At 37.4% G+C, this 144,179-nt stretch overlaps 2 protein-coding genes and 1 non-coding gene across 5 annotated transcripts; 1 reads left to right on the top strand and 2 right to left on the bottom strand.

The window, feature by feature from the left end:
- Nucleotides 1-24,245: 24,245 nt before the first annotated feature.
- Nucleotides 24,246-24,351, bottom strand: LOC147918180 (U6 spliceosomal RNA). The gene has a single exon (XR_015553524.1). It is a non-coding gene; the product is annotated as a U6 spliceosomal RNA (small nuclear RNA).
- A 21,476-nt stretch (nt 24,352-45,827) lies between these two features.
- Nucleotides 45,828-58,670, bottom strand: PEG10 (paternally expressed 10). Of its 2 annotated transcripts, none has more exon segments than NM_001291112.1 (2): nt 45,828-52,334; nt 58,449-58,670. In NM_001291112.1, coding segments are annotated over 2 exon segments (2,370 nt in total). In that variant the 5' UTR covers nt 58,454-58,670; the 3' UTR covers nt 45,828-49,970.
- A 227-nt stretch (nt 58,671-58,897) lies between these two features.
- Nucleotides 58,898-125,360, top strand: SGCE (sarcoglycan epsilon). 2 transcript variants are annotated; one of them, XM_004431361.3, is made up of 11 exons: nt 58,898-59,058; nt 85,365-85,487; nt 87,136-87,293; nt 93,365-93,437; nt 96,983-97,181; nt 106,686-106,848; nt 109,620-109,831; nt 110,767-110,793; nt 111,530-111,718; nt 122,217-122,260; nt 125,073-125,360. In XM_004431361.3, the coding sequence occupies exons 1-11, from the start codon at nt 58,950-58,952 to the stop codon at nt 125,087-125,089; spliced, it is 1,314 nt and encodes a 437-aa protein (XP_004431418.1). In that variant the 5' UTR covers nt 58,898-58,949; the 3' UTR covers nt 125,090-125,360. The 2 variants fall into 2 exon arrangements, with proteins under 2 accessions (XP_004431418.1, XP_014643668.1); XM_014788182.2 differs by lacking the exon at nt 122,217-122,260.
- Nucleotides 125,361-144,179: the final 18,819 nt, after the last annotated feature.

Raw genomic sequence — 144,179 nt, 5'->3', positions numbered from 1 at the left:
AATGGTGTTGGGAAAACTGGACAGCCACATGCAAAAAAGTGAAAGTAGACCCTTACCTTGCACCATACACAAAAATTAACTCCAAATGGATTAAAGACTTGAATGTAAGACCTGAAACTATGAAACTTCTAGAAGAAAACATAGGCAGTACGCTCTTCGACATCGGTCTTAGCAACATATTTTCAAGTACCATGTCTGACCGGGCAAGAGAAACAAAAGAAAAAATAAACAAATGGGACTACATCAAACTAAAAATCTCCTGCACAGCAAAGGAAACCATCAACAAAACAAAAAGACAACCTAACAATTGGTAGAAGATATTTGCAAACCATACATCTGATAAAGGCTTAATCTCCAAAATATACAGAGAACTGATGCATCTCAACAACAAAAAACCTAAGAACCCAATTGCAAAATGGGCAAAAGACCTGAACAGACGTTTCTCCAAAGAAGATATACAGATGGCCAACAGGCACATGAAAAGATGTTCAAAATCATTAACTATCAGGGAAATGCAAATCAAAACTACAATGAGATATCACCTCACGCCCGTCAGAATGGCTATATTTAACAAGACAGGAAACAACATGTGTTGGAGAGGATGTGGAGAGAAGGGAACTCTCATACACTGCTGGTGGGAGTGCAAACTGGTGCCGCCACTATGGAAAACAGTGTGGAGAGTCCTCAAAAAATCAAGGATAGAACTACCATATGATCCAGCTATTTCCCTGCTGGGTATTTATCCAAAGAACTTGAAAACACCAATGTGTAAAGATACATGCACCCCTGTGTTCATTGCAGCATTATTCACCATAGCCAAGACTTGAAAGCAACCTTAGTGCCCATCAAGGGACGAATGGATAAAGAAGATGTGGTATATATACACAATGGAATACTACTCAGTCATAAGAAATGATGAAATCCAGCCATTTGTGACAGCATGGATGGACAATGAGGGTATTATGCAACGTGAAATAAGTCAGAGGGAGAAGGTCAAATACCGTATGATTTCCTTCATTAAGTAGTAGATAATAACAACAATAAACAAACACATAGAGACAGAGATTGGATTGGTGATTACCAGAGGGGAAGTGGGGAGGGAGGAGGGTGAAAGGGATAATTTGGCACATGTGTGTGGTGATGGGTTGTAATTAGTATTTGGGTGGTGAACATGATGTAATTTATGCAGAAATAGAAGTATAATGATGTACACCTGAAATTTATACAATGTTATAAACCAATGTTACTGCAATAAACAAAAAATTTAAAAAAATTAATATGACAATCACTAATATTTATTTACCAAATAACTAAGAATATAGAGATTTTCAACAGAAGATTTACCAAAATATATGTGATATTTTGTATCTATCACTCTATTATTATATGTATTTCTTATTTTATTATATTCATAGAACAATTGTAAAAAAAAGATCTGAAATTGGGCAGACAAAAAACTTGGAAAAGTTTTAAATGAAGAGAGTTAGTAAGTAATGTTCTTTCACTAAAATGTGAAAAGAACTAAAATCAATAACAAAGGAACAATATAAATCTGATTGCTTCATAACTGAAAACACTTTTTAATATGATCTCAAGAAGAAATATGAATTTTAAAACAAAACGTAAAATCACTAAGAGAGTAATGGAAAAGATATATCAGATGAAAACCTAGAAGAACACAGCAAAACCTCTACTTGAAGAAATGCTTCAAGTAAAAGTCTTGCTATTCAATTTCGTAAACTCAGGAAAGAACAATAAAAGTAACTAAAGTAAACTAAAAGAAAAAAGGAAAAGAAAATTATTACAGGTAAAATTTGAAGTTAATTAAAGGGTGTAACAGTTACCTTTTGTTGTATGACAAACCATCCTCCAATTGCTTAAAGTAAAAACATTTATTTCCTTCAAAAACATGAACTGGTTGCAATTCAGCTGTTTGGCAATATGGGTTAAGCTAGGACACAGCTGCTGTGGACTGGGGTCTGCTGGTCTCCGCTGGCCTCAGGTACCTGCTGTCAGCTGGTGGGCCAACTGAGGCTAGCTAGTTTTTGCAAATCTCAGCTGAGATGGATGGAATGACTGGGGCCTCTCTCCGCTTGGTCTCTCACCCTCCATCAATTTACCTGGGCTTGTTCAAATGGAGGTCATGAATTCTACAGCAAGAGCCGAAGCACACACATCCTCTTGAGGAACAGGCTCTGAATTCACACAGTGTCACTTCTGCCACATTCTATTGGCCAAAGCAAATCACAAGCCCATCTCCAATTCAAAATATGAGGAAATAGATACTATTTTTTGGTAACGGGAAAAGTTGCAAAGAATTGGGGCCATTTTTGCAATCTATCATAAATGTATTATGTGGCAATTTTAACTTTGAAAACCTGGTATAAATAGGAGCTTTTCTAGTAAAACATACATTTAAATTATTGCCCCAAGAAAAATTGGAAAGTTCAGAACAAATCAAGAAATATTTGTTAAAATTCTACAATAAGAAAGATGACAGTTCAATATAGTTTTATATCCGAGTTGCAGCTAATGTCCCAGGAATAGAAAACCTGTGTTATTTAAGCTAATCAGACCATAGCAAAATAAGAAAAATTCCCCGGATATTTGTAATACCACAAATTGCTAACAGTAGCACCTGGAAATAAAAAATACTACCATCATTTGTGAAACTAGATGCTCAAATTCTTTAAAAAAAAAAAAAGTGGCTAGCTGAATTAGTTAACTAAAGGCAGCTAACTGGACTATAGTAAAGTAAAAGTTTATTTATTTGGAAAGTATTGACCACCACTATTGACCAAGCAATTTGCTAGGTATTAGGTATACAGCAGTGAACAAAATGTACAACATCTCTTCATCTCATAGGCTAGACAAGTAGGGGGTACAATATACGAGGAACTGGCAAACTCCAGCCCATGGACCAGTTCCAACTTGCTGTCTGTTTTGTAAATAGAGTTTTATGCAAACAAACCACATTTATTTCTTTATGTATTGTCTATGGTTGCTTTTACACAACAGAAGCAGAATTGAGTAGCTGTGACAGAGACCATAAAGACCACAAAGTCTACAATATTCGCTACCTAGCCCTTTATGGAAAAAATTTATTGTCCCTGAAACAGACCATAAAGAAATAGCAAGATAATTATAGTTTTTGAAAACTGATGTAAAGAAAATAAATTGATTAATGAGATGGAGAATACCTGAAGAGTCATCTTTAGGTAGATTGGTTAGGGAAAGCTGGTCTGAGGAGATAACGGAGGTCTGAAGGATGAGGCTGTCTGACATGTGAAGAATGAGGGAGAGAGCATTTCTGGCAGAGATAACAATATGTAAGAAAGGCTTAATGAGCTTGTGGAGTAGAAGGGAGGCTAGTGCTGTCGAAAAGTAGTAAGCAAGAGCCAAGGGGGAAATTGGTTTGAAAAGATGTTGCAGGTAGGTAAAAACCAGATCCTACAGAGCATGGAAAGAAGTCTGGATTTTACTCAAAGAGCTGTAAGATGCACACTAGCAAGGCAATTACAGCTGGGTGATCTATCAATGTATACTTACAGTTACAAAAAGCAAAAATATGTGATGATATCAATGAATAATTAAAAAAAGACATTTGGTAAAATTCATCAGCCTTTTCTAATTACAACTTCAAGCAAAAAGGAAAAGAAAGAAATTCCTTAAAGACAGAAAGAGTCTTTATCAAAACTGCCACCAGCAAAAAAATTCATACAAAATGGAAAAATACTGAAGGCATTGCCATTAAAACCAAGCCACCCCCCAAAACAGGCATATCTGCTATCATCTCTATTATTCATTTTTTATAAGATTTTAACTAATGCAAGAAGTAGAAGGAATAAGTACAATTATTGAAAGAAGAAAATTATTATTATTTGTAGTTACTATGAATCTATACCAAGAAAACCCAAGAGACTCAACTTTGAAAACTATTACAGCTAGTTTGAGAATTTAATAAATGGCTAACAATAAATATATAAAAATCAATAGTGTTTACATTAAAAATCACTGGATAGATATTAAAATGTAAAAATGTCCTGCATCCATAATAGTGAAAAAAGTATATGATATGTAGGAATAAATTTAACAAGAAAAATAAGATTTTGTGAAAAGAACTTTTGAAAAACAAGTACCATAAAACAAAATCTGTTTAAATAAAAAGACATCATTTTCCAGGAGGAGGAGAATTCATGTCTATCCTTCCCAGAATAATATATAAGTCTAATGTAATTCCAATCAAAATCCCAAAGATATCTAACCTTGGCACTCAATAAAATAATTCTCGAGTTCATATAAAAGAATAAACCCAGGAAACTTGCCAAGAGGTTTGTGAAAAAAATAGTGTTAGAGAAGTTGTGCTACTAGAAATGAAAATTTTCTTGAAGCTGTTTGATTAAAATGATAGGATACTGGTATAGAAACAGATAAATATATCAAGAGAGTCTACAAGTTATCTACATATACGTTAAATCCTAAAAAGAGAGAGAGAGTGAAATGTAGCATTAAAAGTTAGTGAGGGAAAGAACATACTATTCTATAATTGTGTTAGCGCAACTGGTTAAACATTTCACAGGAGAAAGTTTCAGGTCCCCTAATCTCTCACAGATAGAGTGTAAACTGAAGACAGAATAAAGTTGTAAATGCTAAAAATTAAACTATGGAAACATTCGAAGAAAATATAACAGAATACTTGTATAATCTTGAGGTGAAGGAAGTACTATTAAGCAATACAGGAATCCCAGAATACAAATAACCAAACAAAAAGAACAGAATTGCTAATGTAAAAATTAAATCATCTGTCAATAAGACAATATAAACAAAGCCATAAACATGGATGAGCTATATATATGCAAGAATATTAGAAAAATGAGAAAATGAACAGGCAGTTAGAAGATAAAACACAAGTGATTACTAAAAGTATGAAAAGTTGCGGGCCGGCCCCGTGGCTTAGCGGTTAAGTGTGTGCGCTCCGCTACTGGTGGCCTGGGTTCGGATCCGGGTGCGCACTGACGCACCGCTTCTCCGGCCACGCTGAGGCCGCGTCCCACATACAGCAACTAGAAGGATGTGCAGCTATGACATACAACTATCTACTGGGGCTTTGGGGGGAAAAAATAAATAAATAAAATCTTTAAAAAAAAAAAAAAGTATGAAAAGTTGCTCAATCTCCGAGTCTGCTGAGCTTCTTGGATGTATAGATTTGTGTCTTTTTTAACTTGGGAAATTTTCAGCCATTATTTCTTGAAATATTGGGTACTCTTCAAATATTCTTCCTGCCCCTTTCTCTCTCTCCTCTTCTTGTGAGATTTCCATTATGCGTGTATTGATATTCCTGGTGGTGTCCCACAGTTCTCTTAAGCTCTATTCATTTTTCTGCATCTTTTTTTCTTTCTGCTCCTCAGACTGCATAATTTCATTTGATTTATCTTTAAGTTCTCTGATTCTTTCTTTTGCCTGCTCAAATCTGCTACTGAATCCCGCCAATGCATTTTTCATTTCGGTTATTGTATTTTTCAGTTCCAAATATCCTATTTGGTCCCTTTTTTATGATTTCTCTCTCTTTGTTGATGTTCTCTATTTATTGAAATATTATTTTCCTGGTTTCCTTTATTTCTTTGTCCGTGGTCTCCTTTAGCTCTTTGAGCATACGTAAGACCTTCTATTAAGATCTTCGTCTACTTAAGTGCAAATGTTTGTGCTCCCTCAGGGACAGTTTTTATTCATTTCTTTTTTTTCCTGTGAAAGAGCCATAGTTTATTCTTTCTTTGTATGCCTCATAATCTTTTGTTGAAAACTGGACATTTTGCTGGAAACTGGAACATGTGGTAACTCTGGAAATGAAATTCTCCTTTCTCTCCAGGAGAGAGAGAGGTTTTTGTTGCTGTGGGTTGTAGTTTTTGTTTTAGTGACTTTTCTACACTATTTTTGTAAAGACTGTATTCTTTGTCATGTGGGTCTCTGAAGTTTCTGTTCCTTTAGTTTAGTTGTTAGCTAATTGCTTGACAGAGATGTTCTTAAACTCCTGGAGTCAATAAAAAAGAAAAAATAAATGAGAAGAAAAAAGGAAAGGAAAGAAAGAAAAACAATACTCTTCAGGTCTTTGAAGACTGGCACTGTTTGAGGCACTCCTTCATGGCTTAGCTAGTCTGTTTACAACTCTCACTTATCCTTCACTTCCTGCTTTCATTGAACCTAAAGATCAGCCAAAGGTGAAAGGTTATGGTCTTCTCAGGTCTTTTCTGAGCAGGCATCCTACCCTGCGCATGTGTGTGGCTTTCTAGGTTCCCCATTATTGGCAGGAGCTTTTCAAAGCCCTTATTCCCCAAAGATTTTTACTCTCCAAATTTTTATTCCCGCATTTCTGTGTGGCTTTCCTTTGTCCCAACTGTTATTTATGCTCCGGCTGGCAGAACCTCATTCTTTTGACTTTTGATGTTTTAGAGCAACATCCTCCGTGTAGTTGCTTCTCCACCATGAGAGAATTCTAGGTTAGGTGAAACAAAGGCAGGCCCCTAGCATCAGTCCTTCAGGAAACCCACAGACAAGTCAAAAGAGAAAAACACAATTCCCAGGAACAAGGTCTGCTTGGCTCACTCTAGAGTCATGTTTCCACATCAGGAACGCAGGTTATTATTTTCCAGAGCGCTGTTGTGGAAAATAATACTGGGGAGAGAGGCAGGGCAAGGCTACGTTAACTGTCACAAAATTCTCTTACCCTGTATCTGTGGCCTTTCTCCCAGTTGCTGCAAACATTTGACTATCTGCCACAGTTTCTGTAAGGTCGACTCTGAAAGTTTTTGCCAGGTTTTTTGATGTTTCTTGAGAGACAGGCCCTTGGAGGTTCATACTCCACCATTTCCACTGACATCCATGTGTCTAGAAATTCTTTCTTAATGGAAGGGTTGGGGAAATATTTTTTCCCTTTATAATACCAAATGCAATGAAGAGTGCATAACAAGTTTAAATTACAGACTGATTTTATCAATAACTATGTCAAAAAAAATTTTTGTGTTTCAACGGAATCTGTGCATCATCCATTCCATAGCCTTCCAGGTTATCAGATTCTAGCCCTGTTCATTGTCTTCGAGCTGTTTTGCATCTTTTTATGTTTAGGTGACTGATAAATATGTAAATGCTATCTTATCTGGTAATGACTTTAATTGATTTCCTCCCCTCTTTGGAAAAAACAGTTTTGCCCCCATTTGCAGTTCCTCTCAACATTCCTTTACTCCATATAATTTTTTCTATTTTAACTTTTCCTGTAAACCGGTTATAACATCTGTTTGGTTCCCTCATGTGATAGGAATAAAATAAATTCTTTAACGTGTGTTTATTTATATATTTGTACGAGTGTCATTATTTTCCTTTTTGCTGAAAACTATTTGTTAATAATTATAAATGCAAATATCCTAAATACAAATATTAGTAAATAGAATCTGGCACCACAGTATCAAATATACTATATCTCAGGAATGCAAGGTTGAGTCAATATTAGGATAGCTATTAGTATATATTATTATAATATTTAAGGAGGAAGAAAGTCATGTTATCTTACCTTTAAGAACTTAATTTTTTTTGTGTGTGAGGAAGATTAGCCCTGAGATAACGTCCATTGTCAATCCTCCTCTTTTTGCTGAGGAAGATTGGCCCTGGGCTAACATCCGTGCCCATCTTCCTCTGCTTTATATGTGGGACGCCTGCCACAGCATGACTTGATAAGCGGTGCATAGGTCTGCGCCTGGGATCCGAACCCGAGAACCCCAGGCCACCAAGGAGGAGCCTGCGCACTTAACTGCTACACCGCCAGGTCGTCCACTAAGGGCTTAAATTTTTAATGGTTAAGGTATAATTTTCAAAAAGGTAAAATCATATCTCTCATGAAAATATCAAATGAACATGTATCAAAGATTTTATTCAGCTCATCAAAGAGGGAATCAGTAAGATATTAAAACTAATGCAGAGAGCATTTGAAGAACCAGGATTCTATAGGTAATTTAATAAAAGAATATTAGTATTAGATTTCTGGGGTAGGTACTAAACTGGTTCATACTCTACAGGACAATAAATGATATAGGGTAGAAGTTATTTGCATCTCTACTGGACAAAAATGTGCATGTTAACTTCTATCTCTACAGACTTGTAAAATGATGCAGGCAATAGGAAGTTCATCAAAGCTGCAAGCCCAGCACTGTGCTCAAAGAATACCCAGTACTCACTCTCGCCTATTTCTGGTTTTGGGGTAATTTTTCTATCACAATGGAGGAGATAATATGTTAGCTTTCCTGTAGGATTGGCTGGTATTTTACTGAGTGTAATTTTGATATTTCTATAAACTATATGACTAGAGAATGTGTTCCCCACGCTTCTCTTCTTACTGTAGCCCTCCTCATAGATCAGCTAGCGGAGATGACCGTGATGTCACTGGGAATTTACTACTCAGGATCCATATCTATGGTTATAGAGTTAGTTTTCAGAGGTCAGTGTGGAGAGTCAGATGACCATAACCTGGTTTTGTTGAAGAGAGAGAGGCAAGCATGGATGTGTCAGCTTGACTCCAAAAACCTTTGAATTGAGACCTCCATCATTTTTGGATAAACTCATGGTTACCACACAGCTTTGGGCACAAATAAATGATATGTGTCTATGTATTTCTTTAGAGTAAGGCAAAATGGCATTTTTACTCAGATGTGTTGACTCTGCAGTTCGAGACCAAGTAGCATAATCTTTACACTGGCTCTGAGTGTGATTGATGGTTCTCAGGAACTTATCATAGCTAGAAACCAAAATTTTTCAAATGGGAAAATTCTGAGTGAAAAATTCTGAAATAAACAAAGACAACTCAAGTGAGAACTGACAGGGGTTATTCATTCAGAGTTTGCAAGGCAGTCAGCCTCCGTCACTTGCATTTGAGGGAGACTCAAAGGCAGACAGGTGAGTGCAAAAGCTTTATAGCGGAAAAAAGGGCTAACTAGAAATGAGGCGTCCTATGTGGCTGGTTTAGGGTAGATTATTTAGCTTTCTCTGGTTCATCCTGAGTTGGAAGCCAGAACAAAAATTAGGGAAGCTGGCAGTCGTTGACCAAGTTCTGATCCTTCAGGGCTGATTGCAGCAGAGGTTGTGGGTCAGAGTTGGATTGCACATATGATCTGACCATTGCCAGTTTGCATATTTAGTCTCTCAGTCCCCTACGCCCTCCCCCTCCCCCCAGCCTTTGGTCATTGTTTCACTTGTGAGAGGTTGACCAATTCAGGGAAGGCTAGAGATCCAGATCTTCACTGATTGGGGATTGTTCAGTCACCTCTGTAGCCAACTGTACTGCAAGATCTTCTTCAATTCATAAAGACATGTTATAAGCTCAGAAATGTTGGCACCAAATGTCTGCAAAATCCAATTAAACTTGGAAATCCTCTCAATTGCTTTTTTACAACGGGTGTAGGATAAGTTTGGACAGTCTTTAGTCTATTAGGAGAGAGTGTTTTTCTCTTATTAATTAGGTCTTGCCCTTATTAATGAGTTGTATTTTGGCAAAATTGTAACTACTTTTGAAACTTTAAGTCTCTTTTCTGCTATGGCTGAGAGCAAGTACAGTCATGGATCACTTAATGACAGGGATAGTTCTGAGAAATGCGCTCTTAGGCAATTTTGTCATTGTGAGAACATCATACAGTGTACTTACACAAATCTAAATGGTATAGCCTACTACACACCTAGCCTATATGATACTCATCTATGGGATCACCACTGTATATGCTGTTTGTTGTTGACCGAAACGTGTTATGCAGCGTGTGACTGTAAATGGAATCTTTTCTACAGGCTTCTTTATTCCCGGAACTGAGTATGACCTCATATACATACATATTGTATCAGAACTGAATCACAAAGGAAATTTAGATTTTTTAAATCTTGATTGAGGACCTGTTCCTGTAGTTTCTTCTTTTCTCTGTCTCCATAATTCAATCATGGTCCAATCAATTTTTATTGGAAATGTTTCATGTATGGCTTTTAGGAAACTTTGACCTCTTTTTTGAGCCTCTTTCTGACCCTCAGATTTATTGAAAGAGGGATCTTGTAGGTTCCTTTCTGAGTCGATCCAATCAACTTTTGCTATCCAAGATTTAGCATCTGAGATTCTGACCAACATGTGTGCAAGTTTATATAGCCAGGTAACCCTGGGTCATATGCACCCAAAAGAATTCTGAGTTTCTCTATGAATAGTTGTTCATCCTGTCTGGGTTTAAGGAAATCCTTAATTACAGCTTTTAATTCAACTCAGGTCAAAGATTTAAATTCTACAGTTGCCTGCATACCTGGCTCATGGGAGGGATAGATCTTTAGAGGCAAGTGGTATTTCCAGGTTTTTGGAGAGTCGTTGGCAAAGGAAGAGGATCTGGACCAGAGGAAGAAGAGAGAGGAGTCCATGAAGGTGCAGAAGGAGAGAGATCAGAAGATGAGGGGAAGAGGAAGAGCTGGATATAAGGAGGCAACTGGAGGACAAGGAAAGGGAGGACTTACTAGAGAAATGATCTTGTTTGTTTTTGCTTAAATTTGTTAAATTGCTCATTGTTTTCAGCCAAAGACTCTTTTAGTGAAGCAATTTTTTATTCAGAATTTCATTTAGAGATCTCTGCGTATCAATCAAAAAGTCCTGCTCATTAGGCTTGAGATATCTTATTCCCTCTTTTTTCAAAGGTGTCTCTCAAATGAGCAATTTTCTTCAAGTCAAATGTTCCCAAGAGTAGCCATTGAAGGCCCGAATCATCTGTGGTGAAGTTATGCCGTTTAGAAAGATAGGTGCAAGAACTGGGATTGGAAAGAGAATACATGTAAGAAGGAGTTTTTCCTGGGGAGGAGAGGATTTAGGCCTAGATGACTCCCCGAGGGCTGGCAGTGGTCAGTAGAAAAGTGATGCTTGTGTATCTCATATTTTGGGCCTCTAACCTGAAGGTTGGCCTCCAAATGCAGACCCAATAATCTGCACCCCCAACTCTGTATCCTGCAGGCAGAAAACCAAAGCGAACACTATCTCTGGATCCAGCCAAGCTCTTAAGACAAAAAGTCAAGACAGAAGGAGAAACTCATCTGGTTTTTGGTGACCCTCAGCAGAGTTTGTCCAAATGAACACCTGTCTGATAAGAACACCAAATTCATGAGTCTGTGAGGTCAGCTAGAACAACAGGCTTATAGGGCCTGTGTTTTCACCTGTGATTCGTCTTCTTATAGCAAACAACACTTTCAGACAGCACAACCAAACCAGAAGCACAGAGCACAGCAAAAAGGATTAAAAAAAATGACCTGATTCCACCAAGAAGGCCAAACAAATGGGAACCAATAACAAAGCCTGCCTATTAACTGAGGATAAATAGCCGGGGAACTCAATGCCAAGACAGCAGAGCTCAGACCTGGTCCTGACTTACCACGTCCACACGTATTCCACAGGCCGTGAGCAGCGAGGCACCAGGAACCCCCATGGGCACTGCAACTGGTCGAAGACTGGGGTCCTTTGCAATGGGCAGTGTGGACTACGTTTAGGTGGGGCCTCCAGTAAAACTGTGGAAAAAGAGGAATATCACCCAAATGAGAAGTTTAAAAGGCTATTTATTCAGAGCTTGCTGTAGCGGGCGGAGTCAGCCACCATCACTTGTTTTTGTCAGAAACTCCAAGACAGGCAAGGAAGCTTTACAGTGAAAAAAAGAAAAAAAGAATAGGCCTGTGGTATGCTCTGATTGGAGGTTGTTGGCATGGGGAAGCTGGAGGTGGGCTAGCTAGAAGCCAGGCATCCTACATGATTGATTTGGGAAGTATATTTGGCTTTCTCTGGTTCGTCCTGAATCGGAAGCTGGGGCAAAAATTAAAGGAAGTTGGCAGTCAACGACCAAGTCCTGATCGTTCCGGGCTGGTTGCTGCAGAGGTTGTGGGGCAGAGTTGCATCGTCTTATATGTTCTGGCATTGTCCATTTGTATTTTCAGTCTCTCAAGGATAACGGTGATTTTTTTTTTTTTTAAATCTGAAAAGCCTTCAGTGAACTGATAGTTGGTTAGTAAGACGTATAACTTTGGATGGGTTTCTCTAGGCCCTGTTTGACAGGTTCCATTGGATCATTGGTCTGAGGATTTATTTGGAGGCAATTTCATTTTTATAGCCTCCTTCTAGTTCTCATTTCCTTTCCTCATATCCTGCTGTGTGACCTGGTGCCCTGAAGCTGACATATGGCTACAGCATGTGGCCCTGTCCTTGCCTGCCCAGAGTGTTCCATATTCCAAAAAGGCTGTTAGAAACTCTTTGAAGTACAAGGTTTTTCCTTTTGTTATTCTTTTAATTGTCAATAATGCTAACCCAGTCATCTCCACACAGAAGCTGATCAATAAGTGATTCTGACTCATTTAAAAGTCTACCTCAGATTCACCAAAGCCCAGAGCTTCCTTAGAGAGAAAGTGGCTCATTAAACTGGTATCACACCAGGACATCCTTATTATCTTCCCCCCGAATTATTAAATGTACATGTTACTGAGCAGAGTGCTTTGCAGATTACTTAAAAAGAAAAGAAAATCTATTTTTGATTGTGAGAAAATCTTTGAGAACCGGAGACAGAGTCAGTCTCAAACTGCTTTTGTACCTGAGCAGAATTGTAAGTTCCTCTGGGCCGTGAGGAAGAGAGAATTAGGCTGCTCATTATCAAGGCTCCTGGGAGTCTTGGCCCCATGGGTTCAGGCTGACCCCAGAACTCACAAATGGCCTGCTGGTGAGGCGGTTAATGAATAAAGAACTGAGTAAAGGCTCTGAGGTTAAAAATTATCAAGAAAGGTTGTATAAAATTTAAATAGGAAGACAAACACTCCACGTCTACGTTTTTAGCCGTGGTTCTCTGCAGTCATTGAATTTAGTTCTATTTCTATATCCGACTTTCTCACACTATCTGAGTGTCGGTTAACAGCTACTCATTAGCTTGGGCAACCCCACTCTCATCCTCTTTAAATATTATTGCCAATGTGAAAGTGAGGTTTTTTGATGCCCTCAAGGACAGCTTTTATGTGTAGAAAAGGCCATTTAGAGGTTTACTTAGGTTTCTTTTTAAATGAATATTTTATTTACTTGATTCTTTCTTAAGCTTTTAATTTACCTTATAGTCTTTGAATTCTTTATAAAAGTCTAGCAAATTTTTACAATTGCTTTTAAGGGGGATTTTAGAACATTTTAAATTCCCTTAAACATCTCAGTTTATTAAATTTCCTTTCACGTTTAACATTTTATGTTAAAATGTTCCATTTTCTTCTCAGCAAAACAATTGTCTAACTTAAACACAGTGTTCCGGGCTACTTAACTATTATTACTCTCATAAACTAAACTTATAAATACCTCAAGTTATCTGAAATTTGTCAAGAATATACATAAATTTAGTAAGAATTGAATTTAATATCACAAACCTAAATCAAATACACAAGTACACTTTAGAAAATAGAATTACAAAGCTAATAAGACAAACATTATAAGAAAATATAGTAGGCAATATGCAAAATTTCTTAATGCAAAATATTAATACTATGAATTTTTTATTTTCTTAGGATTTTTATACATACTCCTAATTCTTCCTGGGTGAAAAGATGCTTAATCACTAAAGAGACACTTATGTCATACTAAAAAATTTTTGGAGATGCCTGCTAAGGTGAGGTTCTGGAAAGATTCTTTTTTTTCCATCTTTTTTCCTTTTTCAATTGTAGTAAAAAAATGCATAACATAAAATTTACCATCTATACCATTTCTAAGTGTATATTTCAGTAGTGTTAAATATATTCACACTGTTGTAAAACCAATCTCCAGAACTTTTTCATCTTGAAAAAGTTGCAACTCTATATCCATTAAACAATATCCCATTTCTCTCTCCCCCTAGGCCCTGGCAACTTTTCTACATTTCTTACTATGAATTTGACTACTCTAGATACCTCATATAAGTAGAATCATACAGTGTTTGTCGTTTTGTGACTGGCTTATTTTACTCAGCATAATGTCTTCAAGGTTCATCCATGTTGTAATGTGTCAGAATTTCCTTCCTTTTTAAGGCAGAATTCTAGAATGATTCTTGATGACAACAGTAAGAGGTTTAAACTAAGTCTTAGTTATAATCACTATACCTTTAAAAAGGGGATGGAGAAGAGTTTCATATAGTTCATGTCCACGAATTTAAACCACAAATAAGTCACAAATTTCCTAATATAGTCATAAGCTGCCTATTCTCTCCTCAGTTAAGATTTTTCCCACTAGGATGCCTCTTGGATTTTAATACCCCTAATTTCATAAAACATATTTATCTTTCAATGCAATATTTTAGGCTGGTGTTTATATGGAATAAATGTATATTTATATCCCCAAAGCTCAATGCAATATATTTTATCAAATTGATGAGAAGGAAAGGGCTTGAGTTGTGATCCAAATACAATTGAGAGAATGACAGAATCAGTGTGGAAGCCTTGAGAAGCATACCATACGCCAGTAAAGGTGATGTGACTCTTATGACGCCCGTAGTGTAGAGAGAGGCAGCTTTACCAACAACTTTTAGTTATGATAATTTCACATCCTAACATTAGAGTCTGTTATTCATATGCAACTGTTTTCTGTATTTTAAGAAATTGTTTGGATGCTTTGAGTTGACGGTTAACGTATTAAAACTTTTCCTACTTAAAATAATTGGACAGGGCCGGCCCTGTGGCTTAGTGGTTAAGTGCTCGCGCTCCGCTGCTGGCGGCCCGGGTTCGGATCCCGGGGGCGCACCGACGCATCGCTTCTCTGGCCACGCTGAGGCCGCGTCCCACATACAGCAACTAGAAGGATGTGCAGCTATGACGTACAACTATCTACTGGGGCTTTGGGGGAAAAAATAAATAAATAAAAATTATAAAATAATTGGACATAGTCTTCTGTTAACGATTTTGTGCATGAGTGCTGATTGTCAGGAACAGTTTACTGACATTAATCAGGAAATACTTGCACTTGTCTTTGAAAGGAGGTGTGCAGTCCCCACTAAGATTGCTGCCACTTGCTTCATCGTCTAAGTTGGATTTTCACTTCTTTGTCTCCAAAGATATTTAAATATCTTTCTGTCTACCTTCAAATACCTTTGGACTTGGCCATATCTTACATTCTCTTCATATTCTTTCCATCTTCTAGAACTATAGTTTTTATAAATATTAGAAGATATCTAATTAAATTCTAGGCACCCCCATGGCTTTGTTTGGTTTTTACACTCTTGACTTTCAAGATCTTTCTATTGACACTTGTGAGTGCAGTATGATCATTTTGCTTTATGTATCTGTATTGCCTATCTTTACCTCTTAATCCGGCTTGTCAAAAAAAAAAAAAGCTCTTCTGGATGGGTTATAGCAATGTTTCTAATATTTAGTGTGTCAAATTTAGGTTTTAATTTCTCTCTTTTAATAAATGCAAGCAATGAAATATGTATTTTAGGCTTCCATTCAGTCTGCTTCACTGCATTACGATTAACAAAGACATTTTTACTCTAGTCCAAAACAGTGAAATAGCTCACATTACAAAGCGACCAGAGTGATTCTGTCATCTGTAATCTTATTTTTTTATTTTACCACTCATATTAGAAGGTAAATGTCCAACTTGTTTGCTTTACAAAAGGGTCATAAGGGCAAGCTGTTAATTTTTCTCAACCTAGCTTTTTATGGAAATAACTGCAAAATATTCAAGTCAGAAGAAATTGTTACTAGCCTTAGAAGTTTGATGAATTTTTGCTAGATACGAATGGGAGCAGGTTAAGGAAGGATAGACCAGTGTGCCCAGGAAGCCCAAAAGAATCTGAGCTCCAAACCCTGGCGAAACCTCTTTTACTCTAATCTATTAACAACTAGTACCTCTTTTGTAAGAAATATTACCAGATTAATGAAAAGATAATACCATTCTAAAGAAAGGGTTTATTTTAAGGAAACAGAAGAAAATTATTCCTTTGACAAATATTAACTGATTTTTATGTGAGAAATCATCTTAAAACAATAATACTTTCCAGGTAAACCACTGGGCAAGCTATAGTAGAGGTCACCAAATAGAAAGGTTCTGAGAGCGCAGACCACCTGTGCCACCATGTCCCAACTGCTTGTTCCAAAGAACTCTGGCCCAGGGAGATAAAACTATAAATCAGGAAATTTTACTATTTTTTCAGGGGAATTTCTGCAAACCAATTTTGTCCAGGCAAATACTTTGCTCATTTGGATAAACAGCTCTTCTATTAGGACAGTAGATAGCTGGCTTGGGCAAACAGCTTCCTTCTCTTTCAACAGTTTACTTATCAAAACACCTTGCTGACCGAGGCACCACTCCTCCAGCCATGCTGAGGCCGCGTCCCACATACAGCAACTAGAAGGATGTGCAGCTATGACAGACAACTATCTACTGGGGCTTTGGGGGAAAAATAAATAAATAAAATCTTAAAAAAAAAAAACAAAACACCTTGCTGTATCCATCAATCCCAAATTGTTGTGTCAAAACTATCACAATCACTAACCTGCCGTGAAAGACTTGCTCTATACCTTGTAAACCCAGCCCTCTAAACCCAAATATTATTTCTTGAAATCTCCCTTCTGAGACACACTAAGACTTTCAAGGTGTGGTCTCCCTTATTACAGCAAGTCTAATAAACTTAGCTTTGTTTGATCAACAGGTTTTTCTGATGTTCTTTTGGGAAATTGACATTGATGATCCTGGAGGCTACAAGAAGGTCTGATGGGGACCCTCTGGCTGACACAGCTGAAGACCCTCAACTCTGAAACCACATGGACCCTTGAGGCTTCTTGAACCTCATTTTCAGGGGTCTCTCCCACTGCAGTGGTGACATAGGTCCTGCATTGGTGCTCAGGTCCAATAGATTTATGTGAAGCCCTCTAAAACTGAGTTTATTTTGTATCCTGAGAATGAGGATTCCTCTTAGGAGTCTTTTGTTTATCTGGTCAGATTTGAAAACTCATATTTGGAGGGAAACCTGGTTTGTTATTGACAACACAATATTTTGGTTCTTTTTCTGTTCTTGTTACTTTTTGTTGTGAGTTCATAAGAGAAAATTCAGAGGGGAAAGGATTAGCACAGGTTCAACAGTTTGTCTCTCAATCCATCCTCGAGGGCTGACAAGTTCAGAAGGTCTCATCAGACCAGCATCCTTATGGGACCAATTTTGCCTTAGGCCACCTATTCAAACCCAATAAGACCTTTCCTCAGTCTGGCCTTTGTTTCTTTGATAAGTACTTAATTTCATTTCTTTTGCTTGGAGCTGGAAGACTCAAGCCTGTGAAACTAGCTAATCGGCCAGATTCTTATCAAGTGTTGTGATTATCATGAGGTATCCTTTGATACTCTAGGCCACACATGTGCTGCCTTGACACTTTCATTCCTGTGCATATTTCTCTAACTGGCTTAATCTCACCAAGAAGAATTTAGAATTACCATGGCCATTTCCAGGAATTTCTGACATGAACAAGAAGCAATTGGGAGGAGATTCTCTGACATGTGTTCAAACAAGAGGTCACTTTTTTTTTTTTGGTGAGGAAGATGCCCCCTGAGCTGACACCTGTTGCCAATCTTCCTCTACTTTATATGTGAGTCGCCGCCACAGCATGGCTGATGAGTGGTGTAAGTCAGCGCCCAGGATCCAAACCCAGGAACCCAGGCCGCCTAAGCTGAGCACACCACTCTACTTTATTTGTGGGACACCTGCCACAACATGGCTTGATAAGCAGTATGTAGGTCCGTGCCCAGGATCTGAACCCGTGAACCACAGGCCACCGAAGCAGAGTGCAAGAACTTAACCACTAGGCCATAGGCCGGCCCCAAAAGGTCAATTTTTAACACAAGAGATCCACTCCTCCAAGTTTTCCTACTTTGGTGATTACTAAGTACCAACTTTTTTTTTTTTTTTCGGTGAGGAAGATCAGCCCTGAGCTAACATCCACGCCAATCCTCCTCTTTTTGCTGAGGAAGACTGGCCCTGAGCTAACATCCGTGCCGGTCTTCCTCCACTTTATGTGTGACACCGCCACAGCATGGCCTGACAAGCGGCGCGTCAGTGCGCGCCCGGGACCCAAACCTGGGCCGGCAACAGCAGAGCACTCACACTTAACCACTACACGGCAGGGCTGGCCCCATAAGTACCAACTTTTTAATCACAAGGTTTTATGGAATGGTTAAAGGCCCTAGTTATTGTTTAAATAAATTGTATTTCTTTTTTCTCCTGTGTGTATATCTGTAAAAATAGTTTCTTTCATGTAACCCATCTCCTCTGCTTGCAGAGTTTAGGTAATTCACCTTTAACAGTGATAATTTTGTTTCTGTCTTAAGCTGTCTTTCTCTTGCTTCTTCTTTCCCCCCTTCCTTTCCCTTTCATTTTTCTTTCTCTTTTGAAGTTTGGAAATTAATTTCTTCATTAACATTGCTCTGTCATTAGGTGTAAATTCTGGGAATATCTAGTGCAGATATAAAGTTAAGAATTTCCAAAGTAAAAAAGAGACAGAGGAAATATTAAATTGTTTGTTCTTCTGTTGTATGTTTTCCCTAGGCAAGAGTGAAAAGTTAACTGCGAGTTTAAGTAATAGATGTGATTCCTTGCTAGAAAGAAAAACTCAACATTAAGAACTTCTGGCAAAATTCCACAGCTTTTAAAATTTTTGATATTTTATTATAGAGATTTATTTATATTTGAAAAATCAGGAAAAGATATTACTCTTAAATAGACAATGCTTGGGACAAATTAGAGTAATTTAATTGTAGCTTAAAATCAACACTATGTCTTCTTACTAATTTTATCAACATGTAAATATTTTTAGCAAAATATTTTAGTTAGTACAAGGTGTGTATAATTTTTCATTATTTAAATGTTTAAGATTTCCTACATTAGTTCCACAGATCCAGTAAGTTATCTTTGTTTCCACAAATTTTTTAGGACTAAGAAAAATAAAGAAAAGTGAGTTTAAATGAAAATGTAATGAGAGATGTCTTTTGAAAGAGTTTAATTTTTTAAATTCCTATTATATAGCCCAAAGTGTCAATGGCACCAAACTGGAGAAACCTGGTTTAAATCAAAATTATGAACCCAGTCTGATTTGTCCAAGATTTCACCCTGACAATAAGAATTTGGATTCTTATATAAAAATGCCTCTGAACTAAGTTTCTCTAGAAAGGGTTTTTTAAAATATTAACATAAAATATTTAAATTTAGTTTCTTTAATTTCTAGAAATTCTGGGAATATTAGGTTTGTATAATAACTTATTAACTTGTATAAACCAATCAGAACAGAGCTCTTTTCTTTTGTAAGCCTTTACAATCTAACTTGTTAATATGCTCTGGAGGTAGGAAGATGTTTGAAATCACCCAAACGGAGCTAAAGACTTTCCTCAATCTCAAAAAACCATAGAGAGAGCTTGCAGCTTTAGTTCTACAACCTCGGCTACTTTAGTCTACAAAAGTAAACACAGAACACAAGAACTCACAGGTCAGATATCAAAGAGCTATTCTTCTTTCCAATGGACACAAAAATACTTTCTTAATTGACATGAGTTCACAAATAGACAAACAGAAAAACAAGCCAGATTCTCTATTGTCTCTTACCTGACAAAGAACAGATCTCCATCACCCTTACAGAGATTACTAAACGGCAAGACCATGCAGACAGATTACCAATCATTGTGGTAATCAATTAGGAAACACTTATTGGCCACACACAATTAAAATTCATGTACACACAAGATGCTCAACTCACTATGCAGTCAAGACCAGCCTATTAGATCATTCATTCTTTACTTTGTTGTAGAAAGCAACTTAGCCCAAACACCCAGTTAGACAAAACATGGACCAACTAACAGACTTGACCAAGAACCAAGGAAGAAACAAAAATCAGGAGAGAAACAGAAAGAAAGAAAAAAACTGGAGAAACAGTGAGGCAACAAAGGTGAGCTTCCGTGGTTGATTGGGAATCGCTGCAGGAGCCAAGAAAAGACATACCTAGGCTTAACAGCTCATTAAGTCCACGTCTTGGACAATGCCATTCTATTGAATTCACCAGATAAGTTCTCTCAGGTATCTCAGTGGATGACCTATCAACATGTTCAAGTATAATTTTCAAAGAATTGAAACACAGCTCTCATACAAATATAGAATGAACACAGTTAAATATTTTGTCCAATTTTTTAAATCATGAGGAGCCTGTCAAGAACAGTAAAGGGTCTGAGATTTTACCCTACTTGCAAGCTAAAAAGTTGCCTGCCATGGCATCATGGATGCTGGCAGAAGACACAAGATGCCAGGGTCAGAGGCAAAAAGAAATTTATTACTTGTGGCACAGCAAGCAGCATGAGCATAAGCATATTTGGTGCCAGTTCTGCAAACTATAGTTTCTACAGAGTGAAGTGAAGAAGCCAGGTGACACCGGCACATGCAGTGGGATTCATAGGAACTCTAAGTTTAGGTAATACACACTAAGCATGCCTGACACCCTCCCTCCCGCCCTCCCCACCTCACAACACCCCACTCAGGAGGGAGACCTGTCTCTGTCTTCCAAGGCTGTAAGCAAACCTACGCTTTCCTCTGGAAGCAAATACTGTATCTTCCAAGGCTGTTTTCTATACAAATATTCTTGAAAAGATAATTCAGAACAAAGGCAGTTAGTATCTCTGTTCATAAGACACACAGAAATGTGAGAGACCCACGGAGAATTGTCTCCTAACATTAACAAGTAAGATGGTAGAGCTAATTAAAAAAACATTTTGAGGAATTATCTATTTATAGGCACTTGAGTAAAGTAATGTTAGAATAAGATTGCTAGATCAGATACAAAAGTGATTGCTTTCTGGTAAAAAACAAACAAAAAAACCCAGTATAATTCTGGGAATTACCTTTTCTATCACACAGAAATCTACAAGATAACCCAAATTTCAGTGTCTGGGCTCTAATCAAATCATAAAGAGAATGGTAAAACACAAGTAAACGCGCCAGTTTAATTTTCTTAAAGAATTAAATAGTACTCAGATGTTTTTATTAAATAATGATTCAGTATGACATTGAAAATATATACTGTTCTCTGTTGGCTTTATTTCTGAGTTTTGGATAATTTTTCATGGACTGTGAACAAACATAACACGTTTGTTCGTAGTTTAATGTCTTTGCATAGGCACTGAGAATGTCCTTACCTTAACTTCACCGTTTATACAGTGAACTTCTTTGCATCCTTCAAATCTTACCTAAAGTTGTTAGCAAAGACTAATATCCTTAGTTGTCTTGGTAATATTCAGGGTAAAAAATAATATTATCTTGAACACACAATATCCAATTTTCTTTGTTAAGTTTGCTCATGTCCCAGAAGAAAACAAACACCATTTCTCCTATCCAGGGATTTAGCAATTGTATTAATATTTTCAAAGAACAAACTTTTTCTTTGTTATTTTTCTCTATTGTTAGTCATTTTCAATTTCATGGATTTCTGCTCTGATCTTGACTGATTCTTTCTTTTGAGTTACTTTGGATTTAATTTTTGTTTTTAGGTTCCTATGGTAGAAACTTAGATCCATATTGTTAAATGTTTCTTCTTAAATAAGCATAACATATTATATATATAATCTATAGACATATCCTATATAAACATAGGATCTATAGAACTACAGATTCCTCTCTAAACATTGCTCTATCCTGCATATTTTTATATGAAGTCTTTTCATTATTATTCAGCGAAAAATATTTTAGGTTTTCATTGTGATTTCTTCTTTGACCCGTGGTTTATTTAGAAAGGTATTAATTTCCAAATACTTGGAGAGTTTCTAGATATTTTTTATTATATTCTGTCTTTAATCAACCTTGTTGAGGTATAATTTTTGTACCAAAATTGCACTCAATTCAAGTAAACAATTTGATAAGTTTTAACAGATATATAAATCTCATGATATCACTGTCAATCAAGATACTGAATATTTCCATCAATCCTCAAATTTCCTCATGCTCTTTTGCAATTTGTTACTCTCTTGCAATAGATATGTTAAAATGATTTAAAAATATACTGTATAAACAATAATCAAAAGAAACTTGGAGTGGTATATTAATATCATATAATATAGACCTCAAAACAAGGAACTATTACCCGGGATGAAGAGAGATATATAATGATCATTCAAATGAACATGGAACGTTCTTCAAATAGACCATACTAGAGGTCATGTAACGAATCTCAGCAAGTTAAGAAAAAATTAAATTATACAAAATGAAAAAGAGAAATACAGCCCTTGACAATCAGGAGAGGTAGACGCATGTTTTTCAAGATAAAACAGAATAGATTTGTTCTAGAGTAAAATTCAGTTTGTTCCAGAATATTAAAGAACATAGAGAAGGATAAAACTTGAGTGTATATAGCAAGTTGTAGAAGCTTTAAGGAAAGTGAATTTTATTTGCCATACTTTATAATATCTGAGTCTGAAAAGAAACAGGCAAAATATGTTAAAATTTTGGCAAAGTTTGCTTAATTTTGATGGGTTTATTTATAAAGACATGATAATATCTTTTACTGCCAAAAACTAAATTAATGCAATACTGGAAAATGTAAATTGATCTTGAAATATTTAGTCTGCTTTTAACAAGATTTCAAAAGATTATTCTTTACCTTCTGTGTAATCTGCAAGTTTAGCAGAAATTCTGTATATCACCAGAATAATTTTCTGTAATTTGTACTGACTATATTATATTTCTGACTATTTTTTTAAAAAGTTCACCTCTTCAGAACAGCTAAAGTTCCTAACGATTTTGTTACCTTCTTCTATTTTTATCAAAAAATATTGCTATCACTTTGACTTATGTGTACTTAGGCTGTAACTTGTCCTTGCTTACAGGTAATTGTGCTCCCGTCTCAATCACATAACCAAATCTTTTCTGACAATTCTTTATTTTGCTTCCTCAAGATCAGATCCTAAATTCAGAAAAATAAAATTTTTAGGATATCTTTTTCATTTTTTTTATTGTAGTAAAATATACATAACATAAAATTTACTATCAACCATTTTTAAGTGTACAGTTCTGTGGCATTAAGTACAATAAGTACATTCACATTGTTGTGCAACCATCACCACCATCCATCTCCAGAACTTTTTCATCTTCCCCAACTGAAACTCCATACCCATTAAACAATATCTCCCCATTCCTCTCTCCCCCTAGCCCCTGGCAACCACCATTCTACTTTCTGTCTCTATGAATTTGACTACTCTAAGTTGCTCATATAAGTGGAATCATATAGTAGTTGTCCTATTGTGATTGGTTTATCTCGCTTAGAATGTCTTCAAGGTCCATCCGTATTGTAGCATGTGTCAGAATTTTTTTCCTTTTTAAAGCTGAATAATATTCCATTGTATGTATATGCTAAATCTTGTTTATTCACTCCTCCTTTGATGGACACTTGGATTGCTTTTACCTTTTGGCTATTGTGAATAATGCTGCTATGAACATGGCTGTACAAATATCTCTTGAGACTCTGCTTTCAAATCTTTGGGGTATATACCCAGGAGTGGAATTGCCGGATTATATGGTAATTCCATGTTTAATCTTTTTTTTAGGAACCACCATACCAGTTTCCATAGTGGTTGCACCATTTTATATTTGCACCAGCTATGCCAAGCATTCCAGTTTCTCCACATCTTTGCCAACGCTTATTTTCTGTGTTTTGATAATAACTCTTCTAATGGTTGTGAAATATCTCATTTCTCTAATGATAAGTGATTTGAACATTTTTTCATGTGCTTATTGCCCATTTGTGTATCTTCTTTAGAGAATTGTCTATTCAATTTCTTTGCCTATTTTAAAATCTGGTTTTATATTTTTTGGTCCAGGAGTAAGAGTTCTTTATATATTCTGAATATTATCTCCTAATCAGATATGTGATTTGCAAATATTTTCTCCCCTTTCATGGGTTTCCTTTTCACTCTGTTGGTAGTGTACTTTGATGCACAAAAGTTTTTAATTTTGAGGTAGACCAATTTATCTATTTTTTATTATTGCCTGTGCTTTTGGTGTCATATCCAAGAAAGCATTGCCAAATCCAGTGTCATGAAGCTTTTCCCATATATTTTCTTCTAAGAGTTTTATAGTTTTAGCTTTTACGTTTAGGTCTTTGATTTACTTGAAGTTAATCTTTTGTATATGGTGTAAGGTAAGAGTTCAATTTCATTCTTTTGCACATAAATATTCAGTTTTCCCAACACTATTTGCTGAAAAAACATGGAACGTTTTACAAATTTGCATGTCATACTTGTGCAAGGGCCGTGATAATCTTCTCTATATCATCCAATTTTAGTGTATGTACTGCCAAAATAAGCACTAGATGTATTTTAAAGCTAACGTTAAAATTACCTTTGAGATTTCTCAAAGAGCCCCTGGAAAATTACAATGATTTATACATTTATCTTATAAAAAGAGAGATGCCAGAAATACTTTAGGTTGCTTTGATATACTTTATATTTCTAAATTAGCTCATCACTATTATAAGAAATTCATGGGAAGAACTGTCAAATGAAAGGATAATTTTGTACAGGTAAAATGTTATTTACATAAAATTATCTGAGATTGTACATTGTGAAAAATAAATTGACAGGCTCAAGAGATTTGTTGATGCCTTCATTGTCCATTATATGGTCTTACCCAGGGAAAAATATTGATAAAATTCTTAAGAAAGAGTTACGTATCATACCCCAAAGGAGAGGTTTACTCTCCTCAGTTTTGACATTGTCAGTTACTGTAATCAATCAATCTTTTCAATTTAGTCGTACTATGAAGCAGGCAGTTCTGCTTCCTTGGTGGGTATAATACAAAATCTATTCTTCACCAGATCCAGAAGCTATACTCTTAAATAGTTCTTCAAGAGAAGGACTTCAAAAACTTAGATTAAAATGAGAAAACATAATGTGTAATCTATGTATTGTGAAATAATTACTGTACCCTAAAGCATTTATTTTATTTGTTGAAAGATAGTCAGAAATAGCCTGACAACATTGCTTTTGCCTTACCAATGAAAAAAAAATTTTTTAAACAAATCAGTTGAGTTTTTGAAGAATATGCTAAAATTGCAAGGTCATGAAAGGTATTTTTGCCCTTTTTGATACATAACATTTTGTTACACATTAATGTATATTTTAACATATATTCAGTACCAAAATAAAATATTTTATTTTAAATATTATTTTTGACACAGGAGGCTTTGTCTTACATAATTCATTCAAAGGAAATTAAGCACCTTGTTTTCTTAGGAAGGAGTGTAAATTTATCCTTATACATTTCAAAAATTATTAGATATTAAATATTAAAAATTATTTTAAAATAAATGCTATATTGTATATTCTTTGTTGATATACTATTAAAATATTTCACTTATATTCACTTTTTTATTGTATATCATACAAAAATGGATAAAATGATTTTTAAAAACATGGAGAGTTCCTAAGTAAAAAAAGATTAGAAAATGTTGGGTTGTGTAATTATGTACTAGTTTATAAATAACTCTCTTAATGTAAGGTAATAATAGGTCTATGTTAGTGAAAAAAAATTGCCCACAATTTTATAATAAAATAATTCTCAATAGAAAGGGAAATTTTTCTAATAGATATATACATAAATTTTAATTGTGTCTAGGCATTCATAAGATTCATATCTGTGGTCAAGTATCATTAAAAAATATTGAAGCTACTTAATTTAAAAATTTTACTGAATTTTAAAATTCTTTGTTTTAGAGGAATATTTTGACATCTTATCCATTTTATAAGGCATCTAGATAAAATGGACATTCTTAGCAATGTCTACATAGTAACAATTTGGCAGCTGAAAATGGAAACATATGCAGCCTTTGTAGTTTAAGCTTAAACAGGGGCAGGATAACCCCCTTTTCTTTTTCTTCAGCCTCTGGTCCTCATAAATTCAAATATTTTGCTAATGGAAAATTCAGTATGCCTGAGGCTTTCAGGAATGTTAAAGCCTTCCTATTCTTACTGACGCTTAGGCAAGTACTGGATAGCTTCCGAGCCTTTCAAAGAGTATTATTTTTAATCATTTTGTGTGTGCAGTCAAAGAAAAATCAGAAAACAGGGTTGTTTGAGGATACTTTCGTATCATTGTAGGTAATTGTTGGCATCCCTCCAGCTTCAGAACTTATTTGTGGAAATATCTTTATCTACCTGCCCCTGCGTATGCCTTCTAGATTCCAAACAGTGGTTTGAGGTATCATTTTGAGGTTCAAGGATTTACATAGGCATTTTTTCACTCTTGAATTAGTATATCCACATTATGTGTGGGAATTCTGGGCTACAGTTTATGCTGTTTATGTTGCCACAAGAATATGCAAGAATGGACATTGAAGTTGGCATCTACCAGAGGAAATACTTGGAAAACAACAACAACAACAAAACAACTTTGGACAAAGGGCATTCTTGAAGAGTATTCTTTAGAGGAAGAGGAGCTTAAATCATTTAATACTCTGAATAGCAAAGGAAATTTTGCATGATGATGATGCCCTGTTCTTCATCCTCTACTACCACCAGTCAAACCAATCCTATTTTCAAGCCTAAAAAATACGAAACAACTGAATGGATTACTGTGAATTTGAGTATTTAATAGTATAAGCTCTAGGTCATGAAGAAACTATCTGGTCTCACCCAGCCATGCCTAAAGAAATGGAAGAGAAGAAAGAAGAGATGTAACCAGGCATCAAGCCACTGTAAAGGCAGTTGAATTTTGGCTGTAAGAGAAATTATATTATTGTTGAATTAAGGAATGTGCATATTGCCCTAAAACGTTTTGTTAGAAGAAGAAGTATCAATGAAAGCATATTTCAGAAACATTTTTGAAAGAGCAGCTTTCTAGAGCCCCGTTATCTCCCGCTATTTCCAGTCTACCTGTTCCCATTATTGACAATAACTATTATAATCCCAATCCCAAACCTGGGTGTTCATACATTTATTCAGCAAACAGTTATACATCATTTAGACTGCTGCTATAGTGTACTGATGAGATGATGAGGGCCCAGATAAGGCAAAAGGAACAGAAAGGATAGGTTTAAAATATATTTGAAGTAGGATGTATAGGATATGGAGACTGATTGAAATAAAAGAAGAAAAGGACGTTTGAGATTTTATTTTTTTTATTTTTTATTTTTTTTAAGATTTTATTTATTTTATTTTTTGCCCCCAAAGCCCCAGTAGATAGTTGTATGCCATAGCTGCACACCCTTCTAGTTGCTGTATGTGGGACTCGGCCTCAGGATGGACAGAGAAGTGGTGCCTCGATGCGCACCCGGGATCCGAACCCGGGCCGCCAGCATCGCAGCGCGCGCACTTAACCACCAAGCCACAGGGCCGGCCCATGTTTGAGATTTTAAAAGAGGATATAATCATGACTCTCATACAAACACAAAATGGGGACCTGCCAAAGATTTTATTTAACTCATTAATTAATGAGGCAGTCATAGATGTTACAGTCGATTCAAATGAGAGTTAAGGAATCACACATATATAAAGATTAAGTATGTTGAAATTAATTTACAAATAGTTGCAAAACTGGCTTATTCCATGGGAGATAGAGAGAAATCAATTGTATTTACCCCAGACAAAATCCATATGCATGATTTTGGACTGCAATCATCTGTATTGCTATCAGTTACCCACAACTTATAAGAATTATAAAAAAGACATTGAAAAGTACAGAGAACCTATAGCATCAGATATCAGTAATGGTGTGCTTAGATAACCGCTTAATTTTCCATTGAAGACATCTAGTAAACTTTTTGGTCCATTTCAAGAGAGAGAAGGTAATGTTTAATTTAAAAATTTTTGAGTGTACGTTTCCTCAGAGATTTAAAAATAAATACTGCCAAATGCTCTCTATATCTGATGTTCGGTAATTGGTGTTTCTTTTTCAGAAAAGACTGATAACAAGGCTCATAGAGTCTTGAGAAAGTTTATTGATCTGGATCTACCAGATGGAACACGGTAGAACGTTGTTAAGAAAATGGACTCAAGACAGATTGCCAAAGTGCAAATTCTGACTTCGTTACTAACTAGCTATTGACTTTGGGCAAGTTACTTACTTTCTCTGTAACTCAGTTTCTTCATTGCTAAAATGAGAAAAATAATAGTATTTAATTTATAGGGTGGTTGAGGGGATTTCATGAGATAATAAATGTCATGTTCCTGACATACAGTAAGCACTCAGTAAATGCTATCTATTGGTATCCAGAGAAAAAGGCTAATAATATCGCTAGTTTTCCCATAAAGAGTACATTTTGATGGAAGCTTATATAAATCCAAAACTGTTTTCCTGATTACAACATTTCCCAGTTCCCTGCAATTTTCAGCCGCACACGTCCTCAGCCCTTCCACCTGAAAAGCCAACTCCCCGTAAGATGCAGCTAGGGACATTATCAACACAGCTGGAAGAAACAACCATTGCCCACCTTCAGCCATGGAAGTCTCATCTCATCATTGCTTATGCCCTCTTGGTATCTTAAGTCCCACAGCACTCACCTGTCAGCAGTGAGTATTTTCCAGATAAATCCTGACTCCAACACTATGGCACCAAAAGTATTGCTTGGTTTCTTCCCCATAGCAAATATTTATCAATCAAATAAATTTTTTTAATCAAATAAAAAATTCCAAAATTACATAAATCCTACATGTCCAATAGGGAAAATAAACATTCTAAAGCAAAAGTGAGAGCACATTATTAATAGGAAATGCTGAGTGATAGATGGCTTAGAGAAATCCTATTGTTGAAGAATAAAGATAAAGAGACACTGAACAATGCAGTTTAATATATGGACCCCAGCCACTTCAGCAAGGAGTCTGCAATTCCTTTTACAATTGCAATTAAAGCCTTCAACAAGCTCGGCTATGAACACAGCTGAGATTTGATAAGAACATAGATCAAATTATTAACTAAAACTGAATCAAGATAATGAGTTCATGGCTTTTTTCACCTTATCTACATTTTACTCTGCTCTCTGAATTTTGTATAATGAATCATTTCAATGTTTAATTAAAAAAAGGGAAACCAAAGCCCACAAAACTCTTAAGGATGCTGTTTGGAAGCCTCAGACAGAAGAGAAGAGAAAGATGTAGACACATAAGGTAATATAAATCAAGTCGATTTATTTATTTTGCACTAACCGCCATACTGCTATGTCAAAATAGTTTTCCTACGTCATTAATACAGAAAATATTGTTCCTATATTGGGAATACACTTGAAGAGTTATGGAGCACCTGGCAAAAAAAGTAGCTAACTTTATGATAGAAAGTTCTGTATTCCCCTGGTAAATGCACTATTGTTATTCCAACGTAGGCAATAGCGAGTAAGCACTTCTGTTAAAGTTACCAGGTTACTTACTCCCCAGTTTCCATGGTAACTACTTTTTTTTTGGTATATGTGTAAAAATCACAAGATTACTGGCGTTTCTTCCAGAAGTAAGCTCTACAGCACAAGGCTGAGAGGTGAGTGGTTTGTGTTTGAATGGACCTTAAAATGGATTGATATTTCTGGTCTCTTTGTAATGATCATAATGTGATGTTCCCCTACAGAACTAAAGGAAGATGTGGAAGTGAGAAGAAACAATCAATAAGGGATCTAACTTCAAAAACAGGGAAAATGTTGCTTATAACTGAGCAGGCTAATGGACTCAAGGTGAAGAGCTGTGAAAGTAATTCCCTCACAGTGTTTCTTTTGTTTGCCCCTGGAAAGGAATGCATAGGTTATACACATAGAATCCTTTTTCTATGGTAACAGCAACTTTCCCCAGGGCAACAGGAAATAGGAAGGGAAAATATTTGTGCAGGTCTGAGGTGGAGTTACATAGGTGAAATTTTCGTTAAACAATCACGCTTGACCTGATTCTGACTTTCCTTTCACCAAGGACTCCTTACCCTTCTGCTCTTTTCTTTTCCTTATTCTATCAAAGCTTACTCTTAACAATCTGACATAAATGTCCTTAAAATGTAAATACTTGATTATAGGTCATTATGTTAGGTATTTACTCACAATAGGGAATTTGCTCATAATCACAAAGAATGATGCTCTAAGGGTGGCATTTAAGACATAAAGACAGGTTAGAGAGAAAAGAATCCTTTGATAAGCCTTAAATTACACTTCTGTAGCCGCCTTCTTGTAAAGCTGTAAAGTTAGTCTTATCTAGAAAGATTTATATTTTTTTCTATTTTTAATTGTGGTAAAAAAAACACATAAAATTTGCCATCTTAATCTTTTTTAAGTGTACACTTCAGTAGGGTTAAGTATATTCACATTGTTATGCAACGCATCTTCAGAACTTTTTCATGTTGCAAAACTGAAACTCTGTAACCATTAAGCAACAACTCTCCATTTCTCCCTACCGCTAGCCCCTGACAACCACTATTCTACTGTTCTATGAATCTGCCTACTTTAGATACTGCATATAGTGTTTGTCTTTTTGTGACTGGCTTACTTCACTTAGCACAATGTCCTCAAGGTTCATTCATGTGGTGGCATGTGACATGATTGCCTTCCTTTATAAGGCTGAATCATATTCCATCGTATGTATATACCACATACATTTGGGTTGCTTCCACCTCTTGGCTATTGTGAATAACGCTACTACAAATATCTCTTTGAGATCCTGCTTTCAATCCTTTGTGATATATGCCTAGAAGTGGGACTGCTAAAACATATGTTAATTCTATTTTTAATATTTTGAGGAACCTCCATGCTGTTTTCCACAGTGGGTGCATTTTGCATTTCTACCAATGGTGCACAAGAGTTCCAATTTCTGCATATCCTTGCCAACACTTGTTATTTGCTGTTTTTTTGAAAGGAGCCATCCCAATACATGTGAAGTAATATCTCATGGTGGTTTTGAAGATTTATATTTTTTGTTACTACTTTTTATTTGCACTAGGTCATCCAATTTTATAAATGTTGCCTATAGCTTCACTAAATTACCATATCATATACCTGCAAATATTATAATACTTGGTAAACAATGATGCAAAAGAATTAAAAAGCATAATGATTTCTCAAGACTCAGAAGAAATTACTGATAAATGGGGAGTGTGTAGCTATGAATCCCTCAGCTATTTCCTTAATTCCTGGAAGCACACATAAATTCCTGGCTTCCATGTTCTGTTATTATTTCTCTATGCTAAAATATGTATTTTTTTACTACCTAATATGGATACCACCAAATTTTTATGAAAAATATACATAGAGCCATGTTGGATATTTCCACGTTAACATAAAAAGGACTCTTTACAAGCTACTTAAATGAAAATGAAGAGGAAATGATTTCTGATTAATAATAATTATCATAAAATACAACTTTTTGATAAAGCTTTAAGAAAATGTAAAAGCACACAAATCGGAGGCAAGAAAAGGGAGTCTGTTGAAATAACATGAAATTTCAAAATAATGTTTCACAAAATATATAATTTTCTATTTAAAAGATGTTATCTTGATGGTCTGTGTTCAATTCTTGATTAAAATTATGTAACAAAGTCCAGAAGAGCACCAAAATTCAGTCGAAATTGATTAATTCATATGTATTAAAGTATGTTTACAAAAGTTAAATCATGATTCTCATAAAAATATAATATGAACTTGTGTCAAAGGTGTTTTCAAACTCACTCATTCATAAGAAAACCAGTAAGATGCTAAAACTGATTCAAGGAGCATTTGAGAAGCTATTATATATACATGTGCGTGCAATACATGCACACATTCACAGAGAGATGTTTAGATAAGATAATTGCCTAAGATACAAAACTGATAATGTCTCACAGGACTATAATATTTAGTGTTCTCTGTTTCACTGGACAGAAATTATTTCCATCTCTATTGAACAAAAGTCTTGTTAAAAGATAAACTGAAACATATTAAAAATTTTAAGAGTTTGAGAAAAAATCAATTCACATTGGGCAGTGCCAAATTGGAAGCGATTAGGATTGTTCAGGTGACGGGAGTGGAGAGAGGAAATCATTTGACTGGCTCTAGCTTAAAGCCTATTTGGCTGCTGTGATTGGTTGTCCTTACATTTTAATTTGGTACCCCTGAGGCATTTACAGGCTTAGATTTTGGTTTGCTCACATAGGCCACCAAGGCGTTAGAATCACCTCAGTCTATTGGCCTCTTTGTTTAATTAATTGTCTATAAACTAATGCCTGAAAATTCTGAAATAGTAGTTCCTGGGTCAGGAGCATCTGAATCCCCTGGGAATTTGTTAGAAGTGAAAATTTTCAGGCGCCATGCTAGATCTAGAGAATCAGAAACTCTGGGTGAGGCACAACAACCTGTGATAAGTCCTTTGGATGATTTTGATGTACATTGAGGTTTGAGAACCATTTCCCTAGATAATCCTTGGGTGGCTGTCACCCCATGTGACACTGAAGGGATATGGTATGCAACTTTTCACCTCACTTTCACACTTTGCCTGTTTTTTTTAATAATAAATAAAAATGTTAAAATTTGACTCTATTTTTCACAGATTTGAAAATGCCTGTCAATGTCACTTTCACATTTAGGGCCGTCTTCTGTCTTTTACTCCTCAGGCACTTTTTATAGGATGAATCTCAAATATTAAATAAAGAGAAATGCTGATGTTATAATATTTAAATAAAATAATCTTTGTGCATATAATTTCATACGATTTATGGAGAAATTTGAGACATGTGAGTTGTTAGCCAAATTATAATGGAGCCTACAAAGCTCTGTATTTGCCATGTTAGACCTTAGAAGACATCTCATCTTATAATGCTGGTAAGGCACTATTTCTTCTGCATAATAAATGTTATTGTTAAATGAATGGGTAACATTGATTCTTTTGTTGCACATTCCTAACAAAATTATAGTTCTTTTAAGGTGTGCTGACAGGACTAATTTCTAATCTCAGTTTTTATAACTTTGTTCTTCCTTTATACAATGCTGCCAAACAGTACTAAGCAGTCTAAGGAGGAAAAATCTTCCAGCAGTAACACCTTCTATTTCACACTGATTTTTGTGAGTCATCTCAATAATATGTTGTTTTGAAGGTCAGCAGCTGGCAGGAAAAAGCAAAGAAGAAATAATGCATGCAGTTTTAAACTTCATAGTACATGAAAAAATCTCTATGTAACCAGTAACTATAAAGCCGTTTATGCTTTTAGATTTTCCATACCTTAAATTTACTGCTCAAAAATGTGATTACTTATCTATGTAGCCATGGGCATGGTATAATATTTGTCTAGCAAACTGAAAGAAAACAAAACAAATACATTTGTTTTTAAATGCCCTTCTTTTAATTGCATAAATGTTTACTGTAGAAAATTTAGCAGATAAAATGTAAAAGCAAAAATAACATGACTAAAAATTCCACCTTCCAGAATAACCATAACAACTATTTTTATCTTCATATGAAACATATATTTATGTTAATATATATTTTTTATGTTAATGGACATATATGTAGTTCAGAAAGAGGTAAGAAAAAATTTCTCAGAAGTACTGAAATTAAGTGTACAAACATCAAATAATACGCTGCATTTTTAAAGCAATACAGTAAAGATGCCCATGTCCGAGAATCTTCTCACAAGCACAAATTTCAAACATACCAATGAAAAAACCGAAATTTTAATCAGACCAATGCGTATTTAGTCTAAGCTAACTTGTCCATTCTGATTTTACCCAGTGATTTATTCATCTATTGTGAAATGGAAAAAAACAAATGTGGCCACCACACCAAGATGATAGGCATTATATTCTTTCATCTGTAAAATCACTTTGAAAAATAGGAGTGATACAAGAAAAGGAACAAATCTGTAACAGCACTGGAGACGAAGCAGGGTGTCATCATCATACTGAAAATTTGAGGAATTTCTTGAAAATATACAGTAGATAGCAGGATGAGTGCTGGAAACCTCAGAGGAATGCAAAGAATTGAGTCAGCAGGGTTGGTAATGGAAGCTGGCCACAGGCCAATCAGTGAGCCAGTTCATTGAAGAATTGTGCAATAGTTGGGACAGTCCCAACTTGAATATTCTTTAGCCTATAGGCTAAATCCCGTTAGAAGAGTTAAATAAGGTGGAAATTCTGACTCATGGAAAGTGAAGATCCACCATGAGCTCCTAGGCTGGAGTAAGGTAAAAAAGTAAAATCTGACCCTTGAATGGACATGAAGAAAATAACAAAGACATGTAGCTTCAGGTCCAAATGAGTTGGACCACAGTAATCCTTTCCTTATCTCACCATTTCAGGAAGGTCAGTTGGTTGTCTGCTTCTTATCTATGGGCCCTTTAGAAAAGTTGCCTTTTATCCCCTGGCAAGAAGCATTCCTTAAACTTTTTGTCACCACACTTTTGGAATCCTAAAGTTACTTCTTCTTTTTGGGGGGCAATTCTATCCAGGAAAGAAAGCTTGAAAATGGCCAAGGAACCTGATGACAGCTATACTGATGAATCAAGTCTTTCATTTGTAAATATGAATCCAAAAAATAAGTTACCGGGCATTTTGAGAAAAACAAGTAGCAAGAAAGAGAGGCACCAAAATGAATACAAAAAATATGGAGAAAAAAGATAACCTTCTAAAAATTTATAATTCATACTTTCAAATAGATTTAAAAGGTTATTACATCCAAAAAATGAAACTATCAAAATAAGAGGATTCTTGGAAATTAAAAGCATGACACTATGATATTTTTGAAAAGAACTCAATTGTAGGACTGAAGAGCAGTGAAATATTTGTAGAACAATCTAATGACTGGAAGATAAAGTAGAGAGGAATTCACTGCTTTAGGCGTAAGCAAAGAGGTGAAAAATATTTAAAAAATAGTTAAGAAAATATGTAGTAGACATTTGTCATTCTTTTTAGCTACTCAGGAATTTTGAACATCCTTCCAATATTTGAGGAATTTCTCACCTTATGAGCACCACTAAGGTAGAAATCAAACACTTTCTTTCCCAGCCTCCCTTGTTATTTGAAGGTAAACTTTGATTAATTAAAAATAAATATTGCAAACTCTAGGGCAAACTCTCCTAAATTATTTTTTAAAAAGAAGTATAATTAACATGCTAAAAGATGAGATAAGTGAATCACAAAATGCCCAATTGGATCAAAGAAAACAGAAGAATAGAGAGGAAAAAGGAATAAAAAAACAAGTACAATGAATAGAAAACAGTTATAAACAAGGTAGATATTAATAAAACTATATCAATAATCACTTTAAGTGTGAATAGTCTAAATATCCCAATTAAAAGACAGAGATTGTCAGAGTGGGTAAAAAAATCAAACAATTATATGTTGTTTACAAAAAAGCCACTTTAAATATAAAGACACAGATAGGTTAAAAGTAAAGGAATAGGCCGGCCCCGTGGCTTGGCGGTTGAGCGTGCGCGCTCCGCTGCTGGCGGCCCGGGTTTGGATCCCAGGCGTGCACTGGTACACCGCTTCTCTGGCCATGCTGAGGCTGCGTCCCACATACAGCAACTAGAAGGATGTGCAGCTATGACATACAACTATCCACTGGGGCTTTGGGGGAAAAATAAATAAATAAAATTATAAAAAAAAAAAGTAAAGGGATAGAGAAAGATCTACTATAATAGCATTAATAAAAAGAAAGCTAAAGTAGCTACATTAATTTCAAAAAGAAGCAGACTTCAGAAAAGAAAATTATTAGAGATAAAGGCATGCATTACATAATAGTAAAGGTGTCAATTCTCCAAGAAGACCTAACAATGTATGTGTAGATAAAAACAGACCTTCAAAATACATGAGGCAAAAACTGATAGAACTGTTAGGAGAAATAGATAAATCCACTATTACATGTGGAGACTTAACACCCCTCTGCAGGTAATGCATAGATCAAGCAGGCAGAAAATTAATAAGAATATAATTGACTGGAACAGCACTCTCAATCAACTTGATCTAATTGACATTTATAGAATACTCTATGCAATAACAGCTGAATACACATTCTTCTCAAGCCCACAGGGAACATTCATGAAGGTAGACTACAATCTAGGACATAAAAGACACCTTTAAAAATTTAAAAGAATAAAAATCATACAAACTATGCTCCAAGACCACAATGGAATTAAACTAGATCAATAAAATTCTAGATCTGGAAATGTCCCAAATATTTGGAAATTAAACAACATACATCTAAATAATACATGGGTCAACAAAGAAGCCTCAACAAAACTATAATAATTTTGAACTAAATGAAAATACAGCTTGTCAAAACTTGTGCAATGCAAGAAAAACAGTAATTAGTGGGAAATTTATTAAATGTTTATATTAGAAAAGAAGAAAATCTAAAATCAATAATTTAGTTTAGGAAACTAGAGAAAGAAGATCAATTTATACCTAAAGGAAGTAGAAGAAAAGAAATAATAAAAATGAATGCAGAAATTAATGATACTGAAAAGAGGAAAAGAGTAGGAAAATTAGCAAGACCAAAAACTGGCTTTTTAAAATAAAAAGATCAGTAAAATTGTTAAACCTCTGGCCAGGCTGAAAAAAGAGAGAAGACACAAATTATCAACATCAGAAATAAAAGAGAGGTCATCACTACAGATCCTATGGACATTAAAAAGATAATAAAGGAATACTAAGAACTCTACATCCACAAATTTGATAATCTAGATGAAGTGTACCAATTCTCTGAAAGACACAATTTGCCAAAACTCACACAAGAAGAAATAGATAATCTTTATATTTATTAAAGAAATTAAACCGATAATTAATAACTTTTCGAAACAGAAAGCACCAGGCCCAGATGTGTTCACGGGTGAATTCTACCAAATACTTAAGGAAAAAATTATACCAGTTCTCTACACTTTCTTTCAGAGGATAGAAGCAGAGGGAATAATTCCTAATTCATTTTATGAGGTCAGCATTACCCTAATACCAAAAACAGACAAAGACATTACAAGAAAAGAAAACTGCAAATGAATCTCTCCCATGAACATAGGTACAAAAAGTCTCAACAAAGTATAAAAAGAATTAGACACTATGACCAAGTGGGATTTATCGTAGGTATGTAAGGCTGGTTCAACATTTGAAAATCAATTAATGTAATCCATCACATCAAGAGGCTAAAAAAGAAAAATCACATGATCATATTAATAGACATAGGAAAAGCATTTGATAAAAGCCAACATGCATTCATGACAAAAACTTTCAGCATACTAGGATTAGAGGGGAACTTCCTCAACTTGATAAAGAATATCTACAAAAATCGTACAGTTAACATCATACTTAATGGTGAGAAACTCAAAGCTTTCCCACTAAGATCAGGAACAAGGTAAGGATGTCTCTTCTTACCACTCCTTTTCAACATTGTACTGGAAATCCTAGCTAATGCAATAAGACAAGAAAAGAAAAGAAAATCTACACAGATGTGGAAGGAAGAAATAAAACTGTCTTTGTTTGCAGATGACATGATTATCTATGTAGAAAATTAGAAAGAATCAACAAAAAGACTCCTGGTACTAATAAGCAATTATAGCAAGGTTTTAAGATATGAGGTTAATGTCCAAAAGGTAATACTTTCCTATATATCAGCAATGAGCAAGTGGAATTCTACTATTCATATTTTGAAAACTGAACAATTATATCAAGTGGGGGTATATGATTTCAATATACTTTGGACAAGACCAAGCATAAAAATATATTTCAAAGTGTCAAAGTTAATATTATGTGAGTTTTAAGGGGACACAATTATTGTAGGTGCAAGGTATGATTGACATGTAATAGAGTTAGGACTCTTAAGGGAGAACACAGGGAAGATAAGGAACACTATAAGCAAGCTGAGGTGACAATATAGATTGAGTTTAGTCTTCGGTTACGTGTTGGACTGGTGGGAATATATTTCTTTTGTGAAATTATTCAACTAGAGTTGATGAGGGTGGACAAAATTTGTTTGAGCAACAGATGCTTTTGGAAGACTCAGAATCTTTGACTTTATATCTCCCATTATGAGCACCACCCCCCCGACCAAGAAAAATCTACATGAATATGTTAGAAAAGAAATGTCAAGCTCCTTCCATCAGTGCTAGCTCTCCTCTTGATACAACAGAAAAGGGACCAACCTTAGAAGCAGGTAAAAAATGTAAAAACTCGACTGGGACAGTCCTGAGTAAACAACAGGAAAAAAACAAAAAAGGACCACCAAAGGTATATCCTCCCTCCTTCTGCAGAGGAATGTTAAAATGGATATCTCTGATACCATCAAAGTACCAACAGTGACTCTAGGCCTGGAAAGGCAAGAGTTACAAGAATGCATAGCAGAGGACAGATTGATTCTTACTGGACCCCTGAGGATAGGCTTTGGAGGTATCAACAGCAGCTGCAGGTCAGAACTCTGACGAGTCTGATTCTCCGGTTGACTAGATGTGAGGCAAGGAAGAAACTGCCCCAGATGACCAGATTCAGGCCTAAGAATTTCCAGGGCAATGGGAAAAGAACCGAAAATGCCTTGGGAACTTTGCAGGAAATGAAGAAATACAGACAGTAGGAGATTTGGAGAGTAGGCAAAGTAATGAAATGAACTTTACTTAAATAACTCCTTGATACAGATGTGGGGGAATATGCTCAAAAGAGGGCATGGAGCATTGTCATGATTTAATGCCCATGTTCAGTCTTGGGTGAAGCAATAGAAGGTACAAAAGAGAAAAAAATTAAGTATGTTAACTATGCATGATGGACCACATGATGAGAACACATAGCGAATTTTTGAAAGACAAGAATGTGTCAAATGAAATTTCTGAGCAATAAAACCATGTGCATAGTTGGATATTATCCCCCAAATATGGTGAAAACATGGCAGGAGAATTAATCTCTTAATGGAAGATGACTTATAAGTGAAGTGAATTTGATAGATTTGGGACTCAGAAGAGCTGGTTCTGAATTTAATTTTGGAGATGCTGTAGAAAGTACCATCACCTCTTCAGGGCCAGACAGCTCAAGCTTAAGGGAACTCTATTCCACCCAGATGGCAGTGACACCCTGCTGAGCCAGACTGAAGGAATAATAAACTAGAGAGGATAAAATTTTAAACTTTGACCTGATTCAGAAGGGCATTTCTTTTAACTTGAATTTCTCATAGAAAATTTAATAACAGGGCGTTCATACATTCTTACCTGGTTTCCGTATCATGGATTTCTAAATTTATCTATGCAACCTCATGTGTGCCTTATTGGGCATAATTTGGGATTGAAATAGTAAATAGGATAAGATTTTGGCCTAGGCTATGGAGTGTTTTTGGAATTAACATCCTATTGTGACCCATTTTGGAGGTTTCTGAAAATAAAAGCTAAACTGCCCACCACTGGGCATAAAATAAACAAAAGAGCAGTGCATGTTGTTCAGGAGATGCCTCACTAGGATATGTACAGGCCTGCCTTAACAAGCTACCAGTAGCCCCCTCTCCAAGTGTGACAGCCACCCCACTGGACCCCACAGGTTTGGTTGTTAAACGCAACCAGTTAATAGAATGAGAAGTTGGGGAGAGTAGAGGGAAACCATTCTCTGTCTTACCTCACTTTCATACCGTGGCTCATCTAATAAGAGCTTGTTCTGTCGGGGGAATCCTGGTGAGGAAATTCTCCTCTTCTCTCCCCTGTAGCATGAGGGAGATGGAGGTGAAGGTCACTGTTCTTTCATGGCCCAACACATTGCATCTGTACTTTCTTACTGAGGCCTGCCGGCAACAGAGTGCTTTCCATTTCTTTGCTCTAGCTCTTGAATTCCAGAAGTCTTTCTGCATCAGGAGCAAGAGCAAGTCTGTAAAGCTATGGGGAATTCCATGGCCTACGGTGAACTGCAACGTAGATACTCCACTGGTTTTGATATAAAAATGCAAACATCAACCAGAGAGAACTTGATCATATTACTTATATTTATTTTACTGTAATACTACCCAAAGCAATCTACAGATTCAATGCAATCTCGATTAAAATTCCAATGGCATTTTTCACAGAAATGGAACAAACAATCCTAAAGTTTGTATGGAACCACAAAAGACCCCAAATAGACAAAGCAACCTTGAGAAAGAACAACAAAGCTGGAGGCATCATGCTTCCTGATTTCAAACTGAATACAAAGCTATAGTAATCAAAACATTATGGTATTGGCATAAAAACAGATATATAGATCAATAGAACAGAATAGAGAGCCCAGAAATAAACCCATGCCTATATGGTCAATTAATTTATGACAAAGAAGCCAAGAATATACAATGGGGGAAGGACAGTCTCTTCAATAAATGGTGTTGGGAAAACTGGTCAGCCACAAGCAAAAAAATGATCCTGAGCCCTCTCTTATACCATACACAAAAATCAACTCAAAATGGATTAAACACTTGAATGTGAGACTTTAAGCCATAAAACTCCTAGAGGAAATCAGGTAAGCTCCTTGACCTTGGGCTTGGCAATAATTTTTTGGATTTGATACAAAAAGCAAAGGCAACAAAGGAAAAATTAACAAGTGGGATGACATTAAACTAAAAAGCTTCTGCACAGCAAAGGAAATAATCAACAAAATGAGAAGGCAATCTACTGAATGGGAGAAAATATTTGCAAACCATATATCTGGTAAGAGGTTAACATGCAAAATATATAAAGAACTCATACAACTCAATATCAAAAAAAAAAATCTGATCTTAAAAAGGGCAGAGGATCTGAATAGACATTTTTCCACAGAAGACATACCAACACAAAAAGATGCTCAGCATCACTAATGGCAAATGCAAATCAAAACCACAATGAGATATCACCTCACACCTGTTAGAATGGCTATCATCAAAAAGACAAGAGGTAAATGTTGGCAAGGATGCGGAGACGAGAACCCTTGTGCACTGTTGGGAATGTAAACTGGTGCAGCCACTGTGGAAAACAGTACAGAGGTTCCTCAAGAAATTAAAAATTAAAAATAGGACTACTATATGATTCAGCAATTCCACTTCTGGGTATTTATCCAAAGGAAACAAAAACACTATCTCAAAAAGGTATCTGCACCCTCATGTTCATTGCAGCATTATTCACAATAGCCAGGATATGGAAACAACCTAAGCGTCCATCAATGGATGAATGGATAAAGAAAATGTAGTATATACATATAATGAATATTATTCAGCCATAAAAAGAAGGAAATCCTTCCATTTGTGACAACAAGGATGGACCTTGAGGTCATTGTGAAATAAGTCAGACAGAAAAAGACAAATACCTATGATATCACTGATATGTGGAATCTAAAAACAAAATGAAAAACGAAAACTCGTAGATACAGAGAATAGATTGGTGGTTACTAGAGGCGGGGGTTGCGGGGGTAGGCAAAATGGGTGAAGGTGGTCAAAAGACACAAACTGCCAGTAATAAAATAAGTCCTGGGTATGTAATGTACAGCATGGTGTCTATAGTTAATAATTCTATATTGTGTATTTGAACATTGCTAAGAGAGTAAAACTTAAAAGTTCTCATCACAAGAAAAAAAAATTTGTAACTATGTGTGGTGATGGATGTTAACTAGACTTATTGTGGTGATCATTTCCAATATATACATACAGTAGTCCCCCCTTATCCACAGGGGACATGTTGGACCTCCATTGGATGCCTGAAACCATGGATGGTACTGAACCCTATATATACTATGTTTTTTCTTACATATGCATACCTTTGATAGAGTTTAGTTTATAAATTAGGCACAGTAAGAGATTAACAATAATAACTAAAAATAAAATAGAACAATCACAGCAGTATACTGTAATAAAAGTTACTGTAGATCTTAGCAACCTCAGCATACAATTATTTTTTCCTTATTAAGACCTTGAACCTTTTCACTTAAAGGAAACTTTTCACTTTATGGCTTCTCTGTGGGATGTCCGAATTGCCAGCATCGCTACTCTTGCACTTTGGGACATTATTAAGTAAAATAAGAGTTACTTGAACACAAAGCACTGTGATACCTCCACAACAGTTGATTTGATAACCAAGAGGGCTACTAAGTGACTAACAGGAGTGTAACTTATACACAGTGGATACGTTGGGCAAAGGAATGATTCACATCCTGGGCGGGATGGAGCAGGACAGCGTGAGATTTCACCACGTTACTCAGAATGGTGTCCGATTTAAAACTTATGAATTGTTTATTTCCATTCAATATTTTTGGACTGCAGTTGACGGCAGGTAACTGAAACAATGCAAAGCGAAACCAGGATAAGGGGGGACTACTGTATATCGAATCATTATGTTGTACACCTGAAACTAATACCTTATATGTCAATTATATCTCAATTAAAAAAAATGATAATAAAAGAAAAGAAGATGCATTTTAATCCACGTCTAACTTCTTGTGTTCTTTCTCAAGTAGGTCCAAAAGAGAGAGGAGATAGTGAACTCTCAATCCCAACACTGGATTTTGGTGAAGTTTAGCGCCGACTAATAAGGCTTAAATTTAGTTCTCAGAATTGCCCAGGATTTGTGTTGCACTGACAGGGTAATTTGATGGGCCAATTTCGTGGTCTTAAAGCTAGTAAAATGCCATCAGCCTACCACAATTAATCCTAAGAACTGCAGGCAGTAATGAAATTTGGGGTGATAGTCAAGTGACTCAAAGTTATAGAAAAGAGCAATACATAGTCTTGAAATCAATTTAGGCCTAGAAGGTAGGATGTTGTGCTGTTTTATTAGACTTGTTCTAATATCAGGTTGATGTAAATAAGATTTAAATAATGTTGAAACCTCTTAGAAGAGAAAAATATTTGTTTTTATTATTTATTTATTTATTTTTTTTGCTGAGGAAGATTGGCCCTGGGCTAACATCTGTGACCATCTTCCTCTACTTTATATGTGGGATGCCTGCCACAGCATGGCTTGATAAGCAGAGCACAGGTCCGTGACTGGGATCTGAACCTGCAAACCCTAGGCCGCTGAAGCAGAGCATGTGAACTTCACCACCACGCCACCAGGCCGGCCCCTATGTTTTTATTTTTTAGGAGAATTTTATCTATAAAAATTTTCGTGAGGGGCTGTCTCTGGCTGTAACACTCAACCTATTTCTTTCTTGGTTTATGACATGGATTGCTTGAGAAGAACTAGCCAAAGTTATGTAAGTGATAATTTTAATTTAGCAATCTTCTTATGTAAGAACTATAAGGCTAGACAGAAAACAGTAATTAATGATCTTCCAGCGGTTCATTCGCTCTCTCTTTAGAGCTATTGTCTTGGGTCAAAATGTTATTCTATAAATTATTCCTAGTGACCAGGAAGCAGGATTGTAGATGTACGTGTGTCAAATGTCTGTAGGGATTATCTGGGAACAGAATTAGGGAGCTTTATCGTGGGCTGAAAGGGTTTCTTTGAAGGTTAATTTGGGAGGAAAGAGCATCTAGCCTCCCTTTCTCTTATTGATTCTTTCTAACTCTCAAACACTAATTAAAATAAACACTTAAGAAATTTAGTGAATTATAGAAAAAAATTCAAATGCCAAAAATTAAGAAAGATCCTTTGTCTGCACTAAATGATGATTAAATAGTGCCTGCTCACAAATGACTTGGACAACTATGGTGCCTAAAAGCAGCTGGGGCACCCTGGCCGGAGGATGCTTGGGTGCTCATCCTTCAACTGCATTAGTCCAAGGTCTGTATCCCCAAAAGCCTAGCTTAGTGTTATGGCACATTGAAAGAAATCAGTAAATGCACACGCACAGACACACATGCACTAATTTATTTATATCCATCCAGATTTTTCTCTACATATATTCAAAGAAACTGGAAAAGGAGTTATGGGCAGGGGTTGGGTATTTACTTAATTTCTCTGGGATAATATTAGGTACTTGGATTATAAATTAATTTATCACATATTTTATGGGTATGTACTAAACACTTTTTCATTCTGTTGTTCATATTATTTATGAATTCAGAACCATTCATCTTAGTTTTATTATTACATGAATAATTTTGTTTACCCTCCCCCACCATTAAGCTCTTATCCTTTCTTGTAGTTCTTGAATTATCTGGTATTCATTAGTGTATTTTTTGAGGTATGGATCAAAAGTTATTCTTCTTCACACTCATATTTAATTACTTTTATATGTTTTTAAAAGTTTTGTATTTTCCCATTGGTATTTTGTATTACTGTATAATTTATCCAAAAAAGGTAACTCAGAGCTCCAATCAGTGAAACATAGATCTCTATCAAGATTGACCAATGAATGTACATTTATGTATTTTAAGTAAAAATAGTGTGGTCCTCATTTTAAACAATTGGTTTAATTACTGGCCTCAACTACACTGGATAAGAGAGATTATTTATATAATCTACGGCTACATGATAGACCTTGTCGATATCTCTCTAGGAAGCCGCCTCTCATAAAATTGGTACGGGTTTCAACAAATACTGCCATTGCTATATAAAATAAGTTTAATGTTCTGGACTAGCCTTGTGATGCAGCTGCATAATTTAATTTAGTGCAATATTGAGGTTCATATCTTTGTTTCCCTGAAGTTTTAGTTAATCATGTGGTTTATGGAGAGAGGTGAGGGTCAGGCTGGGGAGGAGTCTAGGTGTAACAAAACAGGGATGAATAGGATAGCTCAATTTCCTTTCACAGTGATTTGGTTAATAGCTTTTATACCATATTGTTTAAATCACAAGTAACCCTCCAGCAGGGACTTAGGCATTTCATTGTGCCCCCACTCCCAGTTTCCCCAATTCCACCCACCACCCTGCACACTGTGGAAGTCTGTGAACTCTGGGCTGGATGGACAACTGTTCAGGGTAGCCTGCTTCCAAGGAGAGACAGTTCTTAGTTGTGTGTTTTCATCATTAGCCCCAGATCTTGCCATTTAGTCATCATCTTTCACGTATCCTTTCCATTAAACCATTGTGTTTACGTGACCACTATGTCACATGAACCCAGGAACCCTTCAAAACCAGCACATTGAGTCCCTTTTTCAGGTTTTCTACATGCAACCTATTATTCTACAACTCTAACGTCATTATGTATTAAAATCTGATAGGATGAGTGCCTGCTGAACTTCATTTGTCCCTTTAGATGACTTTCATGATCATTCTGATGATTTTGTGTTAATTGGTATTTGGAAAATCTACATGTTAATTTCCCACACATGACTACCTTACTTCATTTGGTATCTTCCTTTTGGTCCTCACTAAAGTTTTTCTAATTTTATATTACTAAATCTCAAGTATTCCAAATAAAATTGATTTTAAAAATAAAGTTATTATATGTCATACATATGACACATTCCAATACAGTGACAATTGTGCGGCTTTATTTTATATATGTTTTCGCATCTTGAAGTTTTTATATCTATATGTGCAGCTTTATTCTATATGTTAAAAGTTTTGCAACTTAAAAAACTTTTTATATTGTATTAATAGGTCATTAATTGTGTGGCTTTATTTTTATTTTATATGTTAAAGTTTTGCAGCTGGAATAATTTAGTTGATTTCCTGGAGTATTCTAGGTAAATAATTGATACTGGATTGCTTGATTGATGTGTTCTTTATACCACACCCCATCTCCAAACTTACCCCCACCGTCCCACCCCTATCCTCTAGACTACCCCATCCCCCCACTGCCCCATCCTCCCTACTTCTCTACCTTCCTTCCCTCTCCCCCTCCACTACCCCTTCCTTCCCCCTCCTCCACCTTCCTCACACCCCTTCCCCGTCCTCCCTCTCCCTTCCCCCTCCTCTCTCTCCCTTCCCCCTCCTCCCTCTCCACTGCTCCACCCTCTTCACTGCCCCACCATGTTCCCTTGATGTGGGTGGACGATGAAATAATCAGGACACAGTTTTCACTTAACCACTAAATCTTTATTAATTGAATTTTTATAACATCAATACAATATTAGTAAATAGAGAGAAATACAGAGTAAAGAGAATACAGCAATAAAATGGGGAAGGGTAGGGAGAAGGTGAGGGGTAGGGAGAAGAGGCAGGGGTAAGGAGAAGGGCTACTGAGGGGGGCATAAGCAACAGTTCTGATTCATCACTTTCCTATAACTTACACGAATATTTACCATCCATAGTCATCAATTTCATTCCAGCAACAATTTCTCAAAGGGTATCTATCCACCCTGTAACTCCCTAAAGGCTTTGCTTACAACGTCCATCCCTGGAGTTAACACCCAGGGCAAAGAGCCTCTGTTAAATTATTTATCCAATCACCTTTGAACTTTCTCCCACTAGGTTTTTATCCATGTCCAATTCGCCCTTAATAGGTTGATCTCCCTGCAGTTCCCTCCAAGTTTATTTGAAATCTTTAAGGGTAGGCATCAGAGGGTAAAGGATCACAAGTAAGTACACATGTCCACTTATAGAAATATCTAATACATAATATCATGCTAACTTTTAAACTAATCCCACCCACTTAAGATTACTTAATAGTCCCTCCCACCCTAAAATACTTATGATTATATATCACCTATTAATTAAACTGATTATACAAAGGAAAAAAAAAACAATGCAATTGTCCACAGACCAATTCGATAGCATTCTACAATCTGAAACAACAAAGAACTTTCAGTCCCACCAGATGTGCATTCTTTCTTTAGATGAAAATGTAGTGTGGTTCCCATCTGGCTTTTCATCTGTGCAGGGTGCCTTCATTTCTACCCAGGTCTTTCCAGTACAGTGTTCTCTGTTGCAATCTTGGAATTCTATCTGATGTTACGTGTCTGTGGCGGACGAGAACTGGATCAATTCAGGAGTTCAAGAGGTACCTGCAAACTTAAACAGAAATCCAGACTGCATTCCATAGATGTGCCCCTCTTATTTTGTGCACCTGCAAGTTCACTGTGCTAGCTCACATTATTTAATCAAACTAATTCTCCATTTTCCAATATCTAATACAAATACCTCATTGCTCAAACTAAATTGACCCTTCAGAAATGTATGTAAACTTCCTCCCTTTCAATATCCTAGCATGATGACCTTAGTTCTCTCTAGGTTTGCCTAACAACGGGAACTCATATCTTCTTCCTTGATTTTTAAATTAACAATGCAACTTTGGGCTAAAAGTCAATCAATTTTACCAATTTGTTTCAACAGGTCAACTATTGGCTTTGCTTAACAATTCTGATGTTTTATCTCCTTTATTTTGCTCCTTTTCTAACTTCTTTAGATACAGACTTCATTCCTTTGCTTTTCCCTTTCTCATGAATAAAGGCATTTTTGTTGGAAAATGCCAAAAAAAATTTATTCAATTAACATAAGTTTGATCAATAGCAACAAAATAAAGTTGTTGAGTGAAAGGAAACTTTATAAAATTCTGATACTATAGAATAATAAATTTGAGATTACTTATCCTTAACACCTACATGTATAGATAGTATATATAGTAATAGAGCATAGTACACACTGCCAACAAGTTTTTCACAAGATTTACTGAACAGCCAAATGCGTGTCAGGGACATCATCCATGAGTTGTTAACCCGCACCACCACGCTCTCCATGACTGCTTTGCCATTGGCCAACATCTCCAGACTTCTGCTTGCAGTGATGGCAAATGTCCGTGTGCACATGCCAGGGAGGCAGACAATGGCACATTTCTAGGCCCTCTGCAGCTTGAAGATCAATCAACAACTATAAATTTGACACAAAACAACTCGAATTCAAATGTATGGAGGATGGATTGATATCTGAGGTAAACTGAAGCGACGCTTCAAAATAGTCCAGAAGCACAAATGCACCATTTCAAAAGTAATTACTCTACGATATGAGTGACTGACAAGCTTTCTGATTCCGTTGAAAAAAAAAATGGAAAACTTGTTTTGTATTAAGTAGCCAATTAGGTATCTTCTTTGAATTTGTATATCCTTTTGTGTGAGTTTTAAAGGCCAATCAATAAAATTAAAATTATATGACATTAAAATAGAAGATTGAAGATGAACAGGATGAACTATTATACAAATACTCCAGTTCTGAGGAGCCTCTCATTCACAGTGTTGTAAGGGAAGTTCACAGTACAGAAATATTTTACACTACGTTACTTATCAATTTTAATTAGTTTAACTCTAACAATAAGAATTGGATAGTACTTTGTAATTCAATGGACATAATTTTTGAAAGCAGTCACCACTTTAAAACACTGTTAAAGGACACTACTAACCTACAGCTAAAACTTTTAAGTATTTAAACATGCAAGAATAAGGGTGATAATGAATGTGAAAGATGATGTTGATGAAAAATGAAACTTCACCGTTAGACTCCTCTTCACGATAGGCAATCTGAAATATACACCATGTTGTTTTCTACTGATCAAACTGTGTTTTGGCAGTTGGAGACTATGCATTGAAACACAGGCTCCGTGAAGCCTGCCTCTTTCTCTTCCATGTGGGGCAGCAAAATGGAGTCTCAGCAACCAAGCAGGAAGGATGACAAATCCTGCAGCAGGATTAATGGCAGTAGTAAAGAATTAAACAGAAAAAGAGAGGTTAAACAAACAGTTCAAGAAGTAGCAAGGGACCAGGCTAAAGGAAGTCAGGCAGTCCCAGGCTAGCACAAAGCATCCAGGAGACACCAGATGATGTCACTGGATTGAAGACAACTCCCGTGTTGTCTGTTGCTTTGAGTCACTTTCTGAGGCCTTTCATTTATTGGCAGCTTATTATCGGCTCCATCCCCTAAATGGGACCCCTTTCCATTATGCGAACTCTGATCCTTTTAAAGTGGTTACTTCTCAGGTAACCCTGCTGGATCTGAAGCTCACTAAAGAAGTCCATATCCTCACGACAGTGTCCAGCGCCCCAATTCCTTTTCTTCAAAGACATCCCTCTCAGGCATAGGAGTGTGAGTCCGGGTCCTAAAATCATTTCCCCTCTCTAAGCATCCTAATGCTATAGTCCAGTGAGGGGACTGATGATGAAATGCCCAGATGCACATGGAGGCAGAGACATGGATAGATGCTCCAAAGACTTCAGGTGATGCTCTTTCAGTCAATTAACAACACTCGTGAAAATTCTTTCTGAAGAACCAGGACAAGTTGGTAACATTAACTCCGAGTCTCTTTTTTAAGAGCTGGGTATGGGATTTAGGAGTCCTTATGATTTGCTACTCGTTAGCCCTCATAAATGATTGAGAGGTGATCACATTTCACAAACATCTAATATACCTGGAGCCAACAGTCTCTGGTTACCAGGTTTAAAGTTTTGTGGAAGCCATTGCTGGCATGGTGATGGTAAGGTGGTGTTACAAATCCCGAGTTCTTGGGTACATGTGATTTGCACCAGGATGTGAAGGCACACTCTTAACATGCACGAGTCCATCTGAGAGAGCACTTCCTTCTCAGGCCTGAGGTGCTTCTGTGGCAGGGGTTTTGCCTGCTCCTGGGAGAACCGGTCCAGTTGCTGCTCCTTGAGAATTAACAGAACCATGAAAGTGGAGTTTGAAGATGGTGAAGTTTCTAAGGGTGCAGCACAAAGATCACAGAAGTCGTTTCACACTGCACCAATGATTCTGGCTTCCTTGAGAAGGTGCCGCTCCTCCTCCAACCATGTAAAGAGAGTACTGAAACTGCAAAAGTCACGTCCTCCTCCTTGTCTCCCCCTCCATAAAGAAAACAGCATTTCCTGTTTGCATCAGCTTCTCTGTATATGTACGAGAAATTTGGCAGCCTACAATTCAGATGGTGACAGAGGTTTCAGTGCTTCCAGAATTTGCTGGGAAGTAAACTTTTTACGAATTTTAGTTAGATTGGCAGTCAAGGTGGAAAACTGAGAGATAATTTGTTATTATTCTGTCTCTCCCAGAAGACAGTGGAGGTCTTTCGGGATAAGTGCTCGTGCAGGACAGCCCTCACCTGCAGCCTGAATTTCAGAGAGGACTGTGCCTGGGGTTGGCCTAAAGATGCAGTAGCCCAATTTAGCACACAGTCACTGATTGAGAAGCTGAACAGGAAAACATTTTGAGGGCAGAGATCCTGCAGGACATGACAGGTATTCACATGGCACTGTAGGATGGCGGCGGCGGCGGAGGCGGAGGTGGTGGCGGCGGCTGCGGCGGCGGATACTGGGGTACCGGCGGCTGGCGGTACCAATGCGGATTCCAGGTGATCATCACAGGAACATACAGCGATCGCCCCTGGCCGTCGCGTCCCACTGGGTACCACGCGAATCCTACTGGGTAGGTCGGGTACGTGGCGTACGTGGGGTACGTTTGGTATCCAGGTATCTGAGGAACGTATTCAGTGTACGTTGCCAGGTGAGCTTGGTCTTCCAAATTTGGAATAGAGAGTCGAGGATACTGATTCTGGATAGTGAAATTGTTGGGAGCTCGGCAGTCGTAAGAAACTTGCAGTTTCCACCCCCTTTTCACTTGAAGAACTTGGGCTCCGTTAGGGGCGATTGTCGGAGTGATCAGTCCATCTTTCACATTTCTGGCCACAAAATCTCGCAGAGCTGCCATTTCGGATTCGGACAGTGAGTACACGTGTCCGCTGGGAATACTGTGTGCTCCAGGTATCATTTCTATGGTAGGGTCAACCAGGCGGTGATCTGGATAGACGTTCTCATCCACTGGAGTGTATACATTCTGGACATAGTAATATCTCACCGGTGGGTAAACTCGGCATCCGTCTACCGGGTAATAAAATGACGGCTGTGCTGGTGGTGGGAGGGATGGTGGGATTGGAGAATACATCCGGCAGTGATATCGGCAATACTCAGAATCAAAGACTATAGACCGGGTGCTCCATGTGATGTTGGGATCATGTGTGCTCAGCCAGCGCACCCCCAGAACAACAGGGAAGAACGGAGACTGAGTCACATCAAACGACAGCACCTCACGGTGATCTCCCAAGTCGACAATCAGGTCGTGCGTTTCATGGACAACTGGGCCCGACGCTATGGGACGTCCATCAATTGCTTCTACAAGTATCGGCCAGTCCTTGATTCTCAGAGGAATTCCATTTTGAGCAACGTATTCGTGATCAATGAAGTTGCCAGAAGCTCCAGAATCAATCATGGCTCGGACGAACAGGGTGTGTCGGCCCGGAAGATGAATCTGGAGCATCACTTGCAAGTGTGGAGATGAAGCATCATCTTGTGGGGACCTTATTATTTCTGGCCCGGTCGCTGAAGGTCCCTCTACAGCGGGGCCGGGGAGTTTCCCGCCGGCGAAGCCTTTGAGGCCTTGGCAGGACAGTTGTCGGCGTAGTGACCTCCATTTCCACAGTAGAGGCAGAGGTTCAGCTTGCGGCGTCTTTCTTTTTCTTCCTGGGTCAGGCGCATGCGGGCCCCTCCCACCGGCTCGGTCGGATCCACCTGGTGGTGGTGCGCGATGTGCGGCAGCACCAGCGCCCGCGGCGGGGAGCGCGGCTTGCGAGCGGCGGCTGCCCGGGCCAGCCTTCTCTCGATGTGGATGCACTGGCCGATCAGGGCGGACAGCGACTTGGCAACTTCGAGGCGCGAGAGCTCCGCCTGGATGTGGTCGCTGAGGCCCTCGTGGTACTGGTCAATCAGCGCAGGCTCATTCCAATCCAGGTCCTGGGCAATCATCTGGAAAGCGTTGGAATAGTCGATGACGGACCCCATGCCTTGGCGCAGACGTCTGATCTTGCGCTTGGCAGCTTCTCGCCGCTGAGGGTCTTCAAAGACGTGCTTCATTTCGGTCATGAAGGCTGGGTAGTTGTGCATCAGGTAGTGGGATCGCTCCAGCTTTGCCGAGGCCCAGCGGGCGGCACGGCCGGTCATCATGCTTGTCACGAAGCAGACGCGGACGCGATCAACTGAGAAATCTCTGGTGCTCTTTTCCATGAAGAGCTGGCACTGGGCCATGAAAGGAACCAGCGTGTCTGGGTTGCCGTCAAACTTCTCAGGAAGGTCGTCTGGGCACTCTTCCTCTACCGGGGTGGGTGGGGCAGCAGCCGCTGCAGCACCGCGGAGCTCAATGTCATCTTCCTCGTCCTGAGGGGCAGGCTCCACTTGCTCACGAAGGGAGGTGTTCTCCTCTGTGAGCTTCTGCACCTGGTTCTGCAGGTTGTTGTTCTCCTCGGACTGCTTCATGACCTTCTCTCTGAGGGAGTTGATCTCTTCAGAGAGATCGTCCCGCCTTCGTTCTGCCAGGTTGGGGATGTACTGGCCCCTCTGGCCGCTGCGGGAGGAGGAGGCGGAGGCGGAGGCGGTGGAGGAGGAGGGAGCGTTGGGGGGAGGAGGAGGAGGAGGGGGGGGGCAGTCGGGCCCCAGGGTGAGAGTTGGGGCGGGAGGAGACCTCCCAGGTGTGGCTTCACTCCTGTGGGGATGGAGGCCTGGGTCCTGGCCTCCTCTTCCACCCTTTCTTCTTTTTGTTTTCAAAAGCTTTTTGTTTCTGTAAATGAGGATAAAAGCATAAATTCAGCATACACATCCAAAGCAGCACAATACAAAGATTTTAGCATTTAAAGTATCTACCAAAGTACTTTAAATACATGAGTATTTAAAGTATCTCTTTGCTCTACCTGCTTACATTAATAGGTAATAAACACCCTGCAAAGAAAAGAGAAAGAAGTTAATCAATTAGGACAATAGATAATGAAAAGCAACCTACTTTTTGATGTCCAAATGACCTTTTGCTCCTCAAAAGTCACCTGTTCATTATGATTCAACAATTCAGAACTGTATCAACAGCCCGCTTACTTTTACTGATTATAAAAGAACTACTGAGACACTCCAAACAGGTAGTTTTATATTAAGAGAGCACAGCAAGAAACTTTCAAGGCAAAGATGGATACCAAATAAATTACACAAAATAAAGCCAAAATGATAACTGTTAATAGAGAAGTTACCTGAAAAATAGCTAATATTCTAGCCAATAGGGAACCAAAAAAAAGAAGGGGGGAATTAAAATCACAATGCTTCTATTCATCAACCTTGGGGGAAGGAGGGGTGTGCTGGCAACTGTCACCATGCTGGTCCATCTCTACCGAGAGGGTACCTGGTTACCAAAACAATGACAACCATCACAAAACCCACAGGATTACTTTTCTGACCATAATTTGATTTCCCAAAGAGAATTCTCTATGGGACAGAAATGGCACTAAGCAGCAACGTGTGTATATCAGTTTCCCTACTTATTATGCAGTCAATCAACAAATATTAATTGATGTCTCCTAGAAGCTGGGCTATAAAATGGGACATTCAAAGAAGCCCAATAATAGTACACTTCAAACTTATAGTAAGGATTTAATTAAAAATTGCAGGTAAAGTACACAGTGATTGTTCAATACCTGTTAGCTGATATTAATAAAGTTATTAATAAAACAGCAAGGTAATTCTCTGTGTAAAGAGCTTGGGATTAAAACAGGGAAAGGCTGTAACTATGGCAACCTGGGCATGCATTTCCCACCTAAAGATATATATATAAATAAATAGTGTGTTGGTCACACAAATCCAGGGCCTCATTTGACTTGCAAATCACTAGTTTGCAATGCCTCATTTTTAAACAAGATTTGTCAGCACAGCCCCACCCAAAAGTTTGTAATTTAGGGACGGATAGGGCTGTACTCCTAGGGGGTCAGTGGTGCTGTGGGGGGGGGGGGCGGGGGGGGTGAGAAGATAAAATATCCTAATTATTTGTATGGTGACAACAAATCACACATACAATAAAATCATAACACAGTGTCTTCCTGTGTACTTCCTGAAAACAAGGTTAAATGCATCTAGAGGAATTCAATTATTTTAACTTTTCGATGATTTTTTAATGAGCAAATTCTCATATTGGAAAACTTTAGGAAGTGCTCAAAAGTTTAAAAACATAATATATAAAGCAGGCAGACTGCCTGTTCACTAAGTTTCAACTTCGAAGTCCCAGCCACCTGTTCCTCTGTGACTCATCAAGGCAAAAGTGGACACCAAATTAATTAGATAAAATAAAACTTTTTATTACATAAAAAGGTAAATGTGTTATTTAGAGAAGTTAGGTGAAAAACAGCTAATATTTCAACCAATAGGGTTCAAGGAAAAAAAAGGTGATGGTAATCAAACATGATGCCTGTAATCGTCAGTCCTGTCCCTGGCTTGAAGAAATACCCCTTCCTCCTCCTCCTTTCCTAAGACCCCTCCTAATCCTTTAGGCCCCTCCCCTGCCCCAGCCCCACCACCCACAGCTACTTTCCCTATGGCCTGTGCTGTTGGGATGGCCTCTTCAAGGAGTGGCTATACAGCAAGCAGAGTCCTTAAGGGACAGAATTACTGTACCATTTTAATAGTCTTAACTTGCTACTTAATTACTTTAATAACTTAGGCTATAAAAACAATGAATAATTGACATTCAAGATAAAAAGTTTAGAAAAAATTAGAAGATGCAATTAATACATCATAGCCTGTGACATTCAGTTTCATTTCCAACTCCTTAAAGACAATTATACTGGTAACACTCAGAATATAAGGTCACAAAATAATACAATTATTACTCATTAAATTAAGAGTTTTAATGTCCCATTAAAAATAACTAATAAGCACAGGTCAGGTGACTCAGGTGCCCCTTCTGTCATCTAGACATTAATACTTTCAAAACGTAGAGATAAGACTTCCGAAAAGGCATTTATAGCATGGCCTGGTGGAGCCTGACAAGGGTTAGGAAGGTTAACAACCTACATGTCAATCACAGTCACTGGGGTGGGCTTTATTGAGGCCCAGCTCTGATGGTTTTAACATCTGCAAAACACAATGATAGGACAGAAATAACAATATTAGGAAATCAGCCAACAATTATTGTATTGTTTAGGGAAACAGGAGATCAATAAGAGTTTAAAATTCAAAAGCTTCTGATAGACAGGAAGGTAACATAGAAGTGAGAAGAGACTAGCACCGAAAACTGGAGGGGCTGCAACTATGTAACTTGGGGATTCATGCCCCCTCCCCAAAGACATTCAATTCATTTAAAATTTTTTAATCTAATGCTGGTCAAACAAATTCAGGGCCTTATTTGGCCTACAAGGTCACCAGTTTAAGACCCCTGACCTTTACCAATATCAGGCCTTAGGAGAGGGACTCTAAGGCCTAAAAAAGAGAACTGCCCAGAGCAGAGTAGTTTAACCATTAAAGTGTTAGGGTAGCGGGTAGGCAGGTTAACAGTTGGTGTAAGTCAAGTTTAAAAATGTTTAAAACAGCACCTGCAGCACGAGGTAACATGGGAACAGGAGCATTGTGACTTAATTTGAATTACAGAACCATGGCTCCTTAACAGGCCCCCCCCCCCCTCAGCCCCCAGTAGGGGCTGGATTGGGGAGGCTGGGTCAAGGGGCCCCATTCCTAAAACATGAAAGGACACAGCATAAAACCAAGCCACTTGGGACAGATGCCATGTTTACATATAAAAAAGAGTTCAGTGTTAGTCTATTTCGGAATTAAATACATTTGATTAATCTTTAACTCTTCACAATGACTTCTAAAAATTTCTATTCCTCAAACTCATCAAAGAGTAATAGTAGCCCCAAACCGCCACACGTTAAACATCCATTAGGAAATGATACTTCATTAAACAACGCTTGTTTTACATTTTCAAATGTTGTCCAAATTTTTTTTTGAGTACTATGTGTACTATTTGTGAAATGCAAATTCTATTAATATGCATATGTTTTTACCATTGTTTTGAACCTCTTTAAAACGCAGATACAGAATTTCCAAAGAAGAGGGGCATCAAGGTGTCAAGGTGGGTAAAAGGGGCATGAGGACTTACTGAAACCTGTAATTATGATAAGCACATGTTATCCATATTGTATACATGTTGGGGAGTGCGGGGCTGTGTCAGCCCCGCACCCCCCGTAAGAAAGTCCTGACTCACGGTTTATAATATATGGAACCTGGCTTTAAAATTTCTTCATTTAGTTAGAAACATAAACATGGTATATCTGACTGGCAGTAAGATATAAATTTGTTTTATATTGATGTTTAATAATGCCAGCTAAAATCCTCAATCTGTATCTTGTAATGTAAACACTTTATGTTACATTACACAAATTTTAAATATGACAATTATGTACCATTAAATAATCCACTTGTCTCAAATTTAAATAATTAGCTTTTGCATTTTATTTTTAAAAAGCTAATTATTTGGAATATTTTACATTAATTTAGTTGTTTTTATTATAATTACAGCTTACATCATTAGAGTTTAAAAATGCATACTTTCTGTCTTTTTTCTTTTTTTAAGGGGAGGAATGCCTTGGACAAATCAGGACAGTAAAGCACCAGGGGAAAGATCCAGGAGCAAGAAACCAGAACACACTTGCAGACACCAAGGAAGACACCGAGTAAACCAATTTACTCTGGACATTTAACACATATTTAATGAATGCCTACCATGTGCCAGGCACAATTCATAAATATGTAGGCAGGTTAGCCAAGGCTAAAGCCCTAGAGTTCCAAGAAAAAAAATCCAGCTTCATAGGCATGCAGATAAATGCCTCATCCTCGCTCAGAGGCCAAGCCAGCAACACCAATAAACCACTTAAAACCCCTCTATGAAACACAGTTCAAGTTGTTCCTTATTTTGTATCCATCGAAGCATCCGATTCCAGTAGGTCCCACCACAGAGGTCCACTAGTGTCTCAAAAAAACCCTTAAATGTGAAAGTATTTAAAACATTTTATTTCTCATTTGTAGTAAAAACATTTAGCTGGATTGCCCTTAGAGGCGCCAGCCATGTCATCTTAGAAGCATCCTTCATAACCCACTACCAGACGTTTAAATTGTGGGATTATGTTATCTACCATACGCAAAGTGCTTATAAAAAGTGCTTATAAATGCCAGTTATAATTACTATTGTTGTTAATTGTTCTTATTTATTATTCTTATATTTGTTAGACACTAGTGAATAAAAAGCAAAACCAGTGCAGCACAGAAACCGCAGGTGGGCGGGGCTGTGCAGCCAGGCTCGCGCAGTGAAGGCACGCAGGCGCAGAGGGGCTGAGCCTGATGGGAGGGGCTGGGGGCTCGCAATGCGCAGGCGCAAGTGGCTCTACGGGAGGCGGGGCTGCTGCCCAGCTCAGAGGAGGCAGGCTCAAGGAGAGGTGGGGTCTGGGGCAGCCACGTCAGGGGAGGCGGGCTCAGGGAGAGGCGGGGTCTGGGGCAGCCACGTCAGAGGAGGAGGGCTCAGGGAGAGGCGGGGCCTGGGGAAGCAGGGTCTAGAAGGCGCGCTCTGGGAAGGCGCGCTGCAGAGGAGGCGCGCTCTGAGTAGGCGCTGGGAGGCGCTAAGCACGCTCTGAGCAGATACTGCAGAGAAGGCGCGCTAGAATGGGCGGGGCAGGTCTGAGAGTGGCTGCATGCCTCTCCCACGATCCCCCCTCCCAAAACCCCTCCCACCGCCCTCCAACAGCCAGATTCATTTCATGCAACAAGAGCAATCACCTCCAGATCCAATCCCCCCCTCCAATACTAAGCAAACCAACAGTTTCCACAAACTGTTGCTGGACGCCAATTTGCGCTGCCACTACAACTACACCACTACCTCAATCAAGCGCAACTAGGCAAGGCAACCCGCTCTGCCACCACCAAAAGATTCCCTTTTACACACTCAAGTCAGTGCCCCTTTACTCCACTGCTATAGCAGCAATGGTGTGGACAGAATGTTAAACACTAATTTTTGCCCAGGGCTCCATTTTGTCTAACAGCACCATCATGCAGAGAACCGTCCTGCAGAAAAACATAGTGGGAGCCATTCCAAAAGGTGTGTTAGAGACAAAGGGTGGGGTCCCCTTCTAAGAAGACAGAGTAATCGTACTCTGCAGCTCATGTCCCTCTACAGCTGGTCTTTTTGTAGCGCGAAACAGTGCAGCTTGTGTACCTCGGCAGCTGTTACTACTTTGTAGCGCATTTTAGGTGCAAATTATTCTGCAGCTCATGTACCTCTGCAGTTCCTGTGCAATGAAGCGCTATTGTGGTGCTAATCGTATCATTTGCGTAGCGCTAATCTGCAGCCCAGATTTTGTGCATTTAAAGCGCAAATCAGTCATCAGTCCGCAGCTCGTATACGGCTGCACTTCATACTGGTTTGTAGCACAATTGAAGCGCCCATCAGTCTGTAGCGCATTTGAAGCGCCAATTTGTAGCGTACTTGAAGTGCTTATCAGTTTGTAGCGCATCGAAGCGCCCGTCAATCTGTAGCGCATTTGAAGCGTTTACCAGTTTGTAGCGCATTGAAGCGCCAATTCGTTTTAGCGCCTATCACTTTGTAGCGCATCTAAAGAGTAAATTCATCTGTAGTTCATGTCTGTCTGTAGCTCATGTCTGTCCACAGCTCATGTCTGTCTGCAGCCCGTATCTGGACTTGGGTCCTGGAAATCAAAGCCGTGAAAGCTTGGTTTCTCCACTCTCTTTTGGGGTACAGCCAGTGAAGGCGTGACAAGGTTTGCATGGAGACATTCATGGGCGCTACTCCATCTCCCGCAGCTCCCGCTAAGGACGGGGAATGAATGTGATCTTAAAAAAAAAACATCCTCACCGCATACTCACCACGCGAGGACTCCTCTGCGAAGACAGGAAGGACAGGGTCCCACACCTGTGCCAGGCGTGGGCTCCGCTGGGTGCTCCGCAGCCCGGAGTGGCTCCGGACGCGAGCCCGCTCAGCGGACCTTCCGCGAGGCTCGGTGGACCCTCTTCGCTGTTCTCCTGAGGTCGCCGTCAGGTTTCTTCGACACACACCAACCGAAGTTGAAGCGCGTGTACCAGGAGCGCCGACTGGGAGCCTTATATAGGCTGAACAGAGGAGGGGGGCGCCAAATCCCAGAGTGCTCCGCGGGTTAGGGGGCGGAGGGGGAGCGGGGGCGGAGGGGATGGGGGATGGGGGTGGGGGCGGTGGCCACGCTACACTGGCCCGCCGCTAGGGGGAGTACGGGATTAAGGAGGGGGTGCAGGATGCTGATGCTGAACTGGCCAAGCTGGGAGGAAAGAAGAAAGGGAGGGGAGGGGAGAATCCAGGACGGCAGGCCTAGCCAGGCCAAGAATGCAATTGCCCCGGTGGTGGGAGCTGGGAGACCCTTGTGCTTGGACGGGACAGGGTCGCGGGACGCGCAGGATGAGCCCCGCCACCACTGGCACCTTCTTGCTTACAGGTTAGTGGTCCGCGCGCGACGGGAGGTCCCGGGGCCAACAGGCCACCGCCTCCCCATCCCCCGCCCGGGTTTTGGGTACCCGGGCGCATTTTCTGGGTGTCAGCCCTCTTCCTCCCTCCGCCCCCACTGCACCCCTTCTCCAAGACGCCCCGCACCCCACTTCCCGGGCCCTGTGCGTCCCTTCCCAGGCTTGACCCCTGGCCTTTTCTTTTTTCCTCCGCGCCCCCGCGGGCCCCTCCCTGCCAGGAGCGCGCAGAAATTCCATCTCCAATTTCCATTCCCCACCCCACCCCCATCCCCAGCCCCGGTTGCGGACCTCTCCCGATCCCTGCAGCAAAGAGCTGGGGGTCGTTGCCCATTTTCTCGGGTGCCCGTTACCCCGCGAATGGGGCTCTGAGGGCCGGAGGCGAGCCGTAGGAAATGGATGTCAAGCTGCGTTTTCCTCTACACAAACAGATCTTTTTTTCTTTTTCTCGAATCCGATCGGGAGAGAACACAAAAATGTGCATTTGAAACACCGAATTCCCCGTTTTCCTAAACGCTTTTCTTGGGGGCGGAAATCCCATTTTTTTCTTAGGTTTTACGGAGCAGGGAAGCGGAGTCCTGAACTGCTGGGAGCTAAACAGGGCGTTCGGGTCAGGGTTAACCCCGGCTGGGAGCCAGAGACGCTGCAAACAGCACCGTTTGCCCCACCAAGTGCACTATTTCGAGAAAGCAAAAACAATTAAAAACAGCTGTGGATGCCTCCAGCGAGCTTGGCGGGCTTCGGAGGCTCCCAGCTACGGCCTTTTGGTGGTGATTACGAGGTTTACGCAGAGACCTAGCGCTCTACAACGTTACATTTTTCGAAATCTTGTAGGGTGAACGAATACATTTAGTCACGGTAACGGCACGTTTAATCCTTTCAAGCGTGTTGGCGAGATTCGGCCACAAATATCTCTGTGTATTTATTCGTATAAACATATATGTTTTACGTTAGAGAAAATTGCAGTGAGTTACAAGACTCTAAAATACTGATGAAGGATGCTTAAAAAAAAAAAAAGCCTCAACACGGATTTCCATTTAAGCGCCTCAAAGTGTTAGGCGCAGAGAAAACGGACAATCTGTTGATAATCTTAGTAAAAGAAGTTTAAGTTAAAATGGAAAACCAAATTGTCCACAACTGAGTGAGGTTCCTGAAACACGGATGAGACACATTCGTATTTGGAGGCTAAAATTGGGCATATTTTAGTAACACCGCTACAGATTATTTTATGCTTAAAGGATAAAGAAGAATTTGACCCATTGTAGGTGGCAGAGTAGCAGGGATCGCACTTAAGGCGAGCCTTTCTAGGAATAAACAAAACTGTAGCACGCTGAGATTTTACTTTTTATTAGAAATAAAATGTGGACTCTCAGATACATGGATGAATGAAGTGCAGATTTCCAACAATGAAAGATATTTTTCTAGGAAGTTGAGTGAACACAATTATACTTTTCGGAAGTGCCTTTTAATCTTTAAGATGTTCACCCTTTTCTGCAAGATAGAATAATTTCAGGATTTCTTACGTTTGGTAGAGTACTGTTTTGGTGACCACCAGACTGTCAAATTCTTAGCATTTTTTTTTTTATCCAGAAAAGTTACTTCACCTAGTTGTTAACCTATAGACATTCTTTTTCTAAAAAGTGAGATTAAAAACCAGTATAGATGGTAGGGAAAATTCAAGTTTAAAAATCTATCCCAAGACTTTTAAAGTTTGAATCAATTTACTTTTTTTTCAAAATGTTAACCAGCATTTTTTTTTGGTTAAAAAAAAAAGTTAGTATTATTTTTATCATAATAGGAGTAATTTCTATTCATTGTACAAAATTCATGGAAAAAAACTACAGAAAACTGGAAAAAAATCAAGAAGAAAATCAAGATCACCTGTAACCTCTTCATCCTGAGATAACCCCAGTAAGCATGATGAAGTCTACTTTTTCAGACTTTCTCTATGCGTATATGTGTACCTAAATAATATATTTTTTTATAGAGTTAAAAATTAAAGTGGGATCAAATTTTCCTCCATTATTTTCTTTCCAAGGAGGCTTAACTATCAAATAACATTAAATTGGCAGAGTTTTTTTTAAAGGAAATAATATTAATTACTTTTTCTAACTAAAATTTTAAATGAACAACCTTAGTACATAAATATTTAAAACCAGAGAACTGAGAATTTCCTTTGATCTCACTATTCTAACATACACGTAGTTATCATTTTGGTGTATCTCCTTGTGTTTCTTATTCCTCTACATATGAAATAATTTATACTTTGCTTAGAAATAGAATTTTCTAAGGAAAAAAATCAGTAGATATATAATTTTGAAAACTTTATCTAAAACAATGTTAAGATGAAAACAAAATACCTTAATAGACAAATACTTCAGATAACATTTTTTTATTGCGTAAAACTACAAAACAATGTTAAAAGTCAAACCCCTCCCCCCAAAATTAATAAACAATAATTTTAAACACTTTTGATGTTTAGTATCATAAGTGCATTTTGTATTTTCTCAAATATTTGTTCCCAATGTTGACTATTTCTTACCCATTTTTCACAAGACTACATGTAAAGCAGAAAGAGGTGCTAATGTGCCTTATTTATTTTACCAAATAATAACTTGGCATTGTATTTGGATATTTTAACCCACTTTTGTGAGAATTTGGTGTGGGTCTATAAAGCTGTTTTTTTACCACCTGTATTTAACTTTTAGTGTAGTGAGAAAATTGTATTTCAGAACAAAATGGGATTTTCACTTGTTAAGTAATGGCTAGACTTTCTATTTGGACATTTTACCTATTTTATGACAATTTGCCATGTGTCTATGAAGCTGTCGATTTACCTCATGTATTTAGCTTAATTTCTCAGGTGGTGGGAAAATAGTATTTCAAACCAAAGTGGAATTTTCGCTTGTTAAATAATAAGTGGACTTTCTAATTGGACATTGTATCTATTTTGAGTGACGATTTGCTGTGGATCTCTGAACCTGCTGATTTACCATATGCGTTTGCTTTGACTTTTGAGATGGTAGGGAAAATTTATTTCTAAGCAAAGTAACAGTTGTCAAATATTAACTGGACTTAGTATTTGATCATTTTATCCATTTATTATAAGTTTGCCATAAATCTAAAAGCTATTGATTTACTTCATATATTTAGCTCAACTTCTAGTACAGTGGACAAATTGTATTTCTAAGCAAAGTGGAATTTTCACTTGTCTCTCAGACATTGAAAATAGCAAAGGATAGCACCAGAGAAAACGAGCGAGACAACCTCAAAGAGATCAAGATAACATGTATCCAGTTTCTAAGACTGGTTTTCCACTGATGAAAATCATGCTCTAAACAAAATGCTGAAGCAGTGAAGAAACCCTGACATGTTAAAAAATTCTCAGATGTTCAGATTGTTTGGGATCCTAATAAGTGAAGTATTAATAGATCATATTTTCTCCCAAATAACCAGCCACATTGTTTCTTTTTCTTTTTCACTGTTTGCACTTACTCTGTCTGACCCTGTTTTCTTAAAACTTACCCTTACTTCAGTTCTAAACACCAAAGTGCAAATTCTGTTGCTGGTCTCATTTCCTGCTTTTAGAGTGAAAAAGGGCTCTAGGTGAATAGATGATATGAGTTTATGTGTCCATTACAGATTGTTAGGCTGCAGCTCTGTTTTAGTCCAGAGTTTCACAGAAATATTAACATGATGCTTTTCTTTCTTTGCACCCTCTCCAGCAGAGACAGACAGAGACAGACAAGACAGACAGACAGACATGGACAGACAGAGACACTCGTACACACACACAAAACATCCAGGCTTTTTCTAAACTTCAGGATCCACTTCTCCAGTCTGCTATCTCCCTGATTTCCAGAAACATTAACCGGAAAGCAGCAATGCAAAATTCAAAGAAAAGAAGCTGGTGTTTCTAAGTATCAACAAGTCTTTTCAAATGAATATTCTTCTGATTCGGGTTTTCAGGTTGATAGGATCAAATATAGTCTCAATGCTCTTAAAGCTGTTTCACATGAACTGCCTCCAAGCAAAATTCTCTCAAAGCCAAATTCCGAGTCTTCAATTTTTTAAACAATGCAACTATGGTAAAGACAGTATTGAATAAAAAAAAAAATCACAGTCTGACACTAGAACAAACATTTCCATTGATGCTCCGTCCCTTCTCTTCTTTGTTCTGTGTGCATATACATCTTTACATGACTATAATTTTAATATGTGTAGATTTGTTACACTTTGTTTTGAAAGATAAGTGAATCTTGCTTTCAGCAAAGCATTTGTCAAGGCTTTAGGATGCTCTTGTGTGTGAGGTGATGTGTAAGACCAGCAGGATTGCTTTGTGAGCGTGAAACAGGCTGAACTAGCACCCGCCAGGTTTGTGGATTTCTGGGTTTGGGTCCGGGAGTGGTCCCTAGTAAAGGATCACAAGCCTTTGCCCTGGGTCTTCTCTTCTTCAACATTTTTGTGAATGACTTTGGTGAAGATCTAGGATGCTTGCTTTAAAATCCATAGATGACTTGAAAAGGGATAACTGTTACAAATGGATAACAGAATTTAGAGTTAACATGGTTTAAATAGGCTGCAATGCTATGCAAAAAGGTGTTTTATAGCAGTAAATGCATCATAATTCATTGGTGTGTAAGAAAGGAGGTGACTTGATATAGTGGCGATTTTAGAGGAAAAAGGGTTAATATGAACCAGTGGCGTGATGTGGCTGCAAAAAAATAAAATAAAATAAAATTTAGATTCTGGTAATACTATAGTGTCCATATGTCACAAAAATTAATAGGACCCAGCTCTAATTAACCACATCTGTAGTATTGTGTCCATTTCTGGCTGTCACATTTAAAGAGAGATGCTGACAAATTAGACAACTTCCAGAACAGTCCATGGGGATGGTGAGAGGTCTGGTAATCCTGTCATAGGAGGTATCCTCAAAGGGTCTGGAAATGTTTAGCTTGAAGACTAAAAGTAGATGTAAACTCTCTTCTGTTTGCTTCGGAAAGCAGAGCTAGCATCAGTGGGTGGAAGGTAGAGATGGATTTCAACTCGAGACTTGCTAACAGTTAGTGCAGCTTAGCAAGGGAATCAACTTAACACCTTTACTTGGTCTATTCTTTTAAAATATCAGAAATATTCACCTTTCTTGCAATGAATATTTAATTTGAAGGCCGTGATAACGTGTTAGTGTAGGACAGCAAAGACACTTGTAATGGAAACATTTTGTTTTCTGATAAACTGTCTGAAAAGAATAGTCCTACGTGTTGCAAGTTGATCTCTTACAACTTGAAAATAGCTGCAAGGGGGCAATTTCATACATTCCTGCTTCCCTTCTCATTCCATTTCAGACATGAAAATCGGAGAAGAGAATTGAAGATTTTTTTTTTCCCCCTGCAAAGTATCCTGGCCTTAACTTGCTTCCTAGAGTTAGTCCTTTCCTGGTGTTTCTTGCTTGGTGGGAGCAGGTTGCTAGGGCAGAGTGGCCATGGATGCTGGGGGTGCCCAGGGTTAAGGGGGAATAGGCTGCTACTGGCCGCTGGTCTGGGACAGCTCAGCCCTCGGCTGCTAGATCCTCTTACCCAGGGGGAAATGTGGGGCAATTCTTCCTTCTGCAGTTTTTCACTCTCCTTATATGTCCTTGCAATACTTAAAGTTACAATTTTTGGCTTTTCAACAGAAAGTAAAACCTTTTAATCAAAACTAACTTCAGTCCCTGTGCTCTTTCAACTTCTCTCCATTTCAGGTTAGCCTGCTTTCTGACTGCCTCAGAGGCACATTCTTAGTGTCTCAAACATGACTTGGGGCAGACTTTTCTATCCTCTCCATCTGCCAGTTATTGTTTATTTTGATTACCATATCTAACTTTGAAAATGTGATTGGTAATTTGTGGAGTACAAATTAATACTGCACACAGGACCCTACCTCTGAGGAGTGATAACCTGTAACATATCTGACTCCCCAGAAATTATTTTTATGCCGTGGAGCCTTGAAAACTAAGGGAGACTGATGAGAGATGTGAAGAGAGCAGAGAACATTCTTCAGTCAATTTTTTTTAACCAACTTTTTCCTGTTTCTTTCTCTCCTACATCTTCCTCCCACACCCAGAACTTTCTCTCTCATTCAAAGTGTTAGGTCAGAAATATGGTCACTCTAACTCTGACCCTGTGAAGTCTATGTTTAATGTTGAACAGGTTTTTCCTCTCCTTATTTTCTCTATCTTTTATGAAAGTGCCGTGCACTTTTGTGGGATTGTAATAACGCACGGGGCAACTTGTGATGGCTTGCTTCCCAGTTGTTGAAGATGCCACAGGCGTTCCTGGGCTGAGCTCATATTTCCGAGAGAGAAATGCTCAAAGAGGAGCTTCTGGCTTGTCAACTCTCGCTCACCTGATCCGCAGCCGGCTGCTTGCAATTCCTTGAATGCAGTGCTTGCTCCTGCTCCTGGGCTTGGGAAGTAAATAATCCCCAGTGTTTTAATTTTAAAACTTTAAGAAGTTATCTCAAAAAATGAATAGGTAGCCTCAAAACATGAGTTGCTGGCATGATTATTAATGTTCTTGAAAAAATTAATATGTTAGTAAGGCTAACGTGCTATTTTCTTCTTGGGTCACTTTGGTAGAATTTTTATTTTTTATCTCTTCATCTGAGAATTTTTTTGCAATATTTATGCAATAGCAGTTTAAAGGAGTTTTATTACTTAAAAAGCACTCATCTTTAGCTCATCTCACTTTCTACTTAATTGCCTTGGACTACTCAGATTTTTGGAATAGATCTTTGGCAGTCTGTACCACAGGAATCGCCACGGCATCTGTTGGGACATGGAAGGCAGACTTTTTCTTTGCTCACAAATGAAGCTGCTCATTTAGAAAATGTTTAGGAGTTAGGCAGCTCTGGTGTAAATTCTTTCCCATTCTCTAGCTTTTTACTCATTCATCTGGTCACCACTTTGATTATTATGGAGATTTGGGGTTTGCTGCAAATTTGAAAGAAGAGCTTACAGTTAATTTTCCTATAGCAGTTACAGTGACACATTTCAGTTCCCGATTTCTTCAGCAATAGGTATGGAAGTAAAGTTGATCTTTTACCTTGGAAAGCAGAAGAAAAGAAAAAATTAGCCCCAAGGGTTTTTTTTTTCCTCCGTAGCAAATTGGTGTTTCTCGCCGAGCGGTAAAATGACATTGGCTTTTCTCTCCTATGAAATAGTTAATCCATGTAGCACCTTTAATATCTTTCCTTTTCTGTAGTGATGGAGTTGGTTCTAGTCAAAGACCAGCCCTGCGGAAGTGGAAACAGAACAGGTTGCTACATGTGCTTATCAGAATGTGAAATGTACGTGGTTTTTTGTCTAGCTGCTTCACGTTTAGGAGTTCAGCTTACAGATATACTCAATGAAAGTGCTTAAAGATAAAAGAATAAGGATGTTTATTGTAGTAGTAATAGTAATAATGAAAAACTAGAAAAATAGTGGTCATCTTTACTAACTAATAGTTCTTTTATTCATTTATTTTTTGGGTGTCGACTGGTCTTGAGACTCCGTGTTAGATGCTGGGGAATACACAGTCCTGGCCGTCATGGAACTTGTACATTAGTAGAGTTGACAGGAATTAATCAAATAATCGCACATATAAATGTGTCCTTAGAACTATGGTAAGTGCTACAAACACTGCTAGAATTTCTAAGTAGGGGATTTGGCCAGACGGGGATTAAGGAAGGCTTCTCTGAGGAAGTACTCAGATCTGAAGGATGAGTTAATGTTAGTGAGATAAAGAGGAAAGGTATATCTGAGGTAAAAGGAGGAACTCCATAGTGGCCCTGGGGCAGGTTGACATGGCAGATAGAAGGTGCTGGAAGAAGTCCAGTGAGGTTGGAGCCCAGAGAGAAGGGGGAGCACAATATAAAAGGAGGCTAGATAGGAGGTGGGGGAGCAAATTTTGCAGGACCTGTCTGACCACCTTAAAGAGTGTAATCTTTATCCTAAAACCAATGGGAAGTCTTTGCAGGGGTTTAAGTAGGACATGATCAGATTTGCATTTCAAAAAGAGCACTTTGGCTGCTTTGTGAAGAAAGAGTTGGAGGGGTCAGAACAGATTGCAGCAGACCAGGTGGAAGGCTACTTTAGGAATCCAGAATAGAGATGATGACCTCTGGGCTAGGGTGGTGATGGGGAGATGAAGGTAAAAGGGACATTTTGAGGGATAAACAACAACAGAAGTGTGTTGTAGATTGCATTTGGGGTAGAGTTGGCAGGAGGAGATGTCAAGGATGATTTCTAGATTTCTGTCATATTCATGAGGATGTATGGTGGCACCATTCACAGGATGAGGAATGCCAGAAGACGACCAGACTTTAAGGGAAAGATCAGGAGTCAGAGTTTGGACAGGCTGATTCAAGGTGATGATAAATAAATTATGATTGAGCCATACAACACAAAGCTATGTAATCTTAAAATGTGATATCATGTAAACATGTTCAAGATATATGCTAAGTGAAAAAAGTGATTGCTTTATGTAAAAAAGAGCATGGTGTATGTATGTTTATATGTATATGTGTACAAACGTATTTTTGCATATGTACAGAATATGGAAGGATGCAAAGACTATTAGGAGTGGATACCCTAGGCAGGGCATTGGAGGGATGGCCATAAATATGTGAGAAGGAACTTTTATATTTTATACCCTCCTGGTTATACTATTTGAATGTATTACAATGAAAATGTATGGCTTCTATAATACAGAAAATTAATGACAGTTTCTAGTAAACACCCAATATGAGAGTATTTCTCTTTCAGAGGTTTCTTAAATGGAAAATCTCGTAAGCACTATTATATTTTTTGTTTTGAACAGAATTTTTTCCGGCAGGTTTACTTCCCTAACCCAGTAGCTCTTACACTTTGCCTTTTAATCCTTTTCCACTAGATTGCACTATTACCCCAGATTTCACCTAGTCTACGTACTGTTTGGTATTCTGCCTTTCACTAATTTTATTAATGTCAAAACAGTCCAGCATTTTGCAGATGAGGACATTAAATTGTAATGATGCATATGACTGCTGCATATATTATGTCTCCCTTTTGTTAAGGGTCCCACCGGTGCTCCTTATTTGTCCAATATTTCTGAGGTAGAACGCAGACAGTACTGTTTCTGGGCAGTAGAAACCTGGTATCTCCCTTGGTCGGGCTATTTGAGCAAAGGAGTAAAACTACCAAGAGAAGTGGATAACCCTCCCTTTTCCATTAACGATTCTATCAAACCAATACTTTTTTTACTGTACATTTAATTTTTTCCCCCAATTTTGATATGTGTAATGCAAAGTTGAATCTTGTGCTCATGCAATTTTTGCTTTTGTTGCCTTATTTCCTCAGAATAACTACTTAGGAGCTTATGAGAGTCAGAGAGTACAAATGTCAATGTAACTCGCTTCTCATTACATCTGCCTTTCCTCAAAAGGGTTCAGCTGCCGCGCTCAACCAGTATGCCTTGGCCAGTGCTGGGAATGAAGACTTGCTGAGATGCCACGTGGAGTAGGGGATGCTTGGAGCCCCGGGGCTGTTGCCTCTGTTCCTGAGCAGCTCCCAGCGTTTACTCCACTCTGCCATACAAATATTATCATTTTTCATGTGTCTCATGACCATGGAAACAAAAAAGAGAGGGATATATTCTATAATACCACCTGTAGTGACAATAATTTTTTTCATTTGAACATCTGTTTTTTTTAAAAATCACATTTAAATAAATCTAAAATTTTCTTCATCTTATTTGAAGATTAACTGTAACTGAATAGGTCACAATTTTGAGAACATCATTATGTGCTAAGCACTCTTCTGAGGGTTTTAAATGTATTATCTCATTTAATACTTGAAGTGTCTCTATGAATTGGGCACTGTTCTGTCCCTGCCAGATGAGGAAGCTGAGGTAGGAGACACTGAATAACTTGCTCAATGGACAAAACCTGGGGTTTGATCCCAGGCACTCTGTCTCCAGAGACTCTGATATTAACCACTACCTTTCTGTACTCCAGTTTTATTTCACTCTAAAGTCTAATATCTTACCTAGCTTGTGCTAAAATTATAAAATTCTAATAATTTTTAATTGTGTTAACTTATTACTCATGTTCTGCCATGATCGGCTGTTCTGTTTTAATAAAGTTTGGAAGCTTCTTATTCTGGCATTCTTGGTTTAACGTCTTGCTGTTATGCTTTTCTTAGGAATATCTTTTCCTGACTCCCTTCAGAGGTTGGCGTGGACAGTCCTCCTAAGCAAAGCCTTTTTTTCTCCATAGGTTCCAACTAACATTTTAGCTTTCTTCTTTTAATGGATTGTGTGTGTGTGTGTGCGCATAATGCGTGGGATTAATTTCCATGGGCATTGCTTCATTGCTAGCTATTTCTAATCTAGCAGTCAGGGGAAACTTATTTTTTCTAGAAACAAAAATAAGTTGAAGATGACCTACTAGGAATAATAGTAGTATCTCAAATTACATTAAAAATATCTAGTTTACAAATTGCTTTCCCATTTAACCATTTGGGGGTAGTATTGACTAGCAGATGACACGGACTTTGCAGTCAGCCAAGAAATGGGTTCAGAATCCAACTCTGCCATGTACTAAACCTATGCCCTGGGGTAGGTTACGGAATTTCCCAGGACTTTTTATCCTCATTGTAAAATGGAGCTAATAATGCCTACTTCACATAGTTGATGATGTAAGGATTAAATTAGTTGATACGTATAAAACCTTTAGTGTAGTGCCTTGCACTTAGCACTCTAAGCATGGTAGCTAATGATAATGTCAATTAACATTTTTTAGAGAGAAAAATGTAAAAACAATATTTCAACATAAGAGGCAATTTAAAAGTATCAAGGATAGTTGCATAAAGAGAAAATGGATAGGGCAAGGGAGCAACACAGTGACATGGGGAATGGTCAGAGAAGGAAAGAGATGTAGGGGACATGAGCTATATATCCAGTTTCTGGAAACAAAGTCTGCATCCCCTTCAAGAAAAATATGAAAAGAGACAGATTAACCAGTGGACAGGGAAAGACTTGACGGTTTGGTTCTACGGTGAGTGTGTTAATCAGATTAAATATCATTTGGCATATCCTGCTGTTTACTTAGACAGTGATGTTGGAGTAAGTTATTATTCATTATTTCTATCCCTTGACATTCTGATTAGCTCATCAGCAATCAGTCACTATTCACAGCTCTTCAGTTGCTTTTTTTTTTTTTTTTTTTTTGTGAGGAGGATCAGCCCTGAGCTAACATCCAATGCCAATCCTCCTCTTTTTTGCTGAGGAAGACTGGCCCTGGGCTAACATCCATGCCCATCTTCCTCTACTTTATATGGGACGCCGCCACAGCATGGCCTAACAAGCAGTGAGTCGGTGCGCACCCGGGATCCGAACCGGCGAACCCCGGGCCGCCACAGCGGAACGTGCGCACTTAACCGCTTGCGCCACCGGGCTGGCCCTTCAGTTGCTTTTATTAAATAGCGTACCCCTCGTCCCCCAGTCAGCAAATTATTCAGGTTTGGGAAAGAGTGGTCTCTCTTCAGAAAGTGCTTGTCTCAGGTCAGATGAAATGTAGTCAAGCTGCTACAAGACTCAGAGCAAATCATGGAATCTTGAGACAAACTTAAGTATCGTGTGGTTTCTAGGGAATTTAAGGGCATGCCAGCCACCTTTGGATTAATTCAGGCTTTGATGGTTTTTGAGAGGGAGCATTGAGAAATTGGTTAAATTGTATATCTTGGTATGCTAGCTAATTAGGTGAAAGTCTTCTTGGTTTGGGCTGTGTAAATGCAGTATGCATGTCATGCTTTGCTTTTGTGTTTATGAATTAGAGCAAAACTTACATCCAGGTACAATTGTAGCATAGATTATCATGAACCCAGTGAGCACAGTGGAGTTCCTTTCAAGGTTTGAGGATGGCCCATTATCTTTGGAAAGAGTCCAAGAACCAGTCTATACAGGTTGACATTTTTTTACACATCAGATTTAATCTTGGAAAGTTATGTATAGAATAGATATTTTTTAATTGAGTCATATTTTCCCATCCTAACTAATGATATTCTCATAGGAAAAAAATTCTTTGGTCCTTTTCTAATGAAAATCAAACTTTAGGGTACTAGCTTCTTTCAATGAGTATTTTGCAATTGTCAATGTACAGATTACCGTAATTTTCTATACAAGAAGTTAGTCGAGTGGATCCATGATCTTGGACACACAATTAAAAACAAATAGTTATTTCCATGTGATTGAGATTTCTCCATCAAGGACTGACTGGTTAAGCAGACACACCATCTGTGGCGTTGGGTCTTGCCTTTGGTGACAGTTGTTGCGAGTTGGGCCATAAAAAGTTGTATTTTTATTTAGATTTGTTGGACTACAGTCTTCTGTGATCAAAGTAGGACTTTAGATGGATCAATATGAACTTTTAAAAAATGAATACATGGAAAGCAATGCTGGCCTTAAAATAGGGCCATATCTGTGGGATGTGTTTAAACTATTTTACCCTGCCTCTATTTTTTAACAGTTGAGGCACCAGTCACATTTGTCTTTTGAATCCTGTAAAAGCCAACTAGACTGCCCTTATACGGGGCCTGGAAAGTATGAGCAATGATATGTTGGTTCACCCAGCAAGGATGTGCAGTGGCATTAAATCTTATGCTGGGTTAGTCAGGTTCTAAGAGCCGGAGTAGAGTGTAAGACAAAAAAATCCCCATAGGCTTAAGTTATCCTAGTAAATCCTTTAAATCTCCCATAAAATACAGTGTGTGTAGTTTTGTGTATATAACTCTGAACAATAATTCTTGTGTACAACATTGTCTGAGAACCACTGGATGAGACTAAAGGAAAGAACAAAAGGGGTGCTGTCTGGACACTCATACCATTCTTTCTTTATGGTAACTCCCCAGTCCATGGAAAAGTGGAGAACTTTAAAGAGTGCCTGCTTGCCTGCAGGATTTACTCCATTCTGCTTTAAGATCAAGCCTCTATAATTTTCAGACATGTTGACAGATTTGTTTGGTTTTGTAAGGAATGAACTAGACAACATGCATGAAAGCACCTTGCTCAGGGCCTGGCAAGGTGTTGGGTTTAAATGTAAATGTTGCTTGTCAGGTCCATATATGTACATTGTACTTTGGAAAGTTGAAGAGAAGAATTTGGCCACCTGCTTCCTGTCTTTCTAGGTTGGGACTTCCCACTGTCCAGCAGTGACTTACATGTTCTTGCAAATTGACTGTATCTGTGGGCCAGTTGGAGGCAGAAGTGGGTGAGGTTTTCAGTTCTAAGGTCAACCCTACATTTGGCACATATGATGTGACTCACTGAATATACTATATACCCTTGGGTTCTCTAGGTCTTCTCTCAGTCTTCTGGAGTTCATATTTGTGTATGAGAATCATCTGATGAAATTGTGTAAGCCATTTACGTAGACTCTCCATGGTGGAGTCATGAATATGTTTTTAAATTTTTTTTATTATGTATTTTTTGGGGTGCCTGTGAATATGTATTTTTAGAGAGCTGCCCAGGTGATTCTTATGTAACCAGCATGTCGCCTTTGGAGTCCAGCGATCAGGAGAACACTGCAGGGCTTGGGGTATTTTGCCACCAGAGACTATAAACATTTCTGATCCTATTTTAGCTTAAATTATTTAGAAAATGACTACTGTGTTTTTCATCTAGATTTAAAAGGACATAATTTCAGTTATTAAGTGAATCAACCATTTATTAGGTGAATCATCCATAAGATTGGTCTTTTAGTAGATATAAAATTAGTATACTTAAGTTTACATATTTTAAAAATTAAATATCAACCAAGTCGTTTATTTGCTTTGCGGTGCTGTGGCCTTTGATTTTTTACTCCCAGGTATCACTGAAATGATCACCTGAGGTTTTGTTTGCTTGTTTGTTTTTAGTAACTTAGATTTTGAACTGAATTCTTTTTTTCATTTTGGAAGGAAACTTGTTATTTCTCATAACTTAGTTTAAGTTTGGAATTTTACTCAAAATTAGTTTGAAAAGAAAATATACATTCCCTCTCTGATTTACCAAGCCCTGTGGACATTAAGTTTCCTGTACCCCAACACGTTTGTGTTCACTTGTCCTTACTTTCTGATTGATGAAGTATTTTCTGTACTTGTATATGCTTGGTCCCACCTATTCTAGTTTTTCTCGAATTGTATCTCATCAATTATGTTCCTTTTTATCTTCAGTGTCTTTCTCTCTCCTTATGTCTTTCCTCCAGCGTATGAACAAAATCTGTTTCCCTACACTAAAATGACCAACCCTTCTCTCCACCTTGCTACTCTTCAGTCTATCATATCATTTTATCTCTTTACTCCCCTATTCCAGCCAATGTTCGTGAAAGATTAACTGTATTTGCTGCATCTACATCTTGACCTTTTGCAGTTTGGCTTCTACTCTTACCACCACTCTATTGAAACTCCACTCTATTGGAACTCCACTTTCAAGGAGTCACCGGTAACTTCTCACTTTTCACATCCAGCAGTCTGTTCTAAGCTCTCATCCTTCTTGACCTTTTTGCAGTAGGTGAAGATGTTGAGCACACTCTCTTCCTTGATATTTCTTCTGTTGACATATATGACACTTCAGGCTTAGTTGTCCACCCTCTGAATACCTCATCTCTTATTTCTTTGCTGAATCATCCTCTGCTTTTGCTAGGCCAGTGTGTTTATTAACATGTTTTTCTGCCTTTGCTGTCCCTTCTACTTTTTGTGCATTCCTTTGTGTTATCTTTCAGCTCCAGAAGCTAGGACAAAACTATGGGGTACACCCCGGGGGATTCCTGGACTGAGCTGAATCCAGAGGGAACATATCTGAGATGACTAAAGGAAGGGAGAGTGAGATGGAGACCCAATGTTGTAGTTACGAAAATGGTGCCCAGATATCAAGTCTGAATGGTAAAGATGAAAAATGGGAGAGTAAGCAGTAAGACTGGTAGTTCTAAGGTCAAAGAAGATGATGATGGGATATGGGATAGATGACTGGGTCAAGAACATGAATGTGTATCTTCTCCAGAGCACTTTGTACATGAGGGCCTATTCCATGTTACCCAAGAGCTTGATCTCTTAAGGAATTGCAATTCAGCTTTGGCTTCAACAGTCATTTTTATGGAGGTGAACTTCAAATCCTCATCTGAAGCTGCATTAGATTCTCTTATGAACCAGATCTCTATAACCATCTTCCTCTTAGATGGTTTTACCTGGATATTCAACTGGTACCCCAAGTTTAACATATCCCAAATTAAATTTATCATCTTTCTCCTGAAATTTACTTCTTTTTAGGGAGCTCCTAATGTGTCATTCTGGATCAAAAATTCGTAGCCATTTGATTCTCCTTCTAGTCCACATCTGGCAATTTTGAAAAGTACTGGCAGTATTATCTCCATGATGTCTTGTAACTGGCCCCACCTATACTTTTCTTTTGCTTCAATCGCTGATTTATGAGCTGACTGCTAGCCTACACTCCAGAGATAGCCCCTTATTTAATATCCCCTAACCCCAATTCTATTCATTGCTGCCAGTGTAAAGTCTCCAGGAATCCACTGTGAGTGTAAAAGATACTTTAAACGTACCACAACATTCCTAGCCAGGGAAGATTGCTTCTCCCCTCAGTGTTTTTGTAGCACTTATGCTTCCTACCATTGTGTGTGTAATTATTATATATATGCTCTATTATATATTACATATATATTTCCGTTCATGAATTATCAATCCCTATAGATTGTAAGCTCCTTGGGGGCAGGAGCTTGTTTACCTTGTATCCCCATATCTTCCTTGTATTAACATGCAACAAATATTTATTTGATGGAATTAAACAGCTAGCTGGGCTGGAAGGAATCTGATTCCAGTTAATAGTAGGTGATCTGTGATAGTCATTTAATTTGACATTAATTTCATTTTTCATGCATTTGTTTTATTCTGAAAAGCTTTTTTATTAAGCTGTGCTGATGGCATAAATGGAACAGTTAACTGGAAGACCAAACAGGCCAGCAATTTTATTATCAGCAGAACAATGACTGCTGGGAAGAAAGATGGTGAGTTTAGGTTGTAAATCTAAATCCCCTTCGGGGAGTCAATTAAATGTCCGCTTCCAATATTCCTTTTGCTTTTTTAAGTCGTGTGGATTTTTTTTTGATAAGTTAATCTGAAAAAATAAAATTTTGTTTTCCTAATCTTCTAAAACTTCTGATCCTCTATGTTCTTAATCCATTATTTTCCAAGTTTTTTCCCTTTGCTGTAGTTTTGCCTAAAAATAGTTCTGTTTTTAACCTATCGTTGCCCCTTATCCAGTCACTAGCTTGCCACTTACAAAAATTGTCCCAGTGTGGTTATTATAACAATTTATTTATAACATTGAAAAACATTAAGAAGTATAGTTAACATAAATCATTTTAAAACAGTATTTATATAACCTTAGAAAAATGGTCATAAAGTATTTTGGCTAATTGTGGGTGATTTTTTGAATGATTTTTGTTGCAAAACCAAATAGATATGTTTTACTATTAAATAATTAGATGGCATTTGTTTTCTATTGAAAAGATGACCTGACCTTTGAATGACTGATTGTTTTTTCTAAATTTTTCTTCCCTATCTATAAATATGTCCGTTAGCAATATGCCAGACCTTTGAAATAATGCATTTCATCAGGGAGAAAAAAACTTACTTATTAACCGAAATATTAGTTGTTTTCAAAATACCAATCATCATGATGAGCTTTTACTTAATATTTCTTGATTATTTGCCTTTACGATTCCCCCCCCCCCGCCCCAACACCGTCGCACATACACACACACAAAATTTTGGCTGCGTGTGGTCATGACCATTAGCAGAATAGTAGCCTGGTTTCCATAACTTTGGGGCAACTGAAGTGTCTATAAAAATGACGACAATTTAAAAATATTTCCAAAAGAACAGTAATTGTATGTGATAAAAAGGCCTTACTGCCAGATGAAACGTCCTAGGCACCTTGGAGGAGTGGTTCTTGGCTGACCAGTTCAGGTTACCACATTCTCTTATTTCCTCAGTTTCTCTTGAGTTCATTCTTTAGCTTCTTCCTTCCTGGTCTCTTCATCCAATTTAAATCCCATCATTATAGTTCTGTATTATCAAAATATCTTATACGGAGAGTAATAAGTTTCATCAACTGTATGAAGAGAGTTGTTTCTAGTAGGTTATATAGCAAGGCCATTTTAAATGTTAGCTCAGAAATTACATGTTCTTTGAGATATTCTTCACCATAAATCCCAGTTATCTCTTTTTGACAATTTCAAGAGAGCACAAAAGATTATAAGAGCGCTTATATAGTAAAATAAGTTTGGAATTGTATTTTTTGTGTAGCTTTCTTTTTAAATAATGTTTTAAATCTTAACTTCAGCAGTGGGATGGTTCCTCTTCTGTAAATAGGATTTTAAGGAGTTTGAAATGTTTCAGACCAACATATTTGGTATCATTCTACCTTGACACACATTAAGTAGTTATAAAAATTATAAAGAGCACTCTGAATATGTATTCTTTTCTCTTTTTCCTGGGAAAGGGTAGAGGGACTTAAAATTTACCCCTGAAATAATTTAAATAAAAAAAGAATAAGACTTTACATCACTTATTTATATACTTCATTTAAATGAACATCTTCAAATTCTCCTTTCTTACTTAGGACAACTCAGATTCTAAAATGGGTTATCCTTAGGTTTACTGATAAAATTTCATTGCTTTTTTCCTAAGACACAAAGACAGTCAAAATGATTGTGTCTTCATTTCCTTATTATTTTCAACTTAAATGTTACACTTTAACAGGACATTTATGGGAATACATTAATATGTACTCTGAATAATTTAGTAGAATTCTCTTCTGCCATCTTAAAGGAGGCTCCTGCTTAGCTTACGGACAGTCAAGGGCATGTATGGCTTAAAGACAGAAATATCTCTCTAGATGAGTTTTTTTCCTCTGTAATTGGAGAGGAGCCCAAAGTGCCCCTAGTGTTGAAAATATGTATACTCCTTTGCCTCTGAAAGGTGGCAAAGTCAGGAGGAAGAATCACAAAGTTCCGGGACTTCAAAAGATCATCTACCAGAGGTGTGAGTTTCCCCTTCTAGGCTCTGGCTGCGAGGGCTGGAATGTCTCCTCCTAAACTTCAGGTTTGTTTCTTTCTTTAAACAAAAGAAAGTTCAGGTTTGTTTTTTCTTGAAATTGTGATTGTCAACTCACTTCTTCCAATGGTGCAGTATAATTAAGATAACTTCATGAACTAACAGAATGAACTTGGATTACCTGGTTAAATTCTGGTTCATAGTAAAACAAGAGAGATAATTAAGAAAGTTAAGGTGTTATGCAACGTAATTAGCTTACTGTGGTGGGTTGTAATAATATAATGTACAGGCACCAAATATATTACCTAATGTTTTCAAATCAACAAAATACATGACTCCCCGGGTTCAAGTCCTGGCTCTTCCTCTTAGTAGTCCCGTAGGCTTGAGCCTGTCACTTAGTCTCTCTGGGTTCAATTTTGTTGTCTCTAAAATGAAGGACTTGGGCTGGCCCCGTGGCTTAGCGGTTAAGTGCGTGCGCTCCGTGGCTGGTGGCCCGGGTTCGGATCCCGGGTGCGCACTGACGCACCGCTTCTCTGGCCATGCTGAGACCGCGTCCCACATACGGCAACTAGACGGATGTGCAGCTATGACATACAACTATCTACTGGGGCTTTGGGGGGGAAAAAAAAAAATGAAGGACTGAATTCTCCAGGAGAGCAAATGCATGCCAATTCCAGTTGGTAGTATCCATCAGGAATTCTGGGTTGAGTAGAATGTGAGGCCATATCTACATAGGAAGTAATGGCTATGATCTGTCTCTCAGCAGAGAAAGATATTTGGCATGCCCGGACGGTATGACATCTAAAACCCTTTTCAGCTGCAGCGTTCTATGAGACTAAGTTTATTGATCACCAATTAACAATGATTTGCAACCACTTTCCAACTGACATTTAAGAAAAAAACAACAAAACAAGCACACATTATCTTTATATGGGGAATTAAGATCTTTAACTCCAGTTTAGAAAAATGGTTTCGGTAAGTGGCTTCTGTTGGGGGCAAAAGTCTCATGAAGAATCCTGTCTGCTCTTTGTAGAAAAAGATCCAAGTATTGGTTTCTCTTCTACCTCACATAAAGAAAAATAGCCATATCTCTTAGAAGAATGAAGTTTAAAAAGGCAATTTAATGCCTTCCCTGTGATGAATTCTAGGGCCTAGGTGTGGGCTATCTGTGACTGAAATAAAAACAATAGCTGACCACAGCCAGATGAGTGGCCTGCAGGACTTTGATGTTGAGTAAACTCAAAGGTGAAGGGCAGACTGCTGAGAGAAGCTTTTGATTGAAAGCCAAGATTTATAAGGCTGGACTGATAAAATGCAAGGTAAATCTCAGTGAGAAAAAAAACAAAACAGGTTGTGTACCTGGCTGGATATTGATGTCTCTCAAAATATTTTTCTATTTATCTGTTTTAGTAATTAAATTTCAATTTGACTATAAAAATAACACGTTAAAAAATAAACTAGAAGGGAACCGTAAATACATCGGGCTTTGAAAACCCTGAAATGAGTTCTCTTGATGTAGAGATAGCAAATGGAATTCATCTCATAATCAATTCCAATTCATTGGTAGCAGCTTCTTTTTTTTTTTTTTGGTGAGGAAGATCAGCCCTGAGCTAACATCCATGCCAATCCTCCTCTTTTTGCTGAGGAAGACTGGCCCTGGGCTAACATCCATGTGCATCTTCCTCTACTTTATATGGGACGCCGCCACAGCATGGCCTGACAAGTGGTGCATCGGTGTGCGCTCGGGATCCGAACCCGGGTCACCAGCAGCAGAGCGCGCGCACTTAACCGCTACGCCACGGGGCCGGCCCCGGTAGCAGCTTCTTGAAGTGCTGTGTATGCAGGGGCTCTGAGCTTCATGAAGAGCTTTTAGCTGTTAAAACTATAAAATATAAGACAAGTCTTATTTTTCCTGTCAGTACTTAGAATTTTTAATTATCAGGGATGATCATATGGTAAAATAAGTTTAAAAATTTTATTTTTTGTGTAGCTTTCTTTTTAAATAATGGTCCAGTTTTTAACTTTAACAAGGGAGAGGTGTCTCTTCTGTAAATAGGATTTTGAGGAATTGAAATATCTAGTTGCTTAGGCAAAAGTTTATTTTAAAAGCTATACCAGATAAGTGGCTATTCCATGTTATCTTTATATTTTAAACATATTTAAAAATCTTCTTCATCATTCTTTTTTTTTTTTTTTTGTGAGGAAGATCAGTCCTGAGCTAACATCCCTGCTAATCCTCCTCTTTTTTTGCCGAGGAAGACCGGCTCTGAGCTAACATCTATTGCCAATCCTCCTCCTTTTTTTCCCCAAAGCCCCAGTAGATAGTTGTATGTCTTAGTTGCACATCCTTCTAGTTGCTGTATGTGGGACGTGGCCTCAGCATGGCCGGAGAAGCCGTGCGTCGGTGCGCGCCCGGGATCCGAACTCGGGCCGCCAGCAGCGGAGTGCGCACACTTAACCGCTAAGCCATGGGGCCAACCCTTCTTCATCATTCTTATCCAAATTTTTTTTTTCAGATAATACTTACTATTAATGCAATACTATGAACAGTTGGGAAATATGCACTATCTTATTTAAGTAATTTACACTCAGTTAAAACACCCTTGTCATGCTTCCCAATGAATAGCTCTTAAAATCTTTAAACACTTTGAACATGAGAGGCAAATTAACAAAATCGAAATGCTTTTAGAAACATTTTAATTTCTTATTAATAAATTACTTATCAATTATAGTATGTTATAATATTCTTAGGCTGATAAATGCTAAAAGTAATAGATTACTTAATCAATAGATCTCTTTGTTTAAATTATGCAGTATATTTCCCACACATCAAATATGTAACAAATTATTTTATGCAACACATTAAATCCATTTGTTTTTATTTGACAGTTCATGTTTATGTAATATATAGGTTGAATTAAGACCTATGGTACTCTTATTTGTTTCTGAGTGCATTTGATACATGGAGTTATGTTGCCATCTCCTCAAGTAATGGCTATATCCCAATTATAGTAGGATCATCTATTCAGAAGTATACTGCATCAACTAAGAACCAGTAAATACACTGCAAAAGGGTCTTTGGGTTGCCAAAATAGATGCTGCAAATGTAGGCCCCTCTTTTTCACATCTAGCAGAGCCCTGCGTGCATTAAGACAGTACAAGTTTGTTCTTTCTTTAACGTGCAGTCTCACCTCATTTGGTAGTCTGGTTTCTAAACCTGCAGCGGATTAATAGCAGCAAATTAGAAGGGATAGAGAAACTGCTATAGGAAACATACTGATAGCAATGAGAAATGGCAGCTGACAACTTGTCTACAGATGAGAAAACAGAAAATCTATAAAACACACAACCTTAAAGAGCATTAGCAGACTGGGACCCACTAGCGCTAGTGTGATCAGTAAATGACAAGGCAACCAGATAGTCCATAAGGGCATCACTATATAATAGAGCAGAGTGCAATAATTGATGTGCCAAAATGATGATCTTATGCCGTTATGAAAGAGGATCGACCGTGAAGTAGTTTAGAAAACTCAGCTCTCTGAAATGTTTCCTTCCTTGGGGTTACTGGTAAACTGAGATTTTACTATATTCTCTTACACCGTAAAAATTAGAAAATTATTGTATAAATGGACCTTTTAATTTGTTGATAAAGCATCTCTGAGAGAGATATACACATAACAGGTACCTAATAAAAAGGTCGTCTGGACGTGAATACTGACAACACTTTATGATTTTCTTCTCAATGATTTCAGAGGAGAGACTGCTTTAAGGTTTAAATCTAGCTGGGACTTACAGGATCTCACACTCAGCAGCTAGTTTATAGCCATATACTTGTTCTTGGTGATGCAGAAAAAGGGCTGGTAAGTGTTCTCGGGACTTCTTTGTAGAGAAGGGCCTTTGTACATGCCTATGCACGTGCATATGCCATTAAAAATAATCATTGTGATAATTGTGAAGTTATATGCTACAGATTTATTAGCAATGCACCACCTTAATCCTTTCAAAATATAATATTTACTAAATACATCCAAATTTGCTTTTGTTTTTAAGTAATTGTAAATAAGTACACAAATGCACACCATTGTATTTTTATCACGATGTTGCTCCCATAGGGATAAAATTTCAAATGGACTATTAATAAAGGAAGACAGGATGCTATTTAGCTAGCCTGAGGTTCCACTTTATTGCTAACTGCCCTCACCGTCTGTTACTTGGTTCTTGGCTCTTTGTTGTCACATAGTATACATTGTTGAAATGGTCTGTAGTTTCTATACTTCATGACTAAAACGTACAGAGAATAGTTTTGTGAAAAGATTTTGGTAGCATGGTAACGAGGGACATTGGAGCTGCATTTAGGGAGGGTGAAATAATTACCCCGGCCACTTGCCCACATACCTTTTTGCTCTTCTCAACTATGTAATTTTTCCTAAAAAAAAATAAATCTATTATTTATGACTACCTATCTTCAGTTTTTAATCTTTGCAAATCTAGCTCCCTTGCTGATTGAAGATGATGTTTGATCCCCTTGTGGGTTGGACTTTTGGTTTAATTGTTTTTCCCATTAATGGTGATGGATTTGTGTGGGTTTAGCCACACACTGGTTTCCAGTTTCATTTGTATCCAGTGGCATGTGTTTGCAGAGGTGGTGGATTTGCAGCTGTAGACGATTGCAAAATCGTGCAATACACAGAGAGGCCAGACCCTGTGACCTCAGCTTGATTAGCATGGCACTGGACACGTGTATGTTCCAGAGATTATTAGGTTTTAGCACTGCGGATTCTTAGAATGTTTAAATTTGATTTTCAAGACTTGCTTTTAAGGACAGCAGTATGCTTCAAGTTTACTGTTTGTGAGTACTCTCTAGACATATGTGTGTGCAACACATGTTAACTGTTAGTAACAGCCTTTGTTGGTGTTGGTGCAGACCCTATCATCATTATCTATAGAGCTCATGTTTAGAACAAGAGCCTATAACTTCGAATTCTTTATGTAATTTGTTGTTTTCAAAAGGAAGCTAGGTATAAACACTGCCCAAATAGCCCCTGTTGAAGAGCTATTTGTTTTGCAGGTAACAAATGGGAAAGGAAAAGGTAAAGGGCGCTTCTCTAAAATGTTGCGTGGGTGCCCATAATTTAAACTGATGCTCCAGAAAGGAAGTATTATTTTTACAAACAAAACATAGTGGCTTAGTCATTTTCCATTTCTAGGTGATGAATGTGTCATACATCTGTATCATGGTTTTCTCAAAGTGGATGGTATGCTGTACTTAAAGTGAAACAGGCTTTACTGTGGAGTTGCCAAGGGAACTGACCAGCAAGTATGCGGTTCAGCAGATTGCAGAAGGCAATTGAGTATACATGAATAAAGAAATGTGTATGTCATCTTCAAACCCAGGAGGGCCGTGGTAGATTGTGGTTTGGCTCTGTAGATCACTGAAATATGTTTTATGAAAGCAGAATCTGAGATGTTCTATAGTAGTCATTGAAGTAAGGTGATAGGCAGGGCAGGTACCCTTTTATGGCTCCACTTCAGGCCCTGCCAAGGGCTAATTAGAAAATAAGATCATTTCAATATTGTTTAATATGAACAACCCTTATTTTTGCTTTATAAGCTAGCTTTTACCACCTTAGGGCAGCAAAAACTAAGGGAGACTGTTAGTTTATAATGTAAATGGAGGATGATAACCTGTAAACAGCTACATGCATATGAGAATTAATTCAAGTTATAAAACTGAAGTTTAAATTATTATGTATATTTAGTCCACAAACATGAGACCTGGGTTTACCTCTGCAGCGCTTTGTTTTATTATATATTCATCCATTCAATAGGCATTGATAAAATTATTCAAATATGCCAGACACCTTCTAGGTGCCAAGAAAATAACGATGGTAAATAAAATCCACTGCTGGAGTTCAAAATGTTTTTAATCTCTAGAAAGAATAATTAGATAAGCTCTGAAGAGATTCCTTCAGATTATTTGAAATATTCCTGTGCTTTGGATGTAGGATTGTGTTCTAGAATTTAAACACCTTTACATATAGAATGAAATAACTTCTCAGCAGGAGTTCACAGCTCTCCATAATTTGACTCTTCTTCCCAGTTTTCCTCCCCCTACCTTAAATACACCAGAATCTAGCATCACTGGCTTAATTCCCTTCCTTGAAAAGGCCCCACGGTATCCCATGATTACATCTTGCATGTCTTCACTGCTGAAATGCCTGCATTTCCCATCTCTGAGTTTCAGAATCTTGCTAGTACTTTAAGAGCCATATCGAATTCTACTTCTTATGTAAATCTGTTCCAGATCTTTCCAGGTATTGCCAGAGTAGTTTATACCTCTGGGATCATACCTAGTTAGGTGGGCCTTGGTCTCCCAAACCAGATGGTCAACTCATGGAAGGCAGGGACTGGCTGTCCTTCATCTTCACGTTCTCCACAGCACCTAACATTCAAGAGATGTGGAATCCAACTGGTGAAAAATCTCAAATTCTCATCCTATTTTTTTGTGATTCATTCATTTTCATTTTTGGAATGGGACCATTTCTGCAGGTGAGTAAGGTGTTTTTAGGTGGAACGTGGGTAATCTAAATGCCATAGGAAGACTACTTATGAATACTCGTACAAAACAAGTCAGGAGGGGGCTGGCCCAGTGGCATAGTGGTTGTGCGCTCCACTTTGGCGGCCCAGATCCTGGGCGCCAACCTATGTACGGCTCATCAAGCCATGCTGTGGCAGCGTCCCATATACAAAATAGAAGAGGATGGGGACAGATGTTAGCTCAGGGTTAATCTTCCTCTGCAAAAAGAGGAAGATTGGCAGTGGATGTTAGCTCAGGGCCGATGTTCCTCACCAAAAAAATAAATAAATAAAACAAATCAGGAAAAAACGAGTCTCCTACATACCTAGTTTAAACCTAACTTTGAGCTTCCTTCCCTCTGTTACATAGCCTTTGAAGTTGTGTTTTTAGTAGTAAAGCAATGGATACATGAAGCTACAAGCCAAATATTTTCGTTCAGTTCCCCATTTTTGGCAGTCATCCATAGAACTGCAGGGACAAATTTTCACAGATAAAGAAACATTTTGTGGGAGTTCCTATTTTTATGCTGAAAAATTTGCTGTCAGTGTGATCTTGCTATTCAGGGCTTTTATTTAGTTGTGAGCCTGGAGTGAGCCGCCTTGGAGTTCTTAAGGTATTACTACATTTATAAATCTGTCAGTGACTAAGAGAAAGAAATGGCCTGATAGGGCTTATCTGTTTAAATATTGCAGCCACTAGCCAATCAGGAAGATAGAAAACCAACAGGGATTTTAGAGGTGACAAGGGTAATGGCAGTAATGTGTTGGTGGAGATGATGAAATCAGAGGAAAAACAATAGGTGGAAACTAATCAAACCAATTTGGCCATTTTAATGTACTCATATTATATTTCTTAAGTAACCAGGAAATGATGAAATCTGCCTCATTTCACTTCAAGAAATTATTTGCACTGAATTTTATCATGTAATTATTATTGCTTATTTAGGATGTAGCATAATAGAATATATTATGTGAATCATTAAATGTCAAGATCAGGTAAAATGGAATGAATCATTTCTAGGAGAGACATGAGGAGTAATACCGATAGAAAAGTTATCCAATGCATTTTTATTAAGTATATATGAAAGTCGCCTTACATGTATCAGTGGTGTTATATAATCTGATATGCTTTGTCTTAACTGTCAAACAGTTAAGACAGCGTAGTCTTAACATTTAAAAATTATTCTTTATGCTTTGCTTTGAAAAAAAGGAAAAAGAGAAAAACTGTAGCAATTATGTAGTTGGTCAGTTCTCATAATGTATTTCGTTAGTAATAATTTCAATAAAAAGAAATTACCAAAATGATATTATGGATGTCTTCATTATTTAATAACAATGTAAAATGTTAAATGTGCCTAATTTTGTTTACGTAGTGTTTGAAAAGTCTCTAAACATATCAAGTTGAAAGAGTTGTTCCGTGTTTTGTCCTAAAATCACTTCCTTTTAAAATAAACTTCTTAACAATATCTTGCACGTTGCTTCAGTTTTCCCAGAAATTTCTACACAGTGAAACCCTTCTTCAGAGTGTAAGTGAATTATCAAAAGCGTATCTCATTATTTGTCTTTCTGTCTCTTATCTTTCCTCTTTGTTTTCAGTGTACACTATTTTCTCGAAGGTGCACTCAGATCGGAACGTGTACCCATCTGCAGGTGTCCTCTTCGTTCATGTTTTGGAAAGAGAGTATTTTAAGGGGGAATTTCCACCTTACCCAAAACCTGGTATGTTCTTGGTGGGGGAAAAAGTGGTTAATTTACTAAATTTTCCTTTTTGTTCAATGTGCATAATCTAGATGATGTATGATCAAATATTATGGACATTATTTGAAATGGTCTGGATACGTGATAAATTGGTTGTTGTAGGATATTTCCCATTGTAAGATTAGAAATTTAATTACAGAAGGAAATAATTCATTTTTGAATTTTAAAGAAAGCATATTTCTGGTTTCCCAGTCTTGAGTTTCATGCTTCTGACAAATGATCTACCTATATTCACATAGAAATAATTATAGCTCTACAATTATGATTCCCTACTTTAAGACTTAGAGTTTTACATAGTACATTGATTTTTGGAAAACTGTACATATGTTGTAGAAGAGAATGAAATATGGTATTAAGAAAGAGTTCTCAAAAAAGGTTTTACAATATGAGATAATTTTATATAACTTCATAATAATATAATGGAGATTAATTTCTTCAAAGTGATACCAATTATAAAACTTTATTTAATTCACTATTGGTTTAAATTATCTTATGTTGGATTGTCACAAATGCCATCAAATTAACGAAGATATAGAAAAAATAGCAAGAGAAAATATAGTGTTATTATAACTCTTGAGTAACAAAAATAAATTTTCTGAAAATTATAGTATTAGAATTAATATATTATTATTTATATAGATTATATGATGAATAGCATACCTGAAAACACTCATAAAATATAGTTAGCCGTATTCTCACCAACATTCAAGGAAAAAAAAGGTGGTTTTTTCCATCAGTTATTTAAAAAAGGTTTTCTTATGTGGCATTTTATGTTTGCAAAACTATGTAGCTAAACCTTTTGAGCAGCGGCTCCAACATTTATAAAAAAACATGCAGTTAAGAGCATAGTTTCTGAAGTGAGCCAAGTTTAAATTCTAGTTTCACCACTTAATATGACCATGGAGAAGTTACTTAACATGGAAAATTTCACATTCGATCAATAAAATTAGGGCTTATAATAGTACTACTTTTATGGGTATGTTTGAAAATCAGAAGAAATGGTGCCTTTAGAGGCCAGGCACAACAGGGCCAGGAATATGCTAATAAATGATACTATTATTATTGTGTCATTAATAAATGTTGTCATTGTTACAGTTCTTTTGGATTTATAACAGCTTTTTCAACTCATCCTTCAGTGTTTTAAAATTACATTATTTTTGTTTTGATGATACTTTTATAATTTTGAGATATCCCTTAAGATCAGTTTGATAGTGTCCAGAGATATACATGAAAGGAAGGCTTCTCAAGAGAACGAATACATCAACATGATTAGGGATTTTCCCGAAAGATAGTTGTCTCACTGGCAGAGCTTTCTCACTTCTCTGTGACTCCCTCACCCAAAAAAAGAAAAGAAATTTCCAAAAGTGCTGTATGAATCTGCTTTCTTTGTTGCATCAGATTTATAGAAAAACTAAACAACCAAAAGGATTTTTTCTTTACATGAGACCCTAATCTAAACTTCCAGATAGATTTTTTTTTTTTCGGTGTGTGTTTAGTTTGCTACAAATGTAAGAAAAAAATTTTAGGCAGAAATATTTTGATTGAAACTTCCAAAGCAACAAGTGTGAAAATAACTGTCTTATATCTGAATTCTGTGTTTCTTATCTAGGCGAGATTAGTAATGATCCCATAACATTTAACACAAATTTAATGGGTTACCCAGACCGACCTGGATGGCTTCGATATATCCAGAGGACACCGTATAGTGATGGAGTCCTATATGGATCTCCAACAGCTGAAAATGTGGGGAAACCAACAGTCATTGAGGTAATTTACTTAGAAAGAGCAAATTTTATTTTTGTGTTTTTGTAGTTTGAGTTTCAAATGATGAAATTAAAATTACACGGCAGTGTTTTCAGTATTTTATGCATGGAAACACTAGATAACATTTGGAAAAGTACCATTCATTTCTGTTGGTCTACAAAGTTTTTTGTTTCAGCTTTGATATAAAAAAGGCAGTCTAAATTAGTGGAAAAAAATTAAAAGACATTTAAAAGAAATTTATTACTATAATATGAAATCTATTTAAGAAAATAAATACAAACTTAAAACACTTATTTGCTCCATATTTTAATTCCAAATTTCATGTTCATTGAAATACAGTCATTAAGCAGACATCTTATGAGCCCCTACCATGTGCTAAGCATTATGATAGATGCTGGTGATAGAAAGATGAATAACAGGTGAGCCCTGGCGTGTCTTTCAGTCCAGGGGTTGAAGCACTGGAATGGAAACTCATACTTAGCCAACACTGACATAGCTGTTAAAATAAGAAGGTGCTGTTTGATGCAGAGTTGTAAGAGGGTAAGTAGGAATTCACAAAGTAGAAGGAAGGCTATCTTAGGCAGCAAAAACAGCACATCAAAATCTTGGAGGAATAAATAAAAACCACGTGGTCTCAGAGGACTACAAGTGTGGCTGGAGGGTAGGATGTACCTCCGAGGGAAAAGGGTGGGAACGGAGGTGTTGATGTGGGTAGGGGCAGATCTTTGAGGGCCCTGTAAGCCATGCTGATATGTTTGACTTTTATTTTGGAAGTGATGGGGGTGTTATACGTCATCAGATTTTCACCAGTATCTAACATCATACCTGGAATATGTTAGAAATTAAAACAGTAACAAAAACAATGATGCCATTGAACCTTTAATGGAAATTAATACTTTTTAAAAAAATGAATGGACATAAAAGCTAAAAGTCTTTCACTGTTTACTATACCTAACAAAGTCAGAATTATAATGGCAATAAATGCCAGGAGAGTAATACTATAGTTTTAGGCCCTGGTACCTCCAGGATCTTAGATTCTAATTTAACTGTTCAAGTCCGTAAGGATTTACTGGTAGAGACCAGGACAGCAGCGTAGGAACTGCTAGTAGAATTGGCATTAGCTTGCATAGGCCCTGGGTGACCTGTTTTCTACCTGGTACAAACTTTCAGGGGATTATGTGCTTTGAGTTTTTCTCCGAAGTTTTAATTATCCATGGACTGTGGATATGAGCTTCCATGTTGGCCAGGAAAAGATGTTTCTTCATTTGAATTAAAGTTGTATTAACATGACTTTTTAATGATTTCTAGCTATAAATCTGCTTCCTTAAGACAGTGTAGATATAAGATAGAAATATATAGATATAAGAAAGTTATTTTGAGTTATTGTCAAAATAATTTTTAAAAATATTCAGTAAATTTATAAAAGAAATATATAAATGTAATTCACCACATTACAAGATTAAAGGAGAAAAACAGCATATCACCTTGATTGATGCAGAGAAAGCATTTAATAAAGTTCAAACCTACTCTTGATAAGAAAAAATAACTCTTAGCAAACTAGGAATAGAAGTGTACTTCCTTAACCTGATAGATTACTTACCAAAAGTAAAGGAAACATCATTTTTTTTAATGTGTGTTTGTTTGTTTATTTATTTATTTTGTGAGGAAGATCAGCCCTGAGCTAGCATCCATGCCAATCCTCCTCTTTTTGCTGAGGAAGACTGGCCCTGAGCTAACATCCGTGCACATCTTCCTCCACTTTATGTGCGACGCCGCCACAGCATGGCCTGACAAGAGGAGCATCAGTGTGTGCCTGGGATCCGAACCCAGGCCAGCAGCGGAGTGCGCACACTTAACCGCTACGCCATGGGGCCGGCCCGCAAATATCATTTTTTAACGGAAAACACTAGGGGAATTCCATTAAAATTCAGGAACAAAACAAGGGTGACCCCCTCTGCCACATCTATTATAGAATATATTAGAAGTCCTAGCCAGTGCAGTAAAGAAAGGAAAAGAAAAGTATTTGAAAGGAAGAAACAGAATAGTCAATGATATAAAGAGTCTATAGACTATTAAAATCTCAAGAAAGCCTAGCAGTAAGCTATAGGATCGATAGAAAAATTTAGTTATGTGTTCTACATCAGTAACAAGTATTGAGAAAATACATATTTTAAAAAGATACTGTTTTTAATAGCAACAAAAATTATAAGATACTTGGAATAAATCTAACTGAAGGTATGCAACCATCTGTATGGGGAAAATTATAAAACTTAATGATCATTGATAGTGAAGAATACCTATATAAATGAAAAGATAGTCCATTCAGGGATAGGAAGACTCAAAATCATAAGGGTGTCACTTTCCCCCTAATTAATCTATAGATTCAAGACAATTCCAATAAAAATTGCAGTAGGTTTTTTCATGGAACTTAGCAACTAATTCTAAAATTTATAAAGAACATAATGGCCAAGAATAATCAAGATACTCCTAAATAAAAAAAGAGGGGAAGGTTTCTTTCCCTTCCGGGTATCAAGATTTATTATAAATCTGTAGTAATTATCATAAGGATGTCTTGATACAGGGATAGACAAATTAATCAATGTCAACCAATGAATGGAAGAGAGGGCCCAGAAACAGATCCATCTAGGGGCCGGCCCAGTGGCGCAAGCGGTTAAGTGTGCGCGCTCCGCTGCAGTGGGCTGGGGTTCGCCAGTTCGGATCCTGGGTGTGCACCATGCTGTGGCGGCGTCCCATATAAAGTGGAGGAAGATGGGCACGGATGTTAGCCCAGGGCCAGTCTTACTCAGCAAAAAAAGAGGAGGATTGGCAGATGTTAGCACAGGGCTGATCTCCTCACAAAAAAAAAAAAAAAAGAAACAGATCCATCTACATAAGAAATAATGATATATGTCTGAAGAGATGGTGCCACAGATCACTGTAGAAAAGGATGTCTATTGAATGGTGCTCAGACAATTAGTTAGCCATACAGCCAACATAAAATTAGATTCTTCACATGAAATACAAAACCTAAGTCTAGATAAAGGATTTAAATGTGAAAAGTAAAATTTTAAACTACTATATAAAGATGGAGAAGAATATCTTTCTGAGTTTGGGGTAGGGAAGGATTTCTTACATAATACCTAAATATTTTTATTTAAGAGAAAAGATTGATAAGTTTTACCGTATTAAACTTGCGAATTTCTGTTCATCAAAAGAAACCGTTGGGAAAAAAAGACAACCCACAAACTGGAAGAAGAACTTTTAAATATATATATCTGACTAATGGTGAATCTAAAATATAAAAAAGGACTCCTACAATTCAGTAAGAAAAAGACATGAACAGACATTTCACAAAAGAGGAGACATAAATGCCAATTAAGTAAAGAAGCTTACTCTCATCAGTAATGAGGAATATTCAAATTAAGACCACAATGAGAATTTGACCCTCAGTAAAATCCATTGCGGGTGGGTGTGGGAACTGGCATAACCACTTCAGAAGACAGTACTGAATATTTCACATAGCTGAGTATCACTGTACTGTATGATCAGTCCCACTTCTGGGTGTATACCCAAAGAAACACTTGCAGATGTCCACTGGGAGGCATGTACAGTCATGCTCATTGAGCAATATTTGTATAGCAAAACACTGGAAACCCACAAAGCAATAGCCAAAAACCCATTAGCGAGAGAATAGATAAAAAAGTCCATCAGCAAGAGAATGGGTAACTTGTGGAGTATTCACACAGTGAATGTTTACACCAAAAATGAAGTTAAGCTTGCACAGCAACATGGATAAATGTTTTAAACATAATGTTGAATAAAAAAAAGTCCCAGAAGACTACATATAGTTTACCATTTTTGTAGAGCTGAAAAACAAGCAAACTAAACAATATATTTTAAGTATGTATGCATTTATCATAAAACTATATTTAAAATGAATGGGATGATAAACACAAAATTCAAAATGGCTCCTTCTGGTTGGAGAGAGGCAAGGAGCCAGGACAGGAGAGAAACCCATGTGTTAAGCTAGGATTCACAGGGGTTCATTATGTTCTCATACCTTACTACTAGCATATAATGTTACAAATATGTCTCAAATAATATGCTAAAAAGATGAAAATTTAGCATATCTTTCATCAAAAACAAGTAGTGATTTATCTGTAAATAACTCATTTCTGCATCCATATATAGTAACATATTTACAGTATTTTAAAATATTCTATTAATACTACAGTCAAAAGAGTTTTCATATCTTAAACTAACATTGAATCATATAAATCCACTGATGAATTTATTCAGTAGATATTTATTAAGCATCTAAAATAGATCAGCCACTATTCTGGAAATAGGGGATCAAAAAGTGTGCATGCACACATTCGCATACCTCTCTGCTATGAAGGGCTTCAGAACATCATAAGTAAAATTTGATTGAGGATATTACAGTATTTAAGTATCTCATTAGAAGTGATAGAAGGACTGCATTCTGTTATCGCTGTTTAAAAATTAAACGTTAAATAGAAATTCAGATAACAAAATTCTTCCTCCTGATTTATGAAATGTTCTTCACTCTCTTCAGTAGCCTGTGATTTAATAAAAAGCTTATTAGAATTTATGAAATTTACAATAATGAAATTTGTGATAATTATGGGAAGGCTAGCCATAAAAATATTGCCACTAATTTAGAAATGTCTAATCTTTCTTTCTGAGCTTTAGTTTTGAGATATTATAATAAATAGTGGAGGATTGATCTTTTTTTCCATTGAGAATGTGATTAAGTTTTTTACAGGGTAAACTTTTTAAATCATGAAGATTCCCAAATGAAATCTCTTTTGCATTTTTTCCGTTTGCTTCTTTGTGATCAATAGTTCCTAGTCTCTTAATGACTAGTCTTAATTTTAGTGTTCAGTGTGAACCTGATTGATCATGTGTCCCAACAGATAGCAGCAAGGAAGTCATCAAATCCGACAGAAATTTGACAAATGGTGGAGAGAGAAGTTCTTTTAACTTTGTGGAATAATATGCTTTTCAGAATATGTGCTTTTGAATATTGTTATAGGTTTGGAATTATTTATTCCAAAATTCTGATTTTTACTGTTCTCTTCAAATAATATTTCTGATGAGTGTAATTGATTTCATTTAAAGCTCACATGTGATGCTATAAAAATCTTTGATATCTGTAAATGCGCAAGATGTTTCTCTTTAGTTTGAGTCAGTTTTGTCCTGCTCTTTTGTCTCAGTGTCACCTACAGCCGCAGTCACTGTCAGAAGGCTAGTGCTGGGATGCTAAGACTTTTACACAAGCACTTGTTTTCTTTGAGGTATTGCAGACCTGTCTGAGTGATTTAATATCTGTTATAAAGTTAATTATTCTTGATTTTTGAAGGCCTATGCTGTTGTTGGCCTTTGCTTTGTTTGTTGTTTGCAGTGGCTGTTTCTGAGTTGACTTTGATGTAAGTTCATTGGCTCTGCAAATGTTTACTAATACTTGACTCTACAAAGGGATTGATTTGTGTTTTTGAGCGTGTGCCATAAGCTTTATAGACTATGATCCTTCTGCTTTACTCCCATCGTAAGTGAGATATGATTTCCAAAGGGTTATTCATGACACTTTTTGACTGGTTGTTGTGCAGTTTAGTTCTGAATGCAAACAACACCAAGATATGCTTGTTTTAAAGTGGACTGTCCAGGATAATCCTTAAGATCCATTTAAAAGTACAAATATGTTTTGGTTTTTTTGAAATCTTAGAATGGCACTGGCAAGTCGTTCATATGGTTAATCCATTTACTAATGATGCATCTGCATTGCTACTAGCACTTAACAGTCTTCCATAAAAGGGTCTTTCTGATTTTAACTTTTTGTTTTAGCGTGTTAAATAGACCTGACTAATTATTTATTTTCCCATAATATTGCTAAAAGCTCTGAGTTCTTATGGCCCAGAGAAGGAATATTTTGTAAGTATATAAACAAATAATGAAAATGGAAAGAACGATGATTTGTGTTCATTGTGTCCTTAATGAATTTCGTTTTCCAAATAACGTTTCACTTCTTTAATATGATTTTCTTTTTCTAATAGATAACTGCCTACAATAGACGTACATTTGAGACTACAAGGCATAATTTGATAATTAATATAATGTCGGCAGAAGGTAGGTATGGAAAAATATGTTGCTGATTGTTTCCTTATTTATTAGAAGTATTTCATTATGTTTTCTATCCATGTAAAATATAGTTAAGGTTTAAAAGTACTATATTCCTAATATAACTTAGGAAATAGTAAAATGCAGAAAAGAAAACTAAGCAATATTTACTTGGTTAGAAAATAATCATGATGTGTTATGGTGCTGAAAAGCTCTGGATAGGAAGCCAAACAGGCCACTTATTTCTCCAGGCCTTGGCTTCATCAACTGTAAAATGGAACCAACAATAGCATTTCTCTTCATATATGAAAAACAAGTCCAAGTACCAGTTCTGTGGACCTTGGGCCTGGACAGAGGATTCCCTGTCCACTTTTCCCCTCCCCAAGGGCTTTTGTTAGGTATTCATGTTTGAATTAGGGAGACCTTTGTTCTTGACTCTAATTGTAATTGGATGCTTGCATCCAGTCTAAGCTGTCCCCATAGAATTGAAATACCCTTAATGAGCAGAATAATTGCTAAGTTCCCTTTCTCATTGGGAGTTCATCAGTATAGTTATATAGTTACATTACAGTGGGCTTGGACCACTAACCTCACCATTATGCTCTCAGAGGGACTCAAAACCCTGTGTCAGGTATGGGAGTCCCTACAAACTCCACAGACAGGCTGGTCTAGAGTTTGAACTTCCTCCTTCTCAAGTCTGCTCTCAGTTCTGTAGATACAGAGTACCTAGGTGTCCTAGTAGGTGTGGGGACCCATATCCAAGCAGATACTAATGGAACTGCTAGACAACTGTAGGAGTGAAAATTGGCTTTAGGGGCTATTCATCTAAATCAGAGGTTTTGAAGGTGTGTTGGTGAGGAAGGAAGACTAGATGGGTTTTGAAAGCCTCTGCACTTACTTCAGTCAGAGCTGCTCCCCTGCCTTTTACATAGGGTTCAATGCCCCAAAACTATGAAAACCAGTGAACCAAATGGCATGCATTTATCCTTGCTGGTCTAGATGGAATGTATATGGGCACTGGGATTTACCTCTTTGAGCATAGGCTCCATATGCCGTTTCTCCCAGAGAAGGTTAGGAAAAGAAATAACATGAGTCCGGATATCAGGATAATCATGCTCAGTCTGACTCCCTACCCAGCTGTCTCCTGCTCTGAGACACCTAATGGGAAATTAGTAATGTGGAATCACACAGTGTGGAGCTCAAGGAGAGTACACAGAGTGATTCTTTAAATTGGGTTCAGTGCTGCAGAGGCCTGCCGCCAATCGGTTGGCCTACCGTTCCCTTGGCCTCTGTGATGTCCAAATATAGTAGGCATGGGATTTCCCCAAAGTTAGAAAGCGACTGTGACTCATCTCTGGGAGGCCTGGCAGCAGCACTTGGCCAAGTAGACAGCAGGCAGCTGCCCAGCCAGAGCCTCTGAGGGGTGCGGCGGCAGCGGGTCTCAGACAGGAGCCGAGAAGCAGGGTCACGTGGATTAGGAAAAGCCAAATAACAGTTCTCCGAAAAGTAGCATGGCTAATAAGAAAAAAGTTTTGCCTGCTTTCTTAGAAAAGTGGATGTAAAAACACTGAATGAAATTTATAGATGATAGACTTCTAGCATACTCAAAAACTATATTTGGTATTACTTATAAATATTATTTATTGCCAAGAAACTGTTCTTCATGACATATTTCTGCATAACTATTTCTTGTTATAGGGAAAAATCTAGCATGATTAAGCTACTGTCTATCTGTATAAAACAGGAAATGTATCTGTATAAAACAGGAAACTTATCTACATAAAAGAGAATAAATACATCATATTTTAGAAGATTGGAGATGGGCCATATATCAAACAAATCTAACAAAATCATAAGCAGAATAAATAACAGTGTAGGAGATGAGTAAAGAACCTTCTGTGATTAAAGCCTTGAAAAACTCAATCTTTAGGAAGAGACACCACACTCTAGAAAACTCTCTAAGCTGGAATATCTTCCCAGACTTCACCTCTGTCATCAAATGTCCTTTAATATTAAAGAGGCTTCATAAGAAATGGGGTCATCCAGATTTCAGTTATTTACTATGTAATTTTTTAAATTTAATAATCAAATAAGAGTGGAATACCCTATAGATACGTGAGTTTTAATGAAACAACTCAGAGGCTATCTGTACATAGTGTAATTACTACTGGGGACATTAAATCTATGTATAGTCCCAGAAACATTTTCTTTTCCTTTTAGGGGAAGAATTCAGGTAATCAACCTCTTCATGTTTTATAATAATTGCTAAAATTTAATGTTTTATAAGTTCTTACTCTATGCTGGGAGCTATGCTGAGCACTTTATATACATAGTCATCTCCGTTAGCTTAGATAAAAATCATATGAGGTAAGTTCAAAATGATGGTAAATTCCTAGTCCTCTCTAAAGATCAGCTTCCCCTTCTAAAAGCATGGAGAAACATAAAAGTACCTACTCACCCTCTGGTTGTGAGTATGAAATGTGATAGTTCACCTCAGTCTCTTAGGTTGGCGTGCCTCATAGTAAGTATTCAAAAAAAGTCCCCTTTATTATTACAGAAATATTATTAAAAAGAAAGCTATTCTTTATCTTAATAGAACAATCAGAATATAGGAAATGATGGTTTGTAACTCAAGAGTAACATTTGAGAAACTGAAGTAATTATACTTATTTAGAGTTTCTTCTATTGAGACTCTGAATTGGACAGTGGGTTGGTTTAAAATATTAACTTTGAAATCTTTAGAGGGAAATGTTGAGACATTGGGGAGGAAGAAAGCTCACTAAATGTCTAAAAATATGAGATATGGAATTTCACGAGAAATTTAAAATATAATTTCTCTAGAATATTTAATTATGGAGTGATCAAAGGAGTGAAATTGTGTGATTTCAGAATTCTTATTGAAAATGTAATTAATAGTTATTTTAGTAAAAAGTAATGTTTTCACGTGCTCCAATAAGATCAGTAATACTGCAAATTAAAAATATATTTCAAATCATATATAAACAAGCCACAAGCAAGTGCAGATATTTTGTAACATCTTCTCTATTTGGAAAAGGATGTTGCTCCCTGCCCCAGCTTCCTCCTCTGTTCACATGGGAACAGCACTACCTGGGGTTGTACTGATTAAGTGAGGGGATATATTTGCAACAGTTCTGTCAATTTTAAAACACTGCAAATACAAAATATTATTCTTACCCACGTAGAGATCTGGAAATGCTGCTTCCACCTGGGTGCATTTGCAGGGGAGGAGGCTGGCAGGTCACTGGCAAATGGAGACAGATTTGGCATTTTTTTCTTTTTTGGCCAAATCCTATCATTATAAATTTCCCTGGTGTCCCTTGGATTTGATTACACTGTAGATAAAATTCTGTGTCAAATGTATGTTATGTTTTTAGATAGGTCCTCTGTTACACAGAAAGCCTTTAAAGTCGATATTAATATCGTTCCCCAAAACCAGAAATGACAGAAATCAACAAATCTCAAATTGTTCTTTTGTTTCCCTTTCAAAAAATTACTTCATTAAAGATATGCATACCCTTTTTCGCCAAAATTAGACTTCCCGTTACCGTATCAAGCAGAATTCTTCATTAAAAATATGAATGTAGAAGAAATGTTGGCCAGCGAGGTTCTTGGAGACTTTCTTGGGGCCGTGAAAAATGTGTGGCAGCCAGAGCGTCTGAACGCCATAAACATCACGTCGGCCCTAGACAGGGGCGGCAGGGTTCCGCTTCCTATTAATGACATGAAGGAGGGGTAAGCACACCTTTATCTCATTGCCTTAAATATGGATTTTTAAATATGGCGATCTTATCAAACTTATTATAGATGGAAGACGGCCTGTTGCATTTTTCCTTTTAATAAGAAATAGGTATTGTAAAGACATGAAAATACTAGCAATTTTCTATATTGACAAAGAGGTTACATTAATGGTTCTTTATATCTGATGTTCCAGGTCCTGTGAAATCTAATTGTAGATCAGGATCAGCATCATAAATTATAGCACTAAGTCTGTTGTATCTTCCGTAGAGAAGCTGATGATTTAGGGCCCTGAATTTCAAAGGAAATTGATGCCCCAGTTATCAGCTGCAGAAAGACAGGCAGACTGCTGTAACTTTATTCTAGGAAACTATTTCTTCTCCTTTAACATTCTTTCCACCATGTGTTGGTGACTGATGGCTGGGGTGGATTTGAAACCCATTCCTAAAGCCTGGCCTTGTCACTCACAAGCTGCGTGACATTGGGCAAAACGCTGCACTCCTCTGTGCATCAGCTTCCTCATCTGCTCCACTGGGGATTACGCTCTCCCACGGGCGTGTTATATGATGAAATGAGACAATGCATTTGAAAGGGGTTTGCCTATTCTCAAGCCTTACGTACGAAGTATGACTTATACCCTTGTAGAGGTTAAGACACACTCCTATGCTTGGGTGAATTGAAAGGACCGAAGGTCAGTGTTGAATCAAACTTTGATCTTTAATTTCTAATCTGTCGTTTGAGGCAGAACTGCCTTTTTTTATTTTTTAACCAGTCCTACAGATGTATGAGATACGGAGTAAATCACATTTTGTGCAGCATATCCCTTTCCAACTCCTTCTTTATCCATATTCCTGTTAACACTTTTATATGGATGATATCTGGAATTAACTAGAATACCTGGATTAAGAAGAATTAAATTGAAGGGCAGTTTTAAAGGAGAACTTGGTTGGAAATAAGGGAAAAGATCACAAATAGACATTGATGAAGTATGAGGGAGTAGGCAGAAGGGGATAAGGGATAAGCAGTGAGCTGTAAAATCCAACTTACAAATTTCAGAATTAAACTGTACCTTGTATGTTACAGTAATGGATTTTGAAGTCAGTCAAGCACATGTAGAAGTGCTTTGAGGAAAATAGTTGCTTTATCTCTTGTCTATCTGTTGGTTGGCTTTCTGTATGAAAACATAATTCTAGAGCTTAAATTTTTACCTCAGAGTCACAGCATGGTTCTCTTTCCCACTGAGTAAAGTCAAACCACAGAAAGAGATGAGCAGGGGTATCTTCCCTGAAAACATTCTCCAAATATGGAGTCTTTTCAGCAGTTTCTTAAAGTAACGTGTTCCACGATGATTGTTAAAACAAGGACTGACAGATGCTGGAGGAAGCAGCGTGGAAACCAGGCACTGGGAGACTTTTCCACAGCTGTACTTGCTCCTGGGCTCATGCACTCTGCTGTCAGTAGTGCCGGCCCCACCCGTGGAGGCGTTTTTAGAAACAACTAAACTAAATTGAACTAAATAACTCTATAAACCAAACTCTGACCTAAAACAGTGCTTCCCAACTATGTCTAGCGTGAGAATTGCCAGTAGAGCTTTATTAAAACTATGGATAGGTTCCCGGCCTCTGATTCCCCGTAGAGATTCTGAATCTTTGAGTCTAGGGTTGGGCCTGAGCATGTGACTCTAAATTAAGAACAGAATTTTTGTCCTACGAGTACTTGTTAGAGAATTCAGTCGTTAGCTGACTGAGCCCCAGCACCTGCTGGAGGGCAGCGTGTGCTGTCAGATATTTGAGAGTTGGTCCCGTGGCCTTTATTTGGACCCTGTTGTCTCAGATCCCTTCCCAACTTGAAATGCTTTCCATGAGTTTTAATTTAATGTTAAGCTGTAACCTTTACAAAGTATTCATATACTGTCTTTTAAAATAGCATTTCTGTAAATTGTACCCCGTGCCAACTCTATTACTCCAGTGTCCCTTTACGAGCACCAATAAGATGAGACCCTACCTGAGTATAATTCCTGAAGAAAAATTTGTCCCTGGGAATTATTTTGCTTAAATTAGTTGTTATATAATGTCATGGTAACAAAAATAATTTTTTACCCCCTGTTGCCTTAAATCTAGAAATAAATCCAATGCTCAACTCATCTCTTGTGCCTTCCTTTCTTTTTAATGGTGTGTATCATGATTCTTAATTCACGTAACAAACTTTTTTGCCTCTGTACTTTGTTTTGAAAATAACACGGGCTAGAAATCCCTTTATGAAATGAAATAGTGAAAAGATCCAAGAGATAGGGTCAGAGGTAGCAAAGCAATTGCATCCCTTTATTTTCCAAAATTTTATTTAAAAATGTATTCATATACTTCAAAGTATTAATTAAGCACCTAATAATGTGTTCTGTTGAATACTTAGCGTAAGTTTCATTCTCTTATTTAAAAAAAAATACTCCCTGAAATTATTTCCTGTTACTCGTGGAAGCCACAGTCTACTAACTGCAGATTTTTCCGTATTTGATATATGTAGTCAAATAGACAGCAGATGACTAAGAGAAGCTCTCAGTAGCAGACCCTCAGAGTAAACCTACTGCCCCTCCAGCCCAAAGCGCCAGTAAATGTCAATCATGAAGAACCCACTCTGCAGCATCCCAGGACCTCATCCTTCTTGATGTGCATTTTTTTTCATCTCTGCAAAACTCGCTGACAGCTTTCAAAGTTCTCCTAAATGTAACAGAAAACAATTATGAAGATTTACTTCAAAGTAAGTAAGCTCCTGCAAAGGAAGGTTGAGCCTCCTGAAAAGATTCCTTTTCACGTGCCAGACCCATAACCCCAGGACAACTGTGCTCTCTCTGGGTGTGGTCCTGGTGCCCCTTCTGCTCCTGACACTGAGCCAGAGGCTAAGGACTCGAAGATGCATTTAGCCTGGGATAAAGCTGGTGGAAAGAGGAGCGGGTTCATATTTCATTCTAGGCATGGAGTGGCTGCCAACCCAGGGTGAGTGATGCAGTGTAAATGGTGGCTATGAAGGGAATGATGGGGTGTGAGGATTAAAGAATATACTCACTTTCCATAAAAGATTGTCAAACCTACCACTATTTCCTCTGCTTACCGAAGCATGTGGATCTAGCCTCAGTCAGCAACAGAGGATCCTAGTTTATTCTCTAGACAGTCTCACGAAGTACTCCCTTTAATTAATTGTCTGCGTTTTTGCCCTATAAAGGCCTCAGTGAAAAGTTACAGTTGACAGTCAGTGGCTGCCAAATCCTGCTCTGATGCAAGCTCATGATCCTGGGGCCAGTCCGTAGTGCTCTGCTGAATTTGTCCCCATGTTTGGTGATTTACAATATTTTATTCTTAAATAACGTGCCTCCTGTATTTTTGGTGCAAATATCCTTTCTTTTATGGAATGATGGTGACAGGAGCTAGGAACTTCTGAAAAAGGCCTTTAATAAAATAAAAATTGGAAGCCCATGTAAGTCCATTTTTATAAGTATAAAAATAAATATAAGTAAATGAAATCCATGCAACTATATTTCTAATATCTCTTCTTTTAAGTTCTGCACATAGATGCATTCTTTTCTTTCATGGTTGAACATTTATTATGTATATTTTTTATAGGGGAATAGTCTATTAGTCTCTGGGGTACAGTGATTTAAAACAATACAATCTAAGCTCACAATCTGTTGGTACCAGGCAAGTAATCAGATCATTAAAAAGCAGTGTTGTATGTACTACAGGTGAGGTAGTCCCAGAGGCTGCTGCTCCCCCACTTTAGGTCCGTGCCTGGAAGGGGTTCGTGGGGGAGGTGAAGCCTGATCTGAGTTTAAAATATAAGTACAAATTAGCCTGCTTAAAAAATGAAAAAGGGGGAATCTAGGCTGAGGGAACAGCTTGGACAAAAGCCCTTAGGTAGGGGAAAGTCTGGTGGATTTGGAAACCTACTTCATGTGGAAGTGGGGGACAGGGATCCAGCAGTGATAGTTACCAAGGATGCAAAGATGAGACCATGTCAGGCCTTGTACACCAGGAAAAATTGTTTGGATTTTTATCCTGAAGCGTTAGAGACCTTTGCAGAAAATGGTTTATAGTAAAGTTTTCATTTTAGCAGATGGGCCTGCTAAGCCCACCACATGGTTGAAAGAGTAAACTGAACCCAAATGCCTCCTTTCTGCAAGCAGGAAATCCACCGCCCACCCCCCACCCACCGCCCCAAATAACCCAGAAGGATCTGAGCCTTGTGGGCCAGTTCCTTCTTCTGATAAGATAATTCATTCCTTCTCTAATGGAGAGGAGTAAGCAAGCAGTAGAGCTAGAGTCCAGAAGTGTCCTTTATTCTTTTTTTAATTCTGTATTAACTCTTTTACTTATTCTTTATTTTTTGCCCTATTTTTTGATTACTTGCAGGAATGCACAGAACAAAGAAGTGGGGTGGGGGCCAGAGGCAGGAATTGTGGTGCATTTTCTTTTAAGAGCTCAAGAGTTCCCAGCCAACATGTAACATGTGGACACATTCTTCTCTTTTAAACTTTTATCTCTTATATACACAAAATAAAGAGTAAAATACATTCTTTACTTGGACATTTAGGTACATAATACAATCATTGGATCCATTTATCTGGCTTTTGCTGAACAAGGCAGAGTTTTGACTTAAATTTTTTACCTATTTTTTGGTTCTCCACATTGTATGTGTAAAGGCCTCAGTAAGTATGCTTTACCTCAAGGGAAATTGAGTTGTTCAGATTGGAAGAACAAAATCCTTCATAAGGAGCAAGTTCCATCTAGTGTACACCAATTCCTAAGATGTTGAGGCACCATGTTTTGTTCACATTGCTTGAGAGTCTTGCACTTGATAATACGCTCCCATCTCGTCTGTTTACACACATTTGAAAGGTCGAAAACATGTGGCTAAGATCGTAAAGGTCAAGATCATCCTCATTTCACTTCATAAAAATTTTAAGTTTCTGCATATTGAAGAGCTAACTAAAAGGAAAACAGATTATGAAAAATGTAATTTTAGCATGTAGAGCGTAGAGTTATTATTGTTGTACCTGGCCTCATACAAAATTATTTTTTAAAATAGCCAACATGTTGAAACTTACTGGCTCTACAAAAGAAACAGTAAATACACATTTTTTTGACCTACAAGGCAAATCCAATGTCTCTTTCTCTTGAACATGACATTTGTAGTCTATTTGTGTTTTATTTATTAACTTACTTATTTTCCCAATTTTGTTGAGATATAATTGACATATAACATTGTTTAGGTTTAAGGTGTACAATATAATTATTTGATATATGTATATATGCAAAATGATTACCACAATGAGTTTAAACATCCATCACCTCACATGTATATTTTTTTTCTTGTGATGAGAACTTTTAAGATATACTCTCTTAGCAACTTTGAAATATACAAATGCTTGTGTTTTTAAACTGGTGTAATGCTTTTCATTCATTCATTCATTCATTCATTCATTCTGCAAATAGGCTCCCTGAGGACAGTGAGAAAGACTGGGTTCAAGGAGAACTGTTAGAGGCTGTTGCTTCACTCCCTGTGGAAAGGGATGGTGACTAGGACTAGGATTGTATCAGTGGGGTGGATCAAAGTGGACAGGTGTGTATGAGAGTTCTTTCAGGGTAAATGTCAGACTGATGGTGGATTGAATATGTGGGGAAAAGGACAGGAGTCAAAGATGATGGTACTTAAGCATCTGGCCATGCCAATCACTGAGAGAAGAAGATAGAGGAGGAACAGGTGAGGTGGGGTGGGGTGAGGATGAGCTCAGTTCGGAGCATATTAAGTTTGCGAAGCTTATGGATCATCCAAGTAGCGATGAAAGTAATTTGGCAGTATGTGTCAACTGTCATAAAAATGTTTCCACTTCTAGTCCTCTCTTTTAAGATAGTAACTAAAGAATACGCACAGAGAGAGTCTTTGCAATATTATTTATAACATCAAAAAATTGGAAGCAACTTACATGTCCAACTCTGAAATAATTGCTGAATAAATCATGTGCACTTAAAAAATTATATTGCCATAAAACTATAATTACAAAGATTGTACAATATGGAAAATGCTTATGACGCATTAAGTGAAAAAGCAGGATACAAAATTGTATTTTGGAGATGATTGCAATTAGGTTAAAATATATGCATTTGAAAAATATTCTGCAAGGTACATTGGAAAATGAAAATAGTTATCTTGGTAACATAAATTAATTCTGTTTTTATATCCCAAGTTTTATGTAATGTTTTTATGTTGCTTTTATAATTTGAGAAAAAAAATAAAACATGTCAAAGCACCAAAAACTCTTATGCTTATGCCCATTTATGTTATCTTGATGCTAATTAATTTAAAATCTTACTAATTATAATTGCAAATCAATGTCATGTTAAAGCAAGAGGACTGTTAACAGTTGTAAGAAATATTCATTTGATTTTTGTATTTACAAATATATTTCACAATTATCAAGGAAAAATATCTTCCTGGCTAGGCAGTTAATAAGGGGATAGAAATTGACTTTATGTGAAGCTTGAAAGTAACAACTTGTTTTAAACATATTTTTATTTTTATATATTTATATTAACTGATCATCTAAATACTTTACCAATGGTTTGTCACATTTACTTTTGTTCTGAATTTTTAATTTTTAATTTGATCTGTAATTTCAGTCTATTGTATACTATTTGTCTCCCAAAGGCACTAGTGTTTTTAAATGTTCTTTCAAATGAATCTTAAGTCCAAATATAAATTTGACATAAAGAGCAACCAAATGAGTTTGTGCAATCGTGCTCTGCAACACAGTTGTCAGCTCAGGGTGTGACCTCATGCTTACATTGACGTTGCTTTGAATTTTTGTGCAGCACTTTTATTTCATTTCATTTTTAAAAATAACAGCTTTATTGAGATATAATTCACATACCATCCAGTTCACCTATTTAAGGTATATAACTCAGTGGATTCTAGTTTATTCACAAAGCTTTGCAGTCATTACCACAATCAATTTTAGAACATTTTCGTCATCCCAACATCGCCCTCTTATACCCATTAGCATTCACTTACCACCATCACCACCCTCAGCACTGGGCAACCACTATTTATTTGCTATCTCTATAAATTTGCCTATTCTGGACATTTTGTATGAATGGAATTATATAATGTGTGGTCTTTTGTGACTGACTCCTTTCACTTAGATTATTGTTTTCAAGGTTCATCCATGCTGTAGCATGTATTGGTGTTTCATTCCTTTTTATGGCTGAGTAATATTCTATTGTATGGATATTTCACCTTTTATCAGTTCATCAGTTGATGATCATTTGGATTGTTTCCACCTTTTGACTCCTGTGACTAATGTTGCTATGAACGTTCATGCACAAATTTTTGTATAAATATATTTTCATTTCTCTTAGGGTATATACTTAGGAGTGGAATTGCTGGGTCATATGTTAACTCTAACCTTTTGAGGAACTGCCAGACTGTTTTCCAAAGCAGTTGCACCATTTTACGTTCCCACCAGCAGAGTAGGAGAGTTCGAATTTCTCCACATCCACCCCAGCACTTCCTATTATCTGTCTTTTTTATTATAACCATCCTAATGGCTGTGAAATGGTATCTTGTGGTTTTGATTTGTTTTGCTGATGGCTGATGATGTTTAGCATCTTTTCATGCACTTATTAGATATTTGGATATCTTTTTTGGAGAAATGTCTGTTCAGATCCTTTACCATTTTTAAATTGGATTGTTTGTCTTTTTGTTATTGAATTGTAAGAGTCCTTTCTATTTTGTAGATACAAGTCCCTTATTAGAGATATGATTTGCAAATGTTTTCTCCCATTCCGTGGGTTGCCTTTTCACTTTCTTGATAGTGTCCTTTGAAGCACAAGGTTTTTAATTTTGATAATGTCCAAATTATCTATTTTTTCTGTTATTGCTGGAACTTTTGGTATCATATCTAAGAAACCATTGCCTAAGCCAAGGTCAGGAAAATTTACACCTGTTTTCTTCTCAGAGTTTAATAGTTTTATCTCTTACATTTAGATCTTTTATCTATTTTGAGTTAATCTTTTATATGGTGTGAGGTAGGGGTCCAACTTCATTGTTTTGCATATGGATATCCAGAAGTACCATTTGTTGTAAAGACTATTCTTTCCCCCGTTGAACTGTCTTGGCACCTGTGACAAAAACCAGTTTACTAAATATGAGAGTTTAGGGCCAGCCCCCTGGCTTAGCGGTTAAGTGCGTGCGCTCCGCTACTGGTGGCCTGGGTTTGGATCCCGGGCGCGCACTGATGCACCGCTTCTCCAGCCATGCTGAGGCCACGTCCCACATACAGCAACTAGAAGGATGTGCAACTATGACATACAACTATCTACTGGGGCTTTGGGGGGGAAAAAAAAGGAGGAGGATTGGCAATAGATGTTAGCTCAGAGCCAGTCTTCCTCAGCAAAAAGAGGAGGATTAACATGGATGTTAGCTCAGGGCTGATCTTCCTCACAAAAAAAAAAAAATATGAGAGTTTATTTCTGGACTCTGAATTCTATTCCATTGATCCACATGTCTATTCTTATACTAGTACAGTCAACCCTCTGTATCCATGAGTTTTGCACCTGTGAATTCAACCAACTGCAGATTGAAATTTCACAGATAGGAAGGAATTGAATTGAGTTGAATCCATGGATGTAAAACCTATGGATATGAAAGGCCGACTGTATTCATTGTACTATGCCATTTTATATAAAAGACTTGAGCATCTGTGGATTTTGGTATGTATGGGGATCCTGATTATTTAAATGCTATTAAATGCTATTATCACTATCTTCTCTTTCATTATTAATCTCTTATTGGCCAATTAAGTAGAGTTCTTTCCTTCTAATTGCAAAGATACCAAAAAAATAAGTTTTGTTTGCCTCGATTGTGTTTACCAAACAATAGTTTTTCTCTCATAATAACTTCTTAGATAAAAGATGGAGAGACCTAGCAGTAGGAGTCTGTGCAGTAGAAAAGCTGACATAACTTTTGGGTGGAATAGCTCAGTCTGCCTAAAGCTCCATACCTCTAGGGATGTAATTTCACAATCTTATTAAAATGAAATCAAGTGAAGATTTATTACTAATAATTATTTATTATTTTAGTGATAGTGTTATTTTTCTAAACAATTTAAGAATAATTTTTAAATGTAAGTAATCTACTAAATATAGTAATCAGAATATCACACATGCTTGTTTTGAATTAAAATAAATAGGATGAAAAAAACTTCTGGAAATTAACATAGAATCGAGAGAGTGTCTGTTGCACCAAAGCACTCCGTAAATATTGGTTGAATAAAGGAAAGCACGAAAGGAAGTCTTTACGTGAATCACTGTTTTTAAAGCCCAGGCCCCCACCTTAGGGGTGATTCTAGATAATCCTTCAATTCAAAAGGATAAATCCTGCTTTCAGGGTAGACTGTTTTGCAGTGTTTCCAATTTTCTTAACGGATAACCTAAGAGTTTCACATTTTTGCAGCGTTTATGTCATGGTTGGTGCCGATGTCCCGTTTTCTTCTTGTTTACGAGAAGTTGAAAATCCACAGAATCAGTTGAGATGCAGTCAAGAAATGGAGCCTGTAATAACATGTGATAAAAAATTCCGTACTCAATTTTACATTGACTGGTGCAAAATTTCGTTGGTGAGTTTTTATTTTATTTTGTTTCAAATGTAATTAGAAGCGATGTGGCTGGAGATAACATTTGACTAAAGCCTGAATTGCTTTTAGGAACAAATCCTGGGTTTACTTTGTTAACTGCAGTTGACCTCCGTTGACGTTAAGGATTTGGCAAGCTCATTGACAGTGCATCCATTTAGGAAAGAGTATTTCCACTTTTGTACTCGGTCTACCCTTGATTAGTTGCTGGGGCAGGATTAGCTTGGCAGGTGGTCCAAATGGCCCCCTGGGCATCCAGGTGGCTGCTAAATCAGGATAGATTATGGAGTCAGTGTGACGTGTGACGGAAGTCTCAAATATGCTGCCACTACCCCACTTTGGAATGAGAGACTGGAGTATGATAATAAATCTGAAAATAAAGCAATATTGTTCTATGATTCAGTGTCCTGAAAACTCAAATTGTAGGGAAAGTTCGAGGGATAAGAAACAATTCCTACTGAGGAAAGTCAGAGTCTTACCCACAGCCCCATAAATATTAAATATTTCTTTCTAAACTAGTTTTTAATTACTATGCCGAAGGACTTCAGAAAATGTGGATAAGGTTTCATATGTATGTAAGAGAGAGAAACGTGTAGTATTTTATATAAAATTTATATTAGATTTTCTGATCCTGCTTTCTGGAAGATAGGAAAGTTGTTTTACTTCTTCAGTGACCTTTAGATTTAACTTCTGTCAACTCTTGATGATTGGTGGTGAGTGAATTAGATCTAAGTTTAAAGTTGACATTTGAACAAAGTTATTGACACATAAACACAACTGTCACTTCATGTCTTAGCGAACCAGCTGCAGGCGACTTTCCTGGATCCGGGCGGGAGAACATGGTACTCGCGCCGCAGCTCTTAGCACCTGTAGCCCTTGGCCCTGGACTCCTCTTTCATATCTCCTGTGTCTTAGGAAATAATACTCCTTCTTTGCCTTCTCAAATCAAGTAAAATTATTAAGATCCTGTGGTTTATGTGTGTTACAGATAAATGTTGAATTTGCAAAGCTCAGTGTTTCAGTCATGGTGCTAGTCGTGCACGGGTGCGAGAGACTGCGGCTGCAGTCAGAACGGAAGCAGCTGCTTCTGACCAGGGTCAGGAGATGGGGGCCCCTAACCGCGCCGTTTTACTTGTGCTTGTGCTGTAAACTGTTTATGTTTAGGGATATTATCTAATTTCTAAGGGTTTAACAGTGACTTAATGCTTTGAAGATTTTAGTTTTTGTGGTAAGACTTTATAAATGGAAAGGTTGGGATTTTCATTTTTTATTTTACATCTATTTATTTATATGTCACATCTTACCACAGAAGATTTCACGAGACTTAAATAAAAGAGTCAAACCATAAACATATAAAAACAGTAAAGTAGAAGAGAAATGGGAAATCATGACCTAAACTTTACAAAAAATTAAGCCTAAGGTCAAGTTTGACCACAAGCCTCCTAATGTCCAGGATTAAAAGAGGAAATTCCTCAGTTATTTTGCTCTCATTCTTAAAGGAGGCAAAGCATCAGTTCTTTGGGAGAAAATAAATTTTTTACTAGCACTGTATTGTTCACAGAATTCTTCAAGTGGAGTTTTTTGGGTGAGGATTCTGAGAAATGCCACAGATAATTCTTCCCAGCTTTTTTTTTGTAGGGGGAGCACATGTAGTAACAAATTTCACGTGGCTATTTTTGTGGTGTCCTTCAATAAAAACCGTAGCATGATAAATGCAACTCAGTGAAAGCAGTTCAGTTAATGTGGAGATAAATTAATATAGTGCAAGTGTTGTGCAGTTTTTGATCCTAGGATTGTTGTTGTTGGTGCTGTAGACTCCTAGTGACTGTGTGTACAGCAGAGCGGAACCCTGCCCGGTCTTTTTGCACCATCCTCTCAGCTTCTTGCACTATATCAGACAATGCTCTGCTGCTATTCATAGGGTTTTCATGGCCAATTTTTTTCCAGAAGTAGGTGGCCAGGTCTGTCCTAGTCTGGAAGCTCCACTGAAACCTGTCCACCATGGGTGACCCTGCTGGTATTTGAAATACTGGTGGCATAGCTTTCAGCATCACAGCAACATGCAGCCACCACAGTATGACAACCCACAGATGGGTGGTGTGGTTCCTTGAATGGGAAAGGAACCTGGGCCGTGGTGAGAGCTTAATCGCTAGACCACAGGGCTGGCTGATCCTGGGATAGAATTTAGTGAAACTATAGCATTGGATGGGTTACGTGTTCCTTAGACTATCTTCCCTAAAAACTACTCTGTCAGCTGGATGGCAGAAAGATCAAGGTTGTAATCATTTAAAAATTCTCTTTTTTTTTTCTTTTCTCTTTCACTAACCTTAGGAACCATACCTGCATACCTGGTTATCAGCCGGTTCACTGTTTGTTAACATCTGCACTAGAGGTTTGTCACTAGGAAACAAGGAATTTATGTAGTAGTGTGAAGGGCTTCTGCTTTGAGGAAGGAAACTAGAAAAGAACAGCAACTACACACACAGACACACACATATTTATTATGTATATATGTACGTGTGTATATATGTTGTGGGAAGGACATAGAAAGTAGGCCAACATAAACCCTTTAATTTATTACTTTTATTCATTACTTCTTCATAGCTCCCATAAATAATTGCAAGTTTGAGATGAAAAAGTAATTGGAAAAGATTGCTTTTTAGAAATTTGTCAAAGAATGTTTTGCTGTGTCTAGATCTTAAACTCTGATGTTTGCCGCTATTAATTTGATGTGTAATTGTCTTCTTTTGCATCAGGTTGATAAAACAAAGCAAGTGTCCACCTATCAGGAAGTGATTCGTGGAGAGGGGATTTTACCTGATGGTGGAGAGTACAAACCCCCTTCCGATTCTTTGAAAAGCAGAGACTATTACACGGATTTCCTAATTACACTGGCTGTGCCCTCGGCAGTAGCATTGCTCCTTTTTCTAATACTTGCTTATATTATGTGCTGCCGACGGGAAGGAGTGTGAGTACTTTAAAACGCTAATACAAAATTATAGAGCCTACTAAGATAACATACAAGATTCCATTAAAAGCCAAGTTCCATTTAGTTCATAAAGCACTTTATAAATGAATTGAAATTATTTTCAAGTCAAACTACAGTACTTTATTTCTTTAAAATGAATTAAAATAGTTTCTAGTCTAGTAAATCAAATTAGGTGATATAATTACTTTATTCAAAAATTATTAAGGCTAGATGTAAATTCATGCTGGCGAAACAGTCCCAAGAATAATTGAGGCTAGATATTTTGGTTACGCAAGCCATCTTGTGTAAGCAGAGACTGCGGAATCGATTGACATGGTAATTGCACTTTAAATAAATAAATAGTCTTCGTCACTTTGATCAGAAGTGATGGTCAGAATTCTTCTTGACATTGTTCAGCTGTCAAACAGGGTGACACAATCTAAATGTTTAAAATATGTGTATAAATACTTAGCAGTATATTAATGGAAAAAAGAGTATAATTTGAGTAATGAGCCTTTACTTCATGAATAGTTAGTACTTTCAGGACATCTGTGTCAATTAAAATAATCTCCCGAGATTATCTGGAAATCAGGGTAACAAAGCAAAGGATAAAAAATTAATAAAGCAGCAAGTAACAAATTCTTCCATTTATACATGTAGCCTGATTTCATTATGTCATAGGATTTATTTCCAAGAGCTTAATTCTTAGTCTCCATTTTTTTTTTCATTTTCCTGTGTGTTTCTCATCAGTATTCCATCTCTGTACGTGTACTCATCCAAATAATGTCATAAACTTGGTGGCAAATGCTGCCTGGTTGCATTTAATAGTAACAATGTCAGCATTTCCACATCATGCAGGATCCCATGAGCATATAGTCTTAATGTTCCAAATATCAATGCTATTATTTAATTCGTAAATTTTGTTTTGTTTCTAGGGAAAAGAGAAACATGCAAACACCAGAGTAAGTGTCTTCTTTCCTGTTATTTTCTTTATCATACTTTTTCACTTCTCAGTTGCCCATCATGCTCCATATGTGTGTCATGCTTTTTTTTTTCCATTCATCGTCTTTCATAGTTTATTTCATAAATGTGAAAGCTGCTTTCTAAATAGAGATATTTAGGAGGGGTAGAAACTAAAAATAAAAAGGGTTTGAAAACTAAGATTATATAGATAAAAATTAAACCTAAAATATTTCAGATTCAGAATATTAACTTGCCATTTATATTATGTGATTTCCCAATCTACATTTCTATAAACCAGAGAACAGATGAAAAGACCTTTCATACACGTTTTCCTGAATCTACAGTAATAACCTACCATAAAATGAAACTTCTGTGAGTATTTATAAATGCCCCATCAGAAGCAACAATATAAAAGCTGTGGTAGTTTTATCTTAAGTGTAGAAATTAAATAAAATGCCAGTTTCTTACTTAGGGCTGTAATATTAACACAATGCTTTATAGCTTAGTTTAATGAAAGACACATTTATTTAAAAATTAGTTTATAATTTTCAGTTGCGCTATGTTAAAAGTACAAGAAATCTATCTGTTTGTGGAATAACTTGTAGATTTCCCAAAGTGCAATAATATCTTCTTGTTTTAAAAAGAAAAGACTGTTTCGTAACTGTTTCAAATTGGTGACCCATTGGGCTAATATATGATTTTAAATATGTGTTGTTTTCTTTCTTTTTGACCTAGCATCCAACTGGTCCATCATAGTGCTATTCAGAAATCTACCAAAGAACTTCGTGACATGTCCAAGAATAGAGAGATAGCATGGCCCCTGTCAACGCTGCCTGTGTTTCACCCTGTGACTGGGGAAATCATACCTCCCCTGCATGCAGACAGTTATGAAAGCACTAATATGCCATTGATGCAAACACAGCAGTAAGTATCCTCTTGGAACCGTAGTTATGAACATGCATGAATATATCTACTTAATGTCTATAAAGACCAGAGCTTTTCATTGTTGTTGCTTTTGTTTGTTTCTTTGTTTATAACTAGAAGAGAAAAATGCCAAAAGGACATTGATAGTGTTGATCCCATTCCTACTGTGCTGACCCAAATAATAGAATTACTTTCAGGAAATGGTTTTTTTTTCCCTTTACTAATCCAAACAAAATGACATTCACCTTAATATTTAAGAAATGGACACTGTTAGTAAATTAACAGGGCTGACCCTATGGCTTAGCGGTTAAGTGCGCGTGCTCCGCTACTGGCGGCCCGGGTTCGGATTCCAGGCGCATACCAAGGCACCGCTTCTCCGGCCATGCTGAGGCCGCATCCCACATACAGCAACTAGAAGAATGTGCAACTATGACACATAACTATCTACTGGGGCTTTGGGAAGAAAAAAAGAGGAGGATTGGCAATAGATGTTAGCTCAGAGCTGGTCTTCCTCAGCAAAAAGAGAAGGATTAGCATGAATGTTAGCTCACGGCTGATCTTCCTCACACACACACAAAAAAATTAATTAATTAACATATGTTTGCTCGCAGATGAGTTAATTGTGAAAAGAGTAGCATATCCTAAAGCATGACAAATTGATTATTTTTTAGAGCTATTATTAGAATTATTGCTTCTGTTAACCAATTTTTTTAATGTTATTACCACAGATCTATTTGATCAAAATTTTTTGCCTCAGGATAAAAGGTTTTTAGGTTGTTTTTTCTGATCTGCTTGTATATCAATATGACTAGTTCGAATTTTGGCTATAAACACAATTGATTAGTGCAGACTTTCTCTGTAGTGCTAAAAGGACTGTGGTCAGAAGGCCTGGAAGAGGCCTTTGTAAGAGGTAAGCATGGGGGGAGAGGAGTTGAGGAAATTGTCCAGTTGCTCTTGAGAACCAGTGTTAGATGCCTAGAAGCTTGATTTTCATATAAGGCAATTGTAGGTAAAACTCATTCATTTTTAAGAACATGGCTCTTTTTTTCTTTTTTATCCATATGTTCAAATGGGTTAAATTCAGTTTCCCCAAAGAAGTCACAAGTTTGCTTTTGAGATCGCCTTACTTTTCACTTTACTTTTGTAAGTAGAATGGATATACAGAAAAATCTACCCCCCCACACACATAATCCTTAGGATATGATGTAAAAGTAACCTCTTACTGATTAAAGATTTATCTGGAAACCATGCTGGGTGCAAACATTTTCCCATTGTGAATGCTTGTTTTGTAACCATGTAAAATGCATGTGGTAATTTGAAGATTAAGCAGTAATTAATATGAATAGTATAGACAATCCGACTCAACAAATTTGTCCAAAGTACTTTGGAAATCTAAAAGTATTATGAGTATTTTCCTGAAATCCTCTAACATCATTTACTTAGTGTTGACTAGGCCAAGGTATGTGTTTATGTGTGCATGTGTGTGTGAGTAATTGATTCAAGTCCTATTAACAGTGGGGAAAATTGCATACATTTAAAATTTTGAGTTTTGTTAACATTCATATTCTATCAAGGATGTAAATATTAAAGTCTCACAAAATACAGTTGTACTGAATGGAAGGGGTGGATTTCTGTGTTCTCTGATGGTTAATGGATCATCATAAAACCCACTTTACCAGGATTAGATACTGAGGAGAAAAATTTATCGAATTTCATGAATATTGTAATAGTTCACAATTCAGCACTCTCTCCTGCCTTTTTTAGATGAAAATTATGAATAGCCTTATCATTCATTTTCAAAATGAAAAGAATTAAAGACTTCTTTAAGGCCACCATTTTTTTTATTCTTTACCCAAGAGTGCTAGTGAAATGTTGATATATATTCTTCAAATGTTGATATTTGTTCTCAAAAATGAAATGCTCAAATACACTTGGAAAACAGGTTTTTTGGTTTTTGTTTTTTAAACTACAAGAGTTCTCAGAGCCTTTAGTGTGTGGATATGTTTTGTGAATCCATGGAAAAAGGTCAGAAGAGGTAACTCTTTAAAGAACGGGTTGGGTGGGCCGGCTCCGTGGCTTAGCGGTCAAGTGCGCGCGCTCTGATGCTGGCGGCCCGGGTTCGGATCCTGGGCGCGCCCCAAGGCACCACTTCTCCGTCCAGCGCGAGGCCGAGTCCCACATACAGCAACTAGAAGGATGTGAACCTATGACATACAACTATCTGCTGGGGCTTTGGGGGGAAGAAAATGAATAAATAAAATCTTTAAAAAAAAAAAAAAAAAAAAGAACGGTTTGGGAAATGCTTCTCTTGACAAAATAACAAAGCTATCAAATTTTAGAATAGAGAAATATTTGTTATAATAAGTAGGGTAACTTGAATATGTTTGTAAATCAGTAAAACTCTGTTGTTGGTGAAGTTTAAGGGAGGAGAAAAGACCATGTCATTTTGTAGATACACTTTATAACCGTATATATTGAGAATAGGATAGCTCCTTAAAAATGATTTGGATTCCCCATGGTTAGGATTTTGCAATGTTGCCACTAATATACAAGTAAAATAACATTTCCTATCTAGTTTACAACCAAATGCATCTTCCTGGTCCTTCCATAACCCCATCAGACTGTCATTATGTTGATCAGATCTCTCTGTTTACAAATGTAATAGGTTATTTTATTGAACTTGCAACAATTTGACCATATATGTATTTTTAAGTCCAGAAAACGATATTATTCAGATTTCTGCTGATGGAAAAACTCCATTAACTAGCACTTCTATATAAATAGAGTACATAGATAATTGATGATGTTCACAATGATTATTCTGAGGCACTGCGAGATCATCAAGTGTGTCTGACTCATCAGAGGAAAATTAAATTACATTTGGTGTAGGTTCAATTTTCAGTGTATATTATCTTTCTTTTAGTCTTGGAAATGGCTAATATGTGCATAGTCTCTATGGTAACTCCCTATAAGCCAGAATATGTGATTAACCTCATTTTCCAACCATGCCAGATAATAGGGAATTTATTGTATCAGGTTTGTCACAGGTGTCCTTTACGAAAATTCAGCTTTTACTCCTTAGCTTAAAAGTGTAGCCCTGTTTTTAAAGTTTATTTTTAGCACCAAGTACATACATATGTAAATATTTTGGTCGTTTGGATTGAACTGAATTCTCAACATTAAAATAAGATGCTATATTTGATGAGGCATTACAGTACTTGATAACCAGGTAGATGCTTGAATGATGTTGCCTGGTATTTATTAATTAACCCTTCCTAAGAGGGCATGTGTTTCATCCTCACATATTCATACTAAATGTACTGAATTTATTATTCATAAATAATTTGGCTAGCTACAGGATTTCGTGTTTGTTCTTCAGACTCAACACCAGAAATGTTCAAGCATAAGGATATGGCTGAAAGTTTGTGTTGGCTTCTAAGCAAGACTCAAGAACGTTCAAAGCTTTCCTTCAAAGCTGCATAGAAACTTGTTTGGGTCTTTTAAACCAGTCACTCCATGAGGTGTAGAGAACCTCGTAACAGTGTAAGGTATATAGGACTCACCAAAGTTGTGTAATGAGGGGCTGCCACAGTTATTTATCAATTACACAGTAATATTTTCTTTTTGGTAGAATGCTTCATAGGACTCCAGACTGGCACCATAAATGAGACAGTAGAAAAATGTTTAATCATTTGCAGGTGATAAAATTGAGACACGGATAAGAGACAAACTAAATTAGGTCAAAACTGAGATTAGATTATTTACCTATCTTGATATGCAGTCAGGGACAGATAATGTGGTCGTTGACCTCAGAAGGATCTCTGATCCAGGTTACAGGCAAGGTGCAGGTTACAGAAAAATACAAACAGGCTGTTAAAGTTATCAGATAGTATAGAAATGTAAGGTAAATTTAATTTGATCTTTGCTACTGTATTTATTGTTTAGTAAACTTGTTTATTTTGGAATGATTTTCAAGGTACAGAAAAGTTGCAGAGATAATACAGAGTTCCCAAGTATCCCTTATCCAGTTTCTCCCCTTGTTAGCGTCTTGCAGTACCATGGTACACTGCCACAACTAAAGAGACCTACACTGGTGCTTACTATTAACCAGACTTCAGACTTTTTTTTCTTTCAGATTTCACTAGTTTTTTTCCCCTAATGTCCTTTTCCTGTTCCGTGATTCTGTGTAGGACATAATAGTTGGCATGTCTCTTTAGTCTCCTCTGGTCTGGGCAGTTTCTTAGACCTTCCTTGTTTCTCGTGACCTTGACAGTCTTGAGGAGCCAGGTATTCTGTAGAATGTCCTCCATCCCTTGGTATAGTCAAGCTTTCTACGTCTGTACTTAATCAGTTGTCTTTGTAGCTCAGTGAATAAATGTTGCCATTAATAGTAAGAAGAATTTTTTGCTCAATAGGCAGTCTCCTTACTTATTACAATTCATTACTGCAAATCACTTATAAAGTAAATTCTTTTTTTTTTTTTTGTGAGGGAGATCAGCCCTGAGCTAACATCCGTGTTAATCCTCCTCTTTTTGCTGAGGAAGACTGGCTCTGAGCTAACATCCATTGCCAATCCTCCTCCTTTTTTTTTTTTCCCCAAAGCCCCAGTAGATAGTTGTACGTCATAGCTGCACATCCTTCTAGTTGCTGCATGTGGGACGCGGCCTCAGCATCGCAGGACAAGCAGTGCGTCGGTGCGCGCCCGGGATCCGAACCCGGGCCGCCAGTGGCCGAGCGCGTACACTTAACCGCTGAGCCACGGGGCCGGCCCTAAAGTAAACTCTTAAAAATAAATTTGCTTTGTCCAAAGAATCAGTGTAGTGGTTAGGGGTTATGTTTTGGACCAAAGACTTAACATCAAAAATATATTACAGATTTGACTGATGTACCTCAAAGATAAACCTTTGTAATGATTTAAATTAAGAAAATCAAATTGCAAGTCATAGAATTTTAGGTGCTGAAGCGCTGTTGAGAGGTAGTCTGTCCTGGTTGTTCCTAAACCTGCAGGTCACGGTCAGCTGTGGAGCTTTTATGGTGTAGACCCCAGGGCCCTGCCTCTGGGGATTTGGAATCTGGTGGAAGTGTGTGTCATGGTGGAGCAGGAGAAAAGGTTGAGAACCCCTGATTTAAATACTTAAAAGACCTAGGTTCTAGGATTTGGGAAGGCCAGATTGGTATTTCTGGTGGTATTTTTGTTGGGGGTTGAGGTGGAGGAGGAGTTATTCATCACACTCCTCCAGTAGAGTTTTAAAAGGGCATGGGGCCAGCCCGGTGGCGTAGTGGTTAAGTTCCTGTGCTCTGCTTGGCAGCCCAGGCTTGTGGATTCAGATCCCAGGTGCAGACCTACATCACTCACCAGCCACGCTGTGGCGGCATCCCACATACAAAATAGAGGAAGATTGGCACAAATGTTAGCTCAGGGCCAGTCTTCCTCACACACACACCCCCCCCAAAAAGGAGGGGAACAATTTCTCCTAACTCCCCCTGAGGGGTCTGTGCAAAGGAAAAGTGTGAAAGGGGGCTGTTATCTAGGGTGCCGGCTGTCTGGGGGTTTATATTAGCCTCTGGACTTTCCACACCTCTTGAAGCTGCCTGGGGAGAACGGTGTGAAGGGAGAGCTGAGTGCTGATTAGAAAATGATGCCCGAATGGGACAAAGAAATGCTAAACCTTGAACAGCTAAAAACCACCTGGAAATTGTACTCATTTGCAGTTTTATGGGAGGCATTGACTGGAGGATCCCAAATACTCAGTTTTCTAAAAAGGAATTTATTCTTAAATTTGTACTGTATTATGTGGTCTTTTAGAGGGTAGATCTGCCTCCTCTTTATTCTTTTCTTATACCAACATCAATATCAACTGATTTTTCCTAAGTGGGAGGCATCTTCTTAGAGGATTTTATGTAATGAACAATAAAGGAAAGTGCCCAGACATTTTCTAGGAAGATTTTAATTGGCTATACAAAAATTTTCCTTATTCATTATACTAAACATAACACCTAATCCAGGGTAATTGAGTCTCCCTCAAAACAGGAGGTAGGTTGTGCTTAATCTTTTGCAAATTAACAAGTATAAAAGTAGAATTAAATCTTCTAATTAAAGCTACTTAGTAATTAACCATTTTAGCTTTTATCTAAAATATTTTTCCATTTGTCTTCCCTTTGGTAATAATTAGAACTAACTTCATGGTAAAATTCCATAAATAAAAAATTAGGTTTCAATAAAAGCTAATATCAGTTGAAGAGAATGTTTCAGGGGACCAAGATAATGATTTCCTGTTGACAAAAAGTGTCAAACACCCAGGGATATTTTGGAGGCATTGACTTTTTTTTTTAATTCAGCGAGTATACACTAAAAGCGATAGATGCACTATCTCTTTGATGGATTTTGGTTTTGTCGGTTTGTGTTGCTGTTTAAAGCTGTGGTAGGCTTGCTTTTGGCTTCATACAAGCAGGGGAAAAAACAAAAGAAATAAATGAATGTCTCCTTTCTCTTTTATATTCCATGTATGTTCTACATTGCTTTTAGTTAAAATTAGGTTTTGAAATTAAAGATGATGGTGATGTTTCCAGTTTCTTTGTGTCCTTCCTTCCTTCCTTAGTCTAAATAGTGGCCTGATTCTATAGTAAAAGTAGTTAATAGAATCCAACTCAGCATTTCTAGAAAAAAAAAATTGTGAAAATTCAAGGTTTGGGGGCAATATCGATTTTGCTGAAATAATTGAGAAATATCAAAAATATATTACTATTTCTTATTGTTAAATGACTCCATACTAATTCAAAAGGGACGTGTTTTGTATTCCACATGACTAAACTAATGTCATTTATTTTCAACTGTGGCACAGATTCTATGGCTTTATGCAAATCACTTAACCTTTCTTTGCTTTTGAGTCTTTAAGCAAGTAGGAATATAATGGGTTGATAATCATCAACCTTACTCATAGAATTACTCTACAGGATATCCAAGAATGTCAAATTACCTTAAAACGATGGTACAAATAATAAATAATTGCGTACTCCCCCCAAAGCACTTATTTATTAATTTGCAAGTTATTACCTTTGCTTTCTTAAAGAATGAAGTTTGTGCACTGGCTAATTTACATAATTTTCTATTTAAACGGATGTAATTAATGGTAGTAAAATTAGAAAATAATTAATGGTAATAATTTAGAGAATTACAGTTTTCTTAAATCTTTTTTCTACCGAATGCAGTTTACACATAATAATCTTGCATTTTATTCTAAATAGTTTTATGACTTTATAAAGGTCCTTTCTTTGAAAGATTAGAGGACTTCTGTTTGAAGCCAACCTCCACTCTCCTATATAATTGCCCTTAGCAGCCTGCTTTCACCAAAGATGGAAAGGCTTCCACTTTCTTACTGCATTCTCTGCTTAACTATATCGGAGTTAGTTGTAGGCATTTTTCCAGTATGCCTGAAGCAGTGCTCTTATGAAGTACCTCCCTTCAACTCTTAAATGGAATACACACTTCAAATATGCCCATCACAGATATATTAACACTCTAACACTCACAGGCTCACATGTAGTCACAAGTTTGGGCAACCAAAAAACAGCGCTGTGTGTGCACAGGTGGAGACTCTGGGGAATTTGGCTCTCCACGTATTTTTGTTGAGCAACTTTTTGCACACATAAGCACTTTTATATAACTCATCTAGGTTTCAGTTGAAGTTGCAAGGAGTGCACGTACATCGTTCAAACTTAACAAATTGGGACACACACTGCAGAGACTTTTAAATCCCTAAACCAATGTAACACACACAATTGCTTTCTCGTACATCTCCCAATTTCTTGTTAGTTTGTGTGGCACTTTCTCAACCAACCATTTCTCTTCAAACTGAGCCAAGCCCATTGCTATTTAGAAAGTTTAACAGTGTAGCGGAAGAGGAAAAAAATGGAGACTAGAGAAGAAATGACAGAGTGTAGATTGACTTTGATCAGTAGTTTTCAAACTGTGTTCCACGGAAGGGTAGGTTGGATTGGCCAATGGGAGAGGGGGTCCCAACTACGTCATCCAAGTATTGATTTTGAATTTTGGGTATCTGTGATCTAGGGCTTTTGAAGGGCTTTCTTTGTCCTCTTTGGTATTTTTATTTTGTCAAAATGTACTGATTTAATCCATAAATAGGCTAGGTAGAGCTAGAGATGATAGGAAATGAGGAAGTGCATGTGTGTGCATGTGTGCCTATATAAGGTGTGCTGTGTTAGTTTCTAATGTAGAATAGACCCAAATTAGTTGTTCCTGAGAAGTTAAAACTCATATCCCCCTCCCAAATGTCTGTGAAATTGCATTTGGACTTCTGTAGTAAAGATGCTTGTTCTACCATCTTTAAATCTAGAACTTACTTCCTCTTGTGGTTTATAAATTAATCTTTTTACTTTCATGATCAAAACCACTATAAATACATTGTGTGAAATACTGAAAGAATAGACAAACCAAAAAAAAAAAAAAAAATACTCCGAAACCACACAAGGATAAGTAGGGATGATAGATAATAGCAAAAAAGAATAATTATTGGGATGAATTATTAAGTAACTTCCTCAAATTGAATTAGAATTGATTTTGTTATTTCCTTAACAATATATTTAAAATGGAACTGAAAATTTAAAAAAACTCACTTGAAGTTATTAACATTTCTATAGATTAATTTAGAGTTTAAACAGTATTTAACTAGCATGTACTGTTTTTCACTTTAGATCATTGAATTTGGAACATAATATTTGCCTCGCTGAAATGATTCAGATCAATGGTTTTCAAACTTTGTTTCTTGGAGATTTCTTAGAAATGCCTTAGGGGCCAGCGGGGGGGGCCAAGGAAACAAAGCGGGGGGGGGGGGGGGGGGGATTTCTGGCTTCCTTGTTTCAACCCAGGCAACCTCACATTTATCTCTTTTGTATGTCAAGAGTTCTGCTTAGGATTTCAATTAAAAGGAATTCCATTACTGAAGAGAAACAAGAAAAACTTTGAAAATCCCTGGCTGGGATCAAGCCCTGCTCTGTAGCAAGAGGCTGCCTCCTAGAATTTCTTCCACACAGAATCTAAATTGTACATTTTAAATACAATTTTAAACTAATTTTAATATCAAAATTTGAAACTAAATGAGTGTGAGTGTTAAGAAACGTGTGTATTATGTGAATCTTTGTAAGTCTCTTCACTTTTGCATGTATTCATTCAAAAATTACTTATTGCATGCTTACTGCTGGGAATACTGAACAAAATAGGATGGTTCTTACTGTTAAGGTAGTTTGGGGCAATTAAACATTATGTGAGGCGAAATAGAATGACAATCATCGTCTATGAAAGTATGCTAAAAGGTAACCTAGTTGGGGGAATGCTTAGAGACTGAGGAGGCGTAGAAGAGGTGGTACTTGAGATGTTATTTCTTTAATTAAAAATAATAATAAATTAAAAAAATTAACATTCCTTGTGGAATATTTTTAAATTATAAGAGTAATACATGTCCACTGTAACAAATTTTGAGTAGAATTGTCAAGGACAAATGGAAGCTGGTTGGGTGCCAGAGATGATAGTGGCCATGGAGGTGGTGGTTCTGTCTCAAGCAGTCAGGGAGGGCTCCATGTAGGGACTGGATATATTGATGGCCTTCTAGGCCACACTGAGAAACTTGAAACTTAATGTACAGGTAGGTGTAAGGAAATAATAAAATGTGTGTTATTTGAATGACACAATCAGATTTGTGTCATAGAAGATCCTCTGACAGCACAGTGGACTATAAAAGAGCAAGAATGGAAATGAGGAAACAATACAGATCAGTTGCAAAGATCCAAATGAGAAATGATGATGGCTTCAACCAAGGTAGCAATGGAGATGGGGAAGAAGTGGACAAATTCAAAGGAGATTGAGGAGAATCGTCGAGAGTTCCAAAGTGATTGGATGTGGGGACTGAAGGGGAGAGGGAAGGGCCAATGATGACTTCTACACTTTGACTAGTGCATTTGGGTGGATGGCCAGTGTCATTCTCTGGGATGGGGATGGAAAAACACAGGTTTAGCATAGTGAATGACGATGGTTATATATGTTGTTCTCTGAGAGTGTATGAGTGTGTATATGTGTTCTAGACCTGGATCTAAAAGTGTACAGGTTATGAGCACAAGCCTTGGACCCCCTGTGTTCACATCTTTATCCACCACTTCCTAGCTGTGTAGCCTCAGAACTCTAAGCCTATTTCCTCATCTGTAAATTAGGAAAAATAATACCTAACTCCTAGGGTTGTTGTGAGGTACAACATAGCATGCAGTAGGAACTCAATGAATGTTGTCAAATATTGTTATTATTTATCTTCCTCAGACCTCAGTTTCCTCATCCATAAATTCATGAGAAGTGAGCCGGGGGAGTTGTGCTGGATTAGATGATTTCTGAGATCCTTTCTAGCTATAAAGTTTTTCATTCTAATATGTCTGCTCTCTGTTTACATGAGTGTAAACAAACACAGTTTTACTCAAAAATATTAATCATTTCTAGGAACTTGCCACATCAGACTCAGATTCCCCAACAGCAGACTACAGGTGAGTACCAGAAGTAATAAATTGGTGCTTATGGATGAAGCTAGTAGATTAAAAGATAATTATAGTACTATGTAATTTATGAACCTTTAGCTTCACCGAGGAAGGCAAAACAGTGTGTCATTCCTTAATCAGAGTTAGAACCTCAGAATAATAGCTTAGATTATTTCATAGATTGGCATCGGAGTGATAAACACAGGGTAAACGATCTTAGAGCAAAAGCATCCATGGAGGTCCTGCCTAATTAAGGAAGATTGAATAAAATCCCCTTCCTTCAGTGAAGCTCCCTATTCTTCCCGTTGGTATGAAAGATTCTTAGCTTGGATGCATCCAGGATTTGTCTCAGTAAGTGAGCAGCTTGAAACTGACTCTTACAAAAGGAAACCATTGTGACTAATCACTGAGGCTTTGGGGGGGATAAATGAGAAATGGTTGGCCTGGTTTTAATGCCACTTTAAAAAGCTGTTATAACATGACCAGCGACAACAAGATGGCGGACAATTCTCCCTAGACTATTCTATTTCCCTAAGACTTGCTTTCTTTAAGTTTATTTCTTTCAAGTGTCTCTAAAAAATTTCCACAGCCAATTATTTCATTCATCTCGGTACCGAGTAGATAACTTATTCATGATTGTCTTCTAATTAGTGGTTGATTCTTAGTTCTAATTGCCAGGCAACCAGTAATGCCTTTGTAGCTCTTTTGGAAAAGTGAGAGAAGTTTTAAAAATGTAGGTTGGATGTGGAATTCTGAGTGTGAATAGTGTATTGTGGTAGGGAAGCTATTAAGTAAGTCTCTTAAAAACTTTAGGCACATACAGAAATTTATTGGATGTTTTCATTCAAAAATTATCTTCTCTATTACTGCTTTCGGGAATTTAAGGAGATTTTCGTTTGACAACTTTTCAAAGATTTGAGGCAAGTATAATGACGTTGTTCATCAGATTTTAATTACGAGATAATGTTTATCAGAATTTTCCCCCACAATTTTGATTACTTGTTTTAATTAAATGCTAACATGTTTCAACAAGACTGTTCAATATATTGATGTGGTGGTTCTACTGTGTAAGCATTCAAGAGATTGATGAAGGAACACACTTTGTTATAAATATGTGTTACCTAAAGAGCAAAGAAATAAATGAATCTCTACTACCACTAATTTCATGGCTTTTTTTTTAAAAAAGGAAAAATTTTTTAAGAATATTTCTACAGTGAAAATGTTAGAACTTTATCCTCGTTAACCTCATAGACTTCCATTTCTCCTAATATGTCTTTCTTCTGATTTTTAATTATTTCAGGCAAGGAGTGAGTAGAAGGGAGACAATTTCTAGCAAAACAATAAATTTTTTTGAGTGCTTTAAAAATCCAGATTTTACTTATTCTGCCATTAGGGGAAATAAGGAAACCTAAGTAGATGATATTAGGGAGATTTATTTGATACTTGTATAGATTTTTAGTAAATAGACTTGTTAGCATGCTACATTTTAGTAATAGGCAGCATTTCCAAATACAAGGACAATTTATGCCTGAGCAAATGTGATAAGAGCCAAAGAATTTCCCTTGGAGGATTTTAGGTTGTTCAACATAATTTTCTAAATTATTTTTCTAAAACAGGTTTTGAGGAGCAGACGTTTTACTTGAGTCAAGAAAGCTTTGATCTCCTTTTTAGTTAACTTTGTAACCTATTACTTTCTTGTTTTCTTATATTTTTCTGTAATTTGGAGCATATTATTGACTAAAGTGCACTATCTCCTCTTGGTTGTTTTCTTCTTGTTTTTGGTGAGTCCCCAAAGTATGTAAGTGCTAAAGGGAGAGAGACCACCCTAGCATTTTTTATAATTGTGATAGGTTGTTGTGTTTCTGCCTCAGATAAATGTAAAACCAAATAGAGTCATGCCTCCTGGAGAGAAGAGCTAAATGGGCAGGTTACATTCCTTCTTCTGATTCTGTTCATTTGAATGAAAAACTAAAGTTTGTTTCTCCATTTCTAAGTTACTCTATTCTGTCTGCACATGCATGGATTCAGTGCTGTTTTTGTATTTTCATGGGTACAACAGCTTTTCTGTTCCTCCATCCTGGTTATCCTAGTACCGCAAGGAGGCAACAACATTTGTGCATGATTATCATGAAATAATAATTTGCTTTTTCCAAGTACCTCAGAGCACTATGCTAGTGTCACAGTTTTCTTTATGGAGATAATTTAATCACAGGTTTGTCTCTAGAATACCAAGTAATTTTATTTGTAGCTACCTATATGGAATTTGTCAGGGGAGAGTGTATTTTGAAGTTTGGTTTATTTAGTTAGTTGTTTTCTTTTAAATGATAATCAAAAGTTGAAGAAATGAACTAGCTGCTGGTGGTGTAATCCTGGACTTAAGCACTAGCTGGGATAATGGATCACTTGAAAGCTGACAAGAGCACTGCCTTTTGGACCAACCCCAGCCCATTAGGTTTGATGCCCCTTCAGGTTTTCTCATTTTCTCTGCCCTTCCAACCCACATGATATTGTCTAAAAAGCCATGATTAAAAGGTACAGTCATACATCCTTCACTCAACTTCATTCTTTTTGTTTATCGTGGGAGGAATTTTCAGGCCGTACCTTTTGAGAAATACAAAACATTATAGCTTTGGCCAAAGAAAGGGGACAGATTTAGAATTTTTAAAAAACCAAGTATAGAGAAATAAAGCAACATAATTATTTTAAATTATGTTGAAAAGATAGACAGTTACTTGTTTTGCTCAAGTTTTTGTTTTGCTCAAAATCTACAGTGTCCATGCCCTGACTAACTCATGCCTATGTTCATTCTTCCACATTGCAGGTAAATGGTATCCCTGAAGAAAGGAAACTGACCGAAGCAATGAATTTATAATCAGGCAACAGAGCAGTTACATCTTGTTCCTCCTCTCTCCCAATCATGCATGAGCTTTTCTGGCATATACTATGCATGTTGACAGTATTAAGTGTGTACCAAACAATACAATATAAGTTTCATTTTACTAATGTATTTTTTTTTGTACTTAAAGCATTTTTGACAATTTGTAAAACACTGATGACTTTATATTTGTTACAATAAAAAGTGATCTTTAAAATAAATATTATTAATGAAGCCTAATGTCTGGTGAAATTTATTTCAGAAAGTATTTGATTACCTCCTATATAGTAGGAATCTTTCGTTGCTAGGAACAGGTTCATGTGTTCATTCTTCATTCAACAAGATTTTATTAAGCACTTCCTATAAATATATAAAATGTCTGTGCTTCCAAGTGAGCAACCCATTTAAATAATACTTTTATCTTTGTGGCCTTTAAAGCCTGTTCTTTTATATAACACCTCTTAGAGTGTTTTAGGGTAAACCTGGTTTTATGGATTGTGGATCTAATGATACCCCGTTCATGAAGGGTGGCCCAGGCTGCATAATTACCTGACTCCATAACCAGATATGTGGTTTTAGAAGCAAGCCAGGAGCTATTACTCAAAAAGAGAATGGTTACCTGTTGATGGTGACATGAATTAGCTCCAAAACCCCAGGCTCCCCTGCAATAACACTACTTTCAAGGCTTAGCAAAGTTTCCTCATACCATGTTGGTCTGCTTCATGTATCTTGGACACTATTGGATCAATGTGGCCATCAGGCCAGTTAGCAAGGCCACTTTGGTTGCATGCTAGACCAGCTGGAGAGCCTTCTCTTACTCTGCTGTGGGTAGATTTCTGTGTTAGCTGTTACTTGGTCAGAGGACACACAAATGCTATCTAAATCTGATTCCAAAATCCCAAAAGATTCCCTGTTAGTATTGTGTACAACAACTTGTCTTGCACTTAGGGGAAATACTCTATTACGTCCTTCACGTTGGAAACCACCTTCCCCCATCTCCTTCCTGGGACTTAACAGAGAATGTAGGTTCTTTGATTTCTTAGAGATTTCTCTTGTATTCTTATTCCTTCCCAAGACAACTAGGGCATTGCCACTTGCTGTTCTTCAGGATTGATCAGCTTGAGGTTGTAAATATATTGGATCAGGTTCATGTCCTAGGAGCAAGGAAAGGTTGCCACAATTCCAGATGACTAGATTGTGGCATAACAGCAGAGAATTAACAAACTGTTGCTCTGTCAGGTGAAATTAAAGTGTCCCTGGTAGTCCAAGTGAGCAGGAACTGCAGGTCAAGGGTCAGGAACTTGATTCATCTGTTCTAGGAAAGAGGCCACTGTGGGAATTGGAAAATGCAGGTGGGGTTCGTTTCAGTTTTCACACCACATTAAGGAATTGAATGAGGATAAGAATCATTGGGATAAGTCTCACAAATATTTTGATAATTGCCTTAATCTCTGCAATTCCCTCTGAAAAAGTGATCTTGACTCGGACTTAATATTTTGATGGGGAGGAAGAGTCCAAATAGCTTCCCAATGGTCATTGCTACCCTAATAGTCCTTGCTTTATGGGTCAAAAAAAATGTGAGGATTTTGCCACATGCTGAGGATTTCTATCTCAAACAAACACCCTCATAGTGGGCAAATGAATATATTGTGAGTTTGGGGTCCCAAAGGTGAACTGAAATTAGAACACTTTTTTTCAGTTGGCCACAGTAAACCGTTGCCCTAAAAAACCAACTGCAGTGGTTGTCTGGCCTTTTCAGAATTCAAGAGGGCCGGCCCTGTGGTTTAGCGGTTAAGTGCACGCGCTCCACTGCTGGCGGCTCGGGTTTGGATCCCAGGCACGCACCGTCGCACCGGTTCTCCGGCCATGCTGAGGCCGCGTCCCACATACAGCAACTAGAAGGATGTGCAGCTATGACATACAGCTATCTACTGGGGCTTTGGGGGAGAAATAAATAAAATTATAAAAAAAAAAAAAAAAGAATTCAAGAAAACTCAGATCTAGATTCCAAATATCCCCTAAAAGTTGTAACTTTTCTTCCTCCAATATATAGTCACCCAAAAATTATGATCTCTCTTTGGGGAAGTTCATGTCTATAAGTCTACACTGATGATAGAAAAGAGCATTACATAAAAATGTTAAGACTAAATTTGAGGCTCAGAGAATACTTAGAAGATAATACTTAACTAGAAAACAACATCAAGGCTGGAGCCTCCAAGTACAGATACAGCAAGTAGATGGGATATGTGACCTCTGGGATCAATGGTCCAAGATTTGAACTATCACTTTCCATGTTTTGACTATACCCAATTGAGTGGATGGATAAAAACTTTCAGGCAAGCCATTCTAAAATGGAGCAGCTTCCCAAATTTGTATTTTGGAATTTCCTATGCAACACCCTACTAGTTGCTTTTTTGCATGCCCAATATGTTAATATGAGTCAGGTCAAGTTCTGAGGATACCGTGGAGAGCCAAACAAAACACAGGCTCTGCCCTCATGGAGTTTACCTTCTAATAGGAAAAACAGACATTAATCAAGTAGTCCTACAAATAAACATCAAATTGCAATTGTGATAAATGCTACGAGGGAAAGTAATTGGTGGTATAATAGCTTATCACAGGGTGACTTGACCTAGTCAGCAAAATCAAAGATTTCCTTAGGAAGTTTGTGCTGATATCAAAAGGATGAGTAGAAATTCATAATATGAAGTAGAGTAAGAAAGAATATTTGAGGCAGAGAGAAAAGCATATCTAAGTCCTTTTGGGAGAAGAGATCCTAGTGAGTATACGGTTCTATCAGAAAGTCCAATGTAGGTAGAATATGGAATCTAAGGAGGAGATGTTGGGAAAGTGTGGAGGAAGAGAAAGGTAGGACCAAACCATGTGTGACTTTAAAGGCAGAAACATCAAGTCTAAAGCATTATAAGAATGAAGAATGGTGATGTCATATTTTGCATTTTTATACAATCGATCCAGCTATAACATAGAGAAGAGAGAGAGTAGGTGGGCAGAGTGTGGATAGACCAGTTAGGAGGCCGTTGTAGACACAACTGGAGAAATGGTGCCTTTGATTAGGACAGTGGCAGAAGAGATGGAGAGAAATGGACAGATTCAAGAGTGATGTAGGAGGTAAAAAATAGCAATTGTTGGTACATTGATACTTTGAAAATGGTGTTAAGAAAAACAAAGAGGCTAATTCTGATTATGTAGGAGTTTTTTTGGTCCAATGTGGTGCTATTGTAATAGAAGATAGTCGATGAGAGCCAGGATTGAGGAAAACAATATGTGTTCACTTGGATGTAAGGTGAACTTGAAGTACCTTTGGGAAAACCAAGAGAAGTAGGCAGTTGGATATATGAATTTGAAGCTGAAAGTAGAGGTCTGGACTGGTGATATGATCGGTAAGTCATCTGGGTATAGGTAGTCGTCGAAGCTATGAAAGTTGATGAGAAATCTGGTCCTTCATATGTCAACCGAACATTTGTGGGTCAGCCAAAGTTTATGTTACAGTTAGTTACTCCTCCAAAAGCTAGCAAAAATGAGAGGGTACATAAAGTTGGGTATTTGCCAGAATCTAATGGTCAGGGAAAGGCAGGGATGGTATTTTATTCACATTTCACAAAATTAAAATGTAATATTACTTATGATTTTTATAAAAAGCTTACTATATTAATAAATCTTATATTTTAAAATGTGCTACAAGGATTTCTGTGGTCAGAGCACCTCACTTTACATTCAATTAATAGGATGCAGTTCATCTTAGGTAATTTATCATGTCACTTTCATATTGTTGTTTAAATTTGTTAAAACCGTGGCAGCCATGGAGGTATGCTGCTTGGATCTTCCTTCAGGAAAGAATTTGCCATTCAGCTTCAAAGAGTGCAGTTAGCAGACAGCTTCTAGTTGTTAGCACCTTCAGGGGCTGCCTTGGCCTTTGAACAGAGAAACGCCCTTCCTGGGCAGCCACCCTCCAGCCATGACTGAGCGTGGTGTGAGTACTAGGCCTAGGACTCCTCTAATGGGAAATCTTTGCCCTGGAGCTCCCTACTGGGTTGGCTGAGACTGTCAGATTTGCATTGTGGTCGGAAACCTCCTTGCCCAATCCTGCTTCCTCTCCACCCCCTTTCCTTCCAGAGATGTCAGATCTCCACCACGGATTGAAGATTTTCTTGCCCAATCCTTCTTTCTCCCTCTTATCTTTCACAGCTCTTGCCCCCCAATAAACCTTTGCACTTCTTCTTCTTCTTTTTTTTTTTTTTTTTGCTGAGGAAGATTTGCCCTGAACTAACATCTGTCACCAATCTTCCTCTTTTTGCTTGAGGAAGATTTGCCCTGAGCTAACATCTGTCGCCAGCCTTCCTCTATTTTGTATGCGGGTTGCCGCCACAGCATGGCTGATGAGTGGCGTAGGTCCATGCCCAGGAACCGAACCCAGGCCGCCAAAGCAGAGCACGCTGAACTTAACAATTAGGCCGCCAGGCTGCCCCTAAACCTTTGCACTTCTAACCCCATTGCAGCATCTGCTTTCCAGAGGACCCAACTCCTCACTCTGGTGTTGTTTTACATTCCCAGTCACAAATGTAGGTCAATGGTTCAAATGCGGTTCATTGAAGACTGAAAGTGATAAAAATAGTCACACTATACCAACAAGTACACATACTGCAATTCAAAACAATGCCATGAACGTAAGGCATGATTAGGGCTCCATTACAAATATAGACACTAAATCTCTATGTACTAGAATACCTGATTCTGTGTGAGGATTTTACATACAATAAGCCAAAACAGAGAAGCGCCAATCTTAAAACCGGGTTTTATTAGATCAGGTATCTGTTCACTAGGACCACCTCAGTAACTAGTCTGTTGTCTGTTTCTGCATCGTTTTCAAACAACATGCAGTATCTTTCTAATAAACCAATTGGGAATAAAATTGATTGCCTTTATAGACAAATTCACAGAAATCTTGAATTAGTTTGGTGCCCCCACAAAACAAGCCTCTCATTTGGGAGGTGATCCCAGGAAGTCGGAGTGTGGAATCAGAAAGAGTGAAGAAGTTAGGAGGTTCTGAAGGAAAGCCAACAAAGGGTATGTTATTGATCTGGCTATTATTCTGGAAAGCAGAAATCATTCCTACTGGGGATGCTCTAATGAACTGTGTAGAACAAACCTCAGAATTTTGCCTCCAAGTGACAGGAGATTTAGACTTTCATCCACTGACTCACCATCCTACAGTTGAGAGTTGCTCCAGGGGGGCATTAACTCCCCTGCACTGTGGGCTTTGGCTGTGAGCAGGCTGAGCAGGATCCTGGTGCTCTGGGGCAGAGAAGCTGAGAGATGCTATGGAAACTTAGAGTGAGAAACTCAGAAAGAAAGCTGAACAAGCTATTTGCAAAATGTCTTGATCAAGGGATTTTGCATAGTATCATTGACATACAAGGTTAAAAGGCAATTACTATCACTTGTACTTATTAGTTGACATTTCAATTTGCAGTGTAATGAAATCATTAATGCATAGCATATAAGTCAACTTGCACATATACATGAGTTCACATATAAAGGAGAATTGCTTGATGAGTTTTTTGCTCTATCACTGAAAACTCATGGCATGAGAGGACTGCTTCTCATTTAGGGAAAAATTATTTGTGACAAATATACTTCTGAAGTCACAGTGACTTAATGCTATAAAAGTTTACTACTCCCTCATATCATAGGCCAGTGCAATCACGGCAGCTTTCCTCCATCTTGTGTGCTATATGATCTGGAACACGTGACGTCCAGGATTTCCATGGAAAAGGAAATGCAAGGTCATGTGGGATGTTTTTAAGAACTGGGCTTCGAAATGGCTTCTATCACTTTCATCTATACTTTATTGGCTGGTAATGTCATGTTACCCAAACATAATTATGGATGCTGAGAAATGTAGTCTTCTTGTGTACTCAGGAAGAGGAAATGGTGTGGCAAACACGAGCACTGTCTTTGCCACAGATGTGGACTGGACAATACATGTGATCAGTGCTTATGGACTAATAGCTGTATATAACAATGAAGGACATAGTCATGCAAATAAGTAGTTCTTATTATTCATCTCCAATGACCTAAATTGTGAGTTAGAACTTTTAATTCAGTGGAAATAAAAACAATAACAAAGAAACTGCCTAGATATAATAATTAAACTAGATAAACAAATTTTGGAGAAGTATTGCATCGAATTTGTATAGAAGAATATGTGTGAGGCTGGCCCCGTGGCTTAGCGGTTAAGTGCACACGCTCTGCTACTGGCGGCCCGGGTTTGGATCCCGGGCGCGCACCGACGCACTGCTTGTCCGGCCATGCTGAGGCAGCATCCCATATACAGCAACTAGAAGGATGTGCAACTATGACATGTGACTATCTACTGGGGCTTTGGGGAAAAAAAAGAAGAATTGGCAATAGATGTTAGCTCAGAGCCGGTCTTCCTCAGCAAAAAAAGAGGAGGATTGGCATGGATGTTAGCTCAGAGCTGATCTTCTTCACACACACACACAAAAAGAATATGTGATTATAGGTTCACAATCCCTTATCCGCAATTCTCAAATCTAAATATCTCAGTTTTTTTCATAGTTTCATAGCAAATCCATTTACTAGTAGAACCTGACCCAAACAAATATGAGGATGCTTATTTTATCTTTCTTAATCTTGCTTGGTGTGATGTTTTGCTATAGAAATATTAATATTTTATTACAGTGTATTGCCATTACCCTACTGAGGGTGTTACATAAGATAAGGAACATATCTTACATTGATTACATTTATAAAGTCTGAAAACAATTGCATATTAAAATATATCTGGTCCCAAGAGTTTCCAGTAATGTATTATGGACTTATATTACTTATTTTATAAATGTTGTATTTGTTTATATGATTTTTTATACAAGCTTTTTTTATTACCTAAATTTGAAGGTCCATGTGTGTGCCTAAAGCAAATGGTAAAACAATGAGGAAAGATTTTGATAAACTGGTCTAACAGAATCATATATCTCTGTTTCTTTATTCTTTTTTTCCAAAACATCTCAAAATATCTTATTCAATTGAGTATCAGGGTCATTCTTTCATTCAGTGAATATTTTTTTAGGGCCTATTATGTTCTAGGCATTGAATTATGCTTGGTAAATAAAACAGACATAATGTGTTATGAAAGACATTAAACAAAGTCTAGTACACCGTATGGCACTAGTTGGTGCTAAATAAATATTTGTCAAGGGAATTGAACGTCAGTGAGTAAAGGCCATGAAGGTTAAAGAAGCGTTGTAAAAGAGAATGGAGAAGGCAGCTACTTATTAAGTGATCAAAATAGGTCTATCTTAAGAGAAAACATTTAAGATAAAATTGGAAGAATGATCACGTGCCAGTCGTGCTTAGCAATCTTGTCAGATGATATCGCATGAGCATGGACCCAAAGGTGATGTAATGGAACACAGTGGTTGGAGTTTCTGCCCAGCATCCATTTACCTTTCTTCTGGCAACTTTCCATATTTTTCTCTAGGCAATCATTCCCTGCCATACTTTCAATCCAGGGGCTTCCACTTGAATTGATTCCATATCCAGCACCAGATCTCAGGTCTGGCAAATCAGAATACTGAATCCCTCTGGACAGGGTTCAGACCTCTGACCCAGTAGAGCCTGTGAGACATAATTCAGTTTTACTAGGACTGCTGAGAGACAGGAAAGGGCTCTTTTCTGAGGTATTTGAATCAAGGGTGAAAATAAGGCCAACAGATCAAAAAAGGGGGTACCAACTGAATGGTTAGAAACCAATTCCCTTTGTGCGAGAGGTAGTGGGCTGGGTTTTCTGACACTTCAGGAATGTGAAGGAGCTTTGTGTAGTTGGAGCATATTGAGCGAGAGGGAAGTGGGGTCACAGATGATTGTGGTATAAAGGTATCAAACACTTAAACAAACAGCATGATATACACCTCAAACTTACACAATGTTGTATGTAATTATGTCTCAATAAAAAATAATTAAGAAAAAAAATTGTATTGGAAATGCAAAAAAACAAAACAAAACCAATTGCTTAAAAACTTTAAAATAAGATAATTCTGGAGATGTAAACAGAGTCCTATTAGTCTTATAGACTTGTATCAAGGAGTCTGGATTTTATTCTAAGAGCATTGAAAATTAAGCATTTGAAGTTGAAAAATAACATGATCCAACTTACATTTAAAAATTACTCCAGGTCAGTGAAAATGGTGAAGTAAAGACCGTTGCAAATTTTCTCCATAAATGAGAAAACTGGCAAAAATGGTCAAAATTAACATTCTCAAAACTCTGGGAGTTAACCAAAGGCTTATAGCAATCTAGAAGGGGTTTATTCAAGAAAAACAGTTGAATCTTGGTAAGAACAGCAAACTTCATGGCATTTTCACCCCTCCTATTCTCATCCTCCTCCCTCCAGCCCCACGGGAGCTTTGAAAACCAACAGGCTGCAATCATGGTGAAAACCAGCCGTCTGGGAACCACTAAAAGGGACAGAATGTTCTTGGCATTTCTTCAAAACCTCATTCCAAGAGAATTGTCATTCTGGTGGTTCCCTGGATGACAACTTGCGGGGCTGTTATTTGAGCTGACTCAGAGCTCCTCCTGCAAGATAAACCTGTCCCTGGGGCATTTGGTGACAACAGTTAGAGGCAATTTATGAACTTCCTGACTTCCTGAGGTGTTGGATAACTGCTGGGACAAGGATGGAAGGTGGGGAGTGACTCTCTCTGAGTATTTTTTGGTATGGTTTTGACATATTAATGTTTCACATACTCAAAATGAATGAATGAATGAAAAACATAAATAAATATCCCAGTAATGAGAGCACCACAAATAAAACAAAAACAAATGAATCCAACTGTAATTAACATGAATAACTAAATCACACTCAAGTGGTGGGGGTAGAACTAACATGTAAGTGGAATATAGTGTTTTGACTACTTACTTTAAGGTAAAGACAAAAAGATGGGCCGGCCCTGTGGCTTAGCGGTTAAGTGCGTGCGCTCCGCTGCTGGCGGCCCCAGTTCGGATCCCAGGCGCGCACCGACGCACCATTTCTCCGGCCATGCTGAGGCCACGTCCCCCATACAGCAACTAGAAGGATGTGCAGCTATGACATACAACTATCAACTGGGGCTTTGAGGGGAAAATAAATAAATAAATAAAATCTTTAAAAAAAAAACAAAAAGGTAAAAACAAAAAGAACCATAAACAAATGTTGTACTCTAGGAAGTTTGTTTGTTACTGTGGTATGGGTTTACAATTCTGGAAACAATTTTGTCTTCTAGGATTGGGTAAATAAGTAAAGATTTTGTGCCTAATGGGAGCCACGTTTCTCATCTTCAGAGAAGGGAGTTACAAACTGGAAAGGGGAAAGGCTAAAATGACCTCTGCAGTGTTGGAGTAGAATTGCAGGTTTTGGAATGAACCCATAACTTTCACCAAGCAGATAGAAAGAGGATGTGTGTATGCATCCAGACATCTATAGATTTCCTAGTTCTATCCACTGAGAGGACCTAGAAAGCAATAATACCCCCACAACACCCAAATCTTGGTTTCTAGGAACCAGGGCTCTTTGAGGAAATGGCTGATTTCCGGGCTGGGGAAGATAAAGTACTAGATGAGCCCAGAACACGTTCTGTGCCAGAAAATAGGAAAATGCTCAAAGAATAGTGGAGATTTAGCAAAAGAATTCAGAAGCCAGCTAAAAGGGGCTCACACTGGCCAAATATGGGACAATTTGGTTTACAGAATAAATATAGTAATGTATTATAAACTATAGATAAAACAACAGTCCTTGAATCTATACTGATATAAATGAATGAATGAATGAATGCACAAATGAATAAATGAGAATGGAAAGTGCTTCCTTACAGTAGAATGCCAACTAATGTAGGAGATTTGATGAAATTAGAAAATCATCATTTTGTAACCACCACAGAAATAACTGTTTAAAACAAGAATCATAAATCGATATTTATATGGAAACCAAGATCTGGGCACTAGATATTCTAGGATGTCATTGTTTCTAAGTCCTCCCAATGGACAGAGCTAGAAAATATATACATGTATATATGTACACACACATCTTCTACCTCTCTCTATAGTAAAATAGGATATTTACATAGTCTCAGAATATCTCCCTAGAATGTATTGATTAATTACTGTATTAGTTTCCTGAGGCTGCTGTAATAAAGTACCACAATCTGGGTGGCTTAAAACAACAGAATTTATTGTCTCACAATTCTGGAAGCTAGCAGTCTGAAATCAAAGCATCAGCAGGGCCACGCTCCCCTTAAAATCTTAGGTGAGAATCCCTCCTTGCCTCTTCATAGTTTCTGGTGGTTTGCTGGCAATCCTTGGCATCCCTGACTTGCAGTGGCAGCCCTTCAATCTCTGCCTCTGTCATCACATGGCATTCTCCCCTTGAGTGTCTTTGTCTCTGCGTCTCTTCTCTTCTTATAAGGACACCAGTCAAATTGGTTTAAGGGCTGCCCCTATTCCACTATGACTTCCTAACTAATTACATCTACAACAACCCTATTTCCAAGTAAGTTTACATTCTGAGGTTCTGGGAGTTATGATTTCAGCATATCCTTTTTTCCCTCCATGTTTAACGTATCTATTGCCAAAATGCTTTCAAGAAGGTAATACCAATTTACATCCTAATCTATGCATAGATGGGTTGGCAGAGATGACAAAAATAGTAATATTTATTGCTGGTACTGGTTCTAATCAATGTTTCTTTGATTACCACTGAGGATGAACATTTTTTCATAGTGTTCTGGTCATCTTCTTTTTTCTTTTTATTGTGGTTAAAAAAACCCACATAACATTAAATTTACCATCTTAACCATTTTTAAGTGTACAGTTCAGTAATGTTAAGTAAATTTACCTTGTTGTGCAACAGATCTCTAGAACTTTCTCATCTTGCAAAATTGAAACTGTATACCCTTAAACACTAATACCTCCTCCTTCTTTCCCCAGCCCTTGGCAACAATCTTTCTACTTTCTGTTTCAATGATTTTTGACTACTTTAATTACCTCATATGAGGAGAATCTACAGTATCTGTCTTTTTACAACTGGCTTATTTCACTTAGCATAATGTCCTTGAAGTTCATCTATGTTGTAGCATGTGACAGGATTTCCTTCTTTTGTAAGGAGGCATAATATTTCATTGTATGTCTATAACACATTTTCTTTATGCATTCATCTGTTGATGGACATCTGGGTTGTTTCCACCTCTTGGCTATTGTAAATAATGAGGCAATGAGCATGGGTGTGCAAATACCTCTTCAAGATCCCGCTTTGGTCAACATATCTCAGCAATTGCATAGAGAAAAACAGTAAGTTTACTGTGAAGAAACCCGGAAAACACGACTTTAACCAAGTGATCAAAGTTAACATCACCAGTAATGGGACAAGTTGATACCATGTACCTCCTGTTATGATGCACCAAAAATAACCTTCATTTCTGTGATATTCCTGCCCAAAATGCATATCCTAAATCTAAACAAGAAGAAATATCTGACAATCCCAAACTTGGAGACATTCTACAAAATAACTGGCCTTACTATTTAAAACTATCAAGCTCGTGGAGATACAGACTGAGGAACTCCAGATTAAAAGAGACATTATAATCAAATGCAATTTGTGACCTTGAACAGGAATCCTCAGCTCTTTTGGAAAATAAATTGTATAGATAGAGAGATGGATGGATATATAGAAAGAGAAAAATTATAAAGCAAGTGTGGTAAAACATTAACATTTGGTAAATTTGAGTATATGGGAATAGTTGTACTATATTTAAAACCTTTTGCAAATCTGAAATTATCTCAAAATAAAATTTCTTAAAAATAGCACTCTAATTAAAATATGAAGAATGGATAAAAGGGTAAGAAAATGCAGAGGAAAGAAGAACAGCTCTGCAGGAATAAGATGGGGAAGAAGAAACAGAAGTGTTTGTCTTGGAGAAACGTTTTGTACATAGAATTGATAAGATTTGCAGATGGATTGGAAATGTGGGGAAAGGAGGAGTCAAGATGACCTCTAGAGTTATGGCCTGAGTTTCTGGGCGTATTTTTGATCCATTTACTGAGTGTGAGAAGGCTAGGGGAAGAATATATATCAAGGACAAAATCAAGAGTTTAGTTTTGAACTTTTTATTCTAGTTACATAGGCCACATTTCACTAGGACAAAAGGCAGGATAGAAGTGCCATCTCAGGAATTTTCAATGCCATCTGACAAATTTGTGTGTATATAAGTTTGTGGGAAGCCTCTGAAACAAATTTTATTGGCTACAACAGTAAAATGTTAACTAGTCATGTATACGAATGCTTGGTAACGTCTGTATCAGCGCAAAGTGTTCAAAGGTTCTGTCGTGGATAAAGATAATGAAGTCCAGGGGTCTTGTTTCAGGTGAATGTGTAACACAGGGCTATCTTGGACAAACCTAAAGAGGAACAAACACTTTTCAAAAGTAAATAGTCAGAGTTATGGCCTAATTTTTCTGTGCTGATTCCTCATCTCTGAAAATTACTGGAAAATTGAAATGAGTAATTAAAATTGCTTCCTCTTTGTGTTCAAGGATCTGAATGTTGAGATCATGAGCTCCCAGGCCAAGCCAACTAGTCAGGATCGTTGAGATAGAAGAGTTTTTTACTGACTGTCCATGGAATTCCTTGTGAGACATAGCAAAGTACATTGATGCCACATCTCGATAGATGATAATCATGGATTAGACACATAAGGTCTTTCTCAAACGAGGTCAGATCTATCATGTTCACAAACTCTGCATCAGAGTGACTCACAAACCTGTAAAGTCTATTTTGCGAGAAATGTCAAGTGCCTAAAAATAAAAAATGGGATGGGAGATGTAACCTTCAACTAGATTATGCTATGTAGCTTATTTCTTGATGTGTAATTTATGTACTGCCACAATTCTTCTGTGTAACAAACCACCCCCAAAATAATAAGCATTTTTTAGTTCACTATGGGTCAACTATTTAGGCTGGGTTGGATTAGAAGTTTCTTCTTGTCTCAATTGGATTTCTGGATATGTCCTGGAGTTGGCTAACTACCTGTTGATCTAGAATGGCCTCAGCTGGAATGCTGGGAAGACTTGGTTTCCCCCAAGTTTATCTCATTTCAGTAGGTTAGCATGAACGTGTTCCCATAGCATGGCAGAAACACAAAAGAGAGTAACTCAATCATGCAAAGGATTAGCAGAAAATGTTCATCTTCTTTCAAGCCACTCTTTGGGACACATTTGCTAATATCCCATTGGTCAAAGCAGGTAAACTAGCTGAGCCCTAAATCAGAGTGAGAGAAGAATATAAGATTACAGGACAGATTATGAATATGGGGTGGCTATTAACTGGAGCCATTAATGCAATCAATCTACCATAGTCTGCATACTGGTACTGATTATTTATGTTCCTTCCACATGCAAAATACACTAAACCCCTTTCAAGGCTCCAAATTCTCATCCAAACATGGCAACAGACTTAAAGTACAGGATTTTATGATCTACATCAGGTTCAGATGCTTCTCCTTGGATGTGGCTCCTCTTGATATAGAGACATATGCTAAAACTGCGAGTAATCTGCTCCACTCCCACAACTCCACATAGAATGGTGAGACAGGGACTTGATAAATACAATAAATACTTCTTTTTAAAAGAGGGAAGCATTGGAGAGATATAGCAGTCATTGATTAGTTTTCAATTGCCATATAGGAATTATCACAAACAGCTTAGAACAACAGAAATGTATTATCTTACAGTTTTCATGAGTCAGGAGTCTGGGTACAGATTAGGTGAGTCCTCTGCTCAGGCTCTTGCCAGGCTGAAATCAAAGTGTTGGCCTGGGCTATAATCTCACTGATTGTTAGAAGAACTCACTGATTGTCAGAATTCCTTGTGGTTGTAGTACTGAAGTCCCTGCTCTCTTGGTGGCTATAGGTTGGGGACCACTTTCAGCTTCTAGAGGTTGCTCTCAGTTCCTTGACATGTGGCCCCCTACTGGTTGTTCACAGTATGGTATTTCCTTCTTCAAGGCCAACAGGAGAATCTCTCTCATTTTGAATCTCTCCCTTCAGGAATGGCTCAGTTGTTCTTTTAAGCACTCATTTGGTTAGATCAGGCTCATGCAGGATAATCTCTTTTTTAATTAACTTAGAGTTAACTGATTAGTAACCTAATTAAACCATATTTATTAGTCTCTTCTACACTCAATGAGAGGGTATATATAGGGTAAAATTACAACACAAGTGTGAATATTGGGAGCTATCTTAGAATCCTGCCTATCTCTGTCCTCCCTCTGGTCCCCAAAGATTCATGTCCTTCCCAAATATTTGCCCCTTTCCCAAGGTTCCCGAGAGTCTCATCCTATTTTGGCATCCGGTCAGAGTAAAAAAACTCATCATGTTATCAGCTCACCGTCCAAAATCTCATTATCAACAGTATTTAAATCAGATGCAGGTGAGACTACTGGATGTAATCTATTAAGTGCAGTTCTTGAAGGATGATCTTCTCAACATGTGGACCTGTGAAACTAAAGAGACAAGTTATCTGCTCTCAACACACCCTACATACAATGGTGAGAGAAATATAGGATAACAGTTATAAATATTCTGGTTCAAAAGGGGAAGAAAAGGGTAGATAAAAAGGAGGCACTGGTCCATAACAGTTCTGAAATCCAGACGGGCAAATGTTTTTTCCTAGATTAGATTTCAAGGCCTGGGAATAATCTGTGACTCTTGGTTCCATCCTCTATGTCATTCTTTCTTTTTCATGAAAGGTAGCATGTATTTACAGCTGAGTAGTTTTATCAGCCTGCTGCCTGGCAGTAGAATTTGGGAGTAGGGGAGAGGTGTTGAACAGCTTCATTTTTTTTTTTTAAAGATTTTATTTATTTTATTTTTCCCCCCAAAGCCCCAGTGGATAGTTGCGTGTCGTAGCTGCACATCCTTCTAGTTGCTGTATGTGGGACTTGGCCTCAGGATGAACGGAGAAGTGGTGCCTCGATGCGCACTCGGGATCCGAACCCGGGCCACCAGCATCGCAGCGCGCGCACTTAACCACCAAGCCACAGGACCGGTCCCAACAGCTTCATTTAATTTGTACTCTTGCTGTCTCTTTCAGTCCAAGATGGCAGTATTTCTGCTGGAATAATTTTCTCAAGAACTTTACATGCCTTCCATGGATTTCATGGAAATCAGCTTCAGTAGACAAAAGCCATATCCCCAGGTTTTTTTAGATAATCCCTTCCTGTCTTGGCTTCCTGCTGAGATGGCTGAGAGAGAGCACCCTTGTGTTTCCTAGAGGCCCTCTGGTTTGATTGGGAAGATCCGTGAGGCACACTCTTAATCTCATGCAAGAGCCATTTATGTGACTGAATAAATTTTTAATTTTTTTTTATTTAAAATTTTTTTAGGATAGCAAAGGGAGGTGGTGTAATGTGTAGGCGTGCACAAGACTTGGAAGTAGACACATGAGTTTAACTCTTTTTCTGCCTCCCTCACTAGCTGTGTGAGCTTCTATGAGATATGCTGGGAATCTCTGTTTCCCCAACCGTAAAATGGGCAGGATGACCACCATCTGGGGTGGTGGGGGAGTAGGATGGTCATGTAGTGGTCAAAAGTATAGACCTTGGAACCTGGTTCCCTGGGTTCAAATTCCCGCTCAGCCACTTATTAGCCATCTGACCTCAGTTTTCTTATCTGAGGGGATAAAAGAAGATGCCAATAATACTGACTTCAGAGGACCAATTGTGTGGATCAGAGACATTTGACCTTTTGGTTGTTTGAAGTTTTAGCAAAAGGTTGTGTAGCCATACACTCAGCCTTTTCTTTATGCCACACCCTTGGTAACCATTTGTGACTTGAGGCTTATTTTGCCACGTAGAGAGGCTAGAATTTAAAAAGTCATTCAGTCCTGGTTCTTTTTTGTTTAGTATTTCTTCCCTCAGTTTTTCTCTTCTCTCACATTTATCTGTAAGCAAACCAGGAATATCTTCAATACTTTGCTTGGAAATCTCTTTAGCTATATATGTAAGTTTATTATTTGTGAGTTCTGCTTTCTACATTACTGCAGGACACAATTTCTCTAAGCTTTCTGCCACTACATAATAAGAATCTCTCTTCCTACAATTTCAAATAACCTATTCCTTACTTTCTTTTGAGCCCTCACTGGCAGCATCCTTAAAGTCCAGATTCCCACTAAAAGTCAGTTCAAGGCAATTTAGGCTTTTTCTATCATGCTCCTCATGATTATTCCAGCCTGGAAAAAAAAGTGAAAAAACTGTCAGCAGAATTCTCTATCCAGTAAAACTGTGCTTCAAAAATGAGAGAGCAATTAAGATAGTCTCAGATAAACAAAAGCTGAGGGAGTTTTCACCATTAGATATGCCCTACAAGAAACGCTAAAAGAAATACTTCAGGTTGAAATGAAAGGGCACTCAACAGTAACTGGAAGCCATATAAAGAAATAAAGATCTCCAGTAAAGGCAAATACGTGGGCAAATTTAAAAGACAGTATGACTGTAATTTTGGTTTGTAACTCCACTTTTTACTTTCTACATGATTTAAAGACAATTGCAGAAAAAATAACTACAATATATAAAAATGTAGTTTGTGACATTAATAACATAAAGGAGGGACAGAGCTGTATAGGAGCAGAGCTTTTATATTCTATTAAAGTTAAGTCGGTATCAATTCAAATTTAGGATGTCAAATGTGAGCCCACAAAGAAAATATCTACAGAATGTACACAAAAGAAACGAGAAGGGAATCAAAATGTTTCACTACAAAAAATCAACTAAACACTAAAGAAGGCAGTAATGGAAGAATGAGGGACAAAAAGGTATACGACATGCCTACAACAGTGAAAAAAATGGCAGATGTAAGTCCTTTCATATCAATAACTACTTTAAAAGTAAATGGATTAGGGCCGGCGCCATGGCTTAGTGGTTAAGTGTGCACGCTCTGCTACTGATGGCCCGGTTTGGATGGCCTGAGCGTGCAATGATGCACCACTTGTCCGGCCATGCTGAGATGGCGTCCCACATATAGCAACTAGAAGGATGTGCAACTATGACATACAACTATCTACTGGGGCTTTGGGGAGAAAAAGGAGGAGGATTGGCAATAGATGTTAGCTCAGAGCCAGTCTTCCTCAGCAAAAAGAGGAGGATTGGCATGGATGTGAGCTCAGGGCTGATCTTCCTCACCAAAAAAAAAAAAAAAAAAAAGTAAATGGATTAAACTCTTCAATCAAAAGTCAGAGATTGGCAGAGTGGATAAAAAGTGATTTAACTATATGCTGTTTACAAGAGACTCACTTCATATCTAAAGACACACATATGTTGAAAGTGGTCAACAGATTTTCAACAAAGTTGCCAACACCATTCAACGGGGGAAAAGACAGTCTTTTCAACAAATTCTGCTGGAAAACTGGATATCCACATGTAAAAGAATGAAGTTGAACCCTTACTTTATACCACACACAAAAATTAATTCAAAATGGATCACAGACCTGAACTTAAATCTAAAATTATAAAACTCTTAGAAATATAGATAAATTGGACTCCATCAAAATTAAAAACTTTTATGCCTCAAAAGACACTATCTAGAGAATGCAAAAACAACCCACAGAATGCGAGAAAATATTTGCAAATTATATCTCATAAGGGATTAATATCCAGAAATTGTAAAGAACTCCTACAACTTAACAGCAAAAAAACAAACAATACAATTCAAAATGGGCAAAGGACTTGAATAGACATTTCTCCAAAGAAGATATACAAATGGCCAGTAAGCATATGAAAAGATGCAAATGCATCTTTAATATTATAAAATATTATAATAATGTAAAATTTTAAAATAATATTATAGAATTACATATTATCTATTATAATTTTATAATTTATATAATATAATATAAAATTTTAGTATTAAATATTTAATATTATAAAACATTATAAAATCTGTTATGTCAATATATTAGTTGATCTAAAGAGAAAGCTGAAAAGTCATTTGACAAAATTTTCAACTCCAATTTTGACCAAAATTACCTGAAAATAGAACATTAGATGGCTACTTCCTTCATACGACATATCCAGTCAGCCATGTGGAGCACCAGAGGCATTCTGACTATTTTACAAGACAACATAAAGACAACAAGAAACAAACATCACAATAAGATAGTATAAAGGCATTAGAGGCCGAAAATAATAAAGGAGGAGCTTAAACCATCAATATTTGAAGATGATACGATTGTATACCTGAAAACCCAAGAGAATCAGCTGAACGACCTATCATAAACAGTAATAAAAAAATCCATAAGATAGAAGAGGTGTAGATTTAATATAGAGATATCTCCATATATGAACAATTACTAGTTAGATGCTATAATAATAGATAAGACCTCATTTAAAATAGCAACCAAAAAGAGAAAACATCTAGGAATGAACTTAACAGAGAGTGCAAGACTTACATGAATAGAAACTTCAACATGCCCCTGAAGGACACAGACGACTTGTGCAAGTGGAAAGGAATATCATAGTTTTGGACTAAAACTATAACCAAAGGATATAACCAAAGGACATCATTTATCCTAAATTAATTTATGAAGTTAATGCGACTCCAATATAGATACTAATAGTTTTTTGGAAATAGACAAGCTGATTCTGAATTTCATTTGGAAAAACAAACAAGAATAGCTAGAAAATCTCTGATTAAAAAAAGCAACAGGGAGGGTACTTACACTAGATGTAAAACCATATTATTTTATGACATATTATGATGTAACATATTATAAAGCCGCTATAATTAAAACTATGTAGGACTGTTGCACAAATACCTAGTGATATAGAATAAAAAGTACATGAATTAATTGTCCCATGCACATGAATGAATTTAATATATGTTATAGGTAGCATCTAAAGTCAATGACAGAAAAGATGGACTATTTAATAAACAGTATTGGCAAGTAGGTGGTCATCTGAAACAAAATTAAGTTGGATCCCTACCTCAC

This window comes from Ceratotherium simum, chromosome 1 (assembly GCF_057802395.1).
Source record: "Ceratotherium simum simum isolate JZ-2026a chromosome 1, ASM5780239v1, whole genome shotgun sequence".
Classification (NCBI taxonomy): domain Eukaryota; kingdom Metazoa; phylum Chordata; class Mammalia; order Perissodactyla; family Rhinocerotidae; genus Ceratotherium; species Ceratotherium simum.
The sequence above is the reverse complement of the archived record's forward strand: the minus strand, read 5'-3'. Positions and strand labels throughout refer to the sequence as shown.

What these genes read in the sequence shown, in the direction of transcription:
- SGCE (XM_004431361.3), top strand. Translation starts at nt 58,950, where the DNA reads ATGCAATTGCCCCGGTGGTGGGAGCTGGGAGACCCTTGTGCTTGGACG. An exon ending in TGGCACCTTCTTGCTTACAG is followed by an intron (nt 59,059 to 85,364) that starts GTTAGTGGTCCG and finishes CTTTGTTTTCAG; the next exon opens with TGTACACTATTTTCTCGAAG. An exon ending in TCCACCTTACCCAAAACCTG is followed by an intron (nt 85,488 to 87,135) that starts GTATGTTCTTGG and finishes TTTCTTATCTAG; the next exon opens with GCGAGATTAGTAATGATCCC.